Genomic DNA, 144,101 nt, shown 5'->3' with positions numbered 1-144,101 from the left:
GCAGCATTTCAATCAGCTACAAAGTTCAAACAAAAATACGGCAATTATTTCAACTAGCATATTTTTGCATAAAACCTGCTTCAAATATTATTCATTGCGGCATATTAAATGTATTTTTAAAATATGCCAGTGTTGATTTTTTATATTAAAACGAAAAACTGAATTTCAAATATGCACATATTTAAATCTATCAAGTTTTCAATTTTGCGCAATTTTGGTTGTCATGCTCTCACTCTCACACACTCTTTCCATTGCAGCTTATTTCTTTATTGCATTTTATTCGGCTTTTGTTGCAGAGCTAATGCTTATAATTATTGCTATGCATATTCTACCCTCTCCTTTTTTTCATTATTATTTTCACTTTGGCTTGGAATTGCTTGCTTTGCTTTAAGCTTGGCCTGCATTTAGTGCCTTTGCCTGTCCTTAATCCCTGACAAAATGTGCGCGAAATAATTATAAAGATTCTTTTTTTTTTTGCATTTAAATGGCGGTCGCTAATGCGTTGCTCATTTGTCGCTTTTACAGCTATACATATAGAAACTCATACACACAACGGGCTCACATATGCCACTTTGGCACAAGGGCTCAGCAGGACTTTTTGGCAGCTTACTTGCTGCTGTCAGAGGAGTCAGAGTCTGTTTATTTTGGGCAAACTTTTTCTTTGGTGCCAAGTACAATAATTTCGTTGCATAATATCCTTTGACAGGATACACTTTCGCTAAGCCTCAAGTAGCACACAGCATGCCTCGAAATGTCATCAAACAACATGAAATTGTTTTTGGCACACGCTTAACAGTTGCTTGCTTTTACTCTCTCTCTCTCTCTCTCTCTCTCTCTCTCTCTGTCTTTCGCACTCCTCCTTATTGCTCTCAGCTGCTTGCCAAGCAGCCCAAAATCGCGTTGAGTTCTTGGATTCACACATTATTTGCCCATTTTTGAAATACTTAGCGCTAGGAAAGGCCAAAGGGTCGTATGATTGTTTTTAACTTAAGAAACTCAAAATATAAATACATTTTCTTTGTTTACTTACACTATTGTTTTTTAAATTAATTAAAATGTAATTTTAATTTAAGCGTGAAGCCTATTCCAAGCTGTGGATATTTTCTTAATATTTGCAATATAAAAGCCTATTATGTATTTAATAAATATTTATTTAATATTTAACGTGGCAAAAAAGTTAGCAAGGGCAACCATTAATGATGAAATATATAATTCGAAATAAGATGAATTAAGCCCGATTGGCATGCCCACTCTATGCCACATATAGGGTAACTCTTAGGCTATTATCAGTCATGCTTTATACGCTGCCGCTGCTTGTTATGCTATTGTTGTGTTTGGAGTTTGCTGTTGCTGCTGCCGCTGCCCAATAAACAACATTTATGCATGTTTACAATTTAATATGTTGCGCGCACATGTGTAAAAAACAATTTGTGCCTGCTTGCCTTGGTTGGACTGGTTTGGCTGGCTGCCTGAGTGCCTGGCAGGCATGAAGCAAAAAGCAGCGCTGAGGTCCTGGCGCTGGATAATAGCTTTGGCGGCTGCTAAAATTGTTGCTTATTGTTGGAAGTGCGCCAGGAGAGTTTCTTGTTGCCGCTGCTATTGTTCCGGTTGCTGTTTGCTGTTGCTGCTGTTGTTGTTGCTGCTGCTGTTGTATTGGCTGCAATTGCAAGCCGCTTGCGGCAAGGACATGCGGCCAACAGGCCCATTGGCATCGCGTGCATGTTTATCATTTTAATGAAGCAGCTGCCCCGCCCCTCAAGGCGAACCCGAAACCTCAAGCCCCAAACCTACTATCTCGACTGACAATGCGTGCGTTGCGTTTCTTTTTCATTTAATGAGCCGTAATCGCTTTTAATTACCCCGAATGCAAGCGCCAGTTGCATGCTTCAATGTTGCAAGCAGGCTTAAAGTGCGCGCCGCATTGCTCAGCAAATTTTCATTCAGCAGCTCTCCGTCTGTCGCTCTTTCGCTTATTTCAGTGTGCAAACGTGCGTTTATAATGGATTTATCTGTGTTTGTCTTTGATTGCTCTCTCAAGGAAAGGATATTTCAGTAGTGCTGTGCTCTCTTCATAGGCCAGCGTGCTTTGCATAACAAAACACAAACTTTTGCGTTTGCCACGCCACACCACAGTAGGATCCATTGCAACTTGCCACAAACTTAATATGCATTTGTCTGTCGCGCTCTTATTTTCTCAGTCGCTGGCGCGTCATCGAACGGCGCGTCTATACAGTTAGCTTTGAAACTTTGGGTCAGAGGACAGCTTTAAGTTGTCGTCTCGCTTCAAACTTATTTTTCGAGACTTTTAATTACGCTAATTGATATTTGGACATTGCCAATTGATTAACAACCAAGCACATAATAAGGTAGGGGAGCTACAATAACGCTTTGTTCAGTCGACTCCCAAGAGATACCAACGCGGCTGAGGGACAATTGATTAATAGCGTTTGAGTTATGGCAAAATAATTGCCTTTAAAATTTAATTCGACGCAATTATTTATTTTGGAGTAAGTAGTAATATGTGTGCTTAGCTTTTAATTTGCAGCTAATCTCAACACTCAATTATCATAAATTATATTTACAAATTTCTGCAACAAATCACCTTGTCTGACGCTTTGACAAGTTTTAAAATGTGCGCGTTATTCTACAACAAATAAATCAAAATAGGTAAACTCAAAAAGTAAAGAGTTTACTTTCAGCGCCTTAAGGTAAGTCGTAAATTTCGCAGAATTTGGTGGTACAGATAATATTGACTAATGTCTTGGGGTAATTAATTACCTGGCAGGAGCTACGGGTCATCTCTGGGGGTCGGGGTCCTGATGGGCCTAGGCATTTAACTTAGGCGCAACTTTTGACATTTCGTGCAGCTGGCAGCGGTCGCAGGTTGGGCGGGTGCACTTTCGCTTAACTAAGCTGCTGGTAAATAATTCATTAATTTTCGCTTATGATTGTAATCCGCTTGTGCGCCGACCACGACTTTGGTTCAGTGCTCTTGGTGACGACGACGACGACGTTGTTGAAATCCTTTTTGCTATTTGCACAAGCGTACGAAACTTTAGTTAAACATAGCGGCAAAGCCCCCATGACTTTTGCCAAAGGGGTGCTGAGTGTGTGTTGAGAGTGATGGGGAGGGCAGCTGTGCTGCTTCAAGCTCCTGGAATTGTGCAAACATTTACAATTCCAAATTTCGAGTATTGTTTGCTTTGCCGCTTGCCCTCGCTATGTGTGTGTGTGTGCGTTGGTTGGTCCAACTTTTGTTTTAAGTCGCAAAGTCTAAGCTGCCAAATACAAACTAAGCAGCAGCAGCAGAGGGCCATAGCTGAAAAACAATCGTCCGTCGAGGCTACGGGCCTAGGCTGGCTCAGCGTTGTGATAGACAAACGCGACCAAATCTTTCACTCTCTCTCTCTCTCTCTCTCTCTCTCTGGCTTAGTGAGTCTCACTTTTTGGCCAAACTTTGATTGCAAGTCTGTCTGTGTCTGTGTATGTGTGTGTGTGTGGGTGGGTGTGGCTTTCAAGGTCAAAACGTTGCGGCTAAACAAATATGTCTAGCGCACACTCCAGTGCAAAACAGCGCCATGCTGCTCCGTATTAGAAACACACCTAAGCACAAACACACACAGACACACACACATAGTTAAAAGCAACATATGTGCAGCTTTTGAAGTGTCGACTTACAAATGTGTAGTCAGTGTGAATAAGCCAATTTTTAATTATTTTTTACAATTGAAGTCTATTAGCAAAAACAATTATTTCACAAATACTTAAATACTTTTAACGAGGCAATTAAAATGTTTATATGTATTTATTTCTAGATTTTTTTTCTTCTTTTATATAAGTTTTAAATACAATTTTTTTGAACTTAATATTTTTACATATTTATATTTCCAACATACAAATATCAAGACTTCTTAAATATACTACAGATCAGTTACTCATACGCACATGCAAGTGGCCAACTTGCAACTGTCTGCGGTTTCTTTTTATTTTATATGTTGGCAATTTTTAATTTACCGCACGAATTCATGTTATGGTAAATTGATACATGTGCGCCAAAAAGAAAATCGCATTAAGAACTTTTGCAATCGCTGGCTATTAATTGAAAACTTTTTCCACAGCACAAGGCACATCAAGGCGTTAAGTTGTCAATATAACATTTTTTTTTTAAATTTCTGTGCGCGACATATGAGCTTTTTTTTGGTTTTTTTTTGCTTTGCTCTGGCATGTGTTGAGCTACAAAAATTTTTGGCAGCCACGCCTACATCAGACCAAAAAAAAAAACATAAAGCTAAACAAAAGCGCAGACGCTCGTCTGCTGTTGATGCTGCTGCTGCTGCTGTTGTTGTGCTGTGCGGCATATTTGCATTTGTTTTAATGCCAGGCCGCTTAGGCTGACTGCGGACCCGAGCACGGAGTACGGACATGCAGCAGCAAAACGAGTTGAACTCGTTGCCTGTTAAGCCTAAAATCGACATGCAACCTACTGGCCTCCGGGTGTAGTCTATACGCCCACATGACTGCCACTCCATGGTTACCCAATTCAAAAGTGTAGTATAACATCTCCTCTCATGATGCTGTGTGGCAGTGCGGCGGTGGCAGCGGTGGCGGCGGCTTCATTGGCGTAAAACTTGGCACTTGGCCAACGGAATTTGCTGGCATAAAGTACAAAATATTCCAACTGTCTGTGTGTGCTTGGGCACAATTTGAGGCTTATTTCTGTTTGGTTGACACTCGGCGCAAAAATTTGTCGTAAGTGCAATTCGTTGTGGCGTCAGCATCAGCAGCGACGCTGGCGTTGGCAATGTCGTCGACTTCGGCTTTGGGCATTGTGGGGGAATAAACTCAATTGCAATTGGTTTGCGCCTTAAGTTATGCCATATATATTTGCTTTAAAGCGGCAACTCAGTCTATGAAACAGAGGAAGAATAAAAATGCCATAAAACATGGCAGGAAATAGGTAATCAATAATTGTATAATTTGCTTAGCAAAATTACAACATAAATATTACCTTAAATTATAAAATATAAACATATTTATAAAATATCTCTTAATTTGTACATCACAAATAATAAATACAAATAGTAAACAATTATTATTTTTTATAATTTGTATGATGTGAAAAGCTTGCATCATAGCTAAATAAATAAAAAATACAAATTGTCAAGCTAAGCCAACATTACAACTCTGATACATGGATTGAACCTGTACGTTTATAATATTAATTAAAAACAAAAATAATAATAAACAAATAAAAGAAAGAAATCATCGTTGCTGACAATCAATCGATTCCGCATTTTAATTACAAGGCTACGAACTTATTCTTAAGTTTTGTCGAAGATCTTTTAGTTACTTAAAAAATAACTTTAAGAAAGTATTAAAAAAAAATTTAAAAAACATCCGAATGTTAGCAAACACAAATTCTTCTCCAAATTTAAAGTTTGATTACCTTGTTAGTGATTTTAGCAACTGCAAAAAAATTTGTTTGTGCTTTTATCAGATATCTTATCTTTAATAGGTTTTGTGTTTGTTATCCAATCAGTAACTAAAGAAAGGACACATATTAAAAAGTCCAGGCGTTCTAAGAGAACATGTTAACTTTATTTAAGTATAATTAGACATTATACTCATAGTAAATAGAATCCAAAAAGTCAAATTTATGACTACACACATGTATATTAATATGAAAATGAGCCTTTCCTAAAGTAAAAGTTTATATCTTGAGAGTTGTGCCTGGTAGAGCTCGTTTCGATTTATGCGGAAAAGCGGCCAGATTTATAAATTTTGAAAATAACATTGATTTGCTGCCACACATGCTTCTGTATGTTACGCACAAATCTCATTTGACTAACTTCAAAGTACATTTTAAATGTAAATACCCGGTCTAAATATTTGAAAGTATTGTCGTTAAGCAACTTAAATCATTTCTGTGCCCATTATTATATGCAAAATAATGTAATAATTAAGGATTTATATGAAAAAGTTGGGCTGCTCTTTACACTAAGCACTTGCAACTTGAACTCTGGTAATTTTGAACTTGTCTTTCGCACACTCAGACGCATCCACACAGTCATAATAGCTGGTGTGCGAGTGAGATAGCTGGATAACTGTAAAAGTACTTCATAATCAGCCATATTGCTGTCAGTTTCTTGTTGTACAAGTACGCATATCAATCTTTACTCTTTCTCTCTCTCTCTCTCTCTCTCTCTCTCTCTATCTATCTATCTATCTATCTATCTACATAGACTTGCCTCGCAATGTAAAAGTTTTTTTTTGGGGTACAAGCTACTCGCGCATTCGCGGGAAATGACACTGTGGGGCATGAATACTAATTTCTAATTTTGCAGCTGGCGTCGACAACACATTAAGTTGGTTATGCCATGCTCTCGGTCTCGGTCTCTTTCTCCGTCTTGTGCATGAGCGACTTTTAGTAAACTAAACCCCTTCAAAAATTTGCGCTGTGTTGAGCATATATTTTGTGGTTGGTAAATGGGTTTAGGGAGTTAGAGATTTAGGCAAACGACATCTGGACAGTGCATGGTTGTTTGTAGTGCGGCTGGTGGTGCACTTGCTGCACTCTGTATCTGACAAAAGTTATGCGTTTGCATTTCCGTCAACCAAAATGCTGCAATCACCAAGCAATACAAAGTGTGAGCAAGTGAGAAAGAGAGCGTGCAAAAAACTCACAAAATGTGTGTACCATAGATTGTTAAACAAATGCTCTGGATTTAGTGCATGTTATAACAAAATATGTAAATGCTATGATTTTTTTATGCAAATAGAGTGGACCTGCCAAAAATTATGATAGACCAGCAATAGTTTTAAAAACAAATAATAAAAATGTGAGCGGAGAAAACCGTAACCAGTAACCAGTTTTATCTACTATGCCTATAGTCTTGTGGCCATTCCAGCTGATTCTATAAGCCATAGATAACAATTAGCTATCCATAACCAGTCAGTTAAGCTTATGCTTTAAACTGTTTTTAAGTTAAAAACCATTTTACTGGTAGCCTTCTAAAATGTTGGCATAAGTTCAATTAAATGAATATAATTGCCAGCTTGGCCAGTTGGCATTTTTAAAATGCTCTGTCTGTCAAAGGCACTGCTTACGCTTATCTTGTTGTACAAGCTGCTCTATCGTCAGTTGCATCTAAGGCACTTGCCACATTGTTGTTTCGGTTTCTACAGCTTTTTTCTTTCTTCTGCAATGGCAACTTGTAGTCCGGAAAGTTTTAGTGCACGTTGCGGCGCATGCTGATGATGACAACTAGGAGATGATGATGTAGCTGCTGCTGCTGCCGCTGATGATGATGATGATGATGATGGTGGTGGTAATGCACTGAGCTGACTTGATAGCCCAAGTCTATGGCATGACCAAAAGAAACTTTTGTGACTCGGACTTGTGCTCATTAGGCGTTAATTGCGCTGACAGCGCGAGTCGTTGAGTTAATAAACAAATTAAATGCACCAACTGGCTGTCAATTGGCCAAAATGCCCGTCGAGTTGCAGTCTCAACCACGTGCATTGCTATATATACATCTGTATATTTGTTTGACTGCCAAAGAGTTGACATTTGCACACAGTCTGCCACTCAGATGTGCAAGCCCCATACTGGCTTGCACCTAATGCTAAGCTCGTCTATTGTTTGCACAACCTAAAAATAAAAAAAGGTATATGCGAGTAGAATAGAAAGAGAGCGGCATATATATATATATATATGTCTAACTGTCTGTCTGTTTTTCCGTCCATAGCGTCCGGAGTTGTCTGTCATGACATTTGTCTCCACCCTCTCTCCCCAACAGTCTGTCGTTCATCCATGTTTAGCTTAAATAACTCAGCGACGACTGTTGCGGCATTGAAATGAAAAGTTCGCATTTGTCACTGACATAACGTGCACTGAGAGGGCGGCTCTGCGCTGATCTCCGGTTATTGTCGTTGTTTATGCATTTCATAAATATCAAAGTGCCCGAAATCCAGTGACAAGCCTTTGGGTTAGATAACAATATAATATAATGAGTGAAATTTTAGCTGCAAACTTCCCATAGCATGATACTCGCTTAGTTTGGGGAAACATGGCATCATGAGTAGTTTTTAAAATCGAACATTTTTACATTAAGCAAGCAAATTGAATTGAAATACATGAATTGAATTGAAGCTTCAAGAGGCTATCTGAACAATGTTCATAGGCTTAGCTAGTGGCATTAGCAATTATCGCTAGCATAAGCTCCTATTGATAGTCAAAGCAATTAATATGCAACAAGTGATTATGCTTAATATCAAATTGAAATTATGCAATAATTATTCGTAGCCGAATTGCACACTGCACTCTTAAATATCGATATGAAAATAACTAAGCATGGTTATAAGCTTTGATATAATTACTATATAGATAATCTAGACATATGTTAAATATCTTTTTCGAGATAGGTATGTATGTCGGCATCTTGAAATTTAGTCGCAGTCTATTTTAAAGCTTGCTCTTGAAAAGTTCGTTTTAATCTATAAGTTTATCAAAATATTTTTTATATTTTTTGTAACCTTTTTCTTTAATTGTCGACTGTCCAAAGTTGACATTAAATAAATAAATAAATAAATAATTCAGTATGAATATTTTGTATTCTGTGGTATCATTCTTTTTATACACTTTGACATTTTTGTAAAAAACGTAGAAGAGTATTATAGAGATGTGCAAAAGTATGTAACAGAGAGAAGGAGGCGTGGTAGATCGCACAAAAGATTATATATTCTTGATCAGCAAGACAAACTGAGTCGATATAGCCATATCCAGCTGTCTGTCTGGGTGTTTGAGCGACTGTTTCTAAGCAACTATAAGAGCTTTTATTATATATCGCTTTTATTTTATTTATTTTTTATTTCCTCCCCTTCCCCCGCATATCGAAGAAATCGATTTACACCCACAATATTGAGCAGTTATAAACTACTTAAAAACGCTTTGTCGTGTTTTTGACCGATGTCGAACATTTCAGATTGTTCGGATAAATAACTTAGGAATTGTTTACATTTCAATTTTCAATATAAACCGCGGGGTGCACTTGCTGACGCCCCATACAAACGTCGCTGCCGACGCAGGCGGTGTCGCTGCTGATGCTACAGCGAAAACGAGCTGTATACGCGTTGAGTGTATGTGTTTGTGAGTGCGTGCGTGTGTTTGCTGCGATACCTTAGTAAAAGTGTATATAAAAGTTGGTTGCGCCCAACTTTAATTTGTCCAAGTGTTTTTACTGATTTGTGTTCAATATAATTCGGCATAAGCGAGGTGATTGTGAGGTACATAAGCGTGTGTTGTAGTGGTAAAAATATTTTATTTCTTTTAAAATGTTTTACATGCATAACAGGATGAATATACGAATGGAGCAGCTGAATGTCAAAATAATATAAGGAATTTACAAGCCAGTTCTGAGTCTCCACGAAAATTCGATGTGCCAACTGACATCGCAGCCGAGCAATTTTATAAGCTGCTAAATGCGATTTTTGAGAGATAACACACTATCCATAGACAACATACTGAGTTAAAAGATCAATATGTTCACAAGCTCTTTTTAGAGCCAAAAAACTCTTAGCATCAACAAGCCGGAATTCAGACAACGAAAAATATAATATGCGACAAGGAAATAACTCTTTCATAAATGATAAGGAGAAGCGCATTTCCGATTAGCAAGTTACGATTCAAATATATGAAAATATTATAAGGACACACATAAATGCTACGCTTCAATCCAAGGATAAGAACCAAAGGTTGCTCAACTTGCTGTATACCTTTTGGTAATTCAAGGGATATTAACACAATTCGTGTATTTGGTGCCCAGGTGCCCTGAAATTCAAATATTGCTGGCAACGAATGGACTGTTATTCAACGAAGGATCAATGGATCTGTGAGCTTTACTCGAACATGGGATGAGTACGAGGCGAATTCTGGGACGGTTTGTAGCGAACGAGACGTGAAGCATAAAAACAATGAAACCGATTATGCACGCTATGACAATTTTTTAATTGAAAATGGGGCCGAGTTATATCAATTACGCTTGGTACTCACGGTAAATAAGGACTTTACGCTATATCATAGAAATATAAGATTTTCGTAATAATAATTTAAGCGGGAAAATATTGCTGAAGGTAGAGAGAATTGTTGGTGGTTTGATGAAAGTTATATGAAGTAAGTAAATAAAAGTGACTTGAAAGAACTCTACAATATGTTTACTTCTGTAATATTTTTCGTAATTTAAATGAAGACTTTAGTACTTGGTTTGTTTCGTTTATTTCCTATTCTAATCCGACAATATTCAAGCTAATGATGATAAAACCCCGTCAAAATTAAATAAGATTAATCTTATCAAAATCCATTTGTAAAATTTCAATAGCAATATAATAGATAAACGAAGTAATTAGTTTTTTGCATCATTAATGGGTTTAGTGGATTTAACTGTAGGAAAATACAATTTTGGCAGCGATACAGTTGGTCTCCTTTTAGTTTTAAATGGAAACTCTTTAACAAGCAAGTTTTGCGCCCTGAAAGAAGTACAACAAATAGTGTTGAATAATTCTGGTGGCACATTTAATTTAAATGAAGATATTTCTCTAGAATATTTAAATTTAAATTTTTCTACAGTTATTAAGGGGTTAGGAATTCTTTGCTTGAATGTAAGCAGTTACATTTTCAACCAAAGTATACGGGTGAAGCCTAGAAATAAAAACTTTTTTACTTATAAAAACTGCTAATAAGGGCTTAGGAGCTGGTAGGTATCAGTGGGCTACCTAACAATCTTTCTAACAATTTTGGATGACGGACCAGCCTCATCACCATTTATAACTATGCTAGGGCAAACTGGAATAACAGGTATACTGAACAGTATGCCAATGTTAGATCATTAGTTTTTGTTTAGGTGTTACAGCAGTCACCAACTGAGATTCGTCTAAAGCTTTAAGAGCTTTAAATTGCGTCTCCATGCTTATAAACTCATCATTGAGTTTATTAAGCTCTTTCACAGAGCATAGAAATTGAGTTTAGTCTCTCACATAAACCTAGACATGTCAGCCTCAGCTTCACGGTAAGATTCGCATGACCATTTTAAGCCGGTCTTATTAACAATCGAATCTTTAACTTTAATTGTGAAACCTGCGCACTTATCATGTATAAATTTATCGCATAGCACGCATACGATGCACTGAGCTGTTGATCGCTTTGGCATTTGCATTTTTAAATGCAGCCAGCGAACCTTTTTTAACTTTGCTGTTATTATTGAATATTCACTTAAATTGAGACTAACAATAAGTATACAAGTCTTATAACTTAACATTATCTAACAGTTTCTTTAAACTGTGTTTTAGGTTTGCACGTTCCTAGATTCTATTATTCTACCGCTGGTTGGTAGGTCGTTACGACGCAGACGGAGCGGCTGCACAGCTTGTTAGCCCTCGCGCGAGGGGATAATGCGAAGAAAGCTTGCTGTAGTATTTTACCTTGTGTTCATGCTATTCAGATCTCCTGACTGTTCGAATATTAGGTCCGGTTGCCTCGTCGATAGTTTAAGGATTTTTGACTGGATCGCTGAAAATATCAATATTGTTACTGCTGGCGTTCCCCCATAGTTGGGATCCATACGGATGGGCCTTAGTACGGAATTGTGGAGTAGGACCTTATATTCAAGACTGAGAAAAGACCGAGCGTTGATAAGCCAGTGGAGGCTATTGGCTTTTAATTTTAATTGTGTTCGCTTGACTTCGATGTGCCTATGCCACATGAGTATTCTGTCGAGGTGAAATTCAAGATACGACACTTCGTTTGCTTGCGGGAGTGCGGAATTGTTTTGCCTGTTTAGGGTAACGTAACATGCTTGCTTTTTTGTTCGCTTACTTTTATTCGTCAGTCAGAGAGCCATTTCTCCACTTCGACTATATGAAGAGCCAGTTGGGCTGCTGCTTGCATAGGCACCTCGAACGGCTGAGAATAGCTGTATCGTCAGCAAAGGTGGGTGTTGTTAGTCGTCTACTTGTTGGAATGTCTGCTGTGTAAAGGACATATAGTGGTTGTCCAAGTACGCTTCCTTGTGGGACTCCAGCTCTGATCCCATAGTCGTCAGACATAGCAGAATTGCATCTCACTGCAAATTTCCTGTGTATTATTAGGAAGCGTTGTTCTGATCTTATGCGTTAGTCCTTCTAGCCAGACTCTGTCGAATGCTTGGGATACATCTAAGAATATTGCAGTGCAATAGGTTAAGTCCAAGTTCTCTGCTAATGCTTGCTAAATACAGCAGCATACTAAATGAATTAAATAATGCCTGAAAATTCTCTGTGTAAAACTCCGGTAACACTAAGGACCTACCGGCTCCACCTAACCTATACTGTTTATGGATATATAATAATACATTTCAACCTAAATCTTTTTGGTTCTCGAGCTTATTCTTATCAAGTGTGTAATTGTTGTTTAAAATTCAGCATGCAAGCTTCAACCCCATTTAGACTTTCACACTTTTCAAAAATAGATACAATTAATGTTGAATAAAGAACGGAATAAAAGTCCTTCTAATATTCATGCCTAATGCCAATGAATTATCTAGCGCAATTGCATTTGGCTTTACAATAACTTTTTTATCTTTAATGCATACCGCCCTAACAATATTAATACCTCACATACAACTTTAGCTGCTTAATTTGCTCAGGACGTGACGTGGTTGCTCGGTAAAGGCAAGCCCGAAAATCGGCTTGCCAGGGCATTACAATCAATTATGCATTAGCTTAAATCGTCACATATGTGTGTCTAGGGGGCAAATGAGCTGGCATTGACTGACTCTACAAAACCCAATCTGTGCACAGAAGCAGCGTCAACGAGGCATACAGGCCTGAAGTTATACTGACTTGGCTTGCCGTTGCATTCATTGCCTCGTCCTCTGTCAACTGCACATGTATGTGCATTTGTGTGTGTATGCTTGTGTGTATGAGACTGCCTTTGGCAGACTGACATTCATGTGAATTGAATTGATTTTCAAGTGGTCTATGCTATTAGTTGTAATTGATTCTTGAAATAATTTATTTCATGGCTTTTTGTCGCCAACTTTTAGCAACGTCTGTCTAAAAGCGGCAGCAAGTTTTGCTAAATTATATATATATATAAAATCTTTAGCTGATGTTAATGGCTTAAATTAATTAGAGGCACTTTGCCACACTTGCAAGGTGCAAGCTGGAACTACAACTACAACTCCAACCTGCTATGTGACTCAATTTAAAGCTGACAGCTGCTGTCAAGTTGTGCCCAACGAATAGAAATAATTCACCACTGCACTTAGCAGCGGCAATGGCTGTTGTGTGATGCATGCTGCAAGCAACAAATCCGGCTACGTTTTTGGCTTCTCTAGGTGATATTAAAAACACGCGCGCGCGCTGACTGAAAAATAAATATCGAACAGCGTTTGCCAGCAAACGTTTGCCTCATTGCTAATTCCACGAAATCGAAGCATCATAAAACCTTGATGCTGCATTTGGCTTGCATTCACACTCACACTCAACACCCGACCCGACCAACACTCCAACGCTGTCTCACTTGCATTATGTTAGCATATTTTCAAGTTTTTCAGCCATTTTGTGCCCATTTCGTTTGCCCGCAAAAGCCGAGCATCTACATCAGCAGCAGCAGCAGACAACGACAAAACGCAGTGTTCGCTGGCTGGGCTGCAATTTATTTATGAGCCTGTTGTGTTCATGAATATTTTGTGCTATCGCTATTGCTGTTTTCCTCGTGGCTGGTGTCACCTACACAAGCCTTGCCTCGTGGCTGCGCGCACTTAAAACTTGTTTGATTTACAAAATGATGCCAACGACGCCATTGCCATTGTTTAGGCACCAACACCCCAGCCTCAATCCTGACCCCAACACAGGCAAACTTCTGTGCAGCAGGCAGTGCTGAGTGCGATCTACTGTCGCTGGTTCAGTTTTTTGTCGCTTGCTGCTTGTTGCAAATTTATTAGAAGTTGACAAAATGGCGCCAGCGAGCGAGTGTACGTGATCTGGGGTATTGGCAAAATATGAGGTATGCTAGTGGCAACGCCAAATGGAAAGTTCAAGATTAACGATGCCCCGTAAAGCTCAAAGTATTGGCCTCAAAAGACATAAGTCATGTCATAATTTGGAAAAATATGTGTTTAACAGCATAAGGCCTTTTCATTGATATTTATATATTTATATATGTAAATTCTCAATTAATTACGATATGGTTTTATATTTTTTTTATTCATGTAAATTTTTAGCTGAAAGAAATATTTTTTTTTTTTTATATAAACCAAGTATTTATAGCTAAGCCTAGAAGAATACTCATACTCTTATTTCAAAGCAAAGTTAACGCAATAAGAAATGCTGACCAAGAGGCTAAGAGCAAAAGCAGCAGACCAAATGGGGAGTAAGAAAAAAAAAGCTAAGCATTAAATATGTTAGGCCTGCCAGGACACATCAACTTTGCAACTAAAACGTACTGAACTAACTGGCAAGTCGACTCGAATTGTACCAAGTCCGAGTTGAGTTGAGTTAAGCTGAGCAGGCAAGAAAATTATCTGGCTAAATGCCAAAAAATTATGCACACACAAACACAGACACACACAGTACATTCTAACATGGCAGGATATGCTCTATGCACGTTTCGCGTGAGCGATTCACGAAGGACACTCGCACACACATACATGACCAAAATAACCACAATTAGGATAAGCGGCGCTAAAGTGCTGCAAAGTGCTAGCGGCGTTTATAAACAGAGAAAAAAAAACAAAAACAAAAAACAGCAGCAGCAACTGAAAACACATCCAAGCTGAACATAGAAAACAGTGCAGTGCGAACTGGCAGCTACCGAAAATTTTGTGCAGCCTACTTTTTGGCGGGGCCAACTTGCATAGCCCATGGAGAAAAACGAGAGAAGTCGAAAAAAATTAACAGTAAGCTACAAACACTAAACGTGCTAACGCCATCAGTTTCAAAAACAGGGTTGAAAGTCAAAAATTTTAAATACAATTTTGATAAATCTTATAAAAAGATTTTATTTATGGTAGGTTAAGAAAATATTTTTTTTAATTGTTTAGAAAAAAAAATTAAAAGGATTAAATTAGAAGATTTCAAGCCTCTTAAGATAATATAATATTTGGCAGCCCTGGTAAGTTACAACTAACTCAACCAACTCATGGACTGACTAACTGTCTCTGGCGCGCTGTCTAAGGTCTGTCTCTTTCTGGTCCTTTTGGGCCTATTAGCCTTAATGGGGCTTTTGCATGCTTCACTACAACAACTCGCTGGCTGCTGACTACTCACTGCTGACTGCTCTTGCTGTTTCGTTTGGCTTGCTGCTTTTATTAGGATTTTTTCATAGTATTGTTGTTGTTGTTCTCTCCTTTACTTTTTTTGTGAACGCTTGCCTCGGCATTTTTTGCACGTCTTTGCAGTTTTCAATTATTTATGGTTTGTGGACGCTTTTGCATTAAAACTGCCTAAATATTGCCCAAGCAAGAGCTGAATGTCCCAGGCCCAGACCCAAGCAGACAACTAAAATCGCCATGCAGAAATATGGCAACGAGCAAAGCTGCAGTTGAGCCAGCATATGAGTCAATCTACCATAAAGCAGGCTAGCTTCCCAGCACCCACCGCCCACTCCTTACCGCTCTGTTTGCTGAGCTGCCGTCTGTTTATGTAAAACAGCTTAACACGCGCCTCGAAATTGCTTTATTTGCCTAGCAGGTGAAAACGCTTGAGTGTCGGCTTTTAGATTTTGAGCACACTGTTGGCCAATGGCCGGCAGCTAAAAATGGCAACATGAACGTTGGACATAATGACTAAATTACAATGTAAATATTAGTTAAATGATGGTTAATGTTTATTTATTAGGCTCACAGCGATTTCCGGAGCGTGGCTGCAATCTTGGCTTACAACTTTGGCACAATACATAGGCTTGCTTGAGGGCTCTATAAAATAAAACAGTTGTAAGCTAAGCGCTTATATATATTTTATCATTTACATTTTAAATTGTAAATAAAAATAGACTTAAAAGTCTATTACAGTGATTAAGACGCCCAATTATCCAATTGTTATTCTTTAAATTCCTAACGATCACTACTCGAGAGTACACTCTAAGATTTTATCTTTAAAGCTCTTAATTAACTATATAATTAATACTGAATAACTTATGTTTTTAAAGCCTAGGGTAATGTTGAGGTAAATATAAAAATATATAAATATTGAGAAAAATATTGTGATTGTTAGTTACAGAACTATGTCAGCTTTTGACACGCTAAACACAAAACAATTAATAACTATAAAAGTGGGGAATCAGCTAAAATGGAAGGCATTGGCACCAAATACCAAATAATAATTTGATAAAATTCATTTATATGAATTGCGTCGGAGGCTTAATATATGTTTATAAATGAGTACACAAACTTCACTTCACTCTTTATTTACTGAACGCCGAAACAGAACTGACAGTCCTGCGTCGCGTCCTCTCTTTTTATACTTATTAATTACGCATTTAAATATAAGAATGCAGCTGGTGAACTGCGCAACTTATTCTAGCTTAATGTAAGTACATGTGGGTATGTATATTATTGCGTAGCTCGCATTCTAGAATGTACGTATGTCACTGCGCATCTGCAGCTCGCCTACCACAATGTATACATGTTTATGCATGTTATTGCGTAGCTCGCATAACCCAATGTATGTATATATGTATATGGTATATGGTATGCGCAGTAAGCTTGCCTACCACAATTGATAGTACAAACTAAAATTTAAATTAACTCAAATATAAGAATTGTACCCAATTCTTATTCTTTTTTCAAGATTTGTAAATCAATGGAATTTATGTTGTATTCAATTCGAAAACGATCTCTCTGTCTCTCTATGTTAAGCTGCTGGTCCTTTCCTCAGTAAAGCTCAATACACTCAATATCAACGTGATTTTTGAAGTGTCAAAATTATATGTATTTTATGTTTTTGAACATCAATTTTTTATTTGATATTCTTATTGCAAAGAGATGTTTACTTCTCTGCAATCCTTAACTGGACATTGACTATGTAAATTATCTAGCAAAGTATTCTGCGTCCTGTTCTGCTGCCCATTCAATTCCATTTAATACTAGGCCTAATCCTCTAATGGGTTTTAAGGCCCGCCTTTAGAATAAATATTTTTTTAAAGCTCTATCTGACGTGCACACTTTGCGTTTAGTTAATATCGTTATAAAATTACAAAAAACCAGTCGCTGTCCCATAATCATTTATGTATTTTACATTTGCTGTCATTTATTGTCATTGTGTAGTGCGGTGATGCCATTGTTGTGGTTTGTTGTTGATTTTTATCAGGCAACCAGTCCCATGCAGCTATCAGTTGCTGTCCAATCAAGCGACAGTTTACATTGTTGCTAGCTATTTTATGTGCAACATGTGGCACTCAACTCTGTGCCATTTTTTTTTTATTAATATACATATTATATATATATATATATATGTATATATAAATACTCTGCAGCAAATGACAATTTTACGTTGGGAAAAAAGAACGGATTGTAATTTTATCACAAGTCTTGTCAAGAGCGTTAGCTGTAAGCTGAAACCTGTAAGTTTGCCCGCCTGTCTGGCTGCTTGACTGGCAGTAGTCGTCCCCTAACTATAAATTGTAAACGCGTTTTGCAGTTTGCATGCGCTTGCTGCGGCTGCCAAGTGACATGGAAGTTTTTGTCGAGTTTATTAAAGTGCAAACGTGCGTATGAGTAATATTTCATGTGCATACGTTCTTTGCGTGTAAAAATATCTGGTTAGTAGAAAATTATGCTTGGGATTGCATGAGATTGCATTAGAATTGAATGAATTTAATCTGTGCACTCAAGTGACAGAGATAATATCATCGCTGGGCTTGATTGCCAATATGTATGCTCGGGCTGAAGTTTAATCGCAAAATGATTCAATTGTTAAATTGAATATTGAAGCAGACATTTCAATTGAGTCAAACATTTTTAATCCTTTGCAACTGGGAAGAAATCTTTAAAAATGAATGCAAGTTATTTGAAATTGAGACAACGGATGCCTGAGCCATTTGGACGCGTCATATAGCGCCTATACTTAATGTTAAATGATCTACATTTGGTTTTGTTTTTGCATTTGTGCGCAAGAGCGTCAAAGGCATGAATAAAAACTGCGAGACACAGGAGGAGAGCAAGTGCCGAACACTTTATGCGCGTTTTGTCTGTTATAATCCTTTGCAGCAACTTTTCATTTTTATATGTGCCGACGACGATTCTTTCTTTTCGGCTGCCTGACTGCATTTTTTTCTTTTGCTTTCTCTCCTTTTTTTTTTTGTGTTGCTTTGCGTTTTGTGTTTTTGTCTGTTTCTATTTTGCGCTGTGTGCTTGTCAAACGACGAGACGCCGACAAAAATTAAGTCATGAAAAGTGAAAGTCCTGCGAGTGGGCCTTGTGTAAGTGTGTGTGTGTGTGTATTTTTGGCCTGACATTGCGCGTTATCAGTGGCATTTAGAGCGAGCTTTACTCTATGTACGTATACATATTTTATTTTTAATGTTTTGCTTTCTGACACTTGCTGTCAGAACAACCATGTATGTATGTATGTGTGTGTGTGTGTGTGTGTGTGTGTTGCTGTTGCTGTTGTAGTTTGTCGACTGAGCCTGGCATTGTTTATAATACACGACGACGAGTTTATATTCGTTTTTGTTTTTTTTTTTGCATGTTCGTCACGTTCAACTTGTTATCCTGTGCGCTTATCACAAAATGTCTTATTTTGCCTGCCTGCTTGCTTGTTGTCATTACCCGTGTTATTTGGCTTTTGTTTTTTCTTGTAAGCCTGCTCTCGCTCTATATAAAAAAAAGGTAAAAATGATGTGTTATGGCGTCACGTGACATGTGTCGTATATGCTACTCATACGCCATGCTGTCGCAACTACAACGTTTTTATTTTTACCTGTGGCAGCAACTGGCTTGAGCTCTTGTTAAAGTTATTTGGCCCTGCAAGCACAAAAAACGGCACCTAAATGTAACGCTTATCAGTGAAATCAAAGAGAATTTTGCATTAAATATGTTGTCACTGATAAGCAAATACAGACGAAGAAATATAGAAGCTAGTTATGCTCTTAGCTTGGATATAAAATATTATTGTTGAAAGCTCAACTGCAAAGCAATTACTGCTAAGCAGTCGCCTTCTTCCGCAATTTACATAATTCAACACAATTTTTCATGAACAGCACTCAATAAGTCAATTCCATGTGGCCGCATTAATCTAGTTGACATTTGTATGCCGCTTTTGTTTATTTGACGCTTAATTATACGCAACGCCACACGCATTGTCCGGCAGTTTAATTTTCCGGCTGCTTAAAAGGGCACTCACTTGTTGTGGTAATTTTTCATATTGCTGCCACAACTGTGAGTCGTACTCGCGCGGCTGTCTTAATGCCTTGTCGCGTGTTGGGGTTGATTCCCCTTTGTGTTGCGTGTTCTAAGCTCTACTTATCGCCTTGGTAAATATTTCGCTTGTATTGTTTATTTCTTACTTTTTTAACTTAAATGTAAATTTGTTGCATACAACAATATTTTTATATTTATTTTTGTATTCGTGCAGTTCACGCCTTGCCATTTGCTTATGAACTTCAAGTGTAGTTTGCTATTTGTTGTTCCTCTTGTTTTTATGGCTGTTGTTATTATTATTATGGTTTGACATTTTTGTTTTGAGTGCGGCCGCAAAGTAATTAATCAGCCATTTACCTTTCTCTGACAGTGGCAGCTTAATTTAATTGAATTAAATGCACAACGCGTCAGACCAAAACAAAAGGCGCGACTAATTAAGCCGGCGACACATGTAGCAATAAATAATTAAAAACAAATAAAAAAACAACAAATAACTCTACAAGACATAAATAGTATATTGGTAGTATAAGCGACGTTTTCATGACCTTTGAGCGGAAGTTTCCTGCCTTAAATAGTGAATACTATTTACTTACTATTTATTTTTAAATATAACTCAGCTCAGTTTATAGGCACGCTCTGTGTTTATTTTCAGCTCATATGTTAAAATAGTGAGAGCTTGTTCAAATACGGATCATTTATTAAATCCAAATAATTTATGTTAATATCAGCAGAATACTATTTTGTATTTAAAATGTTTGGAAATATTATATAAAAATAAATATTATATTATTTATTCAAATTAAAATTTGAGGAACACAACAATCTTGTTCTTACTCGGCTCAGTTCAGCTCTTTTTTCTGTGTGTTGTAGGTTTTTGAAGCTGCAGTAATGCTCACATACTTTAAATATTAATAAAAGAAACACACAAATATATTTTTAGAAAATATCTTATGTTAAACTAAGTTTGCTTCTGCTCAACAGAAATCTGAAATGTCTCAACACTCTACTTAATGGGTAGCTAAAACCTAGAAAAGGTTATTTAATTAAATACCTGTTTTTAAAGTATTGTATATGTATATAGTATATTGTAGTAAAACGTATGATATGATATTTTACAGTTAGTATACGTTATTTTACCCTATATATAACTAGATTAAGTTGTCCCCAGCGGTAACAGCAGACTTGTTTGAATCAAATAAATAATCAAGAGAATTGAAAAAAAAATAAAATATCAACCAGAATTTTCACGCCAACTCAATAAAGTAGGCTATAGAGTTTAAGTAATTTGCATAAATTAATTTTATTTAATGCTTAGCTAACAGCCTGACAAATTCATCAGCTTTCGACTTTAAGAGTCGTACTAAGAAAGATTCCCACGCGAAGTTCACAACACACCTACAGACACACACACACTAAAGCACGAGCACACACACATACACAAAGAGCAGACAGCATGCCGGCTAGCTAACGTCTTGCCACGTGCTTTTCTGCAGCCTGCTGTTGTTTTTGTTTTGCATATTCCGTTTTGTGCGCTACATTCTTAAGTGTCCCTTCTGGCAGCAACGCTCCCCTCCGCTGCAGCCACTGTGGAAGCGACTCGTGTTTTTGGCAATGTTTCAAGGATTTGGGTTTTTTTTGGCTATGTGGCGTTGCACTTTTGCTTAATGTTGATTCGTCTAGGCCTATTTAGGCTAAGGAGGCTTTTTAAAAAAATGTGAAGCGCAGGCGCAATTTTGTCTGGCAGCTGTCTACGTAAATATTAATCAAGATTTTACAAAAAATGCAGTCTCAAGATGAGCTGATTAAGTTGCCTGCATGCATTTATGCTGTGTAATCTATTTAATTTCTTTAGCCACATTCGCAAGCCCTTTGCGGTAGGTTAGTTAGTCAGCTACAATGTGTCCGCGCTCTCTCTTGCACACACCCAGGACTAAGCTGGCAGGTTATTGCTTTTTCTTTTGCACTCAGTCTTGGCATTCGCTATTGCCTACTCGCTTGCGAACAGATGTTTTTGGGCGCCCACTCGTGTTCGGCCGGTCGTCGTGTTGCCTGTTCCGATTCCACTTCGTTCCAGCGTTGCTACGCCTTGCCAGCCAGTTGTGGCATCCTGTCGCTTCAGTTGTGTGGCAGTAGCCGCTTTGTAAACACTTTTTCTCGTTGTTTGCAGCACGCGTCGTTCTATCCGTCGCCTGTCGTCGTTTTGTGTCTCTACGTCTTTCGTCGCCGTTTTTCGTCGTCTTTATTGTAACGCGTTACGTTACGTTAACAAGCTAAAAGTAAAGCATCACTACAGCTGTTTGTTGTTTTGCATCAAAATATTCTCAAAATAAATTTCCAATTATAAATAAACCTTCGAAATAATTCTGAGTTGAATTTTTGATTTATTCGGTGCGTGTCTATGATTTGAGTGCAGTTAAAATAAATATCCAACAATAATAATAGCTAACCAAATGTAAATAATTCAATTTTTGCATGTTTACTTAGCATAGCTTATAAACAAAGACAAATTGCGTTTGTTACTGCAAAGTTTTATTGATAGTTTCGCACAGTAAGCGGAGAGTCAATTTGATTGCAAATTAAGGCACCTGCTGTGCTTATTTCAATACGTCGATGAAGTTTTATGAAAAGCGCATAAAGATATTTTGTGGTTTTTGTATGCATTTCTGGTCAATGTGGTTTGCATTCCTCTCGCTGTGCTAAAATCTTTGACAACACAATAAAATTTATTGATGAGCAATTTATTTTGAGCTTGTGTGGTTGTTGATTGTTATTTAAAAAAATAAATTGGCTAAAATACATAAGTAAATGTTTGTTTGGAAGCGCAGCTGAGCTATTCGCCGTTGCCAAGCATGCAGCCACTTGTTAGCTATGTACATTACACATACGCAGTGTGTGCGCAAAATTTCAACAAGTCTTGTCTATCGATTTGAACTGCAGTTGTAGCTAAAGTCAAAAGTCCATAGCATATAAATTTCATACAGTAAATCTCAAAAATAGAGCCTATATATATATATATATATATATATATATATTGGCTTTGCAAAAAATTGATTACATTTTAAGCTTCGTTGGCGCTCGTGTTGACATTTTTCAGCGAATGCTTTTTAAAGTTGTCCAGTGACATGATTTGTATGTGTGTGTGTGGGTGTGTGTTTGTTTGGCTACTACTGTTTCTTTTAGCTGCTATAACTGTTATTTCTTCTACTTCAGCTGTGCTGCTGTCTTTGTGTGTGTGCCCAGCTGTGCAATTGTTGACACCCACTGCTGCATTAGAGAAAGAGAGAGAAAGAGAGAGACTGAGGCTGAAACCAGGCAGCGCGCTCCATTTGCCCTGCTGCTAGCGGCTGTTTTGCTCGCCTGCCTCTGGGCATCTTCATGGCTCGCACACATTGGGTTCATTACCCCTTGTGGTTGTGTCTGTAGTCGGCTCGCCATTTTCTATATGTATATAATATATTTATGCGACACTGAACACTTGGTGCCTATTCCCCACTAAATAATTAAAGTGCCGCTAACTTTCAAACTTTTTCTGAACTTGTGCTTCTCAACTTGCGACTATCGCTTTTTATTTATTAATACATAACGTTAAAACTGTGGCTATGCTGGTTTTTATTGATTTTCGACTACTTTGCTTTTGTCTTGGCTACAGTTTTGGAGTGCGCTTTAAAAAAAACTGCACAGCATGCCTTAATTTTTCAATTTTAGCAGCGTCTTTTAATTGAACATTTTCTTGAGCCGAGCTTGGGGTCGAAAACTTTTACCATATTGCACTTGTTCTAATTTTTTCTTATAGTTGTTTTTGAGGGCCTGTTGTTTTAAATAATTGTTATTGTTGCTGTTATACAGACAAATGTAAATTATAAACTTTTTAAATAGTAAAATCCGGAGGAAAGGGCAAAAAAGGTTGAGAAAACTGAAAAGCAAAAGAAATTTTATCTTGATTTTAATTTCTTGGCTAAGAAATAAATCATAAATAAAATCAATAAAGAGAAAAAAATATTTATTGAATGAAAGCAATCGAACAGCATATTTATATTTTTAATATTGAATAAATGAAATTATTTATTAGCCATTAGTGGATATATTAGTTGTCAAAAGGAATTTAAAAATACTAGTAAAAATAATAGTTATTTTCTGCAAAGCTCTTGGATTTTCTGAAGCTGTAATGAAAACCGCATTTCATAGCAAAGTCTTATGTTGGGTGCTACAATAAGCTTATTTAATAATGACACCCCAGGTGTCTTCAGTTAAATTTAAAGTAAAGTATGCACTTGTCGCCACTGCTGGAATGTCCAGGAGGCTCAAAGCAAGTTAACCGTAATACCATAGCCCACAAAAAGAATTTTTTCAAATTCTTAACACTTAAAAAATTTATTGATAATAGATAGATTAATAGATAGGTAAGATGAGCAGGAAATACACATGTACCTTCTTTCAGAGCTCAGACAGAAGTTTTTGTTTTATTATATTTTTTTATTATTTTATTTAAGCATCAAACTGCTTTTGATGCTAGAATTCTTGTGTTGTTTCGAGCTGCCACTGGCATTGCCAGCCTGCATTTTGTTAAACTATTTTTTGTTTTGCTCGCATTCACAAGTTTGTTTTTACTTTTGCCACTGTGTGTGTATGTGTGTCTTTTATTTATCTCGCTTGCGCTTTTTTGCATTCACAACGAGGGCAAACCACACACAAACACACACACACACATCTGAACATAATCTCACATATGTATGTGTGTGCACATGTGACAAGACAACGCGTGACAAGTGCAGGCGGCCCTCAAAAAAAGGGCAAAATGTTTGGAGAAGGAAAGCTGCAAAAATGTTAAATAGATGCACACATAAATTGCACTCTATATATTTATGCGCTGGCATATATGCAAATTCGTTTTCCATTCAACATCACAGCCAGTGCCAGAGCGGTCGCCTGGCCTGAGAAACTTTTGTAATTGTTATTGTTGTACTTGGTTTTTATCACTTGCTTAAGCAAGCGAATTATCGAAAAAAAATGTCATGATTGAAAACAATTTTCTTCGCTAAATTGCTTGGCCATTGTTGAAAGTTAAGCTGAGTAAAATTTCATAGGATAATTTAGCAAAACTTATCTAGTCATTCTCTGTGCCTGTCAGCTGTTTCTTTGTGTGGCAACCCACTCGTTGCGTGCTTCACTGCGCTTTGCTATTTAGACGCCTACAACTGAATCAACCCTCGAACTTGAGTCAGCAGGCGCGCCAATTTCAGCAATGTCTGTTTTATAATTTTCCGACACATACACACATTTCATAAGAGGGGCGCAGCAGCAGCGCATGTGGCCTCTATTTATGTATATTCTCACCTACATTTATTTTATTTAAACAGACACAAAAGCAAAAGGGATGCTGCTATAGCTAACGCTCGCTGACTTATACATAGGCAGTTAGCAATAAGAGCAGCATTAAGTAGCGCCAGTCGCCTAGGCAGTAGGCAACTTAATAAAGCGTAAAAGTTAAAACAACATAAAAAACAACATGTTGACGCCAAAGCAGCGCAAATAAAAAGCCAACAGCAAACAAAACTAAACTAGAATAAAAAAAAAACACATAAAAACAGCATAAATGTTAAGCTGCCAACGAAGTGAACGCACAAGAGCGTGAGAATATTTGGGAAAAGTCAACACAGCCGCGTAGGCTGTTCAAATTTGTGGCCCGCATGTAACTAGCGGCGTATGAGTAATGCCTGTGTATTGGATAAAATTAAGTGTGTTTTTGTACTGATTATTGCATTTGCATACATTTTACGTGTATTAAATGCTGAACAATCAGCGCTATTTTAAAATTTTCGAAAAATCCGCTTCAATGTATGCCAAGTCTTAGATGAACATAAAATTTATATTTATGGAGCATCAATCGAACTCATAAGTTTTTTACTTGCTGAAAGTCGAAAATTTAATTAGCTGCAACCTTTTTTAAGATTTTCAACTTAAGCTGGCTACGTTGGCTTTTAAGCGTTTGGATTAAGCGCATTTACACAGTGATTTTGCAGCGGCTACAGCCAAGCTTCATAGTCATCATCATCTTCGTCATCTGCTTGTGCTTTTTATGCTTGTCCTTTCACCCACAATTCACACACAGCTGCCTTTTTGTTGTGTCGCCAGCTGCACAGACACCCAGGTATATGCATAGACATATGTATATATGTCTACCTTTAAGCTTGCACTTCCATATACCATATACAGCAGCCAAAAGTCTGAGTGTGCTGTGTTTTTGCTTTCGTCAGCTTCATAAGCTATTGACAGATTGCTTTACGCTTTTGCTACTTCAACGTCTTTTCGCTTTCTGCATAGCTCGTCGGACTGTATGTGGAAAATTTAAAAAAAATTTCGGTTGCCAGCTGCGTGCTTAAAGCACATAATTAACAAGCGTTACACATGGCGTATACGTGTTATGCTTGCTTTTTAATGGAAATTTATGTTTTCGCCGCTACACTAATTGTAAATTTTGTTATTACTGCCGCTTATAATGCAAGAATTTATAGTCCGCATGCATGTTGCTTATTGCCAAATAGCTTACACTTTATTTTATGTTTTTCTATTTTAATTCCGACTGGCTTTTTCTCTTTTTCTAGCGCTTCGTAAAAACTCTGCAAAAGTAATACAGTGGTTAACTTCAAATGCGCTTTTTGCAACATCATCATTTATTTATCGACAAGCTACAGTGAATGCTAGCGAAAAAAAAATCAATTTCGTCGCGTGAATAATTCAATATTTTATAAATTAAAATCAGCATCACCATAAAAATCAGGAATTAATGTAGTGCCTAATGCAATGTGTAATAATATCAGATTAAGCGAGCAACAGTAAGCATAACGAACATAGAAAAAATTACAATATTAAATATAAAATATAATAAAGATACATAAATATGCGCACATAAATTTAATTATTGATAAAAAGTCATAAATAAGTATAAAATTAAATATACAGCATATATTCTGCGTTACCAACAAATTAAATAAATACAGATATTGTAGTTAAAAAAAGAATAACAAAATAAAATACATATAGCTTTATTAAAACTGCAACTGCAGCACTACTAGCTGAACATAAACGCATTCAATTTAATTGGAAGCCGGCCAAACATTTGTGCAAAGGATTCGTCATTAAATAACTGGTCAACAAAAGCAGTTGAAATCATTTTATACATTTTTGGTAAGCTCTTTATTAATTTTAATTTAAGTTAATAAAATAATAAAATAAAATCATTACAAGTAGTTAGAGAAAGAAAAGGAAGAATAACTTAAGGGATAGCATATTTTCCTTAAAAAAAATAAACGTAAAAAATATTTGTTGTAGTATTGCCTTTCAAAAAATTGAAAACTTAGTATTCAAGACTTTAATTGAGATTAAAAGTGGTACAACAATTTTTCAAAACTGAGAATCATATCCAAGAGTCATAGATTCTTTTTTATTGTAATTTCAGTAAAATTCAATTCAATTTCAACTGATATAACAAAACAATTTTAATGACGCCTGCCTTCTTTTATATTGAAGCATGAGTGCTTAAAGCACGTTTATGCTATGTTGATCAAGGACCTAAGTAATTCCTTTATAATTAAATAAAACTAAATAATGAAACTACAATCTAAGGCAAAAAACCTAATTGTCAACTTCATAAAAACGCAGTCTATATGTTCTCCTCAACCTTAGACCGAAGTATAACTTAAGCACGCATATAGATCAGCTAAAACTTCTACGCATAATAATGTGCGCAATAATCAATTATAAATCTTATTGAAATGTAATAAAATCAGAGTCGCATTAAAATCCATTCTTATGTCTGGTGAACTTTTAAAATTCATACGTCTGACTCTTACTTTATCGTTCTGTGTTATGCTTAATAAGCATTTAATCAAAATTGAAACCAGCAGAAAAGTAGCAACTTTTCTTAATACACATGCACGATGGCAAGCAACTTTTGTGAGTTAAGCTCTTAATTATTTGTAGTTTCTGGCACTCATTGGCAAATTAACCCGCAGCATTTTCATCAGCTTCATTTACCGCTTGCCATGAAAAAATAATAATGCACACAGATGAAAAAAAGCAACTTTTTTGCAGCTTTGCTCTTTAGCTCACGTTGTGTAGCTGATGGCAACGGTAGCGCTTTACCGTTTCCGTTACGTCTGGCTCAAACTACAAAACTTAACCGCAAATGTCACATGCAAATTCAGTTGTGTTGTTGTTATTGTTATTGTTGCCCTGTAACGGAAATGCAAGCGAAAAAGTAGCTGTAGCAAAGATTTTTATACATAACTTTTTATGTTGCTCATTGTTGAGACTTGTAGCGGAAAATATAAAATACGCGCCCAGAGCAATGAGTCTGTCTCTCCTTTGCTCTCTTTATGTGTGTGTATTTACATTTGCGCCATTTTATTTCATTTTCATTTGCAATTTTCTTTTGCGTGTGCACATTTCCTCTGCGACATACTAGTCGTGACTTTTTGCACTGGCTTCACTAAGTCGCTTCCCACCCACTCACACTCTCTCTTTACATTTCTAATTACACGCTCATTTTCCAACTTGAAGCATAGCGCCAAGCGGAAGTCACTCTGCCAGGGTAATGATGCTGCAGGGTACATGTAGCAAACCCACACAGTCAGTCAGTCAGTCAGACACTCAGTCACTCTCTGGCTTGTCTGACTGCGAATTTGAGCGCTTATGACGTTTAGTTAAATGCGACTGTCTTCCATGACCATAGTCTTATGCGTGCTACTCAATTTCTACGCCTTTGCTCTAACATTCTGTTGTCATCTGTCCATTCTTGCTATTTGCTGATAAGCGTTTTATAGCTTCAGCAATTTCTTTTCTCGTCTCGTTCTTTTCTTTTATGATTGCTCACTAATTAGCAGCGTCTGTGTTCTTGAACATTTTATAGGCCTGCCTATGCACCTACATTTAGGGATTAATTGACAGAAGCTTCTACCTTATGGCTGGCCCCTAGGGCTCGAACAGATATATTTTGCTTTAAAGGGTGCTTGTAAGATTATTGGACTCACCATATAGTATGCTGTTCGGTTAGGACAATTTCATGCAATTTTATATACATCTTGATAAAAAGAAAAAAGGTATTATTAAGGTGGAGACGCCATAAAAAATAAATATTCGTGATGAGCAATGCAAACTGAGTGGATTTTAAGTAAGTATTTTATAAACTAACAACAGGAAAATTTATTCTTGACAAAATTGGCAGTAATCTCTGTCTGTCAGACTAACTGGTAGTTAGGTCAGGATCAGTGGCATTTATTTGCACACGACTGTATTTTCCATATTGTATACTTTTAGTATACATTTAATTGTAATGAATTCGATGACAACTATCTCTTGAACACCCTTTTTTTATCACAGCCCCAAATGATTTTTAGTGTCCCAGTTGCTCGCTTTTGATGCAAGTTCCCTAAATGCTTGACCTGTGACTTCACAGACTTGTGACCATGTTTGTTATGTTGCTCTAATTGTAGTTGCTGTTTTTGTTGTAATGTGCTGCTTTTTGCCTTGGGGCCAAAGTAATTAAATCAATGTGCACGCTGCTCGCTGTTGCTATTTACAATGCTCGGCTTGGGCCTGGGCTTTGGCTTGGGCCTTGGGCCTGGGCCTGGGCCTGGGCCTGGGCCTGGGCTTGGGTTACTGTGTGTTACATCGAGGCGCGGCGCAGGACTGTTCCGTTGAACTGTTGTATTTGTGTTTGCTGCGTTTTAATTTCCATATTACGTGCGGCCATAGAATTTATCATCGAGTCGCAAAGCACACACAAATACAAGTACAAATGGAAATGCATGTAGATATTTTGGCCATGCAAAGTTAAACTAAATAAATTGCATAATCCACAAAACAAATTGGAAAATGCAAACCAAAACCCAAACAATGAGTACACAAATGTGTACAAAGATTCACAACGATAACAACAAACACAACAGCAACAATTACAACAATAGGCGCCTGCTTATTATTATTGCTTTTGTAGTTACTGTTGTTGTTGCTTCTATGTATCGTTGCTGTCCACAAATATTTATGCCAAATAACTCAACTTTTGCTAATTGCATATTTGGTGTTCATTAGGGTCATTCAATTGGGACGTTGCCAATGCCTTCAAGCCACACACACACACACATGCATATGCATATCGTATGTATGTGTGAGTGAGTTTGCTAATGCGCCATTTGAGGCATAACATTTGTATCAGAATGTTGCTTTTTAATATTCCAGGGAAATGTAAATAATCGTTTTACTTGCATTTTGTGCATGTATAATGAAAAGTAAATACATAATGCGAATTAATGTATTTTTTTTTTTGTTTTTATATATTGTTTGTTACTCAGCTGCCAAGTGAAATGGAAATGTACAAAAAGTGTTCCAATGAAAAATATAAATTGAATGCGCTTTGATGAAATTTTTATACACTTTCGGTTTCACAGCACAGAAAAAAAAAATTAAATTAATGTGCCTTAAGCTACAATTAATAATTGATTCGAATATTTGCTTAGTACTTGTTATACATCAAATTAATACTAGTGTGAATCGATTTCGCAGCTAGTTCAACTTTCCAACCAGAAGGGTAATCGAGTGTATATATAAAATAAAATAAACGTAAAACAAAAAGAAAGCAAAGTAATGAAGGAAAATTGAGTCCAACAACAATCACTCTTAAATACTTGCCACTGACGTTGTGCGCATATTGAAAATTCGTTACAATGATATCCTCGAGCGGCTTAAAAAACAATAACAAATTACTTTTTTAATGCTCGTGCTGTGTATACATCGGTGTTTGCCTGTGCGTGTGCGTGTCCATGTGTGTGTGTGTGTGTGTGTGTTTGACAAAAGATTTTGCTTGTTGCGGGCTGTAAAAACATTTTTCCATATTAAGCGAATGGGCTGCAGCTACCGCTACCTGCTGAAAATCGATTAAGCTTTTGGGGTATAACTGATTGTTTGCTGTGCGACTCAACTGCGGCTGCGATGCGGCTGGGAAGGGCGGGAGGGCGTGTTGATTGAAAAGTTGGTCGAATTGTTGGCATGAAGTACCCTACCCGAGACGCCTCGCTTGCTGCGGGAGTAAAAACAGTTCAAGTTGGGGCTGTGGCTGATGCTTTAACATGCAGACAATAACCAACTTGTTTATGTTTATACATTGGGGAATTCATCTAGTCGTGCCAGAGGCCCCACATCCTCCCCCTCACAAACACAAACGCCAACTTCATCGTTGTCTCTGTTTCTTTTGCCAGATGCCAAAAAGTTTTTGCCAGCATTTTTGCCTTTCGCCAGCTTCGTCTTTTAAGCATGCCCTCACATTCGGAATAGCTAGCTCATTCGCATTGCTGTTTAGCATTTTCAAGGACGCGTTTCTCTGATGATGAGCAGTCCAAAGAGAAGCTCGCATACCAACATACGTACATACGTTCGTTGGGTTCGCTTAGCACTAAGTTATTCAATATTTCGGGCGCGTATAAAATTACTAAAAGGGTTTCTCGCTCTCGTTCTCACTCTGATGCCAATTGACTTCTACAAAACTTGGCTATATGAGCATCAGCAGCTGTGAAAACACCCTGGCCAAAAGTTAATGTGCATAGCACTCATGACTAAATAAAAGTAACAAAAATTCATGTTGCCCAACATTAAGGCTAGAAATATTCTTGAATCTTTTACGAACAATCACAACAATGAGACACATGAATTTTATATCAAGCGTTAACAGTGATTTATATGCTTCAAATATGTTCACAATGTTTTATTATTGCTTTTCAAAGTTATTCTTTTACTAAGCATTGAACATTTTCCTCTTTGCTTTGAAGATTAATTTATGCTAGAGTTTTAAATTAGTTAAGTTTTCCATATATTCTAACAAACTCAAAATCTTGAGCTAGCTTCCAAACAACCTGTTTTTACTTATCTAATATATAACTAAGATAATTTCAATTTAGGCGATCAAAATCTTTGTGGCATTGACCATGTTACAAAACATGCTTTTAAACTGTGTATTAATTATATACAATAGTCAGAATGATAAATTAATTTAACTCTTATCTGGCAAATGCTATGGATATAATATGTTTTAACATTTTAATTATGAAAGAACTTGAAATTCAGAAATCGATGTAAGATCTGCGCCTGGAACAATTGTGAGAGTCTCTTGGAAACGACAAGAAATTATTCTTTAAGTCTTCAATAGCTTTAACTACGTATACGTATTACAGCTTAATTGGCTACCAAATGGCAATTCCTAGAAATAGCGTAGTTAATGCTAAGCTAACAGAGAAGTAACTCTTTTTAATGCGTTTTGCGCATTTTGCCACAATAAGCAGTTTACTATAAAATGCTGCAGTTGACATTTGCATGTGGCAAGCAGGCTCGTTCCAGTGGCAAGTTGCACGTTGCCATTTGGCAGCTGCGGCAGCTTCAGTCAGCAGACTGAGTGCCACATAATTTCGCATATGAATTGGCAGCTTAGTTCACATCACAAAAAAATTGCATTTATGTAAATCTCGATACGCTTATTCAATACAAAATGCATGCAATTTTCTTTTAAAGAGACGGGCCTTTCATTCTTCCATTTTTAGATTATTGGACGATTTATGAGACTTTTTGATTGGCGCTGGCATAAAATATAGTATATGGGCGCACGTCATGGCGTAAACATGTTTACCAGCATGTCGTATGGGTGATAAGTAAACGTACTTATAGAAAAGAAAAAGCACGTTGCGCATACGCCGCGTAGTCAGTGTCTAACACTAGCATAGCAACTAACGTCGCCTGCGTGTTTATCGCTTAAATTGCCCAAGCATCTAGCAGATACAAGCACAAGCACTGTCGTACGCTCTACGTGTATGCCTCAGCTGCTTAGAAGTAAAATCAATAGAATGTGTTTAATAAGCCGAAACTGTGCTTTAGATAACAAGTCTATGGGCAAACGTTTTTATTGTTATAGACGTGAAAGATACAACACACAAAAAGGAAGAAACACTTGTATATTTTAGCTGCTGGTGCTGGCACGTGTCATGCATTTTAATATAATCTACTCGCTTGGCCGTTTTAATCAGCTTTAGATTTGTCTGTACCGTTGCTTCTAAATTTCTAGCAGCGCTTTGGTCGTTACAACTGATAATATGAAGCCAGTGCCTCAAATCTGCCACCAATGCCACTTAAATATATCTGGGCATACATATTATGCTTCAAAGCATCTTTTATGTTCTTTTTTTGTACACTGACTCAAGCAAATGTTGTCCTTGTTGTCGTTGGTCACTAACCCAGACAACATTGCTCCAAGGCGTAGACTGACCGACCGACTCACTTGGCCCACTACATATGAGCAGCCTGGTATACTTGCTCTGCTTGTTTTCATACTCTCTTCAATGTTATTGTTCTGACTGTTGCATTTTTTATGCAGCAGCAGTGGGAAGGCAGACGCTGCTTATTTTTTTCATATTTATTTATATTTCTTTTCTCCATTTTTAGTGGCTCCGCTGAGCACGTGTGTCCGTCTGCGTGGCAGGCGTTGACCTTCTATTGTCATTTGACATTTGATGGGCGGCTTTGAAGTGACGTTTACGTCATGTCTTTTGGCTCACTCAACAAATTGAAGGCTAGCAAAAGCATGAGATTCGTTGAGAATTTATGACTGCGCGAAAATCTTCTAACCATTCTAACCACCTACATATATAAATTTATGTACTGAATATTATATATATATTTTTTTTTAATATATATAGAGCAGTTGTTCATTAAAGCCGTGACTCTATGACAAACTGTAAGACAACATTTTTTGCAGCAACACACTTTATGTTTTTCTATTCATATATTTTCTTTCAATCTATTCTATGTATCACTTTATATATTTAATTTGTACGTACAATATCTTACGAAATTCGAAAATCTGCAGCTTAAGCTTTTGTCTTTTTCAAAAGTTCTCGGCTTAGACACGATACGCAAATATGTGCAAAGAGTTTCATAAGACCGAGAATGCGAAACAGACTTCATTTAGTGAAAGTATTTCTGATCACGCCGAGTAGCTGTATGAATATAGCTATGTCTGAATATAGATTACAGCAACTAAACACACATTATATGGTACGTACTTATTGTAAGTCAGTCAGCATATACAAAGCTGACACTCATATTAAATGTTGCTTTTAAATTTCGGTAAAAGTAAGTAAAAGCACTCAGTCAACATGTGAAATGTTAAATTCGTCAACACATGCCCTAACAGTTTGTAGCCTAGTGATTAAAATTACTGACTTTATTCTTACGTTACATCAGGAAAATGCTGTACTGGGCTCGTTATGTCGACTGTGCTCTTCTTTTTCAAATACTTAGGGTTATGTTATGTTCTCCCGTTAAAACGGCTTAAAAGCTAATTATGTAAGTGTCTGCGTTGTCAGAAGAATCGAATATTTGACCTCTTTATCAATATTTAGCTAATAGCAGCTTGGATTTGTTAGGGTAAAAAAGTAGTGGCAAATTGAAAGGAAATTATATAAAGCAATAGGCTTTTATTTGCTATTCAAGCAACTTAATAGGCACAATATTTTTATTGTATTATTGCCTCAATTTCTTAGCGCAGCAAATGCTACACATAATTCTTGTCCTTCATAAAAGCAATTTACAGCGCATACACACGCTCCCTTATAAATGTGTGTGTGTGTGTGCGTGTAGGTTTGAAGAAATTTTTCACTTAACGCACAAGTGGCAGCGCTTGCTCGCCTGCCCCTCGGTTATTGCCCATGCATGCTTATGGGCCAGCACTTAGTCTCTCACACACTCATCAGGCTTAAAAAACGAAAATATTTATAGGGAGATGTGTATGCCCAGAGGCGAATTTTATGCGAGCAGTGTCCCGATTTATGTGATTTTCTATGCTTGCCTCGGTTTTTTAATAAACAAGCAAGTGCTATATAGATTCATACATATGCATGTGTGGGTATGTGTGCGTGTTGCTGCATAACGGCAATTTGTGTGCGCTGTGCCAATATTTGTAGCCACAGTTCGGCGGGAATATCAAGATCATAATCTTTATGGCTATTGCTAAACCATCCCAGCCTAAAGCCTAACTGGACGGCCAAGCCCAAGCGCGAACCGAGCAAACAGCTCGAGCGACAAACAAGCAATGAAATCAAATAATCGGAGGGTTGCCAACAATAACAACAACAGCAGCGACAATAAGTATAACAACAAATTGTGTGTCACATAAATTATTTGCTGCTGAATTGGCAATTATTTGTTGTAATTTATTGTGTGATAAATTCATGTGCCATGCGTGTGTGAATGCCTAGACGCTTGTGTATTTTTTTTTCAATTTAAAAATAATTAATACGCCAGCAGAATGTAGCTCAGCATTTGTAGCATTTCTCGCTGCCTTGCCAGGCATTCAAACAAATTAAGCGCTCGCCATTGTTTGCGTATGCACAATACACAGACACACATGCATACACGCGTACATGTGTGTGTGTGTGTACTTTGCCTTATAGACATGCTTGCATTATATGCAGCTGCTATCCAGGAACAACAACAAGAACACGAGCAGCTTGCATACAATATGTAATGACTTAAGTCAACGATGTCAATCATTGTTGTCATCTTCATTTAATCAATACATATACATTGCCAGTATGCATGTGTATGTGGGTGTGTACTTACCAGACGGACATTCACTTTGCTGCAGACAGCTGCAGTTGCTGCCCTTGCTGCCTGCTGCTGATGTTGGCAGCAACTTAACTCAACTCAATTCGAATCAATGCATGCATTGTCCTTTACCCAAAGCCCGAGCTGTCATCAAGACGCCGTCACTTGCCTTCTGTCTGACTTCACTTTGCTGAATGGCGTTACTTCACTGACATTCTCAACTACTGAAGTGAAAGCCTATGCATAAATTTTTAAATTCCCTTTTTTTTTGCTTTAGTAAATAAATGTTCAACGTTTTGCTGCGGGCATAGTTTAGCAATATTCATTAATTTCATTTCAAACTTGTTGTGCACTCTAATGAGGCTGCAGGCGCCTTGCAACAAAATTTTCAAAAGTCTTAATGGATTAAAATGCAACTGCACTCACATACATGCAGACAAAAGCTCATTAAGCGCGCACACATACAAAAAGTCAAACAGCTCAATAAGTTAAAAGCAAGAAGCAGACGCGCTTGAAAGTATGCAATGGAATATTTGCGACGCACTGCAAAAGTCATTTGCGCTTTGAACTCAATTGCTACCCACCCGTTAACACACACACACACACACACACATACATAGTATTAAGCACACTGCTCGCTTATGCGTGTGTGTGTGTGTGCCAATTTTTCAATTGCTTGCATAATTAAAATATTGCGCATTTGCAGCGTGCGACTACATTTATTGATGCTGTGCGCTGCTTTGTGCGCCGCTGAGTGCAGTCAAAGACATAAATCTCTTTTGGCCCACGCAAGAACAAAAGGCGCTAGCACAGTCTGTAGTCGGTATTCAGCAGTCGGCACTCGGTAGTCGGCAGTCGGCAGTCGACGGTAGTCGCATTCGATTTGCCTTGGCTATGATAATTTACGATCTTTTGACTGTGCCGGCGGCTGTTAAGGTTGTCGGTTGGTTCATAGCAATGCTTTTAATAGCATTTGCATGCGCTTTATGAAATATGAGCGCAAATTGATGTCATTGCAGTGTTTAGCTTTGAATTTCCATTTTCATTTATGGCCTAACGTTTTGGTTTGTGTGCTCAACATTAATTGGCAAACGCTTTGGGTTTGACTGTCGCCAAAGCTTTTGGGCCTAACACTAATTTATCTATGTAGATGAGTGTGTGTGGCTGTATGTTTTGTTAGCATATTATAATCGGCTCATCGTGCATTAGTTGTCTATTTTATGCGCAATTTAATTTATGCATTTTCAATTGAATTTTACATTTGAGGTTTGTCTCGTTTGCTCTGTGATAAATAACAGTTTGCCTGCATTAGTGCGCATTAAATTTTAATTTAGCTGTACTTTTTTTTAAACGTAAATAGATCTTAATGCGACGATTATGCTGCAAAAATTAAAGCTTTTTTTTAATTTGGATTTAATTTGGATAGCTCTGCTTTAAGGATTTTGTTATGTCAAGCAAATTAAAAACGTTTAAACAAACTATGCAATCGGGCAGACAAACGATTTTGGCATTTCAGCCAAATTGAGTCTGACCACCGACCAGCACAACCAAAAAAAAAAAGTGAGTCTATGATAAAGAAAAGCAAATTTATTCCCACTTGCAGCAGAAGCAGCAGCAGCAGGAGCTGTTTTTGTTGTTGTTGTTGGCATTGCCAATTTAAGCGTAAATGCAATTGGAATTTTCGCAATGAATATTTAAACAAACGCACACACTTACACACAGAGAGACACAGATAGACATATACGGTGTAGTGCATACAATTAACACAAGTGTTGGGCAAAGTGCATGCGTAATGCGCAGCAGCTAGCACAACCTGGCTTGTCGGCTGCTGTCCGTCACATTGTTGCATCGGTTGCACTGCCGGCTGCGCTCTGCGTGTGGTTTTAGTACACACTTCGCTGCCGCTGCGCTGTCAGTCAGCAAAATGAGCGTAAAAATTGTAAATAAATTACCAACACGCCCCCCCCCCCCAGAGACACACAGCCACACACACGACCCACACACACACGCAGCTGGCATTAAAAATATAGTTAATGTGCCCGAGTTCTGCGGTACGTAGAAGTGTGCAAGAGCAGCACAGCGCAGCAGCAGTTGCAGTTGCAAGACACGAACAAAGCCATGCGGCTGAAGTTTGCGCTTAAATCATAGCTTCCACACGCCTGGAGTGCAGTCTGTGCCAGATAAGGCTGCAAAAGTTAGCAACGACGACGACTATAACAGCAGTAGTTAGAGCTGCATATGTGCGATGGCGGCGCTTGGGCTTATAACTCATACGACGTGTGTGACAGCAGTGGCCCGAGGAGCGATAGAGTAGCAAGCAAGTGGCAAGCTTAGCACCAGCGACAGCTTAAACTTTTTCAGACGCCACGTGTAGTGGCATAAAATACTTTAACTGCTTAAGTATCTGCTGGCAAAGACAAATCAAAACAAATTTATTTAAATTCGAATTAAATTCGTATAAATATTGCTCTCCAGTTTGCTACAATTGCTTGTAACATGTAGCGCCTTGTACTTAAATGCTAAGGCCTCGACCTAAGCCATTTTAATTGCGCTTCTAAATGCCAACTGGGCTTACTGCACTCACTTAGCCACTCGGCCTACACTTGGGCTTTCGCTCCTCGGCCACAGATTTTGTCACAGACTGTGACCAACACTTTGATTTATGCACGAACAAGCTGCCAAGACGTCTTTGCCTACGTGTACCGAGCCCGAGCACGAGTACAACGATTTCAATTTGCGTTAACTAGTCGGCCAGACTTCACACACAGCCTCTGCCTGCTCTGCTGAGTTGAGCTGAGCTGAGCTGAGCTGAGCTGAGCTGAGCAATTGCCAGCTGCTTTTTTGGGCCAAACCCTTTTGCTGTTGGTTAGGGCGAGAGGCGAGCATGGAGCTCGACATCCGGCGCTTGTTATTGTCACACAGCCTGGCCATTGCCGTTGCCGTTGCCGTTGCCGTTGCCGTTGCCGTTGCCATTGCGGCACGCCATACTGTTGATTTGATTTTGTGCGCCTTGTTTGTGGGCGTGGCACTTGCACAATTTCGCATGTGAAATTTTCGCTGACTGACATGTTTTGCCATTGCTATTGTCGCCGTCGACGTTGTGTTTTTATTTTTCGCCAACTTGGTAGGTAATTTTTTAATGCATTTAAACGGCCGTCAAGTGGCTGACGCTGAGGCCGTCTCTCTGCCTCTCTTTGCGTTTTCATTTGGTTGCCATTTTCAACAGCGAACTGTTGAAATATGCAAAAACCTCGAGCACTTTAGCAACATACAAATATGCATACGTTTTCATCCCCCCCCCTTGCCTGTTGATAAAGCCCACGACTTGCTGCAAAAATTTAGACATATTCAGTTTTCAGTTACAACAGACACAAAACGTAAATACCATCGCATAGACCAAAAATACAAAAAGGAAAAGTTTTTATTTTGTTTTCAGCAGTTGTAGGCCTATCATTGCATGCTTTTACGAGTAGTATGTGATGAGCACGCTAAAGCATGAGAGCAGCGAAACACATGCTGTGCATTCTAATGCTCTACATTATTAATAGGTGTATTAGTTATTAGCTGTAAAAGCCTTAAGCAGTCACGTTGAATTGGAGCTAACCCTTAAGTTGAAATTTGATTTAGAGGACTTACATTTATGAAGTATATGATTGTAGGAAAAGCCAAAATTAGTTTTGAAATGGAAATTTGCATAAAGTTAAATTTGACTATAGTAAATTGTCTATAGAATAGATTGGCAAACATAAAACTAGAAATTTGAATAGGCGTGAAAAAATCGGGGTATATGAATAGTTTAAAAATACAAATACAATAAGTCTTATGTCTGTTAAAGGGAAGCTGGAAGAATGAATAAAAAAGATTAGCCAAAGCTTGAATTTATCTATGTGCTTACTGTGTCAATATATTGTTTTAGGTAATCGCTTATCATTCATTACTTTATTTTTAGTTTTAATAGTTGCTGATTGTTTTTTGAATGTCGAAGAGTATCTAAATGTCGGCTCGTCGCTTTAATAATTTCATGTTATTTGTTGTTTTTGCACTTCAGAGCGGTGCTCGTTTGTCGAGTGCATAAAAAATTGAAATAGAATACAAACATGTTGGCAACTTTTCGTTCAACAACAACAATCTCAATGTGTCGGTCTGCCCGTCGCCTTGTCCCCTTGTCTGTTGGTTGGTTTTTGGGCCCTGCCTATATCAGCAGCAAAAAAAAAGTTTTAACTGATTACGTTTGCCGTTGATAATGTTGAGTGACATTTGGTTTGCGTATTAACTTAAGTGAGCGACAGCAGGGCCCCGCCCCACTCAGAGCACCGCTGCAATGTCTGTTGGCATGTGTATAGCGGTGTAGCCCTGGTGGGGGGTGGTGCGTGTGTGTGTGTGTGCCCCTTTGGGGGAATTGCGAGTTAGTGCGGCATTTGCGTGCACACTGATTGCCAAGGGGCTTGTGTTTCAATTAAAACGATTTTTTAATGTGTGTGCAAGTTGCGCTCTGCTCTGTTGATTCGTATGGGTTAACGCAGACACACACACACATCCATAAGCTCATGCACATTTTTAGAAAATGTAAGAAATTAATTTTGTGAAAAATATGACAGCCACGCTAATGCAACATGCTCAAATTTGTTATTGCTCTCTTGCAGGTGAGTGAGCACGAATTAGAGTTGAGCTTGCTGTTTGCCGTTGACTTTCCTGAGTTTTATTCAAATAAAAGTGTAAAAAAAGTAAATATGTTGTTTAATTCCTTGTTGTTTGCTCAGTTTATTGAAACTGCACACATCTTGAAATAATATAGAATTAAATATTTAAGCTGCAATTATTATTCTATGAGTAGTATTTACAGTAATGGAGCAATTTCCATGTCGTTCGTAAAACATATGTATATTTGCAAATATTTAATGCATTTTTGTTAATTCGCTTAGTACAAATTCAATTCTAGTACGGCTCGAAAAAAATATTTCGTCGGGAGCTGTCGAGGTTTTTCGACCGCTGTCTGCAAGGTAACTTGTTTTACTTGTATGCTTACGCTAACACTTAAAGCTCCCCCTTATTGCAGCTCATTTAAAATGCGCGTTGCGTAGTTTTTAGTTATAATTATAATTTTATTAGAGCTGAGTGCAACAAGCCCATCAAGGCGAACGAGCCGAGGCGAACAGAAAATTAAGAAAGGTTAACAATTTTAAGGCAAGTTAATAACTAAGTATACAATAATAACTCGTTACTTATTTTGCAAACTTAACGGAGTGTAATTATATATAAATATAATAAAATCAAACTAAATAGCCTGGAGCTTCGAACATATTTATTAATAGTTATTTGTTGTACTTTATTGAAAAAAAAAATTGCATATTTTCATGTGATTAGTTTATTAAAATTAAGCCCGCAACAAGTACATATAACTTTAATTTAATTTATAAATTTCGCGTTCTAAACCTTTTCACACATTTTACATTTTTATGAAATCCGTAAATGCCACTCTTTACATATTTGAGATAGATTGTGCTTCCTGCTCAATATGCTGCTTCCAAGCTCAAATCTATTAAACTCAGATTACTTGCCTGATATGGGCAAGCTAAAGCATGTGTTTAAGCTGTGCGGTAACTGTAGCCAGCTTGGTCATTTAACCCTATCGTTACAAGGATGTGCATGTTCAACGTATACAGGACAGCACAATAAAATGTCAACTCAACATTTGGCCTGTAAACTGAAAAAAATTAAAGCGATGTTCTAGTCGCAGTAATCGAGGTGGCAGCTAAAAAGCTTAACGACAATTGTCAAACAGATATATGTTACTGTCTGTAGTGTTACCTGGCCAAAAAGCTTGCCCTTAACCTTAGTCGGCTTAGACGTAGCTAAAATGCATGCATATATCTTTTAAGCCCTTTTGCCAAACCAATAAACCAGCACTTAACCACAATTACCCCCTCATGCTAACAAGCATGAGTTTGCCGGGCTAGCAGTAGCAGCAGCCGCCCTTGCTATGTTTTTTATGCCTCGGACTCAAACTCTAACAGACAGCACCCTAGCTGTCTTGTATGTGTGTGTGTGTGTGTGTGTTGGTAAAATCATGTGCACTGCAATCAGTCTTCATTTACACTTTGCACCTGAGGCGCTGGGGAGAGAGAGACAGAGAGAGAGAGAGAGTATGAGGAGCCTTGTGTTGGGGCAACAACTTTGAACCTGCATGCAAGGCGAGCCAAGCACAGCTCTGGGTAACAAAATTGAGCTGAGTGTGTGTTACACACAGAGAAACAAACAAATATTTTCGCTTGTGGGCAAAGGGACACAGAGTGGAGTGGGGTAGACTGTATAGAACTTTGGTGGAAAGTGAAACAAGCTGATTTTTATTATAACTATGTGTATTACAAATGTTGCTGTTGTTGCTTTGCTTGTTGCAGCTACTGTTACTGTTTCACAAAAGTTGCACTTTCATGTAACGCTAACGAGTATCAAAAACAACAACAGCACCAACACCATCAGCAGCAGGAGCAGCAGCAGCAAGTTTACAGTGGGGCTGGGTTTAGTAGGGTGTTGTTTTGCTTTGTTCTTTTTTGAGGAATAAGGGTAGTCGTATTTCCGTTTATTTGCTGCGCGCGCTTTTGCGCCAGTTCCCATGTTCGGTTTTAAGCCATTGTATTAACTTGACTTTTATTTCATCATTACAAATGTTGTTGCTGTTAGCATTGTTAACATGCAGGCACTGTCGAGTTTACTTATTTAAGGCGACACGACTGCGCCCTCTTTGCTTTGCTTTTATTGTTGCTTTTTAGCGCCCTTAGCCATCAAGCTTTGCTGCTGCATATTCAGAATTGTATTAAATATTCTGTAGGCCAATAGTCATTCACTTTGCTCTGGTGTGGATTAGGCTATGTATACGCCATGTTGTCTGCCTGTGGCTAGCGCTTTGTTTGTTTGTTGTTTTGCACTATGTTTCGAATTTAAATGTTTAGCATGTTAATTATAATTACAAGTTGGTTCTACAGCGTTAGGCTACACCGCTGACCCATTGCTACCTTTTTGTACAGCTTGCTGTGCATATAGAGAGTCTCTCCAAAATTCTAGCTGAGTCACATTGGAAAAACTTGTGCAATGAGTCAGCGCTAGCCAGAGGCTTCAACAAAATGAAATCAACTGAAAATTTGCATGCCAAACTGGGGGAGAAACAAGACAAAGTTTTGAAACTAGTTGCATGAGTGCGTTGAAATTTATAAACTTGGTTAGCCAACTTGCTTAAATGAAAGTAGATTTCTGAGTATTTTTAGTGCAATAAACTGTACTTAAAGCAGAGTTATTAAATTAAGATTTATACAATTAAGTGCAAACTTTTACGAAATACTTTTTCTTAAAGTTCTGTCCCTTATGTTAGTACAAAATAAATTCTAATAAATGTGGCCGCAGTTCAACGTCCAGTTGACGGTGATATATTTTTTAAAGTTGCTTATTGCTCATAATGACAATTGATGAACAGAAATTTGTAAGTTTTTTTTAGGAAGTCTTGCATAACTGTGAAATAATGAGTACTAATCAAGATCAGTAATAATTTGATTACTTTTACAAATGCAGGCCTCAGTTCTAAAAATGTTATTTATTTAATAATACAATTGGATTGATGTGTATATAGTTATATATTAAATTAAATTAAATAAAATCATAGTTTTATATTAAATTAAACTTAACACTATTATTCTTCAGTTTATGTATGTAGTTTAATGCCTGTAACGTAAACTATCTTAACTCCATTTAGTATTTTAATTGGCGACTTCAACTGTTCATGATTCATTCACCAATAATGGATTAGGATTACTTGAAATAACTGATTGTTTTGAAGAAGCCCAAAGAAAATTTCGAGCATTTTCAACTATTTTGATAATAGTTCGCAAAAATTTTTTGATAATTTCTAATTTATTAGTAATTTAAAATAGTCCATGGTCATTACGAATATTTGCTAAACTAACTATGTTGCTATAGGACAATATGCTGATTATTTATCATAAACAGATTGCATATGAACTTAAACATAAGTAAATTAAATTTCTGACTTACGCTTAGCTGCGTGGCCCAAAAGAGATATACAGGATATTAATGTTATGTAATGCAGAGCATTTCGATTATGGATATACACTCTTATTGCTCTAGCACTAATCAAATCGAACTGCAATTAAAGCTGAGCTCAGCTTGCTGTATACAATAATTGCAAATGACAAACGCAGAGCTTAATATTTTGATTTCTAATTTCCGTCGGGCAACAATTGACATAGCCAGACCGGCTGCTGCTGGTGCCGCTGTCTGCGCTGGTCAGCCAGTTAAGCAAGAGCTGGCAGCCAAAGTTGAGCAAAGATATACTACAAATAGAATCAGCGCTGACTACGTGGGGTTATGCCTTTGTTTTGTCATTACAATATGTCAAAATCATTTACACGCTCTGCCACAAAAGTGGTGACGTTGCCACTGAATGGAGCACACTACCCAACCGGCCGACCAACTAACGGCTGGGTAGTCTTGTAGTACGTACACTAGACTGTGTTTGGTCTGGTTGCATATCATGGCTCAAGGCATGTCAACAAAATTTTGCATTTGCAATCTGCTCGTCTAAACTGGGCAACCGCAAATAAGTTTTTGGGGCTCTTTGTGCAATGACTTTGTTCTAGGTGTGTGCGTGCGTGTATGTGTATATATATATATATATATATACTATTTGTCTGCTTATAATTTGCAGCGCAAATGACCGAAAGGTTGTCTGCCGTCTGACTGGTGCTGCTGCTGCTGCTTGGGCAAAGCAAATTACAGCTTTATGAATTAATGATTGCGGGCTGGCCATAGAGTTTTAGTTAAATTTCCAGTGCATTTTGTTTGCCTGTTGTTCGCCTTTGTGCTAAGCAAATAATACACTATAACTGGAGTTGATAAGCTCTGCCTGTAGCTTGGACAAAATAAATTTTATTTTATGTGTAATCTCTTGTCGTGTGTTCTAATATTTATTCACTATAAATTTAAGCTGCATGGAATTATATTCATAGCTTCGTTATTTTTAATTTGAGCGCATTTATGTTTCGTTGCTTTGATCATAGAAATTTTCTTGATTGCATGTTGTTCATACGCCATGTGGACGTACGAACAATCTACGGCCATTTGCCATTGTGCTTCACTCAGCTCTGCTTTGGCTTACTGCTTTGTCTGCTAGACATTTTGCTCATTATAATGGTTAGATTAAAAGCCATTTTGTTTGCTTTGCGGCTAACCAAGTTGTTAATATGCACAATCATTTACTCGAGACGTTTTGTGTGAAAGACCAAAGACACTTTGTGGTCAATATTTGCCAGGCGCAAACTCCTCATAGTCAGCTCTGTACATTGAAAACACATTAAAATTAATTGCAATATTCAGCGCACTGCGTACAGAGCAATACTTTTTGGTGCGGAATCGTTATCCACTGGGCCAATAATGTTAATTGCATTTTCATGCTCAATTTTACACACAACAACTTGTAAATTAATTTGCAAGTTTTATTGAACAAATGCATGCAGCTACGATTACTAAATAGCCATATAGTTGGCTTTGTTTAATTAGTTATGCCAGCGTGTCATTGATTGAGTCATTAATAGCAAACAAATTGCATATTATTGTGCAGTCTAAATCGCTGACAGGCATATTTGAGCCCAAACAGAATCAAACTAATATCATACCAGCCAGAAAGAGAGAGAGAGAAAGAGATGTAGGGACATAAGTGAGATGTATAGGCCGGGCTAAATTCTGAGCACGAGCTCAGCCAACAACTTGTGGACAAAAATAATTTTTAATGAAAGTGTTTTGCTGATAAACATCTCCACACAGTCTGGCTAAAACTTATGCTGCATCGAAAAGTATTCCTCGTTGCTTTAAGTGAACATTTCAACATGCTTGGGATTTGTTTGCTGGCTAAAAATAGTTTTTTGTTTTTAAACAAAGAAATGAAATAACTGCAAACTTGTGTAATCAAATCAATTAGAAAAAGCGACTTAGTTCTTGCTGAGGGGATTGCCAATATATGACAAAACGTAAAATATAGATGTAAAATATTTGTGGCACTAACTTGTCTTTAAAATGGAAAATGATATCATGAAGTTCAGCAAATACCTAATTGCGACCCCATTTATTCTTGATCAGCAAGACAAGCTGAGTTTATTAAACTCTGGTCACTTTATGTCCGTGTGAGCAATAAGATATGATCTATGTTAGGGTCACCAAAATTCGTCTGAACATATTTACCACCGCAGATCGCGCGCTCTCAACTGCAGAAAAATTCAAATTGTAATTTTTAAAATGAGGACGCTTAGCTGAAAGTAAAGCAAACAAACGTCAAAAGTTGGCTACACCCAACTTGTTGTTTCGATTTCCGAGGTGTTGATTGAATGAATACAAGCTCAGGTTCGGACATATACATACGTGACAATTTTTGGGTTCGGTTGCTTGTTATAAACAATTAAAATAAAGTCTAAATAAATGAAAACGTTTGTTTAATAAGAACCTATATAAGTATTGAAATTTAACTTCATTTGGAACAATTAATTGTTGGACAATTAACCTAATTGGCAGCAATATCAAAATATTATTCGTTTGCCAGCAATTAACTGCGCATTTAACACCAAACAGTTGGGCGAGAAAATTTACTGTTGACAACTTTAAAATTGGCTTCAGACTGCGCCGCTGCCGGCACCACCATTTAAGTTAAGCCACTGAAACGCGACTTCAGTCTTAATTTACGGCCTTGGCTGTGCAGGATTAGGGAGCTTGAGTTATGTGTGGAAATAGAGGAACACACATGCCAGTTTGTTCCAGCATAAAACTGTCTGTCTGATTGTCGCTGAGCCGATTTAAGCTAGTCGGTGTGACTAGCCAGCCAGCCAGCCAACCTAGCGATGCCATCTTGTTACTCTTTGTTTTTTTTTTGCAGCATTTATTTGAAAGTTATTAGCACATTTTTTTGAATTGTTTGTTTTTGTTGTTGTAGCGTTTGCCAAATCCGCGAAGCTTTATGCTCTTTGTAGCATTGCTTGGTTGACTTTCATTTGGGGGAAAATGTCAGCGTTTCCGGTATTTTCATTTCCTATATGAGTTGGTGAGTTGGTCGCGCAAACTAAGCCACACCCTGCCCACGTTAGAAAATGAGATTCTTGGCAGCAATTCAACACTAAATTGATTTTGAACAATAGCACAAGCGGCGACTGCATAGCCAATGCTATCTTTGGCAATTTATCTCGCCATGATTTTCAACTATGCCGCCGCCGAACGACATTTCCGCTTTTTACTGCTGCCAGCCGAAAACAACAACAACGAAAGCAATTTGATGAAGCGAAGTTTGCATGCGCTTGCAAGCAGTCAACTCATTTATTTTACGTTTTTTTGTTGGGTGCAAAATATTAATTGAAATTCTTTGTCATAGTTTGAGTGCATTACTAATAGCACATAATATTTGGTACGGCAATTAAACTTGCACACTAAAGCCATCAAATTCAATTCGATGCCAAGCGATGCAAATTTATAGTATGTTCCGCGATCGAGGCCCTAACCGGGGTGCTTTCATAATTTTTCCGCTGCTTGCACACACAAAGCCATTTTTAGTTTGCGCCGCCACCGCCATCGCCGCCGCCGACATAATCAATAGTTGTGACTTCCTTTAATGGTTTTCCGGTGATTCAGCACTTCCGCATGCCCGCCGTCGTCCTTGCGTCCTGTGCCACGCTATTATATTATTCTTTTTTTATTTTTGCAAATTTTTTCGCCTTACTTTTGTCACTTGTTGGACCTGCTTGACTGCACTTTAATTTTCAGAGACAAAATTTATGACCCCCGCACATTCTTATTAGTTTTTTAAGCACTTTAGATATAAATACCCCAAAAAAAAAAAGGAATTTGCAAATAAAATGAAAAATGTGCAAATTATGTGCGCGATTTGTGCAGAGAGCGGCTTATGTCGCCTTTAGCCCAGCACTTGGCTTTTTTATGACCTTTTAAAATGTTATTAATTTTGCGCTGTGTGAGAATTTATCTTATTTTGCGGTTAGGCAACATATATGAGAAAAAGTATACCAAATAAAAAACGTTGCAAATTGTTGGCAGGCCTCATAAGCTTTTATAACCATATTTTTTTCACGCGCCATGCATTTTTGTGTCAATTTAAATTTCTTGCTTTTTTTATGGCTTAGATTACATGTGTGTGTGTAATAGTTGTCTGTACAAAATGTCAGATAAGCTTGCTTTAAGCTGAAAAAGCTGGAAAATAGCAATAGTTATTGTTAGTTTCCAACTAAGCCTTTAAATTTTTGCATATATATTTATAAATATTTTTATTTGCACAGCAGGCAAAAATTAGTCTATTGTATTAAATTCTTTTAAATTTTTCTAATAAAGTGCAGTTAGCCTTGTGAGTACTTGCACCCCATGTTACTTTTATATGCCACCCATATATTTTATTTTTTATCTGTGCTGCTCTTATGAGCTTTATAGGCATGTAAAAAAACGCAAAATAAATTTTAGCTGCCTGCTGTTATAAACTAAAACACATGTTTCTACTGGTTGTACGTTGGTTGGCCGAAAAAAGGCAAACGTAATAAAAATGAAGCTGTGCAAAATATGTTTTGTGCTCAAAATTTGTTGACCATTATCATATGGCCGCGTCGCTGTTGGGAGCTCAGCAAACATTAGTTATCGTTGTGGCTAGAATTTGGCTGAACGTGGCCATTAATCAAAGCAATTTAATAATAATAAATTTATATGTTTCGCTGTTCTGCACAATGACAGTTCGTTAGCGGTATTATAACTGTTTTAGTTTTAAATTTTTATTGGAATTAAACTTTTATGCTTAACACTTGAGGTCACATGTTTGTTGCTCCTCCCCAACTTAATGCATTTTAATTAAGAGTCGAGTCATTGCCGCTACTGCCACAAACTGCAAAGCGCCGAAAACTTTTATGCTTTTGAATTTTTGCATAATTTTTTTTGGAAAGTTCCGTGCAGGAAAAAGGAGATGTGCTGCAATGAGTAATAGAATGCAGAAAATTAAATTGTTTTGCAACGAAACTTTATTGCCCTTTGCCAAAGTATTCAGCAAATAATTTGATAGTACAATTCGCTTCATGGCGTAAATTTATTGTAAGTATTTATTTACTGAATTTTAATACAATGAAAAATTAAATATTCAGAGTCTAACTCACAACTATTTTAATGATTTAATTAAAAGATGTTCCTTTTGCATTTATAAATTTCTACATCTTTCGTGCTATTTAGCATTTGGTTAGGGTATACTTTCTATAAGTATGTATATAAATTTTAATCTGTTAAAAACGCCATAGTCGCATCGGCCAACACCTTTAGTCCAGACTGTGGTCCATGGTCTGGGTCTGGGTCTCGGTCTCGGTCTCGGACGTTGCCGCGAATTCATTAAGGAATTCAATTTAAATGCACATTTTACATTCTCTGCTGTACAATGTGGCGTATGAACAACGTGTCGCTGTCGCTGTCGTTGACTCTGTCACTTGAAACTCGCCAGCGTTGATGCTTTGCAGACATATACATATATATTTTAAAATCTGCTGTTATTAATATTCATGAAAGTTGAAAAGTTTCTCGCTTATTTATGTAATATATGTACATACGCGGACCCGGACCCTCATCGAATGCCCAAACATAAAGCGTGTAGCCACAGCGCACTCATACATACATGCATACACACACATACATAGGTGTTTCCAGTGTGCTTGAGCATATATTTTTATCAGCATGTGTGAATTTTTATAAATAATGCAGAATTCCGTTCATATAAACCCTATAAATATATTTACACCAAGGGCAAATGCCAACTGAGCTGCAACAAACTTTTAATCGAATTTAATTTAAGTTTTAAATCAAAAACACTTTTATGTGAGCATTTGTGTTGTTATTTTTACTCACAGCCTGTCGCTCTTAAAACTTCAATCGTTTTGCTGCTGCTCTATGGCATTAAATTGTAATTTGTGCGTTTTTATTTATGCATTGCCGGTTTGTTGTCTCTGTCTGTGACTCTCTGTGCTTGTTTTGTGTGAATTGGCAAGGGAAATCTTAAAATTCATAGCTTTGAAATCTTATGCATAGCCCGCACTTTGAAAACAAGAGCCTACAAGTGTGAGTGCTTATCTTTTAATACACTTTTTCATATAGAAACTTAAAAAGATTTAAGTTAATGTTGATTTGTTGTTGATAATTTTATGAAAATTAAATTATTTATTTATTGATTTTTACATAAACTGTTAAATTTCACTTTAAAATACAATTTTATAAAAATAAATCGTCGAACAAAACTATTATTTTTTTTAATAAAGTCCACATTTTCTTAAATTGACTTTAGAGCCTTTAAATGACTTTGTTGATGGAAGACCATGTAAAATGGAGGTGTAGTCCTGCGAGCAAGCCACTTGCCTGCAGAAATGAGAGAATTTCATTCAGCTCATTTATTTAATGGTGGTATTTGGTTTATAATTGTTGTTTGATGTGCGTCTCTTTTATACACTTTGACATTTTTGTAAAAAATGGACATGTAAACTAAAAGCAGACCAACTTAAAGCTGACCAACCAACTGCCAAAATTAAATTTTCCTACATACCAATGATGCAAAAAACTCATCACTTCGTTTGTTTTAGCATATCAAAATGTTAGGGGTATTTTTTATATATAGATAATATATCTTTTTATTATAATGTTCTTGCTTTCACTGAAACCTGGAAACCTGGACTGCAATTTCTAGTTAATCAACGACTCATAGATGTGTCCGTCTTTCACGAGGTGGGGGTGGCGTATTAATTGCCCTTGAATCCGACCTTTTACCGGAATTAATTTGTTGCTTATCTAATATTGAGTTTATTGCAGTTAGAGGATTATTTGTTAAATTTCCTTCTATACAACATGCTCTTATATTCCACCTCTTTCGGATGTTTCAATTTATAATGAACATTTATCTAATATACAAATTATATCCTAAAAGCTCACTGATAGGGCTTATTTATGTGCATTGGAGAATTTTAATTTACCAGATGTATCTTAGCTCCATGAGTTGGATAAGCATACTGATCTTTCACTTAATGAAATAAATAACGTTCGTTATTGCAACGACCGTTTGCTTGTGTTAGATCCTTCAGCTAGCACTGTTAGCAGAATTGATCCAATTGTGCTCCTCGAAGATGTCTTTCACCCAACTTTGGAACTGCTTATAGAGCTTATAGAGCGACTTTAATAAATGAAAAAACCTTATTATAAATCATGACTGGTCTCAATTTTTTGCCAGTAATAACCTAGAAATTGCTTTATTCATTTTTTATGACGCCACTAATTACATTTTTGAACGATGCGTTCCTCGAAAGCAGCAAATATAAAATCGCGATACTTTAAAAACAGGGAACAGACTTTTTTCAAACAACTTATTCTGTTAACGACTCATCAATTCACCTATCCTTATAACGTACAAAAATCTAATTTTAATCCAGAGCCTGTGATTACCGAAGAATTGATATTGAGTGAACTAAATTTATTGAAACCTGTGTTCACTCCAGGTACTTAGATATTGCGCCGGTTCCATATATTTAATTTTATATAGACTTTAGCATTGTCCGTTAAATGTTGCGAATTGCCTTCAATCTGGAAGGGATCATTTATTATTCCGTTACATAAGAATGGCCCTAAAAGTTACGTAAACAACTATAAGGGTATTTCAAAATTGTCTGCTTCACCTAAACTCTTCGAAGAATTTATTACTCAATTAATGCATTTCTGTAGTTCAATTATATCACCTTACCAACACGGTTTTGTGAATCATAAATCTACCACCACTCTTCAAGGGTGGTTACAGCTTTTCAAAACAAAATGCAGACTGACGTTATTTATCTGACTTTAGTAACAGATTCGATTCCGTGAATCTCGGCTTCTAATAATAAATTAACTATGATTGGATTTCCACAGAAATGGGTATCTAACTACTACTAACAAAATTCAAAAGGTTGTTTTCAAGTTGGCGGTTTCCACATACTTGTTGAGGCAACTTAATTTCGAAATTTTGTTCCTTTATCACTTAACGTTTGCACAACTAATTGTTCACTGCATGAGCACCTTCGAGTACTATGTGTTGATTACAACAAACTTTATTTATTATAATTTAGTTATGGTATCAACACAGAGGCCACTGATTTTATTTCCAAGCGACTTATTTTAACTCTTTTACCTATCAATAATTAAGACTAACCCAGACCTGATTGGGTTTTCCCCAATCCTTGCAACGAATGTTGGGTTCTGTTTAACACTTCCAATCTATAAGCTTTATCAAATTTAAAAACCAAAACCCAATTTTTAAATACTTTTAAATTAAATTTTAAATACTTTTTTGTAATAATTTTTCTTTTATCGTCGATGTTGTGTTTGACATTAAATAATAATAAACTTTAGTTATGTTATTTGACCGATGTGTGAAATTTCAGCACGATCGGTAAACAGCTTAGATTATTTTACATTTCCATTATTCATACAATTCAATATACAGCGGGTGCGCTTGCTGACACGCCATACAAACGTCGCTGCCGACGCAGGCGGCGGCGTTGCTGCTGACGCTACAGAGAAAACGAACTGTGACGCGTTGGCTGTTTACGTGTATCTGTTTGTAAGTGCACGCGTGTGCTTGCTGCGATGCTCTAGTGAAAGTGTATATAAAAGTTGGCATGGCCCAAAAAAAAAAACGAAAGTATGCAGAAAATTGATTTTTATCTGGTTTTGTTTTTAACTACGTCGTTTTTTTTTAAATTTTTTTTTTAATTTTGAAGTTTTATTGATAGTTAACACGCATGATTTCTTGCCAGTCTGACAATATCCCATCCCTTCCCTGTTTTGCTAGGTGCCCTCGTAGTTTATTTTAAACTGATTGCAAGTAACCTTAATACATAATTAAACTCTTCTTAATTCCATTATGGATTTTTGTAAAATAATTGTTACAGCGATAATTTCAGATATAGTCATTTAGAAATATTCAATGCGACATTTTCCTGTATTATTGTATGAGCTCATTGATTGTTAGAAAGAACTTTTATCCAGGGACCGCAAATAATGTTCTTAAAATTAAATAAATTGTACATACATATATACATAAATATATATGCATAAACATATATACATACATACATATATACATATACATAAATACATATACGTATATACATAAATCAAAACAAGTGGACAGGTTAAAGTTGGGCGCCACCAACTAAATACACTTTGACTAGGGTATCGCAGAAAGCACACGCATGCACTCACAAACACATACACACAAAAACACTGAGCGTCACAGCTTCGTTTCGCTGTAGCGTTAGCAGCGACGGCGCCGTTGCGTCGGCAGCGACGTTTGTCATGGCGCGTCAGCACGTGCCACCCTGTCTATATTGAAATGAAATGTAAATATTCCTAAGTATTTAACCGATCGTTTTTGAACACTTGACAACAATCGTCGAAAACGATGACTTAGGCCAATTTGTGATTTATTTCAGATTTTTCTACTGCCTTATATATTGTTTTTTTCGATTTGCGGCGGAGGGGGGAGGAAATAAAAAAAATAAAATAAAAACGTTCGGGTTTGGATATAGGAGCACCTATATACCAAATTTGGTTGCTCTAACTCTTATAGTTGCTGAGAAACAGTTGCTCAAACATTCAGACGGACATGGCTTATATCGACTCAGCTTGTCGAGCTGATCAAGAATATATATACTTTATGGGATCTGCCACTGCACTCTTTCTCCCTGATACATCACATTTTGAGCAATTCATAATTTACCCTTCCATTTTTTACAACAAATGTCAAGTGTATTAAAAACTAAATTCTAACAGTAATGCTCATCAAGGCAATATCTAATTACAAAATACTACATGTTTACATGCATTTATATTATACATTATTATATATTCAAATGAAGGTAGTGATGTGTAGATTTATACATACATTTATAATATATATAGTATAAATATATACATATATATATATATATATATTTGATCTGGGTCTGGTTAAAAAGATATTTCAATTCAATTTTTATTTTCAATGTTATGACAAAATTCGACGTCACTGTTATTTTCAATTTTATCATGTAAAAAAATACTTAAATTATGAAAATAAATTTTGAGCACTGCGACTACTTTACAAATTATTCTTTAATTATTTTATTAATTAAATCAATCTTAATAATTAAAAATAATTTTTTTAATAAATTAAAAAAAAATAAGTGTTATTTTTTAATTTTTTTTAAAAAAATTATAACAGTTACGGTCTCTGCTTTTATCATAGCTGGCAAGGATACGTTAAGAGATTTTGAATTGGAATTTGTAACACCAAATCGTAGGAGGCGGAGAACGTAAATGTCTACTCCAGGTCTTAAAATATGCCTATTTTCGCTAACAAGGTTGCCATAGAAATCTCAAGAGAATTTAATCTGTAATCTGAAGTAGGCTATGCAACAAGAAATATTTTATTAAAGACTTGCTATACATATTCAATGTTGTTAATTGTACCCATTGTCCACAAAAGAGCAATCTGTGTTTCCTTAAATCCGTTCTCGAGTCACAAATGAATATTTAAATATATTTTTATTAGGCAAGCGGTGTGTATAAATAATCAGCTTACACTCAATTATTCACTCACACTCGCTTATACACGAACACAACATGAAGATCATCAATGTACGTTTGAAGACTTGCCTTTGCCTAGCAATTATACCAACAGTGGTACTTGCGCTGTTCTTTTGGAGCCTTACTAATAAACGCGCTGCACAAATCGTTGATAATGTTCTACTAGTGGAAGAGTTTCCGGATGTAATGCAGTTGGTGAACCAACCCAAGCAACACGGCTTGAAGCCGCTGAAGCAGCCCAACTGGGAGATGTTTGAGGAATCAATGCATCCCATGGCTGGCGTTGTGCACACACGCAATCGTATGGGCGTGCGTTTCGTGCTGGGCGTGCCCACAGTGCCACGACCAGGTGTGAGCTATCTGCTGGGTACATTGCAGCAGCTGGTAGAAAAGACAAACTCGCAGCAACGACGCGATTGCCTTATTGTGGTGTATATTGGTGATACCAGAACCGAAGTGGTGCAGAATGTAACGCAGCAGCTGAGGGATAAATTTGAAAGGTACATGACTGAAGGACTGATTGATATTCTAAGAGTGCCCCGGAACTATTATCCAGATTTTGAGGCGCTGTTTGTGACGCTGAATGATGAACCCGAGCGCGCTCATTGGCGCACCAAACAGAATCTGGACCTGATGTACTTGATGAGCTATGCGCGGAGTCGCGGCAATTATTATTTGCAGCTAGAGGATGACTTGAAGATAAACAATAACTTTTTGGATTATATCAACAAGTTTACAGCGCTGCAGACGGAATTTCGCCTGGCCGAGCATCGAGAATGGATTATTTTGAGCTTCAGCGAACTGGGCTTCATAGGCAAGCTGTTTCGCACTGTGGAACTGTATGACTATCTCGAGTATCTCAAGCTGTTCTACAATGATCAGCCCATGGACTGGCTGATGCAGAGCTATGTAATGCTGCACAGCTGTCGCTGGGACAGCTTGTGTAAGCAGAGTTGCTCACATCAGTATAGCAATTACCTCATCAGCGCAGGCCAATCTCAGTTCCAGCACGTAGGCTTGAAGTCCTCGTTGCCGGCAAAAGTGCAGACGCTTAAAGATCGCAAGTTTGATAAGAATTCGGCTATGCAGCGTTTTAATCATCTGCGTCAGCCGCAGAATTTACTCAGCTCGCTGAAGCAAACACTTGTGAGCAGTGGACTGAGTCTGCGCGAAGGCGAGACTTTCATATGGGGCTATATGCCGCAGGCTTCATCGCTGCTACGCTATATGGAAGCGCATCAATTCGATTATGCGCAATTTAAAATACGCAGCGGGCCGCAAAGCAAAGAAAGGTTTAAAGAGCTTACTGTGGATGTGGTAGAAGAGCTGCCGAAGTTTACAGCAAATAGCACAGAGGCGCAACGTTGTGGGTTTCTTATGAGCTATACATTCGAGGGGCAAAATCAGTATCCTATGAAATTGTTTTATTATATAAAAGAGCAACAAGAGCATGCGGATGGCAATGTTAGCAGCGTCAATTGGTTTAGACGCTTCAGTTGGAACGGCACGGCGGGCCTAAAGTCCTGGGATTATTGCTTGCAACTTTGGCTTTTACTGTTGACGTTGCTTTGACAAGTTTTATTTTAAAATTTAGAGTGTCTGCGCGACATAGAGCATATTAAATGTAAAAGCTTAATTTATTGTTTGTATATATTAAATAAATACAGCTTTATTACGACGAAAAGTCAGCCTCGTTGCTGTCTATAGCGGCTGCTATTGAAATGCAGCAGCAGCAGAAAAAAGATTCTGAAAATTTCCATCAACTCAAGCAGCAAAGCATAAAAAATCGATGAAGCATGACAACAGCGCGAATAGAAAAAACCAAGCTAAAGAAAAACTCAACGCCATCAGCAGCAAAAGCAAACTCAAAAGCAAAAGAATAAGCCAAGGCGGCGAGCATTGAATAAGAAATCATTTTCACTAATGATGGCGGCTAAGAGCAGCAGCTTCAGCATCTGCAACAGAATAAGCCATCATTGAGTTAGCAGCAATACCAGTTGATGAACAACGCCGTAAAGCATGCTGATGACTTTTGATGGCAAGGCTTTAAACTTTTCATGCACACACTTACACACACATACACACATGTGCTTTGCCAATTTCCTGCCTGTGACAATGATGTAGTTATACCAAAAGGCAAACCCATTAAACAAAAAAAAAAGGCTGCAATTTTTTTCCTGAGCTTTAGCGCCGCTTGCTTTTAAGTGCTTAGTGGGCGTGGCACAAATAAATTTGTTACACGAAACAATGCAATCAATCAAAATAAACAACAGCACACACACACACTCAAGAGCAGCGCAAAATAACGCGCTCAGCTATGGGCTCTACTTTGTAGCTGTCTCTGAAAGTTGCAACTGAAAATAAAGTTGCTTTCGAAAAGATTAAAAATTAATACTCTTAACATTTTCTAAATAAATATTTTTGAAAGTGACTAGACATCTTTAATTTCTAGTGCTATGAATTTGGATAAAATATAAAGAATCCACAATTGAAAATGTTTTAATTGAATATTAAATAATTTTTATTTATTTATTTCATTGAAGTTAAAATAAATTAATTCGCTCTAAGATCATAAATTTTGAATCATACTCGAATTATCTTATTGCATTAGATCGTTAGAGTATTTATGAAATCTTTACAAACTTACATTACTCTACTCTTGAGTACAATTGAGTAAGGTTGAATAAAAAAAATAGAATACAAAACAATGTTGAAAACACAGCACTCCACAAAACAAACAGCTGATGAATGACCCAAACAATTTTTACTAGGGACATGTTGCCACCATTTATGTTTTTTTCTTAAACCCTGGCTTTAAACCAAAAATAAATTGCGCAGCAAGCTGCAAACTGTGCTATAGGTCTAAAATGCTTCAGATAACATGGCTGCAATTAGCATTTTGTCAGACACTTTGGTAAATATTTGTGCATATTCGAGGCTCAAATGAAGCAAGTGCAATCCAATTGTCTGCACCTTTTTTATTGGCTGCCTGTCGAGTCTTCCTTGTCTATCCTACGTTTTATTTGCATTTGTGCCATTTCTTTTTTGTTTCCTTTTGTCGTATTTTTTTTTTTTTGTTCTCTTACTACTGCTGCATACGAATTGACTTATATTTAAATAAAATTAGTTACATAAACAATAATTGACTTCAATTGCCTTTTGTGTTTGCATAAAATTCAATTTTCATTTCCGCCATTGACTTGAATGGCAACAATTGTGTGGCGCACAGCCACAAGGCTACGAACTGAATAAAGTGCTTTACCATAGAGTCCTTTTCATACCAATCGTTATTGCTTTATTTGCAGTAAACTCAAAGTGACATGCTTTGAAACTGGAAAATTTTCATCTAGCTGAATGAAAACTTTTAGCATTTAATTTTTATTGAACAAGAATTAATTTATAGATGTTAAATTTAATTATAAATCAACCAAATTATTAATTATTTTATTCCTAAGTAATGAACCCTGAATCCACAGTGATCGACTTCAAAAAGGGTATTTTTAATTTAAGATGGAAACAGAAATGCATTTGTATGCAACTTTATCCTAGGTAATAAAGACGAGGTTGAAAATCTAATTTTTGAAATTAATAGTCAATAATCCTAAAATAAAAGAAAATAAAATAAAAATAGTAGCTGTATTATTTAAATTGTCAATTATATTATTTATATATTATATATATATATATATTTATATATATATATTTATACAGGTTAGGTAATATTGTTTTAATTTATACTGAGGGGAATATTCATATTCCCATATACCATATTCGTATATGGTAATTTGCCAGCTAACATATAATAATATTTTAAACTATGCTTGACAATTGTATGACAAGCTTTGATGAAGTTTGTGCATAAAATTCTCATTAACATACAACAATGCATTTATAATTAAAACTGCATAAATATTTACGCACAAAGAAAAGCGCTGCTTAACTGTATAAACATATGGCAATTTATTTTTTTTTAGTATTATGTCTGATGTCCAATAACAGTAAACAGCTAGCAACAAACAAAATGGCAGGACCGAGCTTGCCAACATATTTCAGCTTAATTGTTATTGTAATTGTTTTTATTGAAATGTGTCAAATGCAATGCGACGAAAATTAAATTTTGAATATTTTATTAACAATGGCGGCGGCGTCGACTGACTGGCGAAAAAAAAGGAAAAACAAAAGCAAAACACGGACAAACAAATAAAAGGGCCAGTCAACTGTCGTTGCTTTTGTCAGTCGACATGTCACATAATTAATTGATAAGCATAAATATTTACTGCAATAAAAACTAACACAAAAAGTAAATTTAAGCAAAAAGAATGCTACACTCGTAAGCAAATTGATACAGCTCGTGTAAAATATATATAATATTTAATTGAAGCTCAAGCCTAGAGTTAGAATTTAGCTGGGCTTGTTTTATTAAACAACAGCATTTCAAATTTGTATAACTGTTTGCTTTTGTTTAGCGCATTATAAATTATAAATTGGCTGACAATACTTTTATTTATTATTGCATTTTCCTTGTTGACTAAAATTATTTATTTACACGCACGGCGAGCCAACTTTTGCGTGTCACAAAAATTGTTTAAATATTTCAATACACTGCTTTGTGTGCAGCTTTGCTGGTTTTTATTGCTTGTTTGCTGATATTTTCACTTTAAAGTTGTGGCAGCCATAAAGTGCACAAATTTATTTGGCAATGCTTGAGCAGGCAAAGGCAATGGGGAGCAAAAGCAATTGCAACAATAGTTGTTGCGACTCTATTTGCTCCTTTCTCTCCCTTTTGCTCGGCCGTCGCCTTTTGCCAGCACTTGCGTTTTGTTATGGTGCACGTGGCGCATGGAAACCGAAACGAACAGTTCCAATTGTTGCAATTTTCAATTATTGCTTAGAAATTGATGTGTGCTTAAGCACGAGACATACATGCTTGAGTTGCCAGCCAGCCAGACTCACACGTTTGCCACAATTGTTACAATTGTAGTTGTTGGTGTCTTCAGGCAGAATATTTGCACAGAAACTGAAGCATTTCTGTATATGTTGAACGTGTGTGAGCCGCCTGGGAGCTACAGCTACAGCCAAGTTTTTTCTATGCAGATGATTATGATATATTTTAAAATTTTTTTTAGTTGTTATTTACAGCATACGACAAGCCTAGTATTCACTATAGATGAATATTCTTTTAGCTAAGGATTTAATCAAAAGTTCGCTGATCACTCTGTCAGTTTTTTTTAAGGTAATTAGTATGAACTATTAAATTAAAATACCAGCTAAAAATATTAGTATTTAAGTAATCTGCAATGCTGTCGGAGCTTCTCTGTATTATCATTTATTATTTTTATCTTACGCTTTTCGACCTCTTAAGTTGCTTTTATTTTCCCTGGTTCTTTGGGGCTGTCCATATATTACTTAATCGCCTAAGGGAGGGGGAAGGGATCAAGGAAATGATTATGTTTGATTACATGAGGAGGGAGGGGGTCTTGGACAATGCTTACGTAATCATTTTATATAAATATTTTTGTTAAAAGTATTTGTTTAAAAATTTAGTTTCGCGCCGATTGCTCCCCCAATAAGTACCGAATGCAACTTCCGTGGAATCTCCGTTTGAAAATAATAGATTAAAAGAACCAAATTTGCCTATATTTGTTCTTCTTCTTGTGATTAACGTAATCATTATGGAGAGGGCAGGAGGTTGTTCATTGAATGATTATTTTTGATTACCATGGGGGCGAGGGGGTCAAAAATCGCCGAAAACGTGATTACGTAATATATGGACAGTCCCTTTACAACAAATGCAATTCTTAATCCAAATTATAATCAGTCAAATCAAGTTATTTATTGACAAGCCGTGTTGGAAAACGATTTTTGCTCATGAGCATATTTCATATTTTATAAAAATATAACTTTTTTAACAGCGAATTATTTATTGTCCTTTTGAGATTGAGAAATTGTCAAATTGATCCTCTGCCTAAGACTCCCAACGCGAGCTCAGTCCCCTCTTGCTCTCTCTTAGCTTAGCTTACTTACAATAACATTTTGTGTTAGATGGAGACAGAGGAGACAGATTTGACCTTTTATTTTTATTTACTTCTTCCTAAAATTATTAAAATAGGTAGGTACCTAATAAAAGAAAGATACGCTATATAAAATAGGAAGTTCACTCTCATAACAAATTTAATCTTGAGTGCAACAGATGGTTTTGTTCAAGCTCTGACTTATGTCAAACATTATCTGCGTACTTCATGCTCCAACCGTTCCATTACCATGACGAGGATTGGGAACCAACCAAGCTGCCCAGCAGAGTGTGAGGCTAAAGCTAAAACAAGCTAAAGTCGGTTTCTTTTACCAACTTGGAGTGAATCTTATCAGGAATTTTAAATTACAGCATACTACGCACTGGATTGCTTCACTTGTGAGCCATTAAGTTGAAAGCTGACGTCAGCATATGTATGATAGCATAATGAAATAAATTTAATTACACAGCAAGAGGCAATCCACTCATTTTAAGAGAGAGAGAGAGAGAGATAGAGAGAGACCGTCACTGCGCTAAACTTTTCAGCACACACACACCAGTATGATAGCAGCACACTTACACTCACACACAAGCATTGAAAATGCAGTGCAACTGTGCTTGGGCAATGTTTATATGAATGCATCTACTTAGCCTTTAGTTTGAAGTGCGCGCTGCTCTCGACTTGCTGAGGAATTGGGCACCCGAACCCGACATGCACACAGGTGCTCAAGCGAAGCCACACACCCACATTTGTATGCGTGTGTGTGTGTGCATAAGTTCATTTAGTTTTGGTCGCTGCGCATATGAGAGCACTTGAGCTGCGTCCATGCTTTGGGATTTGTGGTTTGAGGCATGCAGTCCAGCTGCCGTGCAGGCAAGGTCCATAGACCTGACTTGCTGCGACGACGACGTTGTTTGAGCGTCGAGTAATTATGAAAATTTTCAAAATGAGCGCGCGCGCCCTGCTTCAGCTCTATTTTCTGTTTTTTGTTTTTGAAAGTTGAGCACGAGTAATTAAAAATTTCGCAATGTCTGCACACACTTGTATTCCTAATGAAAAACAACTACGAATTGCCTTGCTTACTAGTATATGTGTATGCTTGTCTGCATATATAAATTTTAATTAAATTCGTTTTTCCATTTGACGGTAAATAGTACCCGCTAAGTAGTACCTACTGCTGTAAGGTAGCATAATTTTAATTAGAAAACGGAAAACATTTAGTAATAAAGCATTTCTGACATGCTGCCGTTGCATGGGGCGTACGCGTAATGCAAATAAAATAATTTCCTTCCTTTCTACGCACACAGAAAAGTGCTTATAAGGTCATTTAATGTGCCTTTTGGTCAAGCACTATGTACGACTTATGCACGCTGAGCAGGAAGCCAATTAGCAGAAGCTTCTTAAAGATTATTACTCTGAGAGTGAAAGCATCGTTTCCCAAAAGCAGTACTTATTAATATTTAAATTAGCTTGACCAATTTATAGTAAATTCCTTGCCACATATGACCCTAAATTTTGACTCCCAGCCTGCTCTTTGTTGGTCGTATGACTTACAAAAAACAAACAGGCAACAAAAGGAACCAAAACTGATGTGTTAATTGATGAATGTCTAAATTACTTTCTCTCTTTCTCTTAGATTTTGCTTATAAATGAGTTTAAATGAATATGTGTGTGTGTGTGTGTGTGTGTTTGTCTGAAGTAGAAAACATGCAAATTGTTTACATGAAAATTCCATTATGTGTGGCCACTAAAACGAAGGCAGCAAACCCGTTCGTTCGGTGGTGCAGCTCATCGAGGCTAGACAGCAAAAACCCAAACAATGCATTATCTCTAGCTTTTGCCTCTGCCACGAGTATATACAGCAATGAAAACTTCATGTAATATAAGTCAACAGCAGTTAGCCAATAACAACAGCAACAATAACAATAGCAGCAAAAGTAAGAACAAAGCGCATTGTTGACGCCACACGATACCTTTAACAGCATCATCATCAGCAACATCATCATCATTAAGGGCTTAAAATCTTTTAACTCCTGCTAAGCGCACTCACACACACATATACTCTAAAAATATTTACACTCACAGGTCTATAAAAGCATAGGCTGGAGTTGAGGTAGGAGTGTCTGCTGCACAGTGGAAAGTTTCAGTGAAAAGCTCAATAGCAGTATACACAACAATTCGTAGAAAATAAATGGAAACATGTTTTTTTTTTTAAATATTTTCTTTTTGAAGTACAGATAATTACAAAATAAAGAAAAATCTATTGATAAATATTAGTACAAAAGCTATACTCAATTTGATTTGCTTTGCATTGGTTTCTGTGAATTGTGTTAAGTTTGTTCAACTAAATTGTCCTTTTTAAAGTCTTGTATTCAGATTTCTGTAGTATGATTACCTTAAAAAAGTACAAGTCAGATTTTTATTTTTATAAAAAATGTTTCAAGATGTTTTGGAGATGCTTCAACGATTAGTTTTGTCTCAGCCATCATCTGCTTAGAAATAGGATTTCGCATACATTCTATCAAGTGGCCCTACTGTGCGACGCTGGCGAACTTCAAATGCAAAACTAAAACTGACTACGGCTGACGTCGATGTCTGGCCAAAAGACGAAAGCAAAAAACAACAAAATAACAAAAAATTACAGCAACAACGTTGATGATGGGAAGGTGTATGAGAAAACTCAGCAAGTCAGTCAGCTAGCCGCATACCATGGAGCAGAGCAGAGGCCTCTTTGTTTTTGTTACAATGTGCCGACTATTTGGCTTGAATGGTCAGAAAGTTGCAGGTAGAAGTAGCGTTTGGCCAGAGGCAGGGGCGGCAGTGCGAAAAAGAAAACCCCAGCATTTGGCTGGTCTGTCGGGCACGTGTGTTAGGCAACAACAACCTAGCTTTTATGCGTGTGTGTGGGTGTGAGTGTATGTGTGTATCAATAACAACAGCAAAATGTGGCAAATGTTGAAGCGACTGGGCCAAAGCAACAGCAACAATAACGAGCTGAAAATTAGCAAAAAGCAAAATCAATACTCGCTTGTGTGTGTGTGAGTGTTTGAGTATGAGCTCTCATTAAAGTTTCAATGCTCTCGACAATATGCGTTTCATTAAAGCTGTTAGCTCGTGTGCGTCGGCAACTGATAATGCTGAGATTTTTTCTTGTTGCCTTGCTTGTTCATTATGGACACGTTATGTGGCTGGGCAGACACTAGTTAGGCTACACAGAAAATAAGAAAAGGCTAGAACTGATTGGAATTTCAATTTAATAATACATACTTACAAAAAAAAAACACATAGTTAATGATATGTGAAATGCACTGAATCAGTTCAATACAAAATTTAAACAAAGAATTCATCTTAAAATTATATTTGTGCATATCCATTAAAAATAAATAATTTAAATTAGTGCAAATATTCGAAAGGTTACCTTTTAGATTAGTTCTAATTATTTTTAATAAGCTACAAAAAATTATTATATATGTATATACAATAGTTTATATTTTGAGCATAAATTTTAACATTTTCATTTGTTTTCTATAAAAATTCGCAGAAAGACTCGAAAACTATCTGACGACAAATTAATTTTCGATTATTTGTGATCGCTATCATTATTATTATTTATAATATATATTTATAATTGTATTATGTTTTATTTTCTTAGTAGTTTCAAATATTTAAAAGCATAATAAATAATTCAATTGATTAATAATTTAGGAAAAAGGGAAAATATTTAACAATATTTAAAGATTAGTATAATTTTTTTTTATAATTAATTTCTTTCTATGTTGCTCTACTTGTTCCTAATTGCTACAAAAATATTGAAAGTACACAACGAAAGGCACAACGTGTGCCCAGAGTCTTATCAATTAACCATAGACTTCGACTCGACTTGGGCCTTACCTTGACGCATTGTTAATACCAAGCACGGCAAGTAAATGCTTTTCACTCAACGTCATGCTGTCAATTTTAGCTAATTAAGCCAAAAGACGTAAAGTACGGCAAGTTGTTGTGTGTGGTGGGCGTTTCTTCAATTGAGGTCAGTGGTGGTGGCGCACAGATAACTACGATTTCAACTCAAGCATACACGAAAGCAATCAGAAAATCTCGTCAAGTTAAATTATAATTGAAAAGCGAAAGCGTTACAAATTTCATTGCTCTCAACTTGAATTTTGTGCCAGTCAGCCCAGCAATCCTCTGGGGAGAGAAAGAGTATAAAGAGCACGACTTAAAGTCACAGTGTTGTCGCCTTGATGACTTTGCTATGGGGCGGCTTTGGCACTCTCTTGCGGTTTTTGGTCGCTGACTTCTGACTTGGCAGCACCAAAATGTTTGGCATATTTTCACAAGAGGCAGCATGTTACAGTCTCTAAAATTATATTAGCGCACGCTCTGAAGCCAACCAAAGTTATTTAAATTAAAGTCACATAAATGCCGACGCTCATGTCTTTGTTGTTGTTGTTGTTCTTGTTCTTGTTGTCGTAACAAGCTCGAGCTAAGGGGTACGACTGAATTGCTTAAAATATATATATTTTTTTGGTAGGCGGTTTGGCGTTGAAGCTTTTCCGCTCTCTGTGCAGCGACGGAGACGGCTGCTTCTCTATTATTAATTTAACATTTGCCTGGCGTTTTCTTAGAGTTCGCTGCCATTTTGTTCACGTCGCTGCTGCCTCGGCTACGTTCATTAGCTTCCGTTGCGGAAGCGGAAGTGCTACACAGTCGCGCAGTCAGACATACTCACTGAGTAGTACACACGCACATACAGACACACATTTATTTGTATTTTGTTGCTGTCGAGTTGCTCAATTGTAACAACAACGGCGACGCTGACTCTACAATTCGACTATGTCGAGTGAGTTGCTATTTGTATAATGCCAAAAGTATTTTTATAGGATTTTTATGCTATTTATAGACTATGCAACTAGTCTGCTGACTTTGTCATAGGGCGAAAGCTAAACTGCAGTTGTGAAAAATTCACCACACTTAAATTAATTACCAAGCAAATCGATAATAATTTTGGGTTTGCGAACAATGTGGACTTTCGATTTTGTAGGACGCTACTGTATCAAGTTTATTAAATACTCGACAAATAACTTTTTCTCGTTGGGTTAATTCAGAAATTTGGGTTAAGATCTACTTCATAACTTCTTAATATATGAAACAATTTTTTTAATTACATAAAATCATTGCAGCTTGTGCGAGAATCTATAAAATATTACAAAATAAACCAAACTCATCAGTAATCGATTTACCTGACTCCTTACTAGGCCAACAAGCGAACGCGGTAAACTTTATATTAACTAGAGATGTTATACAGACTCATAGAAGCAAAATTTACTAAAAATCAATTAAAGTTTTATTTTTTTATATAAATACCACTTCATAAAAAATAAAATGAAAGAAATTTTAAATGCTTGAAACGTTTAAACTGAGCATTTCATGTAGAAGCTTTAGCCTCCATAGGCTAAAATTTTTGTATTGAATTATTGTTATATCGAATGGTTTTTGGCAAAACATTTATTACTTTTTGACGTTTTCGACATTCGAGTTAAGTTGGCCTAACTGTAGTAACAAACTCCCTTGACTGTTTGTTTGCCTGATTGCTGCGTTAGCTGATATTTTGTTTTTGACTGTGTTTTTTCTTTTGGGCAGCTGTCAAGTCATTTTTATACTTCCTTGAAACTGTTATATTGTATTTTTGACATTAGTTTTGATTGTTACACGCCTGCGCTTTAAGTTTGTATAACCTATGTAGTTGTAGTTGCAATGGCGCTAAAACGGAAGCAAAGAAATTCACTTCCGCAGCATGTGCTTCCGTTTTTTGGTGTGTGCGCGCTTCGCTGAGCCGCCTCCTGCCGTAATGGAAAATAGAATTCGGCCCGTGACAAGGCAGTGCACCCTGCACTTTTTTCTCCTTCTTGTATTTATTCTGTTTACTTTACGTATTTTTATTTTGATTGCTGTGCGCTTTTTGTTAAAAGTTATACTCTAAATAATGGCCATGGTTTTAACTTTTAGGCAGCGGCAGCATCTCTGCTCTGCTCTGTTTTGTATTGTAAATCATCTTCCATTGAAGCTATAGCAATTTGTGTTATATATGGCGCACTATAAATCTGTGGCTTTTGGTAAACAAGAAATTGGCAAAAATAACTAATTGGAAAAATGTAATAAAGAAAAGGTATGCTTGCTATATGCTGCACTTTAAAAGGAGAACATTATTTTTTGCCTAATTTAAAAAGTATAAATTTTTGAGGCACAGAAAGTGTGATATATGTAAAACTCAGAGAGCCATAGAAGGATTATGGTTAGAATCTTATCTTATTTTTAATTGTAGAGTGTGGTTCCTACAAATTCATTTTATTTCACAAATTTAATTGAGTCGAAAGACTCTTAATGTAATGTAATAAAAAGATCTTCACTCTCTGTCTTTCAATTCGCTACACTATGCTACCACTGAAAGTTACTCCTGCTTACCTAGGCCCTACACAATTATCTGTAAGAACATTAAGTTAATAAAGCTGCTGGCTGCTGCTCGCCTTTAAAGCACTCTGAATAATTTGCTAAAAATATAAGATTTATATAAAATTTGGTGGCAGAGCCAAAAAAGCTTTTGACACATATTGTGTAAAATTTATTATAATACGTTCAATGTTTTTTTTTCCCGTTTTCATTGCAGGCCAATATATTCAGCGACAAATTGTTGCGGCTTTAACTACGAGCGCGATTATATCAAGAATCAAAGTGTGAAATTCGCCGTAGCCGCAAAATTCGCGATTTCAACTGTCATCGGTTAACAACAACAACAACAACAATAGCAGACTGCGGATGCAGCAGCTGCTCTAGCGCATTTATTCGGGGCGCGACGTAAACCCTATAAAAAGAACATTTCAACAAAAACAAATACAATACAACACATATTGGTAAAAGCTGTTAAAAAAAACTCAAACATGTTGGCCTTCCACAACGAGCACATAGCGAGTGAGTAAAGCTATAGCATAATGCTTTTTATTTCATATATATGTATCTGCTTTTTATTGCAAGCTGCCTTAGACTTTAAGCTTTAAGGCCCATACTCGGCCGGCCGCTGAGCCAGCAGCATATTTACAAATATAGTAATAATTTTAAAAGCACAGGCGGTCTGCACTATGCCTTGGACTGGCTAGGGGTTGAGGGCTGTTGGCTGGGGGTTGGCAGCTGGAGCTGGGAGCTGGTTTGAGGCTGCGCAAAAATCGTAGAAATTTGTACACATTACAAACACTTGGGACACGGCAATTACACTTAAAAGGCAACTAGCGCCATTAAGCAATGTGCTTCGGGAGCCCAGATGCTCATATGGGACGACCAGAGAGTGCTACCAGTGGTAGCAGCAAAAGTCTGCCAAGGCAGCAGCAGCGGCAAAAAGTACGCAGCCAACTTCGGCTGTTTTTGCAAGCTAAAAAAGCGCAGGCACAGCCTGGCAACACTTGCAATCCATTAACTATAATGCCTCGCCATTATGTTATGATTAAAAAAAACACACACACACACTTGCACAAATATTCGCCAGACGGCTTTTTACAAAGACATTACACATACGCAGTGTTGTATTAAGTTGCTGCAGGGAATTGTTCAATTTTTAACAAATATATTAAAAAATCAATTTGGCGTTGAATGTAAATATAATATAAACAACAGTAAACAAAAAAAAAGACAGCAAACAAGAATAAAACTAATTTTGAAAAATGTAAATAATTAAATTGAAATTTATATTTTTATTTATATTTTTTAAAATAAAATATAAAAATTAAGTAATGTATACTTAATCTTTAAAAATCTTTATTATATTTAAAAGACTAACAAATATATTACTTTATTTGATTTAAAAACAATGGACTAAAAATATATTGAGCCATCAATAATACTCATTTGTTTGCTTTAAAAGTTTTTAGAGGGCTTAACGAATACATTGCAAATTTAATTAAATAATTGAAGCTCCAGAGCTAAATGTTTTGCTTTGCTCTCGTCATTTAAACCATAATTCCAGTTTAAACGCGCATGCCTCAAAAAAAAAAACACAAACTGCAAATCTGAACAGCTGAACAGCCGCTAGTTATCATTGGTTTGAACTTTTGGCACTTAGCTGTGAACTCAGCTTAGTCAGTCAGTCGGTCGTGTGCATTAAATTCAATTGAATATTTCATAAGCTGCCAAACAACAGAAGTACAAAAAATAACAACAGCCAAACAGTCAGGCAGAGAAAACGGCGCACAAACACGAAAAGCGGCTGCCAAACTAGAAGCCAACAACAACAGCAGCGGCGGCGGCGGCTAGAGCAACTATAGTCTGCAAAAGTAAAAGCATACTTTTTGGCGCTTCACGAATTGTCTGTGTGTCTATACGTCCGGTACGTCTGGCTCGATTGTGCTTGCTGATAATGGCCGCTGAACTTTGCTTTATTACAAGCAAAAAAAAAAAGAAAAAAATACGAAGCAACATAAAAGGCAAATCGTAGCCAAACCACAGACACGCTGGCAAGTGGCGTAAGCAGCCGAAAAAATGTGCACCAAAAAAAATTTTGCAGGCAATTGCAGGGCGTGCCACTCAACTTTTTAAAGTGGCACTCAAACAAAGCAGCAAGCAACATAAAATAAAAAGAAGAAAACAGTTGGAAATATTCTGTGGTGCAACATGCAAGCGGGCGTTAGTTAGGCTTGCCATAGGTAAATGCCGACTTATTAGTCAAGTATGAATAATGCAGCGAGCCCATATTATCTAATATGCCACAGGCGTCTAGTTTAATAATTGACAGAGCGCCCAATGTAGCTCTCACGTAATTTAACCTGCTATGATGGGTTACATAACTTATTCATTAAGTTATTATGTGTTTAAAGCACAAGCACACACACATACATATACACAAACAATGGCAGCGCGTTTAGAGAGCTCGAGAAGTGGTGCTCAGCTTTTATTGTTTATTGGCAGTGCCCGGCATGCCTTCAAACACACACATACACACACACACAAACACACTCACATACACACACTAATACATATATACTTCCTTATACTTTAGACTCGTACCTTGCGCTTGGGTTGCTTTTGATCTGACTTTAGCTTTTGTTAAACGTCTTAAGTGCAGCTTCGTTTGCACACCTCTTTACCTGCACCTCAATTCTCTTTTATTTTCCCTTAGCGGAAATTGTTATGCTTAATGGCTTTGCAGTTAGTTTAAACCTGACTGCCTTATAATTTATTTTGAGGCTTATACTGTTGACAGCATTTCCAATTAAAGCTTAACCTGGTTAATTTTCAGCACTTTGTAAGATATTTTGATTGGACTTTTTACATATGTAAAAAGTTACTTTGTTTTTGGGTGCTGTTGCCCCCAGCGTTATTTGCAGTGTCTTAAGTTGGCTTTTTGCTTGAAGTAGTTAACTACCTTAGATCAATATCTTAAGCCGTTGAGTTAAATTGAGTTTTGCTAAAGTTTTATTACAAGTTCTTGCTTTTTTTTTTGCGCGCTGCGAGTTTATGTGGGGATTAGACTACAAAAGTTAAGCTAAGTGTATAAAGCTTAAGCTGAATAGGTAACTATAAATTGTAAGCTGATGCTGACGCTCATATATAAACACAAAACTTACTTTGTATATGCTAAAATTTTAATGATTTCATTTGATTTCACTTTTCAATGCCAACCACACACACACACACACACGCCGCTCCGCAAGCCCTAAATAAAGTATACGCCCTGTGGTTTTGCTCATTTGCTCTCTTTTTTAAAACATACTTTTGTGCGTTGGGAAAACTTTTCACTTTCACTAAACACAAACAAAACCGACTGTAAGAGCGCAGCTCTTCTCTGCTCTGCTCTGTATGTCTGTCATTCATATCCTTTTGCGGCTGGCCAACAAAAACTGACATTTAGCAAGCATATTAACCTTAACGCACACACGTTAATGAATCACTTTGGGCCACGCTGACCGCAGCTATAAACGTGGCCGGCAAACACGGCCAACCACTCGAAACTTAATGGGTGCGGCACTAAATTTATGTTGCACCCAAAAACCGCCAGCCAGCGCAAAATGAAAGAGTAGCCAGTAAAAGTAAAAAGCGGGCAACGAAAAACGTCAGCGACTTGAAGAATTTAATTAGCATAAGTTTGATGGCAAACGTGAAACAAAAATTGAAATATCAAAGAGCAGCGACGACGGCAACGATGGCTGCGCATGTTTTATGTATTGTGCAAATAAGTTTATTTTATTAAAAGTTGCAAAACATTTTACCAAGCGCAATGGCAAAATGTAAGTAGGCAAAACAAAAAAAAGAAACAAACCAAAAAAACAGAAGCTGGCAACAAGACGGCCACTCGTGTACTTTGGCTGTCAAAGTCATTCAAATTCAGTGCATGCATAAAAAATTAACTTGACAGCGCCGCCACCTCCATGCCAGACTCCAGGACCCAGACCCACCCACCAGTCGAGCCACCGTCATCTAAACAAACGTCGACCCACAAAGTGTGCAACAGCAGCGAATTAAAGTCGCACTTTGTGGTACCCAAAAAGTTAGTTCGAGTGCACTCTTCACTGTGAGTACTCAGCTTGCGCGCTGCTTTGATGAGTTGCAATTAAAATTGGCGGTTTGGCCTTGCTGCCAACTGGAGGCAGCCTTCAGTTGCCAGCCAGTGAAAGCAAAAGAGCCACCAATTGAGTTGTGGCTTTGAAAAATGGCATAAGCGAATCGCTAAAATTATGCGTTTGTAATTAAAACAAGCGCTGCAACTTGGCGTGTGCTTAATTTTTTATGCCAATTGCTGTTACGCGATACAATTCAATTCGAGCTGTTTCAATGCGGATTTTTAGAAAAGTATTATGCAGATAATATTATGTTTAGCTAAATATTGTACTGTTATATTTAACTGTGCAAGCAATGAAAAAAAACGTATCATAACCCTATAAGGTATTAAACGTAGGACGATAGCCTCACCGACGTCCAATATTATATACCATTTCGAAAAACTTTACGATTTATACTACTAAATGCTGGGTGTCCCATGATTTATTGCCTAAACGAATACACGAGATATCTGAAATCATAAGTGTTGAGCTAACGACTTGTCGCTAGCTGTAATGTTGCGAACGCCCGAATATATATATTAGAAAACGACGAGGGTTTTATTTAAATATATATAGTTTTATTGTTGCCTTCTGCAGGTTTAGTTTTAGTTCAGGCTTACAAGTATTTTTCGAGTATATGCACGTTACATATATATATATATGCGGCACGGCCGGCTTACGAGAGTAGCTAAGACTTATGTGTGTCTGTTTCGAGAATCTAGAGCGAGTTAAAGTTCAAAGTTGTTAGTTGCGACGATCGAATGTAAGTGTAAGTAGAGAATTATAGGCTCGGCCTCATAATTCTTAGCGATAGACAAAGCGATAGAAGATTAGTGATAGAGAGAAGAACTTAATGAGAACACACAAAGAGAGCGCGAGCTTTTATTAGTGCAGTTCCAAATGCACGCACAAAAAAGAGAGCGCGTAAGTGCAAGCGCAAAGAGGAGAGGCGCGTGAATACAGGCGCAAAAAAGAAGAGGCGCTAGAGCCAAAGTGCGAGCTTAACCTAGATCAGCTGTTCGTAGCTGAGAAGTCAAATTTATTGGCCTTGCATGACCAAGCAATAGGTTTAGTGATACCGTTTTAGAGCTCGATTCGAGCTCAAATTATCTTCTGCATGCAATTTCATTAAATGCATGCATCACAAATTTCAATAAAAAATACATAAAATTTAAAATATAACTTCGTTTTTTTCAAAAGACAAAAAAATATATTTGATATCAAATCGTGAAAGAAGTATAATCATTCAGATTTGAAATTTCTAACATACAATAGCACCTGCCAAAAAGGCACACTAGACTAGGAATAAGCAGCTCTCAACCCACATTTTACGCGTTGGCAATTAAAATCATTTGCCATGGCTGGCTCGCTTAAAAGTTCTACAATTTTGTTAATTTGTTGCGTTGAGGTTGGTCTTTTTGTCAAGCGGGTTAAGCACGGCGTATGCGTAACTAATTGCTTTGACCAGCCAGCTAACAATCAGTTACCAGTTCGTAGTGCCACTAAGCACTACAATGGGGAGCCATTTAAACGATGCCAATTTGAAGGCCACTCAACGGGGCGCGCCAACGACCATACGCAACGACCAAATAGCAAAACGGCAAAGGCTTTTGGAGCTCAAGTGACTGGGACGGGGCCGTTGACGACGCACATGTGGCAAATGGCAAATTGTCGCTAAATGCGTCCAAGTAGCTGGCGCTGGTTGAGTGGGGACTCACAGAAAAGGCCAAGCTGTAGCACAACAATGGAGTGTAGCTAGTTTCCTAGACAGGGCACGTTATAAAAATTGTATTTTAAAAGTCATTAGCAGCTTTTGCTGTCTGTCATTGTGTGGAGTTGCAGACCGAATTGCTTGCCATTTGTTTGCCCTTTTTTATTTGACGTGGCTAATGCGACTCACACGCGTTGTAACAAGCATGTTACTGTTGTGCATACCCTCTTCTATATATTTTTCTAAAGCAAGTGATTGCCAATTAATACTACATGTATACTCGTGGATCGTGGATATCGATCGGTAATAACAAAGGCTTATATGTAGCTTCGCTTATTGCGTTGGGGAAAACTGGTATATGAAGTAATCGACTTATTAGCATCAGCTGTACTCGATTAACTAGATATAGCATATTAAAAAATTCAATTGCTGAGGATATAACAAAATAAACGATATATTTTATAAGCACAAAATGTTTGACGGCATAACAATATGGGAGATCTTTAGCCTTTTGTCGATTAACATGTCGAGTAACATTCTTGCAAAGTCAATACGAAATGGTTCGTATCAACATCCATTCTTTCTTGTAATCAACTTGTAATGAAAGAATCTTGATGCATAGAAGTGTCTTATATAGTGAAAGTGCCTTCAATAAAATTGAATTTTGCAGCGCAACACGCAGTCGAGTGCGCGCTTTGTGAATTGTTTCTATTTTTTTTTAATATATTTTTGTTGTGTTGTGCTTGGGTTTGTGTGAGTTCTTGTGGGTGTCGTGTTTAGAATATATATGTATTTTGTAGCAAATTTCTCAGCTATAGAGTGGAGAGTGCAATTAGTGAGTGTTGAGCAGAGCGTGTGCTGGCAATGACCACACATAAGCACACAAACGTACAAATGTGAGTGATTTTTAATTAATAAACTCATTAGGCCTGACCGTGCTTACCCTTGTTGTTGTTATTGTTGCTATTGCTGCTGTTGCTGTGTTTTTACTCATTTTAATTACTGGCAGCTGCCGTGTGTTGGTGTGTGTGTGTGTGTGTGTTGAGTTGACCCCTTGCTGCCACATAATTTCCTGGCATTTTAACAATGTGCCGACAATTTTTATGTTTTTAGACGTTTGTGCTTGTGTTGGCTGCAGTAAAAACAACAACAGCAGCAGCAGCAACAGTTCATGTCTCGTCGCCGGTTTGTTGGCAGCTTTTGTTGCCGCTGTCGTTCAACTTTTGACGTGTTGCATGGCAAGCAGCGCCAGACAAAAGGCATAAACGACTAGTTGAACTTAGAGGCGGCAACCAAAACGTGCGAGAGTTTGCCTAAAAATTAAATATAATTGTTGTTGCTGATGTTGTTTTTGTTTTTGGTTGTTGCTGCTGCGGTTAACTGGTTAGCAATGGGACAGGCGACGACAGCAGACACCACTTGGGTTATGGCTTCGTGTCCGTTGAGAACCACATGTCATTCAGGTTACCGTTACCGTTAGTGTTAGTGTTGGTTAAATTGTTGTTGCTGTTTGCCTGGCAAGCGCCTGTGCGCACTGTACAGTGGAATAGAAATCATATTTATTGCTTAAAATTATTCATTTTATAGTATTATTTTTATATATAGCAAAGTTGTTAATTTTTTATTTAAATATCAATTTCTGAAAAAACTTAAGTACTTAAGGACTTGGGCTAATTTTTTTTGCTAATCCACTGTTCGTGACTGCAAATATAAGTTAAACAAGAATTCTTCATTTTGTCAGTCATATTGATAGAGTAATAGTTTCAAAATTCCAATTCAAAACTCCACTGTTTTGGCTACTTCACTCATTAAAAACAGGCACATAAAAAGAATGTCAAAGAAATTACACGGAATTATGAAATTGCCACAAAACGGCGCTAAACACGTTGACGCGCTTAACACGCAAGCCACCACAACATTATGTGCAGTTCGAGCTTGCTGCGGGGCAGGACCAATGCCTGCCCGCTATCCTGGCTGCCTGCTTAGCACCAAGCCCAAAAAACCGCAGCAGCGCTTTAATTGAGCGACTAAACGAAATGTGCGGCATGTCAAACATATAGTATAATACTTGTTAGGGAAGGGGGTGGGAGCAGATAGTTAGTGTTGTATACCCATGTTAAGTGTATATTCATTAAGATGGAAAAGCACACATTAAAATGTATTTAGCGTCAATATTATTTGTTATACTAGGAACGCTATCAAATTTGGTATTGTTTTAAATTATTGTTCTCGTTCTGATTATCTGATTTGACCATAAATTTGTATGGTTTAAATCAAAGACAAAAGTGGGTTTTCTAACTTGAAATAACATGAATAATTGCAGAGAATATCGAAAAATGTGGCTGCATGCCATAAATTATAAACAACTGGACTTCAAGCCGTCCTATTAGCAGGAGCAGGGAGTTGGCAATTGGTGGCCATTCGATTTTGTCGTTCCCACAAATCAAGAAGCACTGTAGAAAACACAGCATTGAAGATATTAACTGAGCTTTAATACGATGTATGCAAATTATGTGTAATTTAATCGCGATGAGCACTAAAGTTATATTAACAAAATCTGTTGGAAAAGGCGTGTGCATCATGTTTGTTCGCAGTTGCTACAAAATACAACTTGGTGCTCAAACTTCTTTTCTTCTATTTATTAAATTTAAATTTTATTTTATTTGAAGATTTTTGTTACATGGAAAATTTATTTTTGGCAACAAATTTCAAAAGTCGTAAAGTCTTTACATTTTTACATGCGTTATCCTTTTTTTTGTTAGCTTCTTAAAGCAGTTTTTAAATTTTGTATTGTTCCGTTACATTGACCCAAAAATGTTTATCGCTTTAGGTTTAAAGTTTTGGTTGAAAAAGTTCACGCTAATTGATTTTAAATTTACTCACTAACATTGAACAACTTTTGAATTAAATGTGTAGAAGATCCAATGAATAACCACTGTGACTTGTGTATAACTATGTATAGCTGCCTATGACCGTCTATAGCTGCACAAATTTGAGACCCTATTAAAGCTTACATTTCGTGCGTGCATGTGCGTGACATTCACGTGCCTGACGTGGCAGAATATGCTGTTCGTGTTGGGTTGCGTGATGTGAAGATAAAATCTCTCAAGCACTCATCTGTGCTTGAGCTGTGGGTTGGGTTAGATGTAAAAACTAATTCATAGTTAATTAGTGCGTTTCTGAAAGTTAATGACGGGACAAGTCAAAGACATAAAAATGTGCATGCCATATACTATATGCTAATTAAAATAATTTATAATGTACATGATATTATTTGGAATATGCTTAACTAATTGTTATTGTTTAATCGACAGGTTGCGCTTTTCTGACCTACTTCAGTCCGGAGAGCTCAACAACAGCTGCCAATTCGCCAACATCTGCCACGCAGACAACGCTTTACAATGATAAACAGTCTATAACAGGGGTAAGTGCTGCATTTATTCACACACACACACATACACGCACACGCACACGCACACGCACACGCACACTCACACATTTGAACTGCTTAATATTTATGTTGAATGTACAATTTTATTCATTTTTTATGTAAACTATTTGCATACGCACTATTTGCCATAAATCAAATGAAACAAAAACTAAAATCAACAAATTAGTTATGCATAAAGTTATTTGTTGTTGTTGTTGTGGTTGCTTCTTTTTTTTACGCACAATTAGTCAGTCAGTGAGGGTGGAGTTCTAAGCCAATTTTAGTTTGTTTTAATTTATATATATATATATATATAGAAAATTTAATTTTTTAGTATAAATTTTCCACTGCATGACAATTGCAAACATGTTTCTGTTGCATGTATTATTGTTGTTGTTGTTGTTTGCTAGTTTGCAATTCTGATTAATTATTTTTTGTTAACTGCAAACTCTCCCTCGCACACGCTGCTAATTGTGTTGATTTTAGCAATTAGCAGCTGGCGTGTGTATGCGCCAAATTTATAACAATTTTCACAGTCAATAAATAAACAACTACAACACAGCGATTTATATGTATCCACAAATTGTTATTTGCCAATATCTCTGCCCCAAATATGCGTGTAAATATGTTAAACTAACTTATGTTATTGTGGCTTGTTTGAAATGTATAATTGTGTGCAATGAATTGAGGACAATGTATACGCTTGAAAATTTGTACTTTCCATAAAAGTATTTTCTAATTTGTTCTTTAAATCAGGCCCAAATCCTAAATGATGCTTAAATTTAGAAAAAAAAAGCTTTTGTTGTTGTCTTCAACTGTTTGTCAAAACTCATAGCTGAAATTAAATTTTGCATAAAATAAGTTTAGCAAAAATATAACATGCACATAGTTGAAGTTGCAAGCACTGCTAGCAACAACTGCAACGACAGCAGCAAAGAAACAAGTTTATTGAATATGCAAAATCTGCATTGTAAGAACAACAAAAAAACTGAAGCCGCTTGTTGCAAGCAACGAAGCAAGCAAGCAAAAGATAGATGCATAGATAGATAGCCTTAGCCTAACTGAAATGAATACAATGCTGAGGCTTTTTTGGGCTTGAATCGCTTTAGCTGTTGTTTTCATATTTTCTTTGTCTATAACACACACACACACATATACGCATATGACATACACACACACACAACGATTTTGTGGTCGTTCTGTATAGAAATTTATTACATTTTCTATGAGTCTAGTGGGGGGGTGTGGGGTTGTAAGTTCTGAAGAAGACTTTGCCTACCTCATAGAAAACTTTGTTTGTGCCACTTGTGCGGCGGCGGCAGTTTTGCAACAACTTTGCTGCCAACTCTTTTACATTGCTATTGTACTTGTTGTTGTGCTACTTATTAAAATTTTCTTAGAGCAGGCATCAAGAACAACAAGCACCCTATGATTAAAAGTAAAAGGGTATGTTGGATGTTCATTTGAAACATTGCAAATACTTTTAGCGCTGAAACATAGTCTCTTTCAAGATCGCTTTTTATTAAAATAGTTTTAAGCTTAATTTTCAATAATATCTGATGGTCTTTTAGTCTTACAAAATATTGAAATAGTAAATGGGCATATACTCTATATCTATGACTCTGAGTATTTGGTATACTCAATTTATTTTTTATTTGTTGACTTATTAAAATGATTTATAGTTTGCAAATATTAAATAAAATAAAATGAAAGCTTATTGCAAAAATATTAGATAGGAAAATGCAAACTCGCAATTTCTTTGACACCAAACTCCCGACATGTCGATTCTTTGTTTTGATCACAGAGTACAGCAAAGTGCTTTCAGTTCTCCTTACTCATTTTCTTCTAGTTGTCTCTGACCCAAGTGCGCTCTTTGTTATTTTAATATCCCAGAAGCAACAGCAGTGAGATACAGAAAGAAGCAAAAGCTCTTGCCTCATGGTACTTTGGCATAATCAATTGTGTAATGTAATAGCTCATTCATTGAGACAATTTTTAATTAACTTGCAAGTGGCAAAGATTTTTAGCTCGGTGCCAGCAGTTTGAGCGTGTACATGTGTGTGTCTGTGCGGATTTCCTAGAGTGTGTTTGTGTGTAAGCTAACTTATCAGCGTAGTATAACTTCCGTTTCCGCTTCAACGTACTTTGGCAAAAGTTTCTGTGCAAATGAAATGCGCCTGTCCGCAAAAGGAAACAGTTTAGCATAAAAATGAAAAGTCAAGTTGCACAAAATAAAAGCAAAAAAAAATTTGTGAAAGACAGCGAAATAATAGTAGAAATCCTCGGACTTTGACAACTACGGGCAACTAGCAACTGCCAGGCAGTCCGGCGGACTTTGCTAGCTGGCTGGCCAAAAGCTGGCTTTATCTGCATCTTATATGCTTCTTTTTGTCGTATTCAAATTTCTATTTTGAAAGTCGAAACGCTTTGTGCTGCTGCTGCCACTGCCACTGCCGCTGCCGCTGCTGTTGAGCGGGCGTGTGGGTTCAGTGGGCGTAAATGCCTTGCAAGAAAATCATAACGGAAATTTTTTTCGAAAATGAAAAATATCTGCAGCCGAGAGCTGAGTGCACAGGATGTGGGCAGTAACTTTGCACACATGCTGGCAATGCTAGCAATACCGACTGCAACGACGATGCCGATGCCGACGCCAACGCCAACGCAAACGTTGATGCCGCCGCCACTCGGCCCAGGAAGTGTCTGCAAAGAAAATGCTGGCGGAAAGCGCCATCCCCACTCCATCCCCACTCCACTCCACTCCACTCCACTCCACTCCACTCCACACTGCCTTGCTTCACAAGTCGTTGCAGTAAATAATAAAACGCATACTTTAAAAAGAGAAAGCATGCAGGGTCTATACACAGCTGCTAGCTTGAGCCAAGCGCCTGCCTTGATTAATGGCCACGGGCTTTGCTAATTCTCCACAGCGACCATAAAAAGTCTCATGCTCTCTTTGGCCTTAAACATGCATCTCTCTTTCTCTCTCTCTCTCTCTCTCTCTCTCTCTCTCTCTCTCTTTATTCACATTCGTTTGTGGTAAAAGCAGTTCAGGTTCATTCATTGTGCCTTTTGGGCTCTCTACGCCTGTAAAATATATTTTGCTTACGTGTTCATGTAAACACATAAACTCACACACATACACATACAACAACACGGCACATTCAATCCACGAATGGGTGCGGAAAAGTGTCTGTAAAAAATCTGCCGAAATCAGCACAAAAAATTTTAACCGCAGTCGGCAATTAATCAAGCCCACCCAAGATCAAACAGAAAGAGTTAGAGCGGAGTAATTGATGACGACTAACGACCATTAAATTCACTTTCCAAAATACATAGTAAATACTTCAAATATAATTACAAGCATTTCGTTAGCTGACATTTGTAAAGAGCAGCTCCGAATTGAATGAAAGACATTTTTAAATCAATTTTAATGAATAACATTTTAATGAATAAATACAATTTATTCTAGAAATTAATACAACTTTTTTTCTTTATATTTATTTAATGTGAAAATAGACATTTATATTTGTATGTAAAAATAATTAAAAAAAATAAAAACAAATAAATTTGAATACAACAATATTGTTAGTCCAAAAGGGTAAACTAAAAATTATTTTTATTTATTTAATGTTAACTATCAACAGTCGACGACAAAAAAAAATGATTGCAAAAAATATTTAACATTTAAGTATTTAAAAATTAGGTTTTTCTTTTTACATTTGAAAAGCTTATAGATTGGGAGTGTTAAACAGGCCCAACATTCGTTGCAAGGATTGGGGAAAACCAATACGGGTTCTGGATTAGTGTTAATGGATTGAAAAAAAATAGTTAAAATAAGTCGCTTAGAAATAAAATCAGTGGCCTCTGTGTTGATATCATCAAAAATATATATATAAAGTTTGTTGGCGCCAAGTGCTATAAGGTGCTCATGCAGTGAATAATTAGTTGTGCAAAAGTTAACTGATAAAGAAACACAATTTCGGGCAGGAACTGAGAAATTAAGTTGACTCAACAAGTATGAGGAGTCAATTTCCCCTTTAACTAATTTAATCATAAACATGATGCCTAACATTATCCGTTAGCTAACGCTAACGATGGGAGATTATCTAAAAGTAGTCTATTAGTACAAGATGTTAGATCAACTCCTGGAACCCAGTTAAAGCCTCGGAAAGCAAGTAATAACAATTTTTTTTGGTGCTGCAAATACTATTCTGGTGGTTCGACTATTGTGGAGATCAAGCACAAGAGCCATATTCCAGAATCGGATGAACAAGAGATGTATTAAGTAATTTAGTTGTGAGGGTCATCAAATTCTTTAGCCATATTCTGATAAAGCCGAGAACTTGAATTGCATTACTGACAGTCAGAGAAACATGCTCGTCAAACTTTAGCTTACTGTCGAGGAGAATACCTAAGTCATTTACTTCTGGTAATCTATTGAGAGGTAACTGATCAATGTGGTAGTTGACTATGTGAGGCGAGTGTATATGGAAGGACATAACTTTACATTTAGAACAGTTAAGTTTTAAAAAGTTGTATTTACACTAGTTGACCAATCGGTCAAGATCTGTCGTAAACGATAGGCACAGCTTCACGTCATCAGCATACACTAGAAAGTTTGAATTCATAATGAATGAGGGCAGATCATTGATAAATAGGTTAAAAGGCATCGGTCCAAACTCCGGCCTGGAAACCGCGAACTTGAAAACTACCTTTTGAATTCTGTTAGTAAGGCAATTAGATCCCCACTTCAAAAATTCTTTGGAAATCCAAATTATTAGGTAACTTTTAAACTATAACATTTAAAAAATCTATTATATTTATATTTAAAAAATATAAAATAATTTAATTGTAATAGATTATGGTACTTGTATGACATGGCTTACCTTGGATAGTTTCTTACCTGCTCGATATCAGGCTTACATTAAATTTAAAAAATTGTTGTATACTTAATTATACAAATCATTTGGCATTTTCTCTTTGATTTTTTTTTGTACTCAGTGTAACCGAAAAAAATCACTAACAACTTTTGATGCTTTTACGTCTGAGACTTTGGCTCTGACTCGGTCTCTGGATTTAGCTTTGGCTTTGGCTCTCTTTCAGGCGTTTTTTGGTCTGACGTGGTCGATTGGTTGAACGGTGTGGTGTGCGCGGTTGACGCCGCTTCAATTTAGCAATTTATCCTGTGCCCATCTGCATTTGTTGATTTTCTGCCGGCAACTGCGCCGCAATGTATGCTATTGTCCAGTTTTGCATAAGAGCTAACGAACTAGATTCTTTTTTTTTTGCTTGCCTGAATCATGCTTGATGCCTTGCTTGATGCTGGCTTACTGGCTTGGAGGCATGCAGCAGCATTTGAGCTATGTCTGCACTCGGCGCGCTTCATTGGCATATCAATTCAACGAGGCCAAAAGCGGGAAATGAATTCGCTTACTCACACGGCCCGCAGAAGAGATAGAGAAACGTGGATGCTTGTTTTACTTTTTTTTTGCGCTTACTGTTACTGATGTTGCTTTTGCTGCTGTTGTTGTTTTTGTTGCCGCGGCCGGATGCCATTTTAATTAAGTGTTGGGGCCTGTAACCATAGCAAGAACGTTGGCGTTGGTGGTTCTGGCGCCTGGCCAAAGCCTTTTTGGCGTGTTTTCTCGCTCTGACCGTGAGGAATTTAACATTTAGAACGGAAGTGAGGGAAAAAAAAATAGAGCGAAGCGACAAGAAGTAACCGAGTGAACAGTGACAGCTGTGTGGGTGTTGTTATTGCTGCTGCTGCTGCTGGTGTTGGCCCATGTTGGCCATGGTTGCGACTGACAGTTTAATTATTATTTTTGCAAATCAGTTAATTAATTAAGATGACTGAGATTGCACAGAGCCGTAGCAACAAGCATACATCCGTTCATATGTGAAAAGACACGCTAGAATAAACATACAAAAACGCTTGAAAAATCTGACGAAATGTTTCTGAACTGAAGCAGTTCATTTTTCGTCAAAATAAAAAGTAAATGTGCTTTATTGAATTACGCTTTAATATCAGTTCCGCCTCCATATTCCAATGATCATGATAAGCGGGATCATTTTGCGCCTAGTATATTAAAAAATACCCAATAAAGAAACGTATTATTATAATATCTATGAAGCAAATTAATCATAAAACAGATGGTTGAAATAATGTACAAGGTGAAAATTAACCATTAATCTTATTCATCGAATTCAACTTAAACTCCCAACCAACCAATTTAATACATATGTATAGTCTAATTATAAATAGGATATAATACCTCAGAGATATACAATCTTCCAAGCGGTACCACAGAGATCAGTATAAATTAAACTGATGTAAATTAGTTTATTATTTATTATTCAGCCAATTCAGATTCGTTTTTAACAGTAGTCGATGCCACGATTCTAGGTAGTCTAGTGACTTTTATTGTTTGCTTTGCAAAAATTAAATGCATAAATTATTTTTGTATTAGCTGGGAAAGTAAACTAAGAAACAAATCAAAAACATTTTGGGAAAGTGACAGCCGAGTTCGATTAGTTTTGCAACATTGTTAAAAAATTAAAAATTAAAGTTCTGTGCCACTGAGCCAATTTTGGCGCTTTGATTCAATTTCACTTGTAATTTTTTTACCTTTTCGAGATAACAAACTTCAACGCACTCACATAATTTACAACTAAATTTGTTCGGGATAATGGTGCTGCAAAGTCAACACCAAACTTGCCAGCATACTTTACGGTTAGATTCATATATATTATAGTCTAATGAGTTACATTTACATACGTATACGTATCTACAACTGCTTGGCGTCTGCCTACTGTGCCTACCATGGCAAGGACAAGGAATTGCACTTTACTGTTGCTTGGGTTGCAATTAAATCCGCTTTGTAAATTTATGACCAACGAATTGCTCTTTGCGGTTTTGCAGCCCAAACAAAAAGACACCAAATATGCCAGCTATGTGCCTCGGCAGTCTCTCTCTCTCTCTCTCTCTCTCTCTCGCTCTCTCCTCTTCACTGCTGCCAAATAAGTGAGCTCTCTCATTTATTTTTCTTTCTGCTACTCGGCGTATGCAAAGGATAAAGCCATGGGGTACAACACTGCTACCTTATGTTCGATTTCAAAGTGCCTGCTCTGCGCTGTAGTGCGCATTCAAATGAAAATGTACACGAGGCATTGAGCACAAAGCAAAAAATGCAACAGTAGCAAAAGAAGCAATTAAGCATAAAGCGTGCAGATAAAAAGTCAAAGAGTCGACTCGAATGAGCAAAAAAAAAAAACACAGGCAGAGTAGTGGTAGCTCAGAGATTAAAATACAAAAAATGAAAAGAAAAAACAACGTGTTTGGTAATGAGGCAAGCCTTGATTAATGTGAGCAGCTGACTCTGACTCTGACTCTAGCTCGCTTTAAGTTCGGCGGCAGTAGCCCATAAAAATTGTCTGCTATTCAGAATGTGTAAAAAGCAATTTTCAACTTTGGCAAATCTATGAAATGTGGTCTCAGTGCTCCGCGCTCAGTGCGACTACAAAGAGCATATTTTATTCAAGCGCATATGTAAAAATATATTTTATTAGAAAGGTTGTAAGTATGCCTCACTCGGATGCTCGGAGGCTCTTTGCATTTCAAAAAGCCGCGTGCGCGACATTTTTATTGATCAGACAGACAGACAGCGAGTCAGCGCGCCGACATTGTAATAAAAATGTCGAAATCCTTGCGACATCTGGGGGCTCCAAAAAAGGCTGTCTTGTCAAGGTGCTGCTGACATATTTATCACATCATCGTCGTCATCATTATCATCATTATCATCATCATCATCGTCGTCATCGTAAACAACAAACTGCATAAAAGGCAACTGTTGCTGCTGCGACTTTAAACAACTTTAAGTTGCCAACTTGCGCATTTTTTTGCTGTTCATAGCTTCATAGCGCTAACTATAAAGCGAGAGCCATAAAAATAGTAAACAATAGAATGGCATAAAATGCCATGAAAATGGTCAAACAAAGGCAACAACCAGAAACCAAACTCCAAGCAGATGGTCAGTTGTTGTTATTGTCCTAACTGCGACTGGACAGTTTTTTATTTCGCAATTTATTGAATTTTAAAGCGCTTGCATTTATCTCTGCCCTTGTGTTGGTGAGCGTTGCGCTTTGTAATTATACTCTCTGCTAGTACGCTACACTTAAGAAAAGTGCATTGAATTTAAAAATGAAAATTGTTTTGCAACAATTATAATTTTACATTTGAAAAATACAATTTTTGATTTCACAACTTTCCAATTACAAAATCTTCTACAAAAAAGAAATCAAAACGATTTCATTTATTCCCATTACGCTGACTTAAAGCTGATGAGTAGGCAAGCTCTTACTCATCTGATTAATGTTTAAGCTTCTTAATTTTGAGCATAACAACAACGTTTGAAATAACTAAAAAATATAACTAAATTAAAGTATATATTAATTTAATTAATAATACGTTGTCTTATGTAAAATAAATAAAATTCAAAATGTTTTATATATAATTTTATTGCCATCTCTATTTACATGACTTAATTAAGATTATTTTATAATTATAAGGATAGTGGAACTTTTCTAGAATTTATTTTTGCCATCATCATTTTTATATATTTAATGCTTTATATTTGATAGAGCAACCGCACAATCACTATCCTAGTTGGAAAAGATTATTATATGCATATATATTTTTACTATTGTATTTTTTGCTAGTTCAATTTGAACAGTGTCAAACGCCATTTTAATTTGAATTATTTGCGTGCAGTTTCCGTTTATACATTTATATATTTTTTGCAAATGTTTTTGGTGAGCAGCGGCCGGAAATGCCCGTTTGCCTTTGACCCGTTGTATGTGGCAAAGAAGCAGCTGTTTGTTGTCGCTGGCACTTTTATATATTTAATTTCTGAGTACATAGATTTTAATAAAAAATTATGTTATGGCTGACATATACAGAGGCTGGCTGTTAAAATTATTAGGCTATATAATTTGAGTAATTGAAAATGTCTGGCTGCGTGGGCTGTGTCTGTGTCGTTGCTTTATGTGCCATAAATAATGCGACATTTGAGTTATTTACTTGGGAATAAAATAAATAGCAGGTGGCTTTTGATATAGCTCGTGCATTTTACAAGAGATTATTAGCATATCTCTTTACTTTTGAGAAATTAGTGCTATAATAATTGTAATGCTCGGCACGTACTTTCGCTGAGATCAACGCACATCAGAGCTCAATTTAGGTTTTGAAATATGAGAGGGGCAAGACATATTTAAATGAATGAATTTAAGTAACATATACCTCGGTGTCAGAAGTATTTCGACAAAAATAAGTGCAGTATTTCCCATATATATATTGTAGATACATGGAAATTTTTGAAAACAATTTCAGAAAAGTATTCGATCGTATCATATTTCCACAATAGAGCAAGAGCATGAATAATTTAACTTGAAATTTAAATTTAAATATTGTAGGCGTAAATGGACTTTTTTTCAATTTTCAAAGCGTTTCTCCAATTATCGGTAATAGGAGTACCTATGTAGATACCAAATTTGGTAGCTCTATCTCTTATATGTATGAGATGTAGGGTTGATTCCACATATATTGATTATATTATTTTAAATTTAACTTCAGTGTTCTACTAATTATTATATTATTACTAAGTCATGTATGTATGTAAATCTTTGAACGATCACATGTATTTCGCGACTCTTTCACTCACTTCTTCCTCTGTGCGACTATGTCACTTCACTCCCCTTCACATCCCTTATCACTAATATAGTGCTGCTGCTTATATAGCTAAAGCAAACCCAGTATTATCATCCCCATCATACAGAGATTTCAGCCGGACAGACGGACTTTAGCTTTATCGACTCAGTTTGTTTTGCTAATCAAGAATATATATAGTTTTGATATTGACTGCATATTCTGCAACATTTGCACAATTTCATGATACCTTTTTCAATTTATTATACAAATTTCAAAGTGTATAAAAGTGAAAGGCAAAAGCCAAAAATCGCAAAATAAATCAGAGACGATCATCTTTTATTTGCTCGTCATTATAAGAAAACTTGTTTATTATGTTTTTGTTTTAAATCAGGTAAACGCATTTTATACATTTGCTGAAATAAGTTTTAACCATAAGTTTATTATTTTGTTCAATAAAATAGATATTGCTAGTAAGGCTTTGATAATTTATATTTTATAGCTACCAGTGTAGCTCTAAAATCCAAATAGTTTTAGGATTATGCTAGCAAAAGCATTTTGTTGCTTACATATCAAGATGTTATGTAAAATATTTTCACACAAAAAAATTGTTTTTTCTGTTTCCGCCCGGGATCGAACCGGGGGCCTTCTGCGTGTTAGGCAGATGTGATAACCGCTACACCACGGAAACAGTTGATAGAGGGCTTGCTTAAGAGATAATATCAAACCGAAACCAGCAGGTCAAAATCTTATAAACGTGTTTATAAAAACACGCTTGAAATTTAAAAATAAATGTGAATGTCGCTAAATGATAAGATACAAATTTTAATGTGTATATAATTAAAATATATAATTAGCTCGGTTGAGTGACTTGGGTACATAAAAAGCAGACGAGATTCATCAAATACCATTTTTCGACTACAGTGGCCACCAATCATGATGATTTTAAATTTAAAACGTCAATTAATTGTGACCCATAGAATCTGCACAACCATTTTTTTGTCTAGAATTTTATGCATTCTTAATCATTTAAAAATGTTATGCATAAGTTTAGAAATTAAAATTGTGTTTTTAGATCTAACATTGTATGACTTTTATAATTTAAATGAGAAACTCACTCACGGTTACATTGCATGCAAAAGAATTTGTATAAATAAGTAAGAATATATGTTTGAAATGTATTTTTTTAAATGGTAAGTATAACTATATTTTTCAATGTGTGTGTGTGTGTGTATATATACGTATATCCTGTCTTAAATTTATATACCAAGCAAGTTTATGTCCAATTAAATATACATTTTGTTAAAACTAAATATATTTATATTTAGGCACTGGAATTTTTTTTTGCTGAAACAATGCGATAATATGGAACAAATAAATATATTTTAATGTATTTTGTATTGTTTATGGCAATTCTAAGCTTTAATTGCCATAAAAACCTGCTAAAAAATATTTAAGTATATAATATAATGTATGTTGTTACTGATATTGACTTCATATATTGATGTTGTTCTATAATTGATGTTGTTGTTGTTGATGTTGTTCTACTACTACTACTACTACTACTACTTCTACTACTATTAAATTAAACCTTAAACTTCTACAAAGTATGTATTGATTATATACTGCCTTTTAATGATTTATATACGTTTATAAAATATATATACTATGCATATATGAATTTATAAATCCATTGGTTTACTATTTATTTTCATTTTGTGTTTGCCAAATAAATGTTGTACAGACAAACATGCCATATTGCTGTTGTTGTGTTTCTGTATGTCTCTCTCTCTCTCTCTCTCTCTTTGCCAAAACTCTCATCCTTCTAATTACAGGTTGCGTATCCTTGTGGCGCCCTGAGCCTGCGACGCATGCGTTGGCAACAGCATCAGCAGCAGCTTAAAATGCATAAGCGCCAGCAGTTGCATGGTGCCGCTCCCTATGCGCGGCTGCAACACCATCAACAACAACAGCAGCAGCAGCACCAGCAACAGCAGCAGCAATCAGTAGGCCTTGGCCTCATCAGCCGCCGTCGCAACAATTTGCGAGAAATTTATAAAACGCATGCAATTTGCTAACAACAATTGACTGCCTCTACCGAAGCAGTAGCAGCAGCAGCAACACCAACAGAAATAACAACAACAATAAGTAGTAATGCGCCAGTTAACAGCTCAACAACAACAACAACAACAACAACAACAACAACAACAAGCACAGCAACAACGCCGCATTGGCAACAACAACAAGAACAACAACAACAACAACAACAACACGTACGACAATTGCCATTGCCGTGCTCTACGCAAATTAGTCAAAACAAATTGGTAGGTGGCCCATATAACGTTTGTTGTATCGTACTGTATATATATATATATATAAATATATATAAACGACTAACAAGTTTATATGTGTATTTATGTATATGTGTGTTGACGAATTTGTATGCGTTGATAACACTAAGCAGCAGCATTTTTTTACTATTTATATATTAAATTTTGATAAACTCAAATCTAAATATTTTAGGCTTGAAAGTTTTGTGTTATTCTCGCTTAGGAATATAATTTATATATGTGGAGCCGTTTAAGTACGATTATAATCTTTCATTTAACACGTATTTATTAGGTTTAAAATCCGTACGTTTTAAAATAAATACAATTTCTACGCCTCACCCAATAGCAAGAAAATAGTAAAAGAAATTTATGTTTAGGAGGATCTCATCGATGACCAAACGATTTTGTGGATTTCAATAAACTCTTCTCCAAATGATCAAATACTATCGTACTTAAACATTTAATCCTCGGATTTTCTTAACTGCTGAAATTTGAACTAGTTTGAAGATATTCTATACAGGCTTAATAAAAAATATATATATCTGTGCATATTCGTGAAATAGCCCATAATCTTTCAATATATAATAATACTAAACATTTAATTAGACGTATTAGGCACACTTGCAATTAATCTTAGTTTAAGCCAAAATGTGCCTCGAACTGACTCATTAGCCAAATAAAAATCATTAAATTCTCTCCAGGTTTACTTAATTCCTTTGCGCACCTGCAGCAATTGCCTTGTTTCATCAACGCTATGGCGATTATAGCTCACTTTTATGTCGAAGCGCATAAAGTACAAACCGCTGATGGCCAGCAACGTTTGGTCCAACGTTTTCAGCTGCCGCTTGCGAGTTTTTACTCCAAGTTTGTGCATGGTGTGCAAACATTTAATGGCTTTATAGAAGGGCCCTGAGCTGCAGGGCTGGCATTAGTTGCTGTTCGACTGAGAAGGAGTGTGGGCGGAGAGCTGGTGTAAGGGCGCGCGCGCTCAGTTCAGTTAAGTTGAGTTTAGCTCTTCATCATCGTCGACGTCGTCGTCATCATTTCCATCAGGCTGAATAGCTTTTCAAATGCCAAATTTATGCAAATTCGCTGGCAGGTAGAAGTAAGAGAGAGAGAGAGAGAGAGAGAGAGAGAGGGAGAGGGAGAGGGAGAGAGCACAGCCGCTTTAGTCGGGTACGTCATTTTGCACATGAATATTTGTGTGCACGACAAGCGAATTGAGTAGAGACCGAGAGAATGAGTGAGTGAGGTAGGCCCGGCACATATGTGAAATTGTACCTTTTGCCAAGTTTTTGAATTGCCATTTTCCGTTTGCCCAACGTTTGACATGGGCCCCAGGTGAAGTGTGGCAGGCGCTTAAGGTAAATCATATATACACTGTGAAAAAATACAAATCCTATAAAGTCATAAAATAAATAAAATCTGGTATTATGATTGACTTTTTTACGATTTTCTTAAATGATTAAATAAATAATGTTATTGTGTTAATTATACAGCTTAAGTCCTTATCATTGAGCAAAACAAACATAAATCAAACATAGTGATTATCAATGATTTTTATTTGCTGACCTTATAGGAAACCTAACTCCTAATTCTAATAAGGGGTTTAATAAGCTATCCTCCAGATACTTTTAGTTTTTCAAAAAAATATATATTATTTTTATATTATTTGCTCAGTATAAAACTCAACATTTTTTGATTTATAAGACACAACAAATAATTAGTCGAAAAATATACAAGCTTTCGAGGCTTAATAAATATATTCTTATAAGTTTTTAGATGCTTTTGCATTGAATTTGTTGGGCTGTGCAGCAAATTGTGCAAGCAGCAGGGCCTATAGGCTAAAGCCAGCGACTGCTTGTGGCATGGCATGTGGCACATGTCGCTTTTTGTATTGCCTTCAATCATCAATCAATTTTTTCAGCACGTGCACATCGCTAGCCCCCTTGGCTTCTTCGCCTTTTGCATACTTTTAGGCTCGCGAAATGCACGTAGTAGCTACGTAACCATAACCATGGCCGTAACTGTAACCGTTGTTGCCCTGCAGTTTGCGTTGCCAATTTAAGCCAAAAGTTTTCCCAACTGGAAGCATAATTCATGTTGCAAGTTGGACGCTGGCACACGATGCGCGTTTAAATGTGCATCACGTAAATGCCAAACAAGACGCTGTCCAAGCTCTTCCACGTCCACGTGATTTGTAGTCTCCGCTGCACACGTACCCGAGTGTATGTGTGTGTGTCCAGGTAGATGCGTCGCTGTCCACTCAGCTCGCGAGTCTTAAAGCTTAAAGTCCAGCTGCAGTTGCATACTTTCGCTTACTTAATTGAGAGCATGTGTGTGTATGTGTGTGTGTGTGTTCAGTCCTGTCGACCACAAAACGGAATGCAGGGATAATTACACTCGTTGCCCATTGCCTGGCTGCAATCGTCAGTAAGGTGTTGACTTCAAATTAAAATTAATTGAGAATTCCATGCGCATACCAAAACGAGAGTGTCGCCAACAGACAACACCACCAACAGGATCAGGATATGCTGCCAACTCTAACACACGTACCAACTTTTGTGTTTTTTTTTCTATTGCCACACTGGAGCTTGGTCTTTTGACCTTAGCGCTGAACTTTGGCGCAAATCAAGTCCAGTTTACTTTACTTTTTTTGTTTTTACTAAAATTGCGCACTAACTGCTTTTTGTAATAAGCTTAATTATGCTTAAATTAGATTACGTGACTTAGCAGGGTCAACTACTTAGTTCAAATGGCTACCATTCTTTTTTTGGGGTCACAATAAACGACTCATTTATTGGTCGCATTGTCAGCAATTGCCTGTGACTCCAATTTGTAATTAGTTGTGGGATACATTGCCAGTATAGTAACATTGAATTACCATTCAAATTAACTAGTTACCGACTAAATTATTCAAAAGGGAAGCTAAGGCATACTGGCGGCATAAGCATTCATTGCCACATTGTAAACACAATTGAACGAGCGAAGTCAATTTGAATTAGAAATTAAAAGAATTCAACCAATGATCAAGAAGTTAACTTAATATCGTTGTAAAATTCAGAGAGTAAAAATCAAATATTGTACTATTCATTCTATTCCATTCTATGCAATCTCATTTTATGAAGTGAACAGTTATTCATCACTGAGCCCTTTCCGTTGCATTTCTGCGGATGGACTAGGATTTTAATACATGCACTGATTATTTATCATATTCTCTCAGTTTAAAATATTACCGGACCAATCAAGAATCAAGATAGGACTGTGGAATGAGAAAAATAAAAATATCTATTCAAGTATATTGCATATATAGCAGGATGTCTTGAACAATAACTAATATTTACTATTTTTCAGTAATTAAAATTATTTTTATAGAGTATACATTTTTTACATGGTCACACCGTATATAATAATGTATTTAATATGTTATAACGCTTACAGAAAACTTTTTTTTTATATTTTCAAAGATATAAGTTAACAATAATTAACCGACTATTGAATTGTCTAACTCCAGCAATGCTAGTTCGGTTAGAGTTTGTAGGTGCTACTCATGATAGCGTATCAACACTACGACTCTAAAGATTAAAGCTGTGGACAACAAAACGGACAACACTAAGAACACGGCAATCTTTCTCGTTGTGGGGAACACACGTGCGAGCTTCAGCAACAGCCATAGAAAGCTCCATCGAGATTTGTCTATTGGCATAAAGATAACCGCAGGCCTTCGCCACCGGTTCTACCTGGAAAGCCGCACCCACCAGAAGAACCATTGTGGTTTTTTTGTCACCAAAAGATGAGCTTTTGGTGTCCTCAGCTTATCGGCTCAGCTGATTCCGTGGCCTGCTCAGCTGATTTCGTTACAGTATGCTTAAATTTGTTAGCTTTTGCTTAATACTGATTTACACTTAAGAAATATTTATTTAGCTTTAGCTTTTAATATTTACCTTAAAATGTATACATCTGTCCACATATTTAATTATGCCATCAAATTTAATTTTTCGTTTGACAATGCAAAAATATTTTGTTTAACGCCTGTCAGAATAACCACTTTGTTGTTGTTGTGAAATTTAACAATTTAATTATATGCATATGCAAAATATATAAATAATACAAAAAATAAAACAGAGGGAAAACATTGAAAACTGCTGCGGCTGCACCAAAGGTAAACAAACAATATCGCCTACGACTACGATTGCTGTGTTGGGCGTGTGGCGGCGACAATTGCAATTAATTGCATATTTTAAGCGCTTTCGAGATTAAAACCGCAGACAACGTAAATAACAATAACAACAATGATAATAACACGAATACACACACACATGCACATTACGTTTAATGTTCATAGTGAGGAGAGAAACAAGTACAGAAGAAGCAAAATTGTCGCATAGAGAGAAAAGTTGGCAAAAATTGTTTGGGTAAATATTAACTGTTCTTTATGGCATAAAATTAACAATTATGACAATAAAAATTTTTAAATCATATTGCGACAAAAATAATTATGCACCATGATAAGCAATAAACAGGACCAATTAATTGGTTAACCAATCGTTAACAATCGACACATAAAGCCAATTAAAGCAGTCAGAAAAATTAAAATATATATATATATATGTATATATATTAAGACAATTTGTTATTATATTGTGTTTGTATTGTACCACATTCTTTTAAATATCATTCAACAAATGCTTAAAACTGTTCGATAGGACTAGACAGTTTCTCGACTTAGTATAGAATCGAGGTTTTTGTTGTAAGGAAATACCTTCTATGGAATACCTCTATAGAATACCACTTCTCACATTTCTCTGTAGCTTAAGATATCTTCGCCAGACTTAAGCGTTCGCTCCAATTTTTTGCTCCGATTTTTTTTTTCTTTTTTAAATTTAAACATACTGAAAAAAGCAGCCAACAAACGCTCAAAATGTATTTATATATTAGAACATTTAAGTCGTATAAGAAATTTTCAAAATATTGCAAGATCTTCCTGCTAACTTTGCGTGAAGTGTTGAGTACCTTTAATATATTCCATTCAAAAAAAAAAAAGAGTTAGCTTTTGTTTATTAAATTTTCTTTAGATCTTACAGCTTTCACTAAATTCATAATACATGACCAGCAGCAATAGCTTATTATGCATGTAAATACAAAATGCCGCAATGCTAAAGCATTTTACGGAGTTCCACTAAAGTTACCCGTAACAACGAACTAACACACGCCCACATTTCAACACTTGTCGACTGTGCTTTTGCTGCTGCTTGAAGTTTTGATTCATTTGCTGCACGTACATATAAAACTCGTGTGATTTGCTTCACAACTTTGGGGCAGAAGCGACCAGTCAGGTCGTCCCTTAGTTTGTCCTTGTCGGAGCGTTGCAAAATGCGTGCCACTGCGGCGGCTGCCTCACTTTGTTGTTGCTGCATGCCACACAGAGTCACCCGCACTCGCACCAGTCCAACCCACGCTTAGTTGTTTAGCTATGCAACATGCAACAAAATACACAGCTAAGTTGCATGTGTGCGCGGCAAACGGTAATACAACTGATGCATGTCCTGCTACCTAGCAGCAGTAGCTGCTGCTGCTTTTTGCTGGCTGCTTATCACGCATGCTAAACAAGCAGACGACGACGACGTCCAAAAGAAAATACCATTTGAATTTTGATAAAATGCAGTTGACTTTTTGTGGGCGAACAGAGACACACTCGTTCCCTCTCCCCCCTTTGTTTCACTCGTTTGCGCGCTGTCTGCCAGCTCTTCTTTTTTATTTTGTTTTGGCTGACAGCGTTTGTTACATGACATTCATTGATATTTTGTGCAAGCGTAGCGTAAATTCAATTTAATTTTGTGTAAATTGGCTGCAAATGCAATTTACAAGTCCTGCTTTGCAGCTGCAAGGATGCGTGAGCAGGATTTTCGCTTCTGTGTTAGCTACTCTCAGCACTTGCACTTGCATTTAAAGTGGACAGCTCACACACACACACACACACATGCATAAATGTGCTCGTGTGTGTGTGGGAGTCTGTCACTTGTGAGTTTCTCGAAGCTGTTTGCATTTTCTTGACTTTATTCAATTATGCGATTATTGACAGGAGCTAAAATTGTAAATTGACTTATGACATTCTCACTAAGAAAGTTCAATTATTTCTTTCAAATATTTTGATGGCAATTTAATAAAATATAAATACGTTGCAGTTAAAGCTTCAAGAGTTGCATTCATATCAGTGTTGCCGTCTTAACTTTTCCGGATAGATCTGGCGTAACTTTGTTACTGACAAAATTTATATTTAAAAGCTCTAGATATCTTGAATATTTATGTGGGAACCAATAAAAATATTTTATATGCTATATTATGTTATTTTTCAGATATCTGGAGAAAAGAAACTTGAGGTATACATCTTAACATCTGCGGTCCTGGTCTCAAGTATATGCTTAGGGGTTCAAATAATTATGTTCACAATTTCCGTAATCCCACATTGAATTAAAACCTTATATATTCAGATCTACCTGACAGAAGAATAACATAAATACACTACATAAATAATCCCATTAATTAACAATAGTCAATGCCCAAAGCGTGCAATACATACTTTCTTTCACATACGACCGGTCATATAAAGAATTATGAATGATTCCGGCCGCAATAAATAATTTAATTAAAAGAAAAACGGATTAATGCATACATATTGATGCCAACTTTTCTATCTATCTGTCCACTTTTCTATCTATTATTTTAGGTTTTGTCCTGTTACTAAATTGCCTTTGACGTTAATCTACTTTTATTACTAATGTTTCTGGGGTGTAACTTACTTATACTTTGCACTTACTTAGCTTACTACTTCATTAAATAAGTTTTAGCAGCTATTGCTCTGAATTTCAAAATAATTTGCACTCAAATTTCCATATTTAGGACCAATAGTACTTCTGGTGGCTTATTAATTGCATGCTTAGCCAATCATAAATTAATAAAAAAAGACACCAATGTGCTGTTAAACATTTTACTCATGAACAAGACTTAATTATAGACTTGGATAGCGACCATTTGCTGACTAGAAATTGCATTGAACAACAAAAAGTAGGCGTGTTGCATGCGTGCATATTTAAACAAGTTTTTACTCAGCCTTACACCTGGCAGTGTGGGCGTGGCAGCGGCACTGTAGGCCATTCCAGTGCGCAGCATATGCGTTAGACTGCACTGGCATTTAAAACTTTGTTAGAACCCTTTTTGCGCACACGCATAAATCATCTGGGGCGCCGCGCAGTATGCAACATTATTATTTTTGTTGCAGCCGTGCGAATACTTCTACTGGGGTTCTCTACAGCTTTATGGTTGTAAAAAACCAGCGAGCGATTTCAAGTTGTTGCTATTGTGGTTCACCTTCTTTTTTTTGTAGTTTTTTGCAAGCATTGCCTCGTTTTGGACTTTGCCGTTGACACCAAGTCTGTAAACCTTTGGCTGCGTTTTATTAACCCCCTGTGATCGATTGCGTTGGCAGTGCGTCGCCTAAGGGGAGCAGCAGGCGCCAAAAGTTATCGCTATTTGCAAGTTTTTAATGGCAGACTAAGCAGCGTCAAGGCTGCGAGTACAAAACTTGTGCGCAGCTGTCAAATAAAAAGGATTTGCTTGTGTATTTTATGGCAAGTCGTATGCACTGCTCAAGTATAATAAAGATATATTTAAGTTGGGTTTTTCGGCAAACTGTTGATGCTTGAGCTTAGTTTGTTGCAAATAAAATTTATGTGGAAAGCAAAAGCTTAAATAGAAAGTTAAAATAAAATATATTTTCTTTTACAGTTATTATCTGTATTAAAAAAATTAAAAAAATATATTTAAAATTAAAAATAATGCGCATGTATTTATTTTATCTAATTCGAGGGTTAGCACTACATGCTTTTTTGCAAACCATTTTCCAAACCGATGTGTTTCTCGAAGTTCCATATAAAAGTTATGAAAATATGTAGATGCTCAAACTTGTAAGCGAATATTACGATTTACCTAACGAGTCTTAAAAGACGCACAAAACATTAATTAAATAAAAATTTAGCTACAGACAAGCTAGAAATTATCTTAAGCTACAAATCAATAAGTCGCTCAAGGAAAAACCGATTTCCATAAAATGACTCTAAAAAAACGCGCGAGACTTTAATTGAGGATAAGCAGACTAAAGGTAATCTTCATTTCCAAAAATAGAATTCTGAAGCCTTCTTGCCTTCAATTATTGTTATTCCTTGGCTGTACACTAGGCTTGTTTGCCCAACATCTTACTTAGTTAGTATTCCCTTTAAGGCGCTAAGCGCCGACAACTTTACACAATTTAGTTAATGACAGCAGTCAACAGAGGCTAAAGGAGACGCTCAATATAGCTGGATTGCACTTAAACCGCTGCTTGTCTGCTACATATGTATGTGTGTGCAATGTTCGTTGTGCTCTAAATTATGCAGAGTTCAATCAACTTACGATGATTGGCGTGCCACAAAGCGGCGAGTGTCAAATGGAGCTAAACCAGCAACCGCAATGTGGCGCAGCTGTATATGTGTGTGTGGACTAATGTGTGTATGTGTGTGTGGCTGGGCTATAAATCAAGCATTGACGACGAAGACGTCGAATGAGGAGCTTGTATGGCTATTGGGGCAGTGGTTACACGTTTTGCTTAGCTGCTTGCGGCCTAGCACCTAAATTGATTGAAACTGCTTTCTTCTAGTTTTATGCAAGTCCTACAGATTTCAGGCGCTACAGAAAAAAATTATAAAAATATGCGACTTAGGGCAACAGAAGGTCTATAAAATTATTTAAATTATTTTGGCTTTTTATCCTTTTTTTTTTACTATTATCTCTAATAATGAGCTTAATTTATTCAAGACGCCACTGCCGATTAGCATACCCAATGATTTTTGTCTTTGGAGCTTAATATCAGGCAAATGAAAGAAGCCTTCCAGTTGTTTTTTGTCAATAAATGCTTGTTATGTTATTAATAATATAAAGTATTCGATAAAATTCTATTTCTATTAATAACATCTTAATATAATGTTAAGAAACTTAACCTCAAAAGTTTTATTTTTAGTCGCGACAGATGTCACATATAATAAAATGTCGAAACTAATAACCAATCGAACATAGAACATTCTCAAAATGGCTTTGAAAATTTATTTGTGTATGTTGCTCCAACTTTTTTATGCAAAATTTAATATTGTTTCACGTGTCGTTTGACTTACAGGGAAAATTGTAAAATGTCTACATAATTCAGCAGAAGCAAGCTAGAAGTAAGTAAAAAGGCTAGAATTAGTTGAATTGGGAATAGCAATACGAATATTGTTGCCCTTATACACTTTTCAAATTATTACATACCATTATGAAATTTTCATCCGCCAGGTACGCTCGCCATCCTAATAAATTCACCTTTTGTAGTCGTATATTCCTTTTTACAGCCCGGACTAAAATTATCTCCAAAATGAAACATTTAAAGAATCCTAAAGTCAAAAAAAAAACTGAAAAAATTACCACTTTGCTAGGCTACGGTATGTAGTGGTTTATTATAAAGAAGATTTCTGTAGAGGAAGTAAATTGGTTCCTTAGAATTATTTATATATATTTATATTTTAGTTTTTATATTTAAGGTTTTTTAGATGCCTGTTTTTGAATATTTAATCATTTAAATAATTCGCATAGACTTTTTCAACTCAAATTTGAAACTTGAATTCATTCTTAAATACTTTGTTTTAAAGCGTTGCATTGCCCGCAAATGGGCAGCTAAGCAATGTATTGTAACAGCATGGGCCAGAGTCTCCCAAGGCTTGCTCAGAAGCACAGCATGTGCATATACATGTGCTTTAGTGTGTGTGTGTGTGTGTGTGGATGTATTTGTGTCTTTGCAAGTGTGTGCATCCTCATCAATATCATATTTATGCTTGGCTGCCAACAAACAATTGAAAACAATACAAAATACTTAGTAATTCTTGGGTTCATTGTTGTTGCTCTCAGCTCTGCTGCGCCTTGCAAAGCAGTTCTCCACTCCTCACCCTCTCACCCCCTCATACTCTTATACACGAACTCGGAATATTTTATGCTTGCCTCTGTTTTTCGATATTCACTGCCACTTGTGACTGCCTGCCAGCCAGCCAGCCAGCCTGCCTGCCTGGCTTGTCTTCGACTTGGCCTTGTGCCAGAAAATTCTTTGTATTTTTATATTGTTTTGTTATCGCTCTTATTTTTATATTTGTGTTGTTGTTTTTGTTCTCATCTTGGCGCTCAAGAAATCTTCGAGAGCATGGTAAACACGCAGGCACCAGCACCCAGGCCAGGCATAGTTTTGGCTTAGGCCGTTATGCATATTTGCCATTCGTGTGCCTTTGGTTGCTTTTGTTTATATGCCAGAAATGCGGCTCATGTGTTGTCAATTGTTGATGATGTGGGAATTAGGTACGAATTTCATATTGAGTTGCAGGTGGAAGTGGCTGCTGCTTCAATTGCGATTAGAGAACAAAGTGTTACTCTTTAAGCTCATATCAAGTTCAAAGTTGTTTACGTGTTATTTATGCTATGCATAGCTGTTAAGTAATGATTAGTAATGGTATTCACTAATGATATGGAAGTAATAAATGAATTATTTTTGTTAAACTAAAAAAGTTTAAAATTAATGTAAAAGAAAAGATTTTATATGATTTAAATTTTGTCAATTATTTTTGTTTAAATAAGATAAATATCAATTATTTTCATACAAAAGAAATACGATATGTCAATGTTAAACTTGTCAAAAAGGTTTAATTAATTGAAAATAATCAAATAAATTCATAGAAATATTTGCAATAATTCTAAATTATTTGGAGCTCGTAATTCCTTGAAATCATAATGAGTAGAAACTGAAAGTATTTTTAATGGACAATGTATAATCATTACGATTAATTTCCAAAAGTATTTTAATTAATAAGTGATGGTAATTGAGACTTAACAGCCATGAAGCCAAGTATTTGACTTCCGGTAACTAAAATAATGTTTTCTTTATTTTCAGGTAAGTCAATTCGTTGCTACGAGCTGCTCTATATTCGTATGTAAGTAAGAGAAAGCTAAAAAATGTATAAATAAATATTAAATATTGTATGTATTCATAAATTTTTACATTTTTGTACTGCTATAAATATTGTGTAGCATTTGTTGATTCTATTTACATTCAATATTTTAATGTTGCTCTTCAAGCAACAATATATTTTACATTACTTTGAATGCTTAGCTGCGCTCGAGTTTATTGCCACTGCAGGCTTTTTATGCATTTCTTTATATTTGATGCCGCCTGAATGCGGATTCGAATTCATTACATTTAACATTTGATTTAAAACGCAGTATGGCTGATCTGCGACCAGCTGGACAGGCAGCTCCAGATAGACACACAATAATATCCTGTCTGAGTACTTGCCAGTGAGATAACAAGCCGAAAAGAGACCACAAGACAAACGACAGAGCCAGGAAGCTGATGCAGCAGCAGCTAACAGCTCTTCACAAATAAAAAGCCTCTGGCCGCAAAACATTGCGGTAAACAAAAGACAACTGCAAAGTTCATGGGGACACATGTTTATCAATGTGCTACAGCAAAAACAAGAAGCAGAAAAAATGTCAGAAAAATAGGAAAAAAGGCGAGCTAAATTACGAAAAGGCAGGCAGGCTTACACACGCAGACGTTAGACGTTTTTGGGCTTAAAGTCGACGCAATTGCAGACAGTCTGGCTTGGCTGGGAAAACGTCAGTAGTCGACCATATATTTGGGCAGGATATTGATTGATTTATTGCGTGCAGAAGACCGCCTAGGCGTCGTACTCCTCACACATATACACAGTCACACTATGAATGTCACAAGAGTGGCGGCTAGCGGCCCGAGGCTTTTGGCTTTTGTAGGCGTTGCAAGTATTCAGTTTGCTTTCGAGTTTTATTTGCGCGCGCGTGTGTGTGCGTGTGAAAAGGAAAGCTTGAAAAGAAAATTAAGACTGCTGAGCAGGCAGAGAACTGCTATGTTAGTTGCAAGTGCTAAGGACTTAACTTGTCTTGTTTATTTAAATAACACCAGTGGTTAAATACTATGTGCGCTTGCATTCAGATCTTTCTTTAATACGTACCAGTACAAATGAGAAATGGAAATAGCTTAAAATAAATCTAATTAAACTGGGATTTGTCCATTTCCTTTAAAAGTCTCAAAACGAATGTGTCAGACTCAAAATTTCTTAATTTATTTTATTTAAATTAGTTTGTAAAAACACATACAAGCTCAATGGGATAACATTTATAGTTCGTATTATTATTTGGTTGGAATCCTCTAGACTCTCGGCTAGCGGTTTATCCATTCTTCCCAATTAGGTTTTATATTTAATAAATTTGAATTCTTGTCTGCAATAAAAATTATTTTTAATAGTCCACGTTATACATATCCGTAGGTATACAAATTATATTAGAGTGTCCTTAAGCTTTCCATTTAACATACATATCTCCCATATTTCAGTGTAAATTGGCAAGAGTTAATGTTGTCTTATATCGCCAAAAATAATTTGGGTATTTTTTTACTTCAGTTTTATTTTAATAAATATTTTGTGGTATTTGTCAATTCTATTTACAACCAATAAACAATAATAATTTTTCAATAAAATATGCTACGCCCTAAACTAAATATTTGCTTGTTTTTGTAAATGACGATAGCACCCCAAAGACTTAAATTGGAGCGAGTGGCAAAAGTTTTATTTATTTCATGTGAGTAAACAACAATCCTTGGGCCGGGTGGCCAATGCTTAAAATACGTTTGGAACCGTTTGTTGTGACTGGTCTATTTCAATTCCCATTCGCATTTAGTTGTGTGTCTGCTATTGGATTTTTCAGACTAACGCCGCATAACTAAATAAAAGCCCGTTCACTTAGAAGCACCACCAACAACAACAAACCTCAACAAGCCGCTGTAACTCAAATGCACAGCACAACATATACAATTGAATTTGATATATGGGCGTGGCATTGCGCTCAAAACAAAATATTTGGAAGGCAACGACTTGTTTTGGGGTTTCTGCAGCCAAAGCAAATTAAAATTCAAATACTTTTGCACTGTTAGATGGGAAACAAGCCGGCGAGAAATTCAATGAAATAAATTTTCAGTTGCGATTTTTAATCAAAACATAAAAAGGATAAAGTAAAAACTCGAACTAAAACAGAAGATTACTCATACGCACCCACACCCATACAAACACACATCAACACACACAATGTGGAATTGCCATGCAAAACTGTCCGGCATGTTTGATGTAGAAATCCCTCAACTGAAATAGATTTACGTCACTGGCAGCCGGGGCCAACTGCGTTTGTTAGCCATTTTTTGGCTACGACTGCACTCACTCCCTGGCTATCTCCCTCTATGGTGTATCTCTCCTCGCTCTCTTGCAGTGGCTCTTTGGGAGCTTTGGCAATTTATTTGCAAATATTTTTCAGCATCAGAAATATGCAAGGTCTGCTGCTGCTGCAGTTGTTAGTTTTTATTTCTTTTGGAACCACTACTTTTTACTATTTTTCATTTTTGCCAGGGCTTAAGCTCGGATTTTAGCCTGCCTGTCGAATTACATTACGCATACGCCACGTATTCCTACAAATTTTCATAAAATTTAAAAGCTGAGCCAACAACAGGCAACAAGCAGAACAATATGCACACAATTGCAATTGGGCTCCCGCTCTTAGGCTCCAGCTCGTTTTGCTTTTTGGTCCGGCGGTCTCTGCTGTGCTGCCACTCAATTGCGGCACCATTGACTAATCTCGCTTTTGATTTTCCAAAGCCATTAGCAGCACATAAACGTACGCACCTCTGAGGGGGGAGCTGGCTGCTGTGCAAAATATGACAATAGCTGCGACACCTGCACACACTGCAAGGACATGCGTCCAGTTGGACACTAATTCGCAGCACAGCAGCTGAGTGAGGGTGATAGCAGCTGTAGGGGCCACAGTCAATTCACAACCGGGCTTAGTTCCCTTTGGTGCGTTGCCTGATGAGTTGTCACATGTCGTCGCTCAGCTCTCTCAACTCTTGTTGAGTCGCAGTCTCTTCCTCTTCCTCTGCATCTGCATCTGCCTCTGCCGCTCAGCCTAAGTGCCTGGCTACTAAGCTGCCAGTCTATGCGCTTGTCAGTCCAACTATGTTTGTGTCTCTGGGCTGCTCTAAAAACTATTGAGTTGAAATTATGCAAAGTTTGACTGCAAATATTTTTTAATTAAAAGCATTTGCTCAACGCTCGAGCCAAACAAGCCGAGCCAACGGGCCGCATTTGCTTGTTAAGTGTCAAAAACACGCCTCACTGATTTGGGACGTAGGCAACTTGACTACTGTGTATGCAAAAATTCATCTGGCAAAAATTCGATTGTAGTTTAGCTTTTCTTTTTTTTTCATATTTTTAAGGTTTTTTATGTGAGAGGATAGTAAGGGCATGAAGTAAAAACATGCCGTATTCGCATTCATTCATTTTCATTTACTGGCATGTTGAGCATACGCCACGTTGACAAGGCTCTGTAGCTCTCAAGCATGAAACTAACAGAGCCAACATGGGCTGGGCTATGTGCATATTTAATTCAGGTTGGCTGCCATGCAGTGGCCAGTGTCTATTAGTTTTGTTGATTACTTTCAACAATAATAATATCAATATTTTATATAGATTTTTTTTTGTAGAAACTCAACTGCTGGTGATCTTGGTCTCTTAATAATTCTATTGAAACCGTTTGCTGTCAACGTCAAAGTCTAACCTTAATTTCTACCCACATAATGTCAACAAATTGTCTTAATTGTCAGTTCTTTAGAATAATGCTATGCCCATTGTGCTAGTCAACAGCGCTGTGAATGATAAATTATGTATTTCCTCAGTCCAGGCTAATAAAACAAAAAATCATAGGCGTGGCCATAGTAAACAAGCACACACACACACACATACACACACACACACATATATAGAGACACAAATGGTAAAACAAAAGGCAAAATGATTGCCTAGCTAAGCGGCCGCTTAGAGCACGTGATCTAACAGTAGCGTAAGGCAAGGGCAGCATTAAAGACAACAAAAGCTGGCTAAAAGCGAACAAGGCAAAAACATCGAACAAGTCTGGACGACCGTGCGATGACTGGGCCATGCTGCCTCAAGGCAAAGTGTAGGCAACAGAAACAGCAACAGCAACTTGTCCATTTATAGCGCTTCATTTTAAATAACAACAAACACTTGGCAAACACTTGCCACGCCACTGGCACGCATCACTTGGCATGATTTTTAATTGTGCTGCTGCGCATTTCAATTGAAATATGCAAGCCAAGAGCAGCACAAAAAGTGGGCGAGGCAAGCCCCTTTGGTCCCAGTGGCAGCACCAGCTTCACTCTCCCGCTCTCCAGCACTAAGTTCATGCTTGGGCCTGAACGTTATTCAACAGCTTGTCTGACTGCTAGACAGTTGTCGTAGTCATCGTAGTCGTCCTCGATGTCGTCGTCGTCGGCGTCAGTGGTAGGCCTTTTGAAGCATAAAGATAACTTAAGTTGTCCCCACTGGAGAGCAGCGTGGAGAGCAAAGTTCAGTTGCAAACCGACAGCGACGGCTGCAAACAAATGACACTGAAGTTCACCTTTTCATGCCAAGTGGGTCGACGGTCGACGGTCGGACTCGGAGCGAGTGTATGCTCTGTGCGCCCTGGGAGATCCGGTGCTTACATAATAAAGTAACTCAAGTGCGCTAAGCAGTGAAAGCTTTTGTAACGGGTTGTCAACTGTGAGAAATGGGGAGCTCGCTCGCTCGCTGTGCGTTGAGCACAACATTAAAGAAATTATAAATATGCTGAGAGGCGTCGTCATGTCATATATGTTCCACTGTATGTGTGTGTGTGTGTGCGCGTTGCTTTGCCTTTGCTTAGCAGACAATTAAAAATTCCATTTGTGGCATTTAAAGCATTGCATGTGAGCAAATTACACATTGGCCTTGTCCTGCCTTGGCCTGGGTGCCAAAACAGAATGCTCACAATCAGTTTGTGAGTGTGAGGGAGTGTGTGTCTATGTGGTTAACAAAATGGCCAACATTATGTAGCTGGCAGTTGGCAACTTGGGGGAGCAGTCTTTGTTATGAGCTCTGCTCAAGTTAAAGCAAATTAAATCAAAGAAAATTGTGCTAACGTTAATGAGCTTTGGGTATGGGAAGAGAGCTAATGTTTTCTGTGGCTTTCAAATGGCTCTCAAAATTGGCAAGCTTAGATTGTCGAGCATAAAAACAGAGTCATGCTCCTTTTGTATTAAATATAACACTGAGCCACAGACATTTGAGCCACAGAACTGGAAACATTACCAAACAAAGTAATTAATTATACTTGTTGACTCCTCTTTCAGCAAAATATTTAACCTTACTCTCAAATAAGTCACGATCCAACATTCTGAGCTTCCACACTGTTCGATGGGAATACTTTATTTTATTTACTTAATAATAATTTATACTTTGATTATTGAAATATGTTCAATTAAAATATTCCACTTTTTTATAGAGCAGTTATCATAGATCATTATATGATTTAGAACACTATTTTTCTAATCTTTAAATTTAAATAATTCGAAAATACAGTTTAAATTGTTTACGCAGTGGATGAATCTTTCGACGACGAAAACAAATCGGACTTTACATGTTTCCAAACACATTGATACAGCTAATAGCAACACAATAATAATAACAAAAGATTAATTAATTAATCAATTTTGATATAGAGCTCGAAATATTTACTTCTGTTAGTATTTATATTTTATATTTATATTTAAGTTCTATTTACATTTTTTTCAGACTTTGATAAACACTCATTATTATTATTAATAATGGATTTGCCTAAACGTTGTTGAACGGAATTAGATTAAAAAAAAACTTAGTTTTTTCTCTTGATATCCGATGTCCAACTTAAGTAACTGCATTTTGGGATTGGGAAACAGTAAGTTTCATTCATTGATGAAATAAAAATATGTTGTTTAGGCCTAGATAGAGAAGCAATCATCAATGAATATTGTTATTAAGCAAAAACAGAGTAAGCTGATTTGAAATTTAGTTCACTTTAATATCAAATTCAGCCCAAGTATCAACAATAGCAGTGTTTGCTTTTTTGTTTAATTTGTTTTTTGATTCAACAGCTTGAAAATGCTCAAAATTCCACGAAAAAGAAATTCACCGCCGCTTACGCCACGCGCCATCAACATTGAGCGGCCAACGCCGGGTCGAAGGTTGCGAGTACCAAACATATTGAATATGATGAAACCGAGAACAACAAGATCCCAGGAAACCGTTCGAGTGACTGAAGAGCTCAATCAGCGGTTAGTAAGTTTACAAACACGTGTTGCTGAATGGAAAGCAATGAGAACTTAAGAGAGCAATGGAAACTTATACGAACAATGGGGCAAGACTGTTAAGTGTGGCACATTTCTTTTTCACGGCTTACACTCTTTAAATCAATAAAAATATAATTAAATCAGACAACCGCAATTGGCAGCTTGTTTAGCACTAAATACATAGCCACGCCAAATTGATTTAAATTGTGGCACACGCATTGTTGCATATAATAGCGTTGAGGCGCAGTTGCGTAGCGGCGATTCCCAGTGCCAGTGCTGAAACGTCATTCGTCCTTATCGGGAATGATAATAAATGGCATAATGGCTGGTGCGTTTGCAAACTGTTGATTAGCAAAGCACTGGCCACATGGGCGTATGTGTAATATGCCAAGCATAAACAAATAGAGCCTGCTTGCTGGCTTGCTGCACTGTAATTATGTACGCCCAGTGGGCGGAGGCAGCGGCAACGGCGGCGTTTTGGCAGCATTGATTGAACGGCAAATCACTTAACCCAATTCAAAACCATTGGCAACAACTTGGCAGCAGTGGCAAGCATTTCATTTGCCTTGCCACAGTTTTCTTTTTTTGTTGCGCTTTTTCTTTTTGCGGCAATCGAAGCTGACAAATGGCCGATTGGCAGCTTAATGGCAGCCACGCTTTCCGCTTTGGCAGCAGCCGAAACTTCTTTTCAGTTGAATGGCATGCAAGGCTAAGAAGCATGCTAAATAGCAAAAATGCCTCAGTGAGCCAACAGCAGCTGCCGCGTTTTGTATGCTATATAAATTTTAATTTCCATTGCGCCCTGGCTTGCAGCCAAAGTCAAAGCCAAAGTAACTAAAGCAAAACCAAATCCAAACCGATTGCTTCAAACTGCGACTGCCTCTACGACGACGACGGCAACGGCGACTGGGTTTGCAAATGTTCTCTCCCCGAAGTGATAGCCTGGGCTTGGCTAACAATTGTTGCTGATTTAACACAAAATGCAGCCAATCTGCCAGCGCTTGCGACTAGCGACTGCCGCCTTGGATATTTATCAATGTCCATGCCGCAGCATTTTGGCAATGCTATTGTGTGCTTGTAAGCGCCTTGCTTTATAGGTTTATTAGCAGAGTCTACTTGGCAATGCGCATGCCAATGATTGAAACATAATTTATAAAATAAATGACCTAAAGCACAAGTTATTCAAATGTGTATATTTTAGAGGCATTATTATGTATATTCAGTTAAGAATTTCTAATTTTTGAAGAAACTCTATTACATTGTCTGTAGATCATGGATTAATCACGTGATTGTGTTGTGCGTGATTGGAAAATTAAGTCTTCGTAAAGTTTAATAATAAGCTTCTCATTACGGTCGATTAATCAATGGGGAACACAACACAGTTTTGCAGTTTTAATTCTATTTATTGATAAGATTACTAAAATATGAGCATATTTCACTTTTGCTTATAATCACGTCTGGTCTGTCGGATGCCCGTGGAAAAAGAGAAAAAGCCAGGGACGGGATGCGCCCAGGGACGAAGGAGAACTAGATCCTCTAGGTGTCCGATCGATATCAGAGCTTTCGGTGGTGGTTGGCTAATCCCACCAAAAGCTCAGCTTATCGGCTCAGCTGATCCGTAGTTGTCCAGCTGATTTCGTTACAATATGCCTGATAGAGCCTTCTATATGTTTCTAATCCACAATATCAACTAATGTTACGTCGAACTAGTTTCTTTTTACTTTCCTCCCTTTTCTGGTTGGTTAGTTTTTTTTTTAACACATATAGCTAATATTTAATACATAGCCTTAGTATATTATACTATTTATGGTATTAAAATATGTAAAAATATTCTATTTCAAAGTGAATTCAAGCAACAAATATTTCTTATTTTTGCAATCGCTTCTTTCACGTTCAAATTAGTTTTTCCATCTGTTTAAATTTAAAGTGGCGCCATTCATTCAACTTAACGTTATATAGCTATTAGTTATTAACGAACCTTTGCTTTACTTTACATAACATGTTTGTGTGCATAAAATAAAATACACATACATATTTATTTATTTATTTACTTAACAAGCTTGTTAATTTAGCGTGCTGGGCCACAGGACGCATACTTAATATTTGCTTACTTGCTGCTGGCTCGAGGGCAAAAGTTTTAATTCATGTTTTCTTTTGTTTTTTGTTATATTTTATTCTTTTTTTCCCTTATAACTTTTTATGCTCATATGTTTATCGGATTTATTTTATCTTTTCTCGCTTGCTTTTACTGGTTTGGCTTGGGTTGGCTTGGCTTGTAGCTGACCGCACATAAAACAAACTTTGCGGTTACTTAATGAAGCTGAAAAATTGCCTTGGTTTTCTATTTTATTTGCACTGGCTCTCGCTTTCAGCTACCCCGCCCAGCTGCTCCCCTTTAGCTGACTAAATGCTATTGCACTTTTTCTTAGTTGCTGCGCAATTTTTTTGCTTTCCTTGCTTGTTTAAACGCTTCAGCCTCAGCTCAAGCCTTGCCATTTGCTTGCTATATTTATGCAGAGTGACTGTCTGCGTCACAAGTTTCTGCTGCTTCTGCTGCTGCTGCCACAACCTGACGCAACTTTGCTGCCACTTTTACAGACTCTCGCGGCTGTTGTGACCGCAAACGAGACGCGCAGCAAAGTTTAAACTTTATCAGCGCAATTTTCATTTGAATTTTTGCACAACATTTCATTTTTAACTGCTGAACTTTTATACCAGCTCTGATATAACCTAAGCTCAAGTTACTTGGCGAAATCTTTGACGATACCCATGCGTGCAATTGCCAACTTGCCAATATGCAAAAATTTAATTAAACTGCTAGAGCTCTTGTTCTGCTCTTTACTGTGCGTGTATGTGTATGTGTGTGTGTAAGCGCATAAATAATTGCCGCTGATTTGTAAATGTCGGCGGCCAGTCGACGCCTCGGCAAACACACTGGACTCTGAACTGGACTCTTGCTGTCTCGCCTGTAACTATAACTGTAACTGAAATCCAAACTGTCCGCCATGTTTGCCACTTCATTCATCTGTCTTAAGTGCTTATATGTATGTATGTGGGACTCGTGGCGCCATGCAAAGTGCATGTGTATTGTGTATGCTTTGCTAATTGACCAACATTGTAGCGTTGGCCCCTTGCTAATTGACCAACATTGTAGCGTTGGCCCCTGGCTGCGGCCAGTGATTGATTTGTATGGCTTAAGCTATACGCGCGTGAAACGCACGTTAAACGGTGTAAAATTAATTAGTCACTGTCCCAGCGCTCACACACATGCATAGTTATATATTTGTGTTTGTATTGCTTGTTGCTCTCATTTGCCTGCACATTTGTACGACTTAATGTCGCCTGTCTGATTGCGTGGCTGGCTGGCGCTTTGTTTATAAATAAATAAATGAGTGCGCTTACGTAGCCGCGCCATTGGGCGTAGCCAATCAATTGTAGTCCGCTCACAATCAGCTCTCAGTCATTTGTATTTTTCACTCTTTAAAGAAGATTTTTAATACATTTAACACTGGCCCTCTTGGCAAATGTCAATTGATTTAGTTTTATGTCGCCCAAGACCTCACCCAGTTTTCGCTGTACAGTGTGCTGTGCTGAATTTGTGACAACAAGTTGCGAATTGCCGTCCGCACAGCGTGCTTACCACAAACAACACGATAAACATTTTATTTCTCAAACTACCAAACACACACCATCACACAGACTCACATGTCGTTGTGGCCAGCAGCAGCTGAAGCAGATAATTTTGCGACAAGACACCAACGTTTGATTGTTGCATTTGGCGCTGCTAAAGCTACTGGACAACCTCCATCCTCCTTTCTGTCTTTCTTTTTTTTGTTTTTATTGTATTGGTTGTTGGCAACATAAAGTATATTGTTGCTTATCGGCTGAGAGACTATAAAAAAGTTTCGCTGCAGCTGCAAGTGTTAAAGCCAATAACATAAGGGCGCGTATGTGTGTGTGTGTGTGTATGTGTTGCAATCAAGATTTTAAAACGAATAAACGAAAAACAAATAGTTAGATATACCGAACGATGCACAAGAATGCGGAATTTAAAATCAATTAATGAATAAGAATTCACTAATTACATTTATATTTTTTGCATTTATTTATTTAATGTTGACTAAAATGTATATATATATATATATATATATATACATATACATATGATTAATTAAATTGAAATTCCACATTGTTGAGCATCGCTTGCCATATCTAAAATATGTTTCCACAAATTTACCATTCTTTAGCTAAGCTAAACTTACATCACCCAGATGATCGAATAGAATTCATTAGCTTTGCTTTATATTTGTGAGCTCTCATTACATAAGTTAAGAATAATGGTATTAATGAAGTAAGTCCCAATACAGAAACTAAGGGATTTAGTATTATTTATACTAAACGACTCGAAAAAATAATTACAGTTTTAGTTATTAGACGTATTGTTGTTTTGCGAATTCAATAATCAATAATAATAATAATTAAAATATTAGTTTAATGTAGACATATTTTATAGAAGAGCTTAAAAGAGTCCGACTAGAGTGTAATTCAACTATTTAAAGTTAAACAAATACCAAGTATATGTATATATTAACATTTGTATTGTACGCAGATTTAATCTCATTTATAATTTAACGTTGTCCACTTGTAATAAAATAAGCTTCAAATAGCAAGCAATAATATTGTTTTCTAGAAAACAAGCAATTTCTTTTGAGAAAACAGGGAAGATGTAGTACTCAAAATTTTGTAAAATATAAACTAATTTATTTGGTTTTAAATGTATGTAGGAAATTTAAAAGTCACACCTGTAGAACTTTCCCTGCAGGCACTCGCAAGCATTTATGCAAAAATTAATTATTAATGCGCCAAGCGACGTAAAGCTGGCCGCCAATGTAAAAAAAACGAAGGGAAAAAGGAATGTATATACATAAATAAGTAAAACGTGTGCCCTAAAGCGTCTGAGCTCCTGTTTGCTACATTTAAAGCGTAGCCTTATTGCCACTCGGCAGTTGGCCATCAAATTGAGCATTTTGTTAGCGCATTTGTAGTGCCATTCATTTCAGTGTCAGAGGCACTGGGCAGGCCTAAACTGTCGCGTCGACTCGACTCGACTCGGCTTGCCTCGCTGATTTGCATGCGAGTGGGCGATCCCCAAAGCTCAAAAAAGGGGTGTGTGCCTGACGAAACCTCAAAGTCGTCTGGCCGTCGGAGTCGCTGTGTTATGTGTGACATTTGTTTGTTTAGACGGCACTCCTGGCGACAAATATAAATGTTAGTTACGCTTTGCGAGCTCTGCTTGCCAAATTGCCTGTCAAGTCGCTTGCGCTCGCTCACACGGGCCGACCTATTCTGTGGCCGGGGCGCGGCAATGCGGGGGCTGGGTTATAAATATCTGAGACTGCTCAGACCGTTGTTGCATGCAATTTGTCTGCCGCTCTTGTATCCATGTGTGTGTGTGTTTGCCGCATTTTTGCACTTCATTTGCCGCTCTGGCACTGTGTCGTCGGCGTCCGGCAATTCATTGACTGACGTCATGCCTCAAACTGTGGAAACTTGGCATTTGGCTGCTTTAACTGCTTAACGCTTGGGGCTCTAATCGAATTGCCCAGACCATTTTCCCCCATGTGACTCAATGCCAAATAGTTGGCAATTTTTCTCTATCTCTCTCTCTCTCTCTCTCTCTTTCTCTTCGTCTTTTGTCTTTCGGCTCATTTACACTAGCACACACAGATACACACCCACACACACAGACACGGTTGTTGGCTTAAGCAGTGGCGTAAATTGCGTGTCTGGCCCATAAAATTGGCAGCGCCCATTGCCCAAGGCCAGACCTATGTCCATTTGAGGTTCTCTGCTACTGTTTTCGAATTCTTTTTCTGTTATTTTGGGTTTCGCTTGTTTTGTGGGCATCCTTTGGGCATTGGCACTGATTTCTTCACATTTATTCTGTACATTTGCTTGTTTATTTTTTATCTTTTTTCCCTGCTGTTGCTGCTGCTGCTGCTGCTGGTCCTCTGTGGTTTAGTAAAATAATTTATTTCAAGTATAAGTTTGTTAAACCAAAAACAAAGCAACAAAAAAAGTAGCATGCAAAATTTTTGACCATGTGACCCAAATTTTTTGCATTTACTGCCAACGCCAGTCGCACTAGTTTCACTGCTTTTCACTTCTTTTTTTTTCTCGTATTTCTGTTCATGCCACAATCGCATACAATTTGCTCATTTCAACCGCAGCAACATACATTCAAAGAGCTCTGCCTAAGAGTGGGCAGCGGGTGTGGGTGTGGTGGGGGTGGGTAGAAGGGTGCGCTCGTTACGTAGCCCTAGCACTCACATAAATAGTAATTTGCCTAGTGCGTTTTGTGGGCTCAGGTAGGCGTGCACCGTTTTAGCTAAATTGCCGCCGTCCGGTGGTACACACAAAAGCAAAGCCGCTTAAGTCTCCAACCCAGCCCAAGCGCTTGCAGGTGCAGGAGCGACAGTCCAATATACAAAATTCGAAAATGTAATGAAAACCGCAGTCGCCTACAAAGCCCACTAAACTGGTCAGCTTGATCCAGTTGAATTGAATACCAGCAGACGCTGCAAAAATAAAAATGCTTGTCGACTCCAAAGAAATTATATTTAAAATCTACAATTTGTTTAGTTGTTGGAAACTTTCATAAATTATGAAAAGTATTTATTTGTTGAATAAAATTGAATGAATAGTTACAGCTTACAGCGAAATATATCGCATTGTACCAATTTACCCATACACTTTTTATTTTTTTAATACCTATGCCTAATTTAACTGACTATAGTGAACATTAAAAATTTACTTAAATAAATAAATATTACATAATTAATTACATAAGTTAATTGAATACATTTTTAGACTTGTTGCAAACATAAAAATTAGACAATTTTACGTTGTAATTATTTTATTTTGGTAATTATTTTTTTATACTTTTTTTTAGTATTTTAAAATTGTTTTCATTTGTTTATTATTAGATTATATTGTCAAACAAAGTGGTCATAATCGCAATACCTGATAAAAACTTGAGCATAACTCTGAAAATGCATTCACAAAATTTTTACAGGTAGTCCAATGGTAAAAACCATAAGCGCACGTGAGTAGAAGCAGCCACAATTGGTTCGAATATAGTGCCAAAAATTTGTGCAAATTAATGCTGGCAAAAAAATTTATAGTAAAATGTTTCAGCAATTTTGGTCTTCTATTTTAGCTCTACCTTTTTTTTGTCTACTTTAGGTCGGTAATAAAGTTGGTTGGCCTAACCACAAATGGAATTTTGGCGCTTATGGTCGATTTGTGTGCGTGTGTGTGTATATTTTAGTATGAGCGTGTGTGTGTTTGCAAATTGCACTCGTTTTGTGGCATCATTACATATTCAAAAAGGCAACGCACGTTTATATAATTTATTGTTTGATAATATCAATGAATTGTGCGCGTGTCTACAATTAATATTATTTGAATTATATAACATATAATTATACAATAACTAAACTACACTCTAGGCTTACAAACTAAAGGTGGCTCTAAAGTTAAAATGCCGCTGGTGGCAACTAAACAAATACATTCTAAAGCTGACTTAAAGATTAAGCTAAATTTAATTTAAATACTAGATCAACTAGCCTCATTAATCTCATTGCCTTCCACATTAAAGAGATCGTAGTTCTTGAATACTAGCTGTATATCGCTGAGTAGCTTCTCGTTCAACTGATATTGGCCCATATTAATTTTGGATTTGATTTTGGCCAAGTTCATGGGTGATTTAATTATTTTGTAGTAGTCGGGCACTTTGGAGGAAGTGGCCAAAAAGGCCGCTTTTTGTATTATAGTGTTTAGACTGCGGCTCATCATCATCATCATCCGGATGACCATTGCCGGTGCGTCGCTTCTGTTTAGGTGTGCCGCTCTGCTGGCAGCGCTTGCAGACGAACTGGGCACGTGGTTTGCTTTTAATATTGAAGCACGTGATTTTTGCTTGTTTTGATTCTTCAGACCCAAAATCCTAATGTAACACTGGCCGCCATCACGCGGATCGCCATAATAGCCAGGTGCACAGCTGTCGCATTTGAGGCCTTGTGTATTTTCCTTGCAGTAGCAATCGCCATAATTCACATTGCAGATGCCCTGTAAGTCAGGGAATCAAATTAATAACAAATATTATGTAAATAATTCTAAACTGTTTTAACCAATCTTTCTACATAGATCGGGATATATATTTGTATAGATCACTCACCAAATCCTGATTTGTCATGTCCATTGCGCTCGCCTGTCCACAGCTGACACAGATCGCACTTGCCCGAACGCTCTGTGCACGTGGAATGAGTATTACAGCCACAGCTAATGCAGAAATCACTGGCCGTTGGACACTTGCACACATAGTCCGGCGGTCATAATTGGAGCACTTGGCGCATTGACTTGGCTGACTAATAGGATAAGCCCAATTGCATTAAGTTGTCCATTGTGCAGATGCTGCAACTCCATTTTGGTCTACCGATAAGCATTGTAGTTTTGGCCTATGCGACGACGTGCCTAGCAATTCACAGATTTATTTATTGTTTATATGTTAAAAAACTGTTGAACTCTCACCTGGAAATTGAGAAAAAAGCTATCCACAGCAGTGAGCACCTGATTGATCCGCATATGGCAAGTGCGTGGATAGAGTATCAGTTCAAAGGCAAATATGCGATCGGATAGTTTGGAAAAACGCGCTAAGCTCATCATAATGCCACCAAAAGCAATTAATGAATTGGTTGCGCCTTGGTAAAATGTTTTATGCTCTGCTAGACGCCTACATCAGTTGTCATTGTGAGTCCTCGCTTAGCGGCAGTGCAAAACGATAGACCTGCGAAAATATTACAAGGTAATTTAAAACCGAAATAACTGACCAAACACATAAAGCTTTGTTCTTAGCCCTTGGCCATTTGCTCCGGTCATTTTTCTTCTGCCTGCAAATATAGTGAAATGAATTAAGAAAATATATTTTTATTGTCTTTTGTAATATACATATATATGTAGGGTAGAGATGACAGTATGTTGTTTCTCTAACAGCTGAGCAGATGGGGAAAGAGAAGTGTGAAGTAAGAAGTAAGTGTGAAGTACTACATATAATTGTTTGTCTAACAGCTAAGCAGAGTGGAGAGTACTTAAGTAACTTCAAGCATATATGCAGAGCTGCCAAGTTAGTAGGAAAAATTGGAAGCTAATAGAGGGCGGGAATTCGGGCATTTTTAAAAATTAAAGCAGCCATTTTTAAATTGGCGTTGATGGAAAAAAAAAACTTTTTCACAAATTTTCCAATTTGTTTACTATAGCTTTTTTCTTTCTCGGAGTCAGCCGTGCTTCCAGCCAGAAACAGCCTGATCAGCAGTTGGCAGCACTGCATATATATTTATGTTACTTAAGCTATAATTAATTGCAGTTTATCAAACCAAATTTATATTATATAATTTTATATATCTCACCTCAATAGTCAGCATCCAATTTGCGTACCGGGCAGGTTGATTACACATGACCTAGGGGGAAATTTCTACCTATTATTGAGATGAGAAATTGTACTCTAATTGGAAATCTTTATTGAATAATTCGTGGTTAAATCAGAGATTTAACAGAGACCCCACTAAGAAAATTTTGGAAGGCATTTTCCGCGTGGAAGTACACGCTAAAATGGAAACTTGGAGAATGCTTTAAGATAGGTAAATAAATAATATTATTATTGAGAGAAAATTTTCCAAAAATTGGACGAAATGATATAGGAATTAAAATTGATTGATCAGAAAATGTTTACCAATAATTAACCTAACAACTAACTTAGACATGCAAATAACGACCACCATAACCACAACATATTGAAGTGCCTCAACAAGTTCAATATTAATATATTATCCTTGAGAGACACTTCAATATGTCGTGATAATAGGCACGGACTTTGTACTCGGTATCGAATAAAGAATGATCCGTTTCAATTTGATGAATTTTTTGGAATACTTTCCTATATACACAACCGATGTGCTCAATCCAGTCGTTATTTGCATATTGTACATTCGTGTGGAGGCAATTATTGGAAAACATTTTCTGTAAGCATCTTTCTATATTACTATATTGCTTCCCAATAAGCGGGCGGTACCTCGGCTCATCACTTGCGTGAATCACCGAATATAAGGGAGTCGTGTATTTCCCATCGATGGTCATGACAGCAGCCATGAGCACGCCAATATTTTTGCCTATTGAATGAATGGCTGGGTACAAAAATCTCATCTAATAATAGATAAAAACACCCCTTGTTGAACGTCAACAGGTTGTTCCTTGAATCAACCTGCCCTGCTTCCCGGTACCGCATATACCCAGCAGAATTTTGCGACTGCCTGTAATATTTTATTATTTATATTTGCCCATTATATATGTAATTAATAATAATAAAATAATTGTATAAAAATTTAAATGTAAATAATTCCTAGGATTTTTGTAGGGGGGAGCAACTAATTTGAGCAAATAAATTAACTTACCTGTGGGGCATGAACTTCACGGTTTGTCCCACCTTGTAAGACTCATTTTTAATGGGCATGAAATCGGAAAGCATTGCTGCTGTTATTGTACCAGCTCTGAAATAATATAATAAAAATGCAATAAAATTAGGATATGTTAGCAATTGGTCAATTTAGAATACAAGTCTCTTTTTATTTTTTTTACAATTTAATTTTTTATTTTTTGTAGATAATAAAAAAAAAAAATTGCTTGCAGCAACCAGCACTACGCCATCTCGACAGTTGAAGCTTGTATATCGTGGTGGTGGAATAAAAGATGATAAAAAGTAGTGTCATTCGAAATAGAATGACTGACTGAAGCTAGTTAGACCTATACACATATAGTTATAGATATTATAATAATATTATGTATGTACTACTTACACAATTAGATCACCAAAGTCTGATGTCGAACTCATTTTTTTGCAAATGTTTTTAATTTGAAATATTTTTACACATTTTTTTTGCTCTTTTGGCACTTGTTTACCACTTGTTACGTGAAACAAACAACAACAACAACATCCTAATCGAACATATTGGTGGTGGGGGATGGGTAATCTAATAAGTTGATTAGTATATTTGAAATGTGGGAATGAAACAGATTAGAGTCTGTATTAATAATTAATAAAAGTTTGTTTTTTTTTTGTTTGCATGTCTTTATTTCTGCGTTCAGCAGGTAATTATGTGCATAGAGAGTAATTGAGAAGAAAGTTCATTTCGCATATAACATATAATTGAAATGAGAATCTGTAATAAATATGCGTTAAATATTTTATAATCATATATAAACGAGTCCACCTGAAAGAAAGTCACTTATTAATCTTGATTGCATTCTTAATAAAGTATCTATAAAAAAAGAAGAAAAGAAAAAACATATGAGCCATATTTATAAATATATACTTATATTTATAAAAAAAAAAAAAAACCATTCAGATAAGTGAATATATATTATATGTATATATTAATTATTTTTTTTTTTTTTTTTTTTTTTTTTTTTTTTTTTTTTTTTTTTTTTTTTTTTTTTTATTTTTTTTTTTTTTTTTTTTTTTTTTTTTTTTTTTTTTTTTAATTTTATAAGAATGTGTATCAAATTTTATAAGAATGTGTATCAAATTTTATAAGAATGTGTATCAAATTTTATAAGAATGTGTATCAAATTTTATAAGAATGTGTATCAAATTTTATAAGAATGTGTATCAAATTTTATAAGAATGTTTATCAAATTTTATAAGAATGTTTATCAAATTTTATAAGTTTGCTTTGTTTTGTTAGAGCTGTTACGGACTTTTAACAGAAAAAGCTTTTATCTGTTATACAGCAAGTGTTCTGTACAAGTGTAAGCTTGCTAATAAAGCAGAGTTGGGCATTCACCGGAAAGAGACTTTGAAGCTCGAACTTTTAATGTTGGTAACTTTATAATTTTACAATTATGTTTAGCATTTCTAGTGGTCGGTCATCTACAATTCAATTTCATTTCATCCATTAATGTAATCGTGATCAGATGCTTAAAAACTAAAAAGCTTTAGTAAAAAGCAAGATTTTTGACTGAGTTTTCATTGTGCACTTTGCAGCTTGTTAAGTCTTATATAATAAGTCTTATAAAGCTGTTTTTCATACACGCTTTTCTAAGGTTCGTGTCCCTGCTACATTTTGTCTGCCTAAAGCTAACAGCTATTAAGTCGGCCTGTAGCACTTTGTAGAAGACAGATATATAGTATTTTTATATAATATACATATATAAATATATTTTTTCCTAGTTCCAAAATATGCGTTACATATTTTATATATATGTTATATATTAGTTGGGATCTGACATTAATGCAAGCAATACTACACACCTAAAATTGTGAAATAGCTAACTAAGAAAGGTCATAAATTGTTGGTTTGCATCACGTAAAAGTGTGATTTACCCATGTCTGCGGTATTTTTACATTTATTTTTTGAATTAATGATACTTGCTTGGTGCCTCTCGTTGGTTCTGTGTCCTGGCTTAATGCTGCGTGGCAAAAGCTATAAGATTCAAGTATAGCTTGGACCTCAACCAGTTGCGTTAATATTGTTAATATTGGCCACTAGATGGCAATTTTGCATGTGATTTAGCGTCAATCAGACAAATATGGTTTATATTAATTATTTGCAATCGGGGAGTAAGCAATTTTATGGAAAAGTTATCGAGCTTCAACAATAAATATTATTTTGACTTTTACGTTATAAAATATATATAAGCTCAAAAATTTAATTCATGTAATTCAATTGAGTTTAGTTTTTAGTCCTTTCTAGGGAACTTTAGCTGGGTACCAAATTATTGCAGAAATCAAATAAGCAATAAATTAAATCAAGCACATACAAGTTGACACCCTTTGAGCTGTAATGCTCTCGCAAGCTTAGTCCACATGCGACAAACACACACACACACACACACACATGCAAACGCATCCCACGCTCCTGACACACGTGCCATTGTATTTGTGTGAGTGTGTGTGTGTGTCACGTCCTTCTGCTGAACTCATGCTGCTTTTCGTTTTGCGGCTGCTGCTTCGACAACAACAATAAATAAATAAATATAAAATCCCTACTAATTGAGTGCGATTTTCGAGCATCAATTTCATAAAGCATACAAAAAGAAGAAAAAATAAAAATAAGAGGAAAAACGCAGCGTCTAGCGCACAGTGGAAAGTATGCAAGCAAAAAGCAGCAACAAAATAGAATATAATGAAAAAGCCGTTGAATGCATGAAAAAATACCTATTAAAAAAATACAACAACTAAAAAAAGGGAAATCGACGGAAAGTTGCTGGGGCCACAAACAAACAACAGAAATATGAAAAAAGGGACACGGCGCAGTAAAAAGCTGCTTTTGCCAATCATATACACATACATCTTCTTCTTCTTTTTTTTTTTTTGAGTAAGCCTCAAGCACAAGCAACAACACGGATAATGGCACACTACAACAAGAGCACTAAACCCACCGACGAGCGTAGTTAACTATTTGTTTGGGGTATTGAGCAATTGTCTATAAAACAAAGCTCGACAGCTAATAAGCTATGAAGCTTATTTTATTTTTATTTTGAGACCTATAAGCGCATGCAGACTTCGGTGTGCTGGAAGCTGCAGCGTCTTTGCTACTTGCTTCTTTTTTTATTGTTTACATATTTTTTGCTCGCTCTGCTTGCCATACTCCTGCATTTTTGCAGCTGCTCTGTGCAAAACTCAATAACAAATTATAACGTATTATAGCCATGGCAAACTGTTGCGTTGCTAAGCAATCGCAACGAGCGCCCCAAACCCGCTCAACAAATTTGCCACACAGCATCAGTCAAAATCTCGCCCCCTTCTCTGCTCCAACTTTTACCCAAACTATTCTGCCAGCAACAAAGTTGCCATGGGTGATGCTTCTACCTCACACACACACAGATATACCTATATACACACACACACACATATATATATATATATATATATATATTAAATATATATATCTTTTTTTTGTTGCCGCTTGTGATATTTTTGCTCTTGAGCTGAGTTGTTGACGAGGTCGTTTTGTGTTGATTGCCCGCACCCGCACCCCCCTTAGAGCACACTGACAGGACTTTGGTTTGAGTTTATGCTCTCTTGTTCTCATGGCATGGCAATATGAAGTGCTTCATAATTTTTTACCTTTATTTACCTTGTTTTTTAGTTGTTTGCAGAGTGTTGGGCTTGTTTTGCGCTTACCAATTGGTTGCTTACGCTCTTCTTCTTTTTATTGTTGCTGTTGCTTATCTGCTGATAAAGTTGAGTTTTTAATTATGTGCCCATAGCTGTTGTGCCAGCATCAAGCCGCAAGAATAGTTTGCAAAATATTCAAATTAATAATACAAATGCCTGGCGTACAATACTCGTAACTGATTTTGCTTAACATACGCAGGTGAGCATATTATTTTGATAACAAATTGGTAAAATGGTTTGTTTTGTAAATTTGTATATATTTGAGTTACAGTTACAAATTGAATCTTGCGAGTACCGCTAATTTGCTGCTCTAATTGTGGTAATATAATAATTAAATTGTAATAAGTATATAGATACAGTGGTCTATTATTATTGAGTTTTCTCTGTCGCCTTGAAAGAACACAAGTTTACAAGTGATAAAAGTTAAGAGCACGAACTTTTTATCAAAATAAGAATAATATACAGTTTTATCGATTGCAAAAAATTTGGGAAATACAAGAGGAAATAACAGAGTTCGCCGTCTGCATTTTAATTAAAAAGATTGTATTTGTCTTGTTAGCTTTTAAGTCTTGAATAATAATAATAATCTTAATTTAAAGTACATACACAATCAAATTTTATTCAGCAATAAAATACCTGACACGATTGAAAATATGTTGCCTCATTAATTAGAAGTAATCTATATATATAAAAATGAATTGTTGTTCGTTAGTCTGATAAAGGCTCGGGAACGGCTGGGCCGATTGAGCTGATTTCTGATTTAAAATGTTTGTAGTAGTTCAGGGTAGGTTTAGACCTGAGCAAAAGAGGAAAAATTGTGAGTAAAATAGGTTAAACGACAATTCCATTTTCCCCATATAAAAGTTGATTACTTACATGTATAGTGTTGTGTAACTTAAAAGTTTCAGTGTGAATTGTAAAAGCTGTTAGTGTTCGTTAATGCTAATATCTTTGGCGGGAAAAAAGGTAATTTTACAACACCGGCCAAATGTAAACAAAAGTGCTTCGTCAATTTGAATTTATTTCAATTAAAATCAAGTTTAGTCTTTCTGCTTACGATGCCGAGGAAAATAAATCGACCTGACATAGGTCGTCAAAGTCGTATAAATGTGCAACGAGCTACTTTACGCTCCAACCTTACTAATGACCAGCGAGAAGCTGATAATGATAACAGTCGTATAGGTATGGCAGATTTACGTTGCCCTTTGATTTTAAAAGGTTGCAATTTCCCGTGCGTCTTGCTTTTGCAATGACCATAAATAAATCGCAAGGCCAATCGTTGCAAGTTTGCGGAATAAACTTAGAATTTCCCTGTTTCGCATATGGACAATTAAATGTTGCGTGCTCGCGCGTCGGGAAACCAACATCCTTATTTATTTACGCACCGCAAATAAGAACTAAAAATATTGTTTACCAGAAAGCACTATATTAATAATCTGTATATATGTACATCAGTGGACATTTATTGGCCGATATCATGATGATGCTGTTTTGTATTCAATTAAAGATTTGATACAACTCTCAAAAATATATTAATCACTCTTCTTTTTCTATTCAAATTATGCCTTCCATTGTTGCTTGACGATGATATTGCCAAGTCAACGTGTATTAATCACTCTTTTAAAGAGTGTCTTTATATATAAATCGATATAAATCTTTTATAAATAAAGGTGATAATAATAATTATTGTTCAACTAAATTTGGCTTACATTAATAGGAAAGTGATACGAAGTTCACCGGGTCATCTATTTAATATAAATAAATACTGCTTCACTTTCAACAACTCTGGCTTTACATTCGGATACAGCGTATAATTTAAAATACTAATTGGGTGTCAAATTCATTTGATCAGAAAATTGTTACATTGTGTAAAATAATAAACATTCTTAAATTTATTTATTAAGTGAACATTTGTATGCTTCTAAACATTCTTAAATTTATTTATTAAGTGAACATTTGTATGCTTCTATTCTGAATTGAATTTGCTACCGTGACTGAAAAGCAACTTTATTTTGAAATTGAATATAAATCGAATGAGGCCTTCACACATTTGCTGTTTCAAAAACACAATTTATGAGTATTTATGGCATCCAAAATGATAAACATGATTTGGCTTTTCATAACATTCTGTTGCAAGAATTGTTGCGCCTTGCGCCGCTGCATGAAGCAATAATAAAGTCAAGAGTCCAAATCCAAATCCAAACGAGCGCGCTCAATAAATCTGTTGGTCAGTGAGCCGTAAAACGGCGTTCGATGTTTGATGCCTCAGTCGATTACCGTTTGCCTCATGAATTTATGAGAGCTCTGAGTCGCTGCCGCTGCTGCTTCTGCTGCGGTTGCATGCATGCTGCTCTTAAGTTTGCATGCGAAACGTTAAAAAATGCGAATAGATTTTGGCAGCAGACTGAGCTGACATTGGACTATGGAATTTGGCTTTAAGAATCTACACGAGTGCGCTTAGTATAGCTACAGCTATGGCTACTACACCTATACTTAGCTGTGCCCCTTGCTATATGCAACAAATATTTTTGCAACGCAGTTGTGCGTGAAATCTGCAAGAAATATTTGATTTGTTTATTGCACAAGTGGCAACAAACATGCTTGTGCCTTTTACTATTTGTTTTTTTTTCATATTTTTTGCTTTTCTTGCAATTCAATATATAAGGCCAAGCCGTGCGCAATTTGGCGTGTAATTTAGCGTATAACGATGATGATGGCCAACTGCTTAAGCAGGGGCTACGTGCCTTGGCCATCGTTGTTGCACAAGCTTAACAGTTGTTAGTTAGACTTGCCTTTGGCAGTATGCATTTATGCTTCATTGATGCGCAGATTTTTTACAGTGCATATTTTCTACTTGGCATTCCGTTTATTCCTGTATATTGTAATTTTATTTTTGAGCGCGCTGCACTCAGTCAGTCAGTCAGTCATTCAGCTCAGCTAGCCTAACATCGCTTTTAGATTTTTGCGAACGTAAATTGTCAATTTATGGGCATCGTTGGATTGCTTTGGCAAAAGTATTTTTCATAGTAATTCTATGCTCGACTGGCTCTTGCCAACTTTTTGCTGAACCGAGCACTGAGCACAAAATTTTAATAAAGTTAACAACTTTATTGAAATCATAAAAAAGTTGCGCTGCTTTTTATATATAAAAATCTACATATAAATGTATATATATATATACACTTTTTTTTTTGTATTTTTGGGGTATCTTTTCATTTTGGCTTGGAGAGTTTTCTTCGTACGCTTTTGGTTTGGCGTTTGGCTTGAATTTTTATTGCCTCACTCAATTCTAAACCGGCTCAGTGCTTCGTTCTACCATTTTGCACATTTGATGAGAAAATTCTTTGGTTAATTATGTCTGCTTGGTTGTGCACACACATACACACACACACACACACACACACATACATACAGACACAGACACAAAGTGAGATTCAAATAGAGTCACAAGTTTTGCTTCATATTTCGCTGCTTGCCTCTCAATGAAATTGCAATTTGTAAAATTTCAAACATTTTTGCGGTTTGTTGCCCTTTGTGTCTCTATATGTATATCTCCTTCCTTTTCACTCTCTGTATCTCTCTATCTCCCGCTCCCTCTCCATATATGTGCGTGTGGTTTAGAGTGGCACGCAAGCTGAAGCTGACTGACGACTGACTGGTTTCTGAAAACTTTTTAAGTTGCCTTTCTCAATCGACAAGTGCTGTTAGTTGGCTGAGCACATTTTTGTATGAGGAGTCAAGAGCGAAATGTGTACAGTTTAAGCTTAATATATAAAAAAAAAGAGGTCACATCTTGGATTCCATTGAGTGACTAAAGTATGAAATAAAATGGTGCTTATCATTTCGTTTGTCAAATAAAAGACATTTAGCAGTTGATAATCAAATAAATATTGCTCGCTTGAAAATACAGTCGACGTTTGCAATTTTTAAATGTTTGAAGTCTCGCATATTCTTAAGGCTAATAACTAATAACATTGAAAATTGACTGAGTTTTAACTATTTTGGTGATAGAACACGCAAAAAATGTGGAAGCTCTGCCATTATAAATCAAACGCAAAATTAATTAAGTTCTTTCGCTTATGGAAATTCGAATTTTAATAAATAAATTGTTATGTATATATATATTTTTTTATATATATTTATACATTTAAAATAATATAAATGTATATACATATATATAATCATCAAATAAATCGTCAGCGCCCTTGGCAATTTTAAAAGGACAGATGTCGGCTTACATGACATTACTACTAATAAGCTATTATTTATTCAGACCTAGACTACTAAACATATTAAGATCATTTCTCAATCAAACCACATTGGGTCAATTTTAGTAATTAGAACAACTTTCCAACCGTGGTAGGTAACATAGTTTTAATTTAACTTTTGTATTTGTTGCTATGAAACAGCTATTATTTTAGTTTAATTATAATATTTTGTAAAATAGTAAAATAATTAGATTAGATAGATAGACTAATAATAGCTAGAATTATTTAAGTTTCATTATTCTATGTATATATGTGACTACTGCTCCAAAATTTGTATTTAATTTAACTTTGTTCTCAAAATAAAATACAATAAAATAACAATGTTCAACAATTGAACATTGCTAGATAGACAAGTGTCTATTATGTATTTGTATCAAGGCTTATCTTGTCAAAGCAAGCCCTTGGGGCAACCAAAATATGCCCGCAAGCTGCCTACTGACAGCTTTGAAATTATCAAGGGTATGGCATAATTAAAGGCAGACCGTCAGCGATTTGCAGTTATTGAGTAGCACGGCTGAAATGTGCCACAAAAATTTAAATTCGATCAATCAGCGTTTGTCAGCTGGCAACTGAAAGCGACGCTTAAGTTAGTCAGGGATGTGCCTCGGCTCTGGCTGCGGCTGTGGCTGTGGCTCTGGCTGTGGCATTGACTGCCAAGTAACATTTGAGAAAATTGATTTGATTTGATTTTAGATTTGCCACTCGCCCTATATATATATACTGAGCATACAAATACTTGGCATATACATAAGTTATACGCATTTTCAATCAAATGCACAGAGGCGCAGGCGGGCGGGCGAGTCGTCACTTGGGTTTGTGTGGAATAAATTGCTGCATATTTTTGTGCGCACTTGGCTCAACGGGCAAATGAGTGAAAAGAGAGTGCTGGCTGGCCAAGGAACTGCAAATAAATTGATTTAATTTGCAAATATATGTGCGAGAATTGTTTCCACGCATGTGTTAGTGTGTGTGTGTGGATGTGTTTGTACGTCAAAAGAAATTAAAGTAATGATTAGTTCTCTTGATGACTTTGTCTATCATATAGGGCGTATGTGTAATATGACAAACTCATTGCTTGGGCAAGCCTTAAATAAATTTAATTAATTTACAAATAGCTATCTAAGTATATATATGTGTATTTTTTTCTGCCTGTATCACAGCATCTATCTAGACAACAGCTTGCAAATTTATTTAAATAATTTTACGGCAGCTGCTGACAGCTGTGAATTTCGGCTTTATCAATGCAAATTTTCATTTCTTATGCAAATGTTTGTATTTTTAAAGGCAATTGCCACACAGAAAGCCAACGTAAGCAAATACCTTTGCTCTTAAAAACGTCAGCATTGATTTTGTTTACTAAAAATATTAGGTATGTATCTATATCGAATCGCATCGTCTTCAATTCTTGTTTAGCTACAAACATTTTGTACATTTTCAAAGGCCGTGGAGTAACAGAGAGAATTTAAATCAAGCTGGTATGTAGGAGTGCGTGTTTCTCAGCAACTATAGAGCTAGAGCAACCAAATGGTATGTAGGTGCTCCTATATCCAGGACACTACGCATTTATTTTTTTTTTTATTTCCCTCCCCACTCCCCCGCGAATCGACAAAAAACCATATATAAGGCAGTATAAAAATCTTTAAAAATCTGAAATAAATCACAAAATTGCCTAGTCATATTTTCAACCGATTGTAAAAATTTGTAGGCAATTGAATCTAAATTGTAACTTTTTTAAGGTGTTACTGCATAAGACTCTTGCAAAATTAATTTTAATTTCCATATGCCGTCTTTGAGTTATATCATAAGATCTTTAAAACTTTCTATTTTTGTAGCAAACACAACTAGCTTTGGGTTGTCCTGGAGCTCAGCGTCGGCTCTAAAAGAGTAAAGCTTATGCTAAAATAACGTTTAGCAAACTTGAAGCATAAATATCTTTTAGTCTTACAACGGTTTTGCAAGTTTAATTTAAATAATATGCCAATTGAAGCTGCTGCTCGGACTAAAATTTCATAAAGCATATTTTCATATTTTCAGTTTGCGACCGCAGTACCTTTGCTCTGAGCTTTTTTATGCTATTCAAAACGCCTTGGCTTGCAGTCAGTGCTTTGCTTTCGGTAGCTGTAGCTGCTTCTGGGCTGGCGCTGCTGCTGCAGTTGCTTTATGCATGACATTTAATCAAGTTGACGACTGCATTTGATGCCACAAATATTTCAAAATGACGCAAGACAGGCATGCGAACGCTGGCTGGCTGGCTGGCTGGCTGAGTATATGCTGAAAAGTTGCATATTAAACGCAGACAGCAAGCGCAGAGCGCTGGCAGTAAAAGCAAAAGCATTGTGAGCAAGCTGAGAGCGGGTGTGTCGTCGGGGCGTCGACTTTTGCACAGTTAATGCAATTTCCCGGGGCCTGCTGCGCGATAATTCAAGCGGAAACGGAAGTGCCAACGTCAAAGCCGCAGCCGCACACTGAGAATTCAACAAAATGGAAACTATTAAACGCACTGCCTCAAATTCGACCTGCCTGCTTGCCGCCTGCCTGGCAGCATCTCCATTTCTTTTATTTTCTATGTAGATGTGTGTGTGTGTGTGTGGGTGCGTGAAGCTTTTGTGACAACATGCATCAAACCAAAACAGAATCAAGTTTATTCAAATGCTCAGCGCAAAAGACAGCTGCAAGGACTCCTACACAGCTGCGTAGCTGCATTTAATGACAGCTGTCCTGGGATACCGCTTGCCAAGTTATTTCATATAATAAACTCCCGGCGAGCGCGTGCTCCAAAGGGCGTCTAAAATGTACATATATATGTACGTATGTATGTATGTATGCATTTAAAAAATATACAAACAAAAAAACGCTGAGTTAATGAAAACCGCAAATTGTTTGAGTTGCTGCTTGCCTGAGCCAAGAGCAGCAAATTAAAAAATACCATGGCTCAGGTAGCAGACAACAACAGATACAGTTACAGTAGCAAAAACAACAGCAACAACTACGGTACACACTCTGGCCGTGTAGCCTGTTATTAATATTTATCTTTAGTAATTTTAGGTATTTTTTAATAACAAAAGCCAAGTAAAATGTTTTGCGGTGCAGTTGCCACAGCATTAACTACACAGCCATTGCTCTCTCTTGCTCTTTCTCTCGCTTTATCTGTTGCACAGGTCTGCGCTTGTGCTTGGACTTTAGCTGCAAACTCGAAGGCCAAATATTTGCCTAGTTGCAGCTGCATTTGGCCAAAGTTTTCCACTGCCCCCAACTGAAACTTACTTTTTTGCGGTGCTGCAATTGAAAAGCTGCGGCTTACAGGCATCCCAAGTAAATTGCTGGAGCCACGAGTTTGCAGCGAATGAAGCTTTTATGAACTCACCATAGCTGCTGTCTGCCAGCTGATAAAAAAAATATGGGAATTTAAATGAATTGCTAACATATAGTAGAAGCTATAAAAGGTGAAAATTATTGAAATTGATAGCAAATTCTTAATATTTTATCATAAATAGACTAAAATGCCAATAATAATAAACAACTCTTTGCAATGTTTCTTTTACATTTTACAATCTGCTTCAAATTATACAAAATCTTGTGATTTAAGCTTAAGCCTTGGCTATAAGCACAGTTGTCTTATTACATATTGCATAATTATTATATATTGTACCCCTCTCATTTATTTGACGCTTGACACTTCTAAGATTACTTATAAGACTCATATAACCATATTGGCAAATAGAATTTTTGCAAGCGCCATATGCTTATAGCTAGTTTTTGAATAATATAAAATTATTCAAAGCAATCTTTTCTAATTTTGACAGTACAGCAGAAAAATCAGAACTTTTGTCAATTTATTTTTATAGATTGCACTGATTATTTAAGGAAGATAGCTCTCATTTATTGAATACAGAATTATCATTTATGAATATAATGAATATCAACAGATTTTTTTTTTTTACCGAGAAGGAATTTAATTTTGAATAAGCTTGTAGTTTGTGCATTCGTTCGCTCAATGCTCGTTCGAATCACGGACATCAGCGTAGCATATACAGCACCTGGCAACATACACACACACATGCACACACTCAAGCACATACTTGATTTAGCCGCAAAAACCCAAGCAAGTAGAAATCTGCTTAACTATTTTGCCAACTCATTTTGCATATTATTTTTACAAAAGTTGATTCATTTTAAGCATATTAACATGATATGAAATCCACTTGGTTCTCACTTCCCATCTGCCCCACTCCCCTTTTCGCTTAGTTGCTTAGCATACCCACCTTACCATATAAACATTGCACTTGTGTCTGGCTGAGTTGTCGAGCACTCGAAGCTGCTTCAAAATGTTGAAATATTTTTCTAACAATAATTTGTAGATTTTACGCTATGCTATGCACTTGATCCTTGGCAGACAACATTTTGCATAGTTTGCTTATAGTGCATACTTGTAGCTGTGTGTGGTTGAATTTTAATGCGAAAATAATTGCTGCAAATAGTTTTGCGCAAAGCGGTTTAGCTGCTGCTGGTTGCTGCTACGAAAAATACAATAATACGCAATTCACTAGGAATTGAATTAAAGCAGCAGCAGCAGCAGCAGTAGCGGCAGCGAAATCGACAGACAACAACACTTAATTAATTAGCTATAGAGTCTGCACAACAATGAGTATAATTCAACTGGACACACGCACACATGCAAACGTGCGCGTGCGAATGTGGGTGGGTGTGTGTGTGTGTGTTGCTGTTGTTGTTTATGAAACAAAAGTCAAGTGCACTTGCGCGTGCATTGCATTAAAATCAACGAGAAACACTCGCCAACCGACTGCCAATAGACTACAATCAATGCTGCTTATTGTTTTTGAGCAACAACTCGCCACTCGCCATTCGCTCGGCATTGGTATTGGGGCGCTGGCGCTGGCGCTGGTCAAGCCATTGTTATTGTGGATTATTGCCGTTGGCCAGAGATCTCGATAGGCAGACACTGCGTATACTTAATGTGCAATGCACATTGCAACGTTGCGTATTTTCAATTTGCGTTTGTGCTCCAAAAATTTAACGCATAAGATAAACAGCTCGACCCGGCTCCGCTCCATGGAAATTAAGCCAATGCCAATGACTGCCAACAGTAGTGAGTGGTCGAGGTCGGGGCTCTTGGGGCTGGGGCTGCGACTGCGGCTGAGCAACGTTAATTGCAACGCTTTGTGCATGCATTGTTTTTGTTTTTGTTGCTGTTGCTTTTGCTTTTGCTGTTGTAATCGTTGTTCTTGTTCTTGTTGTTATTTTTGGTTGGCTGTCGATGCATGCATGCAAAACACGCACGCTGGGTCATAAGCACTACTTGATGTTGCCACATACAGCGGCGCGGGCATCAGGGAAGTTGCAACATTTTTTCGCACTGCGGTTTTTGCACTGTGCGGAAAATTTACTGCATGGCACATTAAGCAGGCAAGTGGTTATATGATTGGGTTTATGAGTGTCTGACGCTTCCTTGCAATACACACACACACACACCCACACACGCACAGCAACAACAATAACAACAACACAAGCCAAAATTAACTACAACTTTTTATTTGACTTACTTATACTTCGCTCAACCCGTGCTATCCATCGTTTATTTTTTTGTTGGCTCTGTGCTCAATGCAGCGTGAAATTTGTACAGTTTTTTTTTTTCTGTTGGTTTCCATTTTTTTTGGTGTATTGGTTGCCAATTCAGTGAGCTAAACCAAAGTAAATAATTGATTAATGCGTATGCGTGTGTGTGTGTGGCTGTTGAGTTTAGTGCTCATTAGAGTAAGCACTAATGCGATACTTCAAATAAGCGCAAAGTTTATGCGGAAATATTTGCTTGCAAAATAAACTCAAATACTTGCGAACACAAACAAATTAAAAGTTATCCAATTAAAATTGACTTTTAACGAAAAAGAGATTTATCCTGAATCTGTTTAAGAATATGTTTTATATTTATAATTCAATAAGAAATATTAATTTTTTAAATAATAAATTTGAGTGAAGATTTTTTATTGTTTTAAATCTGCACAGCGTAATTGTTATAATGTGATATGAACACTAAAATAAGTCAGATCATTAAATTATCCTTCTTTCGTGTTTAAGCTAAAAATTTCAAAATCAGCTGTCAAACCCGATATCCAAGGTTAGTGTAAATGACCATTAAAGTTCGGCACTGCCAACTGATATCCTTTGTCTATAGCAGGGCTCCAAATGCACGCATTTATTCACATGCTTTTGCGGACATATGAACACACGCGTCACAGCACGTTTTCGCTTAGGGCCAGCAGCGACGTCAGCAAGCATGTTGCATACGTCAGCAAGCGCGCCCTGCTGTGTGGCAGTGTGGATCAAAAATAACCGAATAAATCTGCAGCATTCATGCGGATTTAAGAGCACCTGAAGTCAGCCATTTCAATAAAAGAAAAAATGTGCTAATGTTAGAAAAACAAAAATGGAATAAAGGGCAAACATAAAATTTCGTGTTGAACCGGAAACAAAGATTCGCTGATGGCGATGATTGTATGAGTCATTCTCAATTTTATACGTGGCTTGCACGATTTAAAAGCGCAAAATAAAAAGTTCGAAAATAGTAAAAGGATTGCCCACATACCAAATTTGGTTGTCCTAGCTCTTAAAGTTGTTGCTTATACAAGTGTATACAGATAAAGATGGATATATAGACTCAGTGTGCTTTGCTGATAAGGAATATATACGGAAACTCTAGAGCCAGCACGATCTCGTGTAAGGATGACACGCAGTAGTTGTCAGGTTACTAAGAGAAATAAGGGGGGTTGGCAGTAGTAGACAAGCTGGGGAAAGTATAAAGCTCAGCGTGCCAAAATAGATCGTTGCGCGAAGCTTATTTAATTTAATACTAATTATAAGTCAAAAATATCCATATTTATATAAGATTAACAATGACAACGAGTGTCGCTAAACACGAATCTGAGTGTCATTCAACAAAGTTAATTTTAATCAATTAAGTACTTCAAGTATTAAGTACTTACACTCTCTCGTTGTTACATATATTTGCACAATTTCCATGTCAAGATACCTTCCATGTCAATTTTCATAAACTTTTTTTCACAAAACTTCCTCGTACAAGAATCGGTGAGGCCTCTCTTCTTGCTTTCTATTTATTCAACATTACATAAGCTTGGACAAAAGTCTTGGTGTGGTCCACCATATCGTTAAGCCATGCAGCCGATATGTCAGTGTCCTATACTTTTCAAAGTGTATGAGGTCGGATCAGAGAGAAAGAAATACATGAAGTAGAAACTTTCTTTGTTTGTATGAGCTGAAATATCTACTCTATACTACTAAAGCTATTTATTGTACTACCATAATTTATTTATTATTTTTTTATTGTACCCTACCATAATAATTTCAAAAAACTACAACTTCTACTACACTTTTTGTTTAAAAAACACTATATTGTCATAAATTGTTAAGTTTCATAAGTTATCATACGTAAAATGACGTGGTATAGATACATTAAAGGGTTACGATCCTAAGTGCATACATAAAGCACTATCTCTTCAATAGCTTAGTGCCTGCACAAAAATAATCTAATATTTATGTTTAAGATCTTAGTGCCTAAGTGCGCTGGAAGATTGTTTTCGATTCTTGCTGCTTTTGTTGCGAGCAAAACTTTGAGCGTGCAAAAATTTAATGTAAATTTTATGCTAACACAAAAAACTTTATTACGTTCTCTCGTTACAGGTAAGTGCCCAGCTGGCTGCCTATTCATTAACAATTTGTAATTAGTAGCAGCGACTCCCCCGTCGGCGGTGGCGGGGGATGGGCGGCTATTATTGTTGGGTAAGCTCCAATGACTTAAGTGTATGCAAATTAAATAGCAATTGAAATTTTATGAGCCAAAGTTGCGCGCACAAATTGATGGTCGCTGCGCTAGCGCAAAGACAATTAAAATTGTAAATGCCACATGAGGTTTACGAGCAAAGGAGAGACCTAGTACATACAATGGGCACCTGACTGAGTGACTGCCAATTGGCACGCGCTTCTGTTTGTGTGGCATTAATAAAATATTGAATATGCCACACGTATGGCTCTATATTTATGTGCCACAGCCACAGCAACAGCCACAGCTACAGTTGAGCAGCGTGACTTGAGTTGCCTCCACTATGCGCATGAGTGTGTGTGTGTGTTTAGTAAATTAATTACTTCACTTAAGCGCTACACATACGCTACAGACTGTCTGCGTGCCTTCAGCTCGATTTTGTTTACGCAAAAACAAAACAGAAAAAAAAGAAAGCGTTTTGTGAAAATTGGAAAATTCCTTTTGTTTGCCAGCGCCCCAAGACGGCAAAGGCAATAGACAAGCCAAGGTAAATGGCACAGGCAGCACGCAGCCATTGCTATTAACTTGTTTTCCAATCTCAAGGCACGGCACGCCTTGTTGCTATTTACAGAGCTTGCTGTTACTGTGTTTCCTGCCTTGGTCATTGTTTTACAGCTGCTTGCTTGTTTGTTGTTTTCTTTTTTCCTTTCTTTTTGGTTTGCTTTGTGCTATTGTTTGGCGCTTCGAAACAACAGCACACAAAAATCTACAAAAATAATTTGCACGGCTGGCAGCCATTTGGTGCGCTTTTAAGCTTCACTTAAATGAAATTGTAATGAAATAGAAATAGAAATGAAAATGAATTTCTATGGCTTGATGTTTGTTACACGGCAACACCAGCCTTGCACGTAATTGCTTTGGATAAAAGTTGCATTTACTTTTAATTTAATTAGTTTTTCCTCTGCCGTAATGCACTGTGCCTAAGCCCAGACCCAGGCCCAGACCCAGGCCCAAGCTCAAGCCCAAGCCCAAGCCAATAGAGCTCACAACACACTAAATGCAAAGCATAAGCGCTGCTGCACTATTGTTATGCTCACTGGCGCCAGCAATAAAATTCATGGCCTTAGTTAGCTCAGGCGCATGCTTACTGGCTTTTTGTCTCGTTTTTGTTCGTATGTTGGCTGGCTGCCTGGCTGGCTGGCAACGCCTACCAAAAAGAGGACCTTGGCAGTCAGCCAAAAGAGGCGTTTTTGGTTTTGCTATGTCAGGCAAATGCAACTGGTTGGCAACACGCAACAAACTCACGTCTTTCAATTCCAATTCCAAGCATAAATGTGTGGTTGCCTCCAAGTCAATTGAGAGAGCTAAAGAAAAAAATAGTCTTGTGCACAAATATTAGCACTGAATAATAATAAGTATACTTTTGTAAATAAACTAGAGATAGGCCTCCTCAAAGAAACTCTATCTAGTAGAGTCTTGTTTTTGCGGCTGCGATAGCGAATTTAGGTATTGAATTAAAAAGCTTAATTTAGCATCATATAAAATATGCATCGTATAAATAAAAATACAAAAAACAGCTGTTGTAAAAAAGATTAAAGCTCACGGCTAAAGCTTAAATTCTGCCAAGGCAGAATCTTGATAATTTTCACATACTCATCGAGCCATGTCATTCAATTAGTAAAAAAATATTTGGAGCAAACAAAAGATACAATAATTCCAATATCAATATGAATTATTTGGCAAAATACCACTTTTTACGATATTAAGCGATATTTACGATATAGGATACCATATATTATATATTATATTATATTTTCCAACTTAGAACTTTTCTAAAGTTGCTATATTATTCCTGAAATCCATTCTTTCTATCTTCATTCCAAGCCACTGATCATTTTATTTAACAATATATACTGGTAGAGATAATCAACATACGTTTGAATCTTACCACTCAAGGGCACGAAGGTCTTTGATTTTGATTGGCTGGAAAAAATACACACAATTCAGGGGCTGAATTTGTTTTTAAGCTAGGCTTGGTATTCACCTGTCTGGATGTCTGCTTTGCATGCAAATCTTAGAAACAAAGCTTGTTAAATATTATATTATAAATGAAAGCAGCATTTATTAGGAATTTTCAAATGGGATTTTTCAAGCTAAGATGATTATAATTTCATAGCTAAGGTCAACCTAACTAGAAAGCAGCTTAATGAAATGTATGAGGTTTCGAGCCTTAAGCTTCACTTAATGCCACAATGCCTTTGTGGATTGCCTTTAAGAGTAAATTCTTGCCATAAGCCTGTGCCACAACGATTGTTGCGTGTATGGTTATTAACACAGATACACACGCACACTCACACAGGCCAACGCGCACATATGCATACAAAATCCGCACATGCAGTAGCTGAGCTCATACAAATGCACATCATTAGCATGGCCATTGTTTTCGCACAACAATATGCTTATTATCTCCAATTTCCGGGCAAAATGCATAATAAATACAACAACAACAAATACAGCAGCAGCAATGTGTGAGTCTGTGCGTTTGGTTTATGGCAATGGCCGTCGTCCTAGCTGGCAGTCAAAATTTGGAGCTAGCATGCCATGGTAAGCGTCTAACTTTAGGTGCTAAAGCCTAAGCTGCTTGCCAATTGAATGCAGAGACTCATAATTAGACATCTGCTAAACTGTAAAGTCAAGAGCAAGCTGAAAAGAGGGCGAAAGATAGCTTCGAACTGGCAGAGAGAGCTTTGCTGCTACGAAAAGTGGCACTTCAACCATGCGAGCAAACAATAAGCACGCTAATTGAGGATAATACGCGCCAACAACAGCAGCAGCAGCAGCAGCAGCAGCAGCAGCGGCGGCGGCGGCGGCGGCAAGAGCGTGGGCAGAACCGTGCAGCAGTTAAAATTGAAAATATAGTTCTGAATGCCCTTAGGTTAAGAGATAAGAGATTTGTAATTTAGTTGTACAAGAATTAGCTTTGCGAACGAGCAATAATTTGTAGAAAAGATTTGAATATAATTAATTGTACCGCTAAATCACATGAGTTGTTAATGTATTTATATTAATAACAATATATAATATAACTATAGTATTTTATATAGAATATTATTCTTAATTTCTTAAAGCAATTTAGAACATTTATGTTTTTATACTAAAGTAAAAACATTTTATTTCTATTTCTGTAAATAGATTAACTGTTAATTTGTATTAAGTTATAATATTTATATTTTTTAGCTATTAATTATTAATTGATTCCTTTGTATTTTCCATAATTGTATTTTGTTTTAACAATATATATTTCTGTAAAAACATTTTTTAGAAACCAATATTTTTAATACTTTTCTGCGCTTAAAACTTTAGAAGCCTTGGCTAAATTAACATTTTTTCCACGACAGATAGTTTTGTTATCAGTCAACACGACTTTAAGCTACTCTTTGCTTGCACATATGTTTATAATCTATATGCTCTGGCTTTTCTATAGTTAAGTGCCTACTTGTCTATATGTTCGCTTTGGCATAACCATAGTCCCTCCCCCCTGCATAGAATGCCGCAGTTGTAGTTTTTTGTTCAGGGTTGGGGGCAAAAACCATAATAAGCCAGCTTAATTTGCAGTGGAGTGTATATAGCGAGGCCTTTGATGTTTCGACATTTCATAAAAATCTCATTAATTTGTGTTTAAATGAAAAAGAAATCTGTGCACGACATCATACGCGGCAGCAGCACACCGGCAAAAAAAACTAAGACAATTATACATATAATAAAATACAGAGAGAAAAGAAAAGCATGCTTAACGCGTAAAGCAAATAATTTGCTTTTGCTGCGAGACAGTTGTCAGGGGCGTGGCAAAAGCTACTTATGCGTGTGAGTAATACTTCTAGGCAACAGCGCAAACACTGTGCGGAGAGTGGAAATAACCCTTTGGGCTGCTTTTATCACAGTATTCAAATCGTCTTTGACTTTGAGCAATTGCGGGCAACATGTGTGAATGTTCGCAAGAGATTTCAACAAAAATAAAGCACAGACTCAAAAAACAAAACAAGTTTGTTAAATGTGCAGAAATCTGACAATTAAAAATGCCGCATACGCAGCGAAGTCAGCTCTTTTATCATAGCTTAACTTAAAGAAATGTTGCATAAATTTTAATTGAAAATGCAACTGAAATGAAGCATACGCAGCGTGTACACTTGAACATTGTCCTTGTTGCTGCCAGTTTGCTTTACCTTGTACTTGTTTGTCGCATATCATAGCATTGAGCACATAAATCATGCCACACTGTGGCAAGTTGGCCTGTTAGTACGAACATGCATCAAAATGTGATTTTTATTGAAAATATCAACTGATTTATAGGCTGCTGCTGCCCACAGCAGAACTGTAACTTAATCATATGACAAAACAAGGCTGGCCAACGCTTGGCCCTTGGGCTTGTTATTGTACAGCTGACACATTGACATTATATTGAATGATGACAGTGCTTGCCGCTGTTGTTGTTGTTGATGTTGCTCTTAATGTTGTTGCTGTTATTGTTATTGAGCTTTGGGTGGAAAATCCTTGCATGTAATGACAGCATAAGCAATTACTTACGCATGTTATTTAAATATGAGCCGAGAACGGGCGCACATCCAAGTTGATTAGGCTCACGAGAGCCGTTAGCAAAACCTTTTGGCCTTGTCCGTATAACAAATAATTATTAATATGATTACGCAGAGGAGACGCTATCGCCGCCACTGCCGCCTGCTGCTTTCGTTTGGCAATCATAGCACTCCAGGCTGCACTTATCGTAAGGTAAATAAGCCACTTGTAACTCAAGTAGTCATGCCAGGCAGCGTCTTTGGCATGCTCATGTATTTTTAATATCTTACCTCAAGTGTCTGGAACACACACACACACACCATTGCACATATATTGAGCGCCTGTCTCGCGCATACATATTTTTTTTAGCTTGGCCCCTCTTTACTCGAATTTTATCGGCCTTAAAGTGTTGGCAGTTACCCCATACATGCCGGGCCATCGCTATTGTTCCACTTGTTTCAGTTTGGTTTCGGTTTTTAGGCAGCGCCCACGGGACACATAACCGTAAACGGTTCGTATGTGAGTGTGTGTGGACGAGAGGCTTGTGGTCTGCTCTGAACTGCACCTTTTTCTTTTTTTTTTTTTGCACATTTAAGATGTCCGAAATTATTGCGTTTAAAGACCCGATGAGATTGTCTTAAACTGTGCTTAGGCCTGGCCAATTGCGCCTGATTGCTGGGCTGAGTAGTATATTTGCTGCCCTTGGCAACTGATGAGCTCATTGTTGATATTTGAAGCTTCTACTGAACTGACTGTATGCAAAAAACGTTAAGTGGCATTCCTAGAATGAGTGATGCTTAGAATAATGTCAAAACTAATGGAAAATCAGAAAATATATACATTTAAGCAATGTTTAACAAGAAACACTGAACTCAGTTTACTGAAGAAAACGAAGAAAAATTCTGGCAATAATCTTGGAATTCGCAAAATCTTAATGTCGACCGAGTGCCTGTGCTTAAGCCATTATTGTTCAGTTCCTGCCGAATCTACAGCTACAGTTAGTTCAGACAAACATATACAGGTGCCACATAAATCAATTTTGCTGCAATTTAATTTCGCTATGACACAGGAAAATTAAACATGTGAAATGCATTCAATTATTCTGAGGTACCGACTTAAAGCTTTTAGCGGAACTCTATTCCACTAGTTATGTCTGTGAGATTCCTGATAAATCAATCGTCAAGCGTTTTCTCATTTATTTGCACACACTCTCTTTTTCTTTTGTCTATCTGTGAACACATACACAGAGAGAAAAGGAATATATGATATGCGTTACATATGTAGACGTTAATAACGCGACGCCCAAAAACAATCGGTCAATAATGTAAATACTTACAACTGTAAGGTTTATATATTTATACATGTATATATATATATATATATATATATATAAACTTATACACTTATATTCCGGAATTGCTACGTGGTCGACTCCTTAGACAATCACTCTAATCACTCTGTATTAGCAGAGAGCTAAGTGAGTGAAATAAAGCAATCGGAATATCGATCTTATTTAATAAGTACAATCCTGGTTGGTCAATTTTACTTTTCCTTCTCAATAGATTATAGTATGAAAGAAATATTGTTAACTGAGCACTATATAAATAGTTATCTTTGGGTTAACATACAATAATGAATGCAGTGATCTCTGTTTGAGCGCTTAATTACGACTGACTTTATTTGGCGATTATCGATCTGTATGTGTGAACGTATTTATGTGTGTATGTTAGTTTACAGTATGAGCTGTGCATGTTAGCTCTTAACATTAGTGTACTTGTTCTGTTCGTATGGTCGATTCATCATTGAAAAGCTGAGCTTATATTTTTTGGTGTTGTAACTTGTTTTTTTTTCTTTAAGAATAATTTACCTAACAATTAATCCAGAAGTGAACAAACTAAGAAAAACTTAAGAAGAGCAAGCCTATTTTATTCCAAATCTATTTAAATACACTTACAATTCAATTTTATCGTAGATCTACCTCATAGCTGTTGTTCTTTCGAAAAAACTTTCATATTTATTTAATATATTACCATTGTTTTACCGATAAGTGGCCTTGCTTGAATGCCATGTGACAACTTAGCAAATAACAAAACAACTCGAGCTTGAATTTGGGGAAAGGAGTAGTGCGATTAAATGGCTTACAAATCTTTATAATTAGCCTTATCGATAATCAGTTGGCCACAATTATTAGCTGTCATAAAAAATGATGGCAACCATAAAGCCTTTTGGCAAAACCTTCAGATCCAGTCTCAGCCTCGGCCACAGTCTCAGTCTCACCATCAACTAGAGCTGCTCAATTTGGCTCACCTTGCAGGCAAGCTTGGCGCTGACTTTTTAACTCGGCTTTGGCAACAATTGCAATCATGCTGGCTACTGCTGCCACACAATGGGGCAGAGGATAATGACGTCTACGTCTGCTAGCTGCTTGCCAACAAAGGCAAGTGGCAAGTGAAATGCAGCAGTTACTCTATGCTTGCCGCACAAAAAAATAATAATAATAAGAAAGAAAAGCGCAAGAGAAGGGAATTAAAACCTGGCAGTCAGCGCACGATAATGTGGCAGCTGATGAAGGCAATCATAATGAAAATAAGCATGATAATGATTATATTGCAGCTGACGATGGAGATGCCAATTGAAAATCTTTTCTGCGGTTTATACTTTCCAGCACTTTTCATTAATTTCAGCGCAAAAAGAAAGTAAAGGGGTTTGGCTCAATTATGAAAAACGCTTATTTGAAAATTGCTAGTTAATTGTTGCGGCGTAGCCTCAACTCCTGCTCCCAACTCCGACTCGAGCTCTAAATGGGAAGTGCCATTAGCGCCGCAGGCTGACAATCGCTGCTTACTTTGCGCGCCATTGTTAGCTCAATTAAATTAGGAGTTGGTGCCAGGCGCGCGCACTGCTACGTATTTGATTTAAATTTTAATTGTAGACGCTCAAGCCTCGGGGCTATCATTTTTGGAACGCTGCGAAAATTTACATAATAAGCGCAAAATTTGCTGCCTCGGGTGCAAAATAAATATCTAAAAAAAATCAAAATTACTACGCAGCTGGCGCATCGCTTTGGCGACACATGCCGAGACAGCTTTATAAGCTGTCTGACAGGTAACAACAAAATGACAAGCCAAGTGCTTCGATTATGCCCAGCACAGCGCAAGCGACAGCACCATTGGAGCGACTTCATGTGCGTTAATTTTCCAGCGGAATGAGCAGCAGCAAAGCCAAGCGAAAGCAAAGCAAGGTAGAGCAAAAGTAAAGCAATTGGCATTCAGGGCAAGAGGTGTTGTTGCTGCTGCAGCGCATTATGTGTATATAGGCGACTCGTTGCCGCTAACAACAAGTGGCTGGCAGCAGGAGTAGCAGCAAATTCATTATAATTTATAATAAGCAACAACGAGGACAAAAAGGACATGAGCTGAAGTTCCATAACAAACCACGCCGAGCACACTGGCAAACATGTAACAACGAATACATCAAATGAGTATTGCAAACGCATAGATACTACGTAATTGGAAAGTTGAAAAACATTCTCTCACCTTCATCCAAAATAGACGAAGAACTAGAACTCGAAGGGGGTTTTATTCTCTTTTAATGTACAATTTAAAAATCTATTTATTGTACCATTGCTTAGTAATGAAATATAAATTTATACATTTTATTGCAATGTTTAGAGCCATTTTTCTTAGCTACTTCCCTAGCTACCCCTTTTGCCATAATTTGTTTCTCAAGTCAGTCAATGCAACAACAGAACCAATAATGATGCTCATCATTATCCTGTGCACAAATCCAATTTGATTATGTTAATATACGTGGAAAGGAAATGCTTTTGCAATTGCAATTGCCAATTGGCACATCCTTGCGTGTCCGTGGCCGTGGCTACAAACACCAAGCCACCCACCCACCCATCAGCCTTGCAGCAGCAAGCATAAAGAGATTGTCGCTTAGCCTCACACTCACACACACACACACACACACCGAGAGTGAGAGAGGGAGAGAAACACACACGTGCTTGCACACACTGTTGTTGTTTTGCTGCCGCTTTTGATTTTTGATTGAAGTTGCGCCGTGGAGAAAATTTTGCGGATTTTGAATTTTCCAATTATGGTGTCTGTTGATGCCTGACAGTTGGCCACTGAGAATTGCCTTGGCTTAATGGCATAATTGCTATGCTAAATGCATGTGCTTTTATTCTTAAAGAGCCGTGTTGAGTGATAGGCGAAGTGATTAGCATGGAAGATAATAAAATGAGTTTTATGCTCACAAATTCTGAATTTAAATGGAATATTTAATACTGTATTGGGTTCTTTTTACTTTTATTTGAAGTCCAATCACAATACTTTGCCAAAAACCGTTCATAAATAACTGCTACACTTAAAGCATTGCATAGTCAAAGCTTCAATGCTTCGGTGAAATTAATAATAAACCAACTACAATACGACAGTAATGTCTGTGGTCTGCACAACACCAACTACATTTCATGCATTAGACACTTGCTGCAACAACAGGCAACAACAATTTGGTGGTCAGCAAAGGCTCAGGCTCTGCACAGGCAGCAGCAGCAGCAGCGCCTCTGGACGCATTCTAATTAAACGTTCCGGCTTAGCTCTGACATGGTTGGCTATTTTTAAAGCCTTAAATGTCACGCCTACGCCAGACACTACAAAACTGCATATACATGCGTGTGTGTGTGTGTGTGTGTGTGTGTGTGTGTAAGGCTTATGTAATCAGAACTGGACGCTGTTGGAGCCGCATACTCAGCAGCAAAGGCCGTGCTAGTGCGTAAATAAATTATATTTACGCAAATTCGCACTCGAGGCATGAGAGTGAGCAGGCAGACGACGACTGCGACTGACATGATAACATTTTGGCCTAAAATTGGCAACAACAACAATGACAATAGCAACAACAGCTTAGACAATGCCCCAACCCCAACCCCAACCCCAGCCCCAACACCGACTGTCGCAGTCGCAGTCGCAGTCAGCCGCATATAACAGAGTTGAGAGGCGTCCATTGTTAGTGCTCGTAATTGGGTAGCAACAATTTATGCGTCAGTTACTGTATGTGTGAGGGTGTAAGTGCGTCTGTGTGTGTGTGTTGACAACATGAATTACAATGCCAGGCACATGTGACACTCAGAGACTGACGAGAGCAAGCACAGCAATTGCAATTTCAGCTGCATTATTTTTACGTTTGCATTTAAATGACCAAAAACGCTAACAAAAACACACACACATACACACACTAGCACACATATGAATAAATTTGAGCACTTGCTGTAGTTTTTTGGACAGCGCTTTTGAATTTTGTTTGTGACACAATTCCATTTAATCGCTTCTTTGGCGCCACAACTTGCAACAACAACAACACAAAACATCAGCGCACCAGCAGCAGCAGCAGCAGCCAAAGCCAAGGCAAGCCAAGCGACAGCAATACGCATAATAATGCCTTCATTATCATAGTATTTGCCTTACTCAGTGTTGTTGTTGTTGTGTTTGTTGCTTTGCTTGCTGTTGTTGGACTCCCACCTACTACTTTTTTTCATACTAGTTAAAAGTCTTCACGGCTGCTGTGCATGGCCAGACAACACTTTTAGGTCCCACACACTGCTGCCGGCCAATGTGTGTGGCTCAAGCTTTGTTGCGTTCCTGGCGCCTCGCTTAGTCAAAAACGGCTACAACTGGTTAAAGGGCTAAGAGAACAGCTTTAAAGAAAATTATTAGAAATATGAAGTCAGTCTTAAAATGAATTTACTTGGTATTACTTTGAATTATGTTGAACTTAAATAAGTAAATACGGATGTTACAGTTTTTGTTTTTGGATTTGTAACATTAATAAAAATTTTTAAAAATAAGAGTGCATTAAAGTTGGCCACAGTCGCCGCAGTCAATAAGGAAAATTGCAATTTTAATATTTTCAAACTTATTTATTCGATCGAGCTAAAATTGTTTAAATTATCTATGAGCATGAAACATAAGAGCTTTTGAAACAAATTCGACAAAAATTGTGAATACAATTCTTTTTTTAACTTCATTTTTTATTTTCTTAAAATTATTGCTATCTGCTTCGGGCGAACAGAGCTCAATCATTTCAGTTTATTTTAGGAATCAAGAATACATTAAGTCTCTGCTGCCTTTTTTGCTATTTTCTATAAAATGTCAAAACGTATAAATACTCAATTAAATAAGAAGTGTTTCTTTTGATTCAAATCAGGCGATATTTTAATGTTGATAACAGTTTAACTGGGTTGTAGTTTTTCGAACTCAAAATACAAACCTTTCAGTTTTTAAAGTTTGGCCTTAAGTCCAGATAGGTTCGCTTAATTTCCCAATTTCAATTTCGTGAACGTGTTGAGTGCCATCTGATTGGTCTTAGCGAATTGCTCTTTTGTTTGCTGCATCCTTAGCTGAGATAAACACCAGTGGGCTTAAAAGTCTGGCTCCGTGGGCTACTCATTGCTGCTTTCACTTTCTGAAAAAATGTTTTCATATGGAGTAGTTAATATGGCCACCAGCCACTTGCAGTCTTACCTTAAGAGCTGAACGCTAGTGAAAATAAAAATAGACTTGGCTAGCAAACGGTCTTTGCTGGCTAAGCCTCAGTTCAGATAAGCGCAGCTCAGCATTCAATGAGCGACAGTCGCAAACTCTCGGACTCCTTCATCGTTGCTTTGTTACTATACTGCTTTGCCCAGAGCAATGTTCCGTTGATACCCGCTTCACAATCTGGCTCGCTGGCAAGCTTACACTCCAAGCGCTAAATACTCTAAGAGCAATTCTCTATTGTAGTTTGCTGTTGGCCATTGCTCATTTGCTTGCCAAGCCACTTTGGGGCATTCCGGGCTAATGCCTGACTTGCAGCCACAACCCACTTGCACTTGCATTTAATTATAACGCAGCAATTGTATGCCTCTATAATATATGCAGAGCGTAGTGACAGCGGCTGCAGCAGCGGTTGCCGCTTTCAAAACAAATGGCCAACGCACCGCCAGCAAAGCGGATGCAGCCGGAAACGGATGTTTGGGTGTTGCACACTGTATCTGTAGGTTTGTAGTATGTGGGTGTGCGTCTGCTCTACAGTTTAGTTGTCTGAATTGCTTACTAGGTGTTAAATTTATGCATTTCGGATGGCTGACAACAGTGACAACTACAACAATGTGGGCATGAATAAACGTGCATTGTTATAAACATTTAAAAATTTAATAGAGTGCTGCTGCTGCTGCTGCGGCGGCTGTTGCCGCTGTGGGTTTGTTGGCATGGTAAGTGATATTGAGAGAGACTGCTGACGAAACGTGTGCTTTCAATCATCAAAGAGATAAAAAGCAGAGTGGAAGACGGCGCGCCGTCGCCAAATTGCAAATAAATTGCAGAAATTGAATCAAATACGCATGCAATTGCAAACAAATAGAGCGAACGCTGTCAGACTTGGATCATAGACAAACAAGCGCACAGCATTGAGTAGACCAAAAGACAGACCTTTAAATCGACTCAACTACAACAACAACAACAGTCAGACAACCAGCCAGCCAGCCAGTCACCCAGCCTGCCCAGGATATATGTTGCAAAAAAGCAATTTTATGCTTGCAAAGGCATGAAAAGCCTTTGTTCGTGTCTATTTCACGTTAGTTTGGCGTCTGTGGCGACGACGACGACGACGATCCGACTGTTGCATATGTTGCGCATACGCCACGTATGCCAAACAACTATGAGCGTGCAAAAAATATAGAAAGAGCATAAGGGAGAGAGAAAATTTGTAGCAGGCTGGTTGTTGAAGTTAGCGTAACAGAGGCGGGAAATGAATTATTTATGAAGTGGTTGCCTTGTTGCTGTTGTTGTTGTTGCTGTTGTTATTGTTGCTGCTGCTTTTCAACACTCGACGCGCACTCATCGGCCTTTGTTACATGCTGCGGTAGCGGCTCTGACTGTGGCTGCAATTTCAAGTGTTTTTTACTTTATCAATTGGTTGCTTTGCACTTATTTGTTATTTGTTCTTCACACACACACACACACATGCTCGCTAGAGTTGGCCGAGTGTGCGCTGCATTTCCGCTTCCGTTTTGTTAGGCAACTGTTGCGCTCCCGGGAAGTTATTTATTTTATTTGCCGTTGCTGTTGCCGCTGCTCGTTTGCTAAAATCAAAGAGGAAATTGAATTTGTTGCGAAAATTTATGTGCTCAAATGGAAATGTTGTTTGCCGTTGTTGCGTCAATTTCCTGCAGCTCTGAGACCCAGCTGCCACTCACTGTGTTCGAGTGTGTGTGAGCGCCTTACATTAGTTTTGATTTTTCGTCGTCAGCATTCAGTTGTAAACTGACCCAGCAACTGCTATAGCAATTTTTCATATGAACGCTTCAGACTGACAGCTTCTAGCTATGACAAGATTTATGCATTTCAACCGGCTAGTGGGCGTGGCCAGACTCATAAAGTTAATGGTCTGCGTCTTGTTAAAT

At 36.9% G+C, this 144,101-nt stretch overlaps 2 protein-coding genes and 1 non-coding gene across 4 annotated transcripts; 2 read left to right on the top strand and 1 right to left on the bottom strand.

The window, feature by feature from the left end:
• Positions 1–26,162: 26,162 nt before the first annotated feature.
• On the top strand, positions 26,163–87,299 carry LOC108598697 (AT-rich binding protein). Of its 2 annotated transcripts, XM_017985420.1 has the most exons (5): positions 26,163–26,227; positions 26,459–26,579; positions 66,375–66,676; positions 75,316–75,425; positions 86,970–87,299. In XM_017985420.1, the coding sequence occupies exons 3-5, from the start codon at positions 66,646–66,648 to the stop codon at positions 87,210–87,212; spliced, it is 384 nt and encodes a 127-aa protein (XP_017840909.1). In that variant the 5' UTR covers positions 26,163–26,227; positions 26,459–26,579; positions 66,375–66,645; the 3' UTR covers positions 87,213–87,299. The 2 variants fall into 2 exon arrangements, with proteins under 2 accessions (XP_017840909.1, XP_017840908.1); XM_017985419.1 differs by lacking the exon at positions 26,163–26,227 and having other exon boundaries at positions 26,441–26,579.
• Positions 53,628–55,791, top strand: LOC108598695 (alpha-1,3-mannosyl-glycoprotein 4-beta-N-acetylglucosaminyltransferase A). Its single transcript, XM_017985418.2, has one exon. The coding sequence runs from the start codon at positions 53,736–53,738 to the stop codon at positions 55,269–55,271; it is 1,536 nt and encodes a 511-aa protein (XP_017840907.2). The 5' UTR covers positions 53,628–53,735; the 3' UTR covers positions 55,272–55,791.
• Trnav-aac lies at positions 85,753–85,825 on the bottom strand. The gene has a single exon. It is a non-coding gene; the product is annotated as a tRNA-Val (tRNA).
• Positions 87,300–144,101: the final 56,802 nt, after the last annotated feature.

The sequence above is a fragment of the Drosophila busckii genome, chromosome 3L (assembly GCF_011750605.1).
Source record: "Drosophila busckii strain San Diego stock center, stock number 13000-0081.31 chromosome 3L, ASM1175060v1, whole genome shotgun sequence".
Classification (NCBI taxonomy): domain Eukaryota; kingdom Metazoa; phylum Arthropoda; class Insecta; order Diptera; family Drosophilidae; genus Drosophila; species Drosophila busckii.
The sequence above is the reverse complement of the archived record's forward strand: the minus strand, read 5'-3'. Positions and strand labels throughout refer to the sequence as shown.

Excerpts from the sequence above, each read along its gene's own strand:
- LOC108598695 (XM_017985418.2), top strand. The coding sequence starts at position 53,736 with ATGAAGATCATCAATGTACGTTTGAAGACTTGCCTTTGCCTAGCAATT.
- LOC108598697 (XM_017985420.1), top strand. The coding sequence starts at position 66,646 with ATGTTGGCCTTCCACAACGAGCACATAGCGA. Across the intron at positions 66,677-75,315 it reads CCACAACGAGCACATAGCGA|GTTGCGCTTTTCTGACCTAC; the intron begins GTGAGTAAAGCT and ends TTTAATCGACAG. Across the intron at positions 75,426-86,969 it reads ATAAACAGTCTATAACAGGG|GTTGCGTATCCTTGTGGCGC; the intron begins GTAAGTGCTGCA and ends TTCTAATTACAG.